At 41.8% G+C, this 144,179-nt stretch overlaps 1 pseudogene; it reads right to left on the reverse strand.

Moving 5' to 3' along the window:
* Nucleotides 1-37,359: 37,359 nt before the first annotated feature.
* LOC107179156 lies at nucleotides 37,360-69,979 on the reverse strand (annotated as a pseudogene).
* Between the last annotated feature and the right edge of the window lie 74,200 nt (nucleotides 69,980-144,179).

The following is a 144,179-nucleotide window of genomic DNA, read 5'->3' on the forward strand; positions in this document are numbered from 1 at the left end:
CACCGAATCTGAAGCAGGTTCCGGGCTCTGAGCTGTCAGCACAGAGCCGGAAGCAGGGCTCACCGACCCCGAGATCATGACCTGAGAGGAAGTCGATTGAGCCACCCAGGCACCCCCGGAAGTAGTTCCCTGATGGACAGAAGGTCCTCTCCTGGAGTCCTTGGTGATTTGACAGTGAACAAAAAGTAAAGAATCGCTGAAGTTGAGTAGAAGACCTGTGACTCATGCATCTAATATTCCCAGTTTTCTATTTATATGTTGTTTCAATAGTTAGACTTCCATTCTTTAGCTAATTCCCCAAACGCTTCACTTTTTGAATGCACCAAACAGGGAACTCAGCTGCTAGGCTGGAACTCTTCAAGCTCCTGGTTGATGGGTATTGGGGCTCAAGGAAGGTGGGGGGGGGTGGTGGTGAATACTTCACTCAGATTTTTCTTCAGATCAGCAGTAATTGTGGCTCCTGCATTTCTCTGCCGACCCTTAGAAAGTCCAGAGAGCAGACTTGTGGTGCTAGGCAGTAAGGTTGAAGACCTAACATTTATTGAATACTTGTCACGTGCCATTCACTGTTGTATGCTTTCCATGCATTAGATAAGGGCAGTATAAGAGGCAGGATGGACCTGTGTGTCTATTTTTAAAGACTGCAATGCCACTCTGCCTTCCAAAAATTTAATCTCCAATTTCTTTGGTGGACATTCAATGAGCAGTTTAGCCCAATGAATGAATCCATAAATATTTATTAAACACCTACAATATGGCCAATACCAGACTTAGGTTCATACAATGTCTTTGTTCTCCTCCAGTTTGGCACTGATGTGGCTTTGATTGTGTTTGTAACCTATTACAACTAATTTTTACCTTGCTTGAGAAGAACTCATTAGTGATGCCAACTGTGGCTAGGGTGATATTCTGGTAGGAAATACACTTCCTTGTCAGAGACCCCGGCAAAAGCCAACTCATATGTTACTTGATTTAGAGCCTGTACATTGTCAGCACCAGTAGTTCCACCTTGTACAAAATATAAAATATAAACATTTTGACATCTATTTATTAAAACATAAAACATTCAAGCAACTCAAAAGCACAGATTCTGGAACCAGGGTTTCTGGGTTTGAATCCCCAGTCTGCCACTGACAGGCTCATAGCATTGAAAGTTTCTTAGTCTCCCTGACACATTATTCCTTCATCTTCGAAATGGAGATGACAATCTTAGGCCTGCTGTAGTTATCTGTTGCTCTCACCCCAGAGTTTAGCAGCTTAAATCAATAAACATCATCTCAATTTCTGTGGGTGGAAATCTTTTTACAATTTTAATGGGGTGTCTCTGGCTTAAAGTCAGCCCACTGGGGCTGTGGTCTCATCTAAGGGCTCAACTGGGGTGGGTGGGAGCATCTGCTTCCAACTTCACTGGCGTGGTTGTTGGCAGGATTCCGCTTCTTGCTGGTGGATTGTTTGACTGAAGGCCTTAGTTCTTCGCTGACTGTTGGTTATGAGCTTATTTCAGTTCCTTGCAGTGTGGACCTCTCCATAGGGTAGCTCACAACATGGCCTCAGGCTTTTCCCTGAATGAACAAGCCAGGCAGCACATGCATACTTGAGAGATAGAGATAGAGATAGAGATAGAGATAGAGATAGAGATAGAGATAGAGATATAGAGAGAGATCACACTGCCTAGACAGAAACCATAGTCTTTCCGTTACCTAATCTTAGAAGTAACATTCCACTGGGTCACCTGGGTGACTCACTCAGTTGAGCCTCCGACTTCGGCGGCTCAGGTCATGATCTCACAGTTTGTGAATTCGAGCCCCGTGTCGGGCTCTGTGCTGACAGCTCCCAGCCTGGAGCCTGCTTTGGATTCTGTGTCTCATTCTCTCTCAGTGCCTCCCCCACTTGTGCTCTGTCTCTCTCTGTCTCTCAAAAGTAAATAAAATGTAAAAAAAAAAAAAAATTAAAAAAAAGAAGCGACATTCCACCATTGCTTTTGCCATAATAATATATTGGTTTGAAGTGAGTCACTAGATTCAGCCCACACTTAAAGGGAGGGGGTTACACAGGCATCAGGCACCAGGAGACAGAGATCACTGGGGGCTATCTAAGAGACTACTTCCCACAGACCCTATTTCATAGGGTTGTTGTAAGGATTATATGACTTTATATATATAAAGAGCTTAGGACAGCACCTGCTTTGTTTGTTTTTGATTTGTTTTAAGTTAACTCTGTGCCCAGTACGGGGCTTGAACTCACAGCTCTGAAATCAAGAGTCACATGCTCTACGAGCTGAGCGAGTCAGGCACAGGATAACACCTGTTTGCTCTGATCATTCTTCTGATACAACTCGCACTCACTTGTTCATCTAGACTCTCCTGTTTCAATTTCTCTCTCTCTATTTTTTTTTTTCTTGCAAAGCTGTGTAAAAGACTGTAGGAAGGGCAGGGCAGAGTAATTGCCACAAGGAAAAGGGCAAGAGGAAGCAGAATAGAAAGAAAATAGATGGGAAGTTTTGGAAAAACTCCAGGGGAGGGTACCTAGAGATAAGAGGTAACTAGGAGATTCTTGTTAGCTAACTTGTTCCTTACTTTTTTTTATTATTATTTTTTTTAACGTTTATTTATTTTTGAGACAGAGAGAGACAGAGCATGAACGGGGGAGGGGCAGAGAGAGAGGGAGACACAGAATCAGAAGCAGGCTCCAGGCTCTGAGCTGTCAGCACAGAGCCCGACGCGGGGCTCGAACTCACGGACCGCGAGATCGTGACCTGAGCTGAAGTCGGACACTAAACCGACTGAGCCACCCAGGCGCCCCCTGTTCCTTACTTTTAAAAGATATTTTTTTCTGCAAGTGAATACTACTTGTACTCTTCTATTTGTAATCATGCTCACTGACATTTGTATAGTGGGTTCACCCTTCCGAAACCAAGAGTTGGACAGATAACTAACTGAGCCACCCAGGCGCCCCTGGGCTCACGCTTTTTAATTAAAAAATTCCAGGAGTGCCTGGGTGTCTCATTTGGTTGAGTATCCAATTCTATGATTTTGGTTCAGGTCGCGATCTCAAGATTTGTGGGTTTGAGCCCTGCATAGGGCTCTGCGCTGACAGCGTGGAGCCTGCTTGGGATTCTCTCTGTCTGTCTGTCTGTCACTCTCTCTCTCTCCTGCTCATGTGCATGTGCACGCAGTCTCTCTCTCTGTCTCTCAAATTAAATAAATAAACTTAAAAAAATCCACATTCGCTGTCATCCTTAATTCTTACCACCGCTACATGAGACAAAAATTATGATTATTATCACTTTAGACATGAGGAAAAAAGCCCAGCATGATAGTTGATTTTACATGGCAACTTGACTGGGCCACAAGGTGCCCGGATATTTGGTTACACATTATTCTGGGTGTATCCGCAAATCGCCCTTCCCGCTGTGGGAGGGTTTCATCCAGTCTGTTGAAGGCCTGATAGAATAAAAGGCTGATAAGGAAGAATTCTTTCTCTCTGCCTGTCTTCTCCTGCTTTCAGATTTGGGCCAGGACTGGGACTTCACACCATTGGCTCTCCTGGGTCTGCACTTCCTTAGCCCCCATAATTACGTGAATATATATACTTGGTCTGTTTCTCTGGAGAATCCTGACACACAGCCAGTCACACAGGTGTAAGGTCACACAGCTAGTAAAAGGGGGGAATCCAGGACTCAAATTCAGGTGGTCTCACTCCAGCTCTTGGTCCTCGATGCTACATTCAGCAGCCTCAGCTGCCTAACTTTGTTTTATCATGAAGTTATAGCCACTAGAGCTATGGAAGATGATATAGCATGGATGTCGAGCTGGAGGCAGGGAGGCAATATGTCAAATACTAGGTTAGGGCTCCTGGCCCTGCCTGACCTAGTTAGTGAAATCAACTTGCCTACAAGCTAACTTAAAAATGGACAACAAAGAGGTCAAGTTGCAGCATCTAAAGGGGCTCAGTCCTGATTCTATAAGCTGTAGATACTGGGCTACTCAGGAAGGCGGACCCCAGTAGCAAAAGGACAGCAGATGAAAATGCATTATTATTCAGCAGTCCGAGGTAAAAGATTAAAGCCATGGGACTGGCAAGAGAAACTGGTTCAAGGAGAGCAAGACAGATAAGTTTCCGAGACTGGTCGCGGTGGCTTTAACCATGGAGGGTTTCAACGTTGGCTGTACGTTAGAAGCACCTTCGGACTTTTCTGAATCTGAATCTTGGAAGCGGTAGTCTGGACATCTGTGGTTACCAAAGCTCCCCTGGGTGATCCTAAAACCCCCTGAAACTCGGGACCACCGGGGAAGGGAAAGCATAAGCACGTCCTAGCACTATTAGGTACTCAGTAAATGCTATTAATTGTAATTGAACTGAGATTGGGATTAGTAGGAAAGGATCCGGGTCTCTTTATTATCTTATTTTATTTATTTATTTTTTAACATTTTATTTATTTTTGAGTCAGAGAGAGACAGAGTATGAACGGGGAGGGTCAGCGAGAGGGAGACACAAAATCTGAAACAGGCTCCAGGCTCTGAGCTGTCAGCACAGAGCCTGGCGCGGGGCTCGAACTCACGGACCGCGAGATCATGACCTGAACCGAAGTCGGATGCTTAACCGACTGAGCCACCCAGGTGCCCCCCTCTTTATTATCTTTAAATACAGATGATCCACTCAGATTATCTACCGACTAACCTGACTTTAATAGTTTGGATATACTAACTACATAATTGAAGGCAGCCTGCCATTTAGAACCAGGAATCACCCTCCAGATCATATAGTCAACTATGTCACTTTATAGGTCTTCCCGTTTTCTCTAGGCAAAATGGTCTTGTATGGCTACTGTGGATTGGGAGCAGACACAGGATGTTGCATAGGAAATATACCACCTCTGTTCTCATTTTATTTTGATGCCAAGATGGGTGTGATTGCACATTCCTTTGGTGTTTCACATGGACAATGCTAACACATTCAGATCCAAAGGTCAAAGCTGCCTTTTTAAAAAAATATTTTATTTATTTTTAAGACAGGGAGAGACAGAGCATGAGTGGGGATGGGGCAGAGAGAGAGGGAGACACAGAATCTGAAGCAGGCTCCAGGCTCCGAGCTGGCAACACAGAGCCCGATGCGGGGATGGAACTCACGAACTGTGAGATCATGACCTGAGCCAAAGTCGGACGCTTAACCAACTGAACCACCCAGGCTCCCCAAAGCTGCATTTCTTAATGACAGTCTGGGAACTTCACTGCAAGTTGACATTCCAGTTGTACTCCTCTGGGATCAGTGACTGAAATTAGTGAAAGGCAAGGTGCTGAGACAAACAGGGCCATCGGGCTCTAGGTATCACCTAGGTGTTACCCCACTAAAGAAGTGTAAAGAAAGACTTACAAGTTCTGCTGGCAAACTCCAAAAGGTAAGCGTACATGTTGACTTCAGTGTTCCTCGGGGATGGGGGAGAACCTTTGGAGAGCTCTGCCAGTTTCTGTTCTCTCGATGACCAGAACTGGTCAGGTGGCTTTAGGAATCATGGTTGTTGAAGATCAGAGATAAGGTTTGGGGGTACCAGCGAGTCTGGAAGAAATATGTACAAAAACAGTCCTCCACCTCCAAAGAGAATTTCGAGAATTCCAGGAAACCAGAGCACTGCCTGAACAGGGTCTTCTTCTGAACTACCGTGATATCCCTGAAAAGCAGTCAATAATTCTCCTTTCTGCAGGGGAAAGGTTATTATTATGATTTTTTTTTTAAAGAAATAAATTTACTTCGATATGTACGTAGTAGTTCTTGAGGTTCTGGAGACACGGTAAGGATGTCTTCTCTCTGTTGCCATAGCCAGATGCTTGCATTTGCTAGGATGTCTGGATCAGATCAGAGGAGATAGAAAAGAAAGAAAGGGAGGCTTCCATATCACTGCAAATCCCAGCACACGACTCAGGGCATAAAGCAGGCTGGTGGAAACAGGAAATGCCATTTGGGTCTGGAGACCCACGCCTGATTTGGGCTCATGGTGTAAAGTGTGCAGGTCCTTGCTCACTTCGAGGTACCAAGAGGAAAGGTGATGATCACGCTTTTAGAATATACTGACCACTCTACCCCAGGTCTGATACTCTTGGTAAATTAGGATTACCTACCACTTGCGCCTGGCGAAAGTCTCACTCTTATTTTATCCACAACAGAGTTTCAGGAAGATGTGACAAAAGGTCCTTTGCTGGTTTCGTTGTGTTTCCCCATCTGTGGAGGAGTCAGGCTTGTGGACAACACAGTGGTAGGAACTTAGATGACTTCGCATGCCTATTGGAGGGTGGACATTTAACAGCTGTTCCGTTTGTGTCACTGGATCGCCTCTCTCCTGTTGGAGAGAACGGAGCGCGAGGTTTATACAGGCTCTGAGAAGAAGCAGAGGGGAATTCAGGGTTTTATTTGTGGCATGTCCTGGTCTCCTGGACTATTAATGGAGACGTCTGTGTTGGATGCATAATTTCTTCTTTTTTGTTAATGATTGTCTGCTTGTGTATTTATTTATTTAAAGTGTACGCGTGGGAGGGGAGGGGCAGAGAGCGTGGGAAAGAGAGAGAATCCCAAGCAGTCTTTGTGCCGACAGGGGCGTTGGGCTCAAATCTCCTGAACTGCGAGATCACGACCCGAGCCGAAATCAAGACTCAGTCGCTTAACCGAGCCACCCCGAAGCCCCCTAATTGCTTGAACTCTGCATTTCTTTTTTGAAGTAAAATTGCTATTTAACATTAAGTAAGTTCCAAGTGTACAAACTTTGCATTTCTTATAACGTTCCTGCAGTGAACCGAGGCGGAGAGCCATTTCCCATGACCCCTCTACCCACAATACTACTCAAGAGTACTCTTCAAATTGGATTCTTCGCCTTATTAGTATGGGATCCACCAAACTTTTTTTTTTTTAAACAATTTTTAACCTTTATTTTTGAGACAGAGAGAGACAGAGCATGAATGGGGGAGGGACAGAGAGAGGGAGACACAGAATCTGAAACAGGCTCCAGGCTCTGAGCTGTCAGCACAGAGCCCGACGCGGGGCTCGAACTCACGGACCGTGAGATCACGACCTGAGCCGAAGTCGGATGCTTAACCGACTGAGCCACCCAGGCGCCCCTCCACCAAACTTTTTAAAGGTTACTAGAAATCTTTCAAGAGTCGGTTTCTGCTGAAGGATAGTTGCGAATTTAACTGTTATTTTAACACAGCCTATGCGTTTCTGGATGTGTGGTGTATTTAGGTTTGCCTAGGGGTGGGATGGTACTTTGCATTAGTGATGGTTCTGAGATGGATTCCTATCTTCAGTGATCAACTGTGGACCCCTTAATTTTTCTCCTTATCTGTGAAGTTAAGTCTTGGTGACATAAAGATTTAGTTTTGTCCTTTTTCCACCATGGAATTTTTAGACATTTTGCCTGAGAGAGTGCCTTGACTTAGTAAGTGTTTGAATGCTTTGTTGATGGACAGTCTTATTGGTTAAAGAAAGTTACCTTGGTTATTTGCTAAGACACATGGTTTAGAACAAATTCAGCACCTTATTCCTTTCTCCTTTCAAAGTCAATTATTCCAGTTTCAGGACAAAGCAACACATTGTTGGGAGAAGGGGTATGTGACACAGCCTCATTTAGGGCTTGCTGTAGGCACCCTGCCTTTAATCCTGTTCTTTAGGCGATGTCTCATTTCCATCACACATTTCCATTTCCATCCATGAAATACACACAGGGTATGGCCCAAGGACCTCACAGTGCAGTGTGGATGGGGTGAGGATAATTGATTTCCAAAATTTTGTTTATCAGTTACTTGGTACAGTGAAGTATGTCAGTATATATGTTGATTTTGTGAAAGGTGAAAAATTAAGCTTCTTCAGCTGGTTTATTTCAGAGGAAAAGATTTTATCTCAGGGGCTAAAAATGAGCCAAATTAAAGTGAATATTCACGTAAGATCATTAAATGGCTTTCAAAGAGTTAGATCCTTTTTTTTTTTTTCAACGTTTTTTATTTATTTTTGGGACAGAGAGAGACAGAGCATGAACGGGGGAGGGGCAGAGAGAGAGGGAGACACAAAATCGGAAACAGGCTCCAGGCTCCGAGCCATCAGCCCAGAGCCTGACGCGGGGCTCGAACTCACGGACCGCGAGATCGTGACCTGGCTGAAGTCGGACGCTTAACCGACTGTGCCACCCAGGCGCCCCGATCCTTTTTTTTTTTAAAAGATTTTATTTTTTCTTAAGTAATCTCTACACCGAACGTGAGGATTGAACTAACAACCCTGAGATCCAGAGTCACGTGCTCCACCAACTCAGTCAGCCCGGTGCCCCTCAGAGAGTTATATCTTAAAGAGCACCTTCTCATCTCAAGGATTTTATAAGCACTAGTTGTAAATATATGAAGTTTGATATAAGTTGACTTAATTTTATGTGCTTGGTGGGGACACAAAAAAACTTTATTAAAAAGAAGTGTGTATTTCTATGTAAGCTCTATGCCCAGGGTGGGGCTTGAACTCACGACCTGGAGATCAAGAGTCTCACGCTCTACAACTGAACCAGCTGTGCTCACTTCCGGCAGCACATATACAACTGAGCCAACTAGGCAACCCAGGAATTGTGTATTTTCAATTATGCTTTGCTAATGATTTGCATTATAATTTTGGGAATATGTTTTTATATAAATAATTCTGACCTAACATGTACTGGAAATCCAGCTTTAGACTTCCAGTAGTCATGTCAAGTAGTATTCTCTATTCTGTACATTTACTTTTCCTACTGTCTCTCGCTCTTTTTTAATTTTTTTAATGTTTACTTATTTTGAGAGAGGGAGAGAGAGAAAGAGGCACAGCGCGAGCGGGGGAGGGGCAGAGAGGGAGACACAGAATCCAAAGCGGGCTCCAGGCTCCAAACTGTCATCACAGAGCCCAATGTGGGGCTCGAACTCACAGAGTGCAAGATCATGACCTGAGCCGAAGTCGGATGCTTAAACAACTGAGCCACTCAGGCGCCCCCCTTACTGTCTTTTTAAAGAAGCTGGTCAAACAAAACAATCAACCTACATGATTTTCAGTTCCCATTGAACACAACATCAGTGGTCTGTGTTTATTGTACATTCTGTGGAAGCTCCAACATTGGGTTTTGCTATTGCTTGAGAGAAATTTCAACTCGTCATCTGGGAAAGCAGTATGAATACTTTCTAAAACAGCTCAGGGGCACCTGGGTGGCTCAGTCAGTTAAGCGTCTGACTTTGGCTCAGGTCATGATCTCACGGTTTGTGAGTTTGAGCCCTGCATCAGGCTCTCTGCTGTCAGCGCACAGCCTGCTTTGGATCCTCTGTACCCTCCCCTCTCTGCCCAGTACCCGTACCCGTGGGCGTGCTCTCTCTCTCAAAAATAAAAATTAACATTAAAAAAATCAACAAAACAGCTCAAATGGGAGTAGATCCGGATTCATAAAAAACATAGTTGCTTGCTCAGGAACAGAAAGGGTGACCTGATGACGTAGTGGAAAAGGTGTAGCCTTTGATACTGGAAAAGCCCGAGTTCAAGTCCCCTTTTACCACTTACTCTCTGTGTGTGAAAATTAACCTCCTAACCCTCAGGTCCCCTTTGAGGAAGAACGCCTACCTAGCTCCTGTGTAGTAAGGAATGTAAAACTGATAGCAATGCCACTACCTCCCTGCCCCCCAACTCCCTGAAGACTGAGTAATTAGTAACACACATCCTTCTAACAATTCCTGAACCTGAAGATAAGGTAGGAAGCTTTGAAGTGCAGGCTGTATCAGCGGGGATAATCTTCCCCGGAGGAGATGTATACCTAAAATCTTCTTGGAGTGAGAATTGCACATTGTATCACTAAATAGATAGGTTAAAGATCCCATTTGGACCGTTTTGAAATTTGGAAATATCAAGCTGATGCGAGGCACAGTAGCTAGTGCAAAGACCTCAGAAGCCTGGGTTGGTTCTGCATAGAGAGTTGGATGAAAAATACACAGGAAAGCCAAGCCACTGGCATAGACCCAGTGCTCAGGGAGCTCAGCAAACAGGCCAGGGTCACTTTTTGTATATGGGAGGCTTTCCTCTCTTCTCTTTTCTCAAGGATCCTGAGATAATTTTCAGAGGATTAGTTTGGGGGTTTGGGCCATGGGATGAATTCCAATCTTGCTCTGTTCCCCACCCTCTCCCAGGCCTATGTCTGGCCTGGAAAGACACTTCTTCTAACCCCTTTTCTCCACACACAGCTAGATCTGTGCTTTCCAAACACTTGAATGATTCTCACAATAAAGACATATGAGGGGCGCCTGGGTGGCTCAGTCGGTTAAAGCACCTGACTTTGGCTCAGGTTATGATCTCACAGTTTGTGAACTTGAACCCCACATTGGGCTCCGCACTCTCTGACCCTCTCTTTGTCCCTCTTTCTCTGTACCTCGTGGGATTCTCTCTCTCTCCCTCTTCCTCTGCCCCCACTCACTCATGCTCTCTCTCTCTCTCAAAAATAAATGATGAAAAAAAAAGTTTTGAAAAAAAAAATCATGACCCAGTGTGCACACACACACACACACACACACACTCTGAAAGAAAAGTGAATATAAATATTTATATTTACTCATACATTCTGATTCCATTCCATTCCAAAACATGCTGGTAATCCACTAAATTTCTTGACTTGTTAGAGGGTCTTGACCCACAGTTTGAAAAGCACTAGCTTTAGATGACTTCTCCTCAGTGATATTGGCACGTTACAGATTTATATACTACAGAACAGCCTTAGATTCACCTTCCCTACCCACGCTACCTCCAACCTTACCCCAAATCATGTCCAGGCTGTAACAGGACCACAGAGGCTGGCCTGAACTTAATTAGCTATTTGGGGGTCATTCATATACTTTCTATAGTTTTGAGAGCCCCAGAAGGTTCCAGACTGGACTTCTCTTTCCATTGTCAGGGTACAGCTGATTTGGATCAGGAAGCTATGGATACATGGCCAGAGGGACTTCCTTAAGGCTCAAATTTTTATAGAGGAGGAAACTGAGACCAGGAAGGGTAAGTTAATGACCTTAAGTCAGTAAAAGAGAGGGGTGTGGTGCCTGGTGGCTCAATCAATTAAGCATCTGACTTCAGCTCAGGTCATGATCTCATAGTTGGTGAGTTCAAAGCCCTTCATCGGGCTCTGTAGTGACAGTGAGGAGCCTGCTTGGAATTCTCTCTGTCTTCCTCTCTCTCTGCCTCTCCCCTGCTTGCATGCTCTCTCTCTCTCTCTCTCAAAATAAATAAATAAAAACTTAAAAAAAAAAGAAAAAGAAAAAAGGAGAGGGGTGCCTGACTGGCTCAGTTGGTAGAGCATGCAATTCTTGGTTTCGGTTGTGAGTTCAAGCCCTATATTGGGTTCCAAGCTACGTGTGAAGGCTACTTAGAAAAAAAAAAAAAAAAAAGGAAAGGAAAGCCTTGATTATGTTTGAATTAATGTTAAATGCTGGTCCTCATATCCTTGTCTTAATCCTTTATAACAAGTCCTAAAATTTACCTTGGTGGGCTATCTCAGCTCCTTTTGGCTGCTGAATAATAGGCCTGACTAGATCTGAAAGTTTAGGCCTATAGGGAGTGTATTTTCTACTTTTTGATATTTGGAATACAGTGCTTCAAAGATCTCATTCAGTTTTTGTTTCTTATTTTTTCATCTTTAGTATTTTCCTTCCTGGGCTTGAGGTTAGATTTTAAATACTCAACATATAGATTCTTTTTTCTTGTTTTTTTTTTTTTTTAGGTTTTATTTATTTTGAGACAGATAGAGAGAGGGGCAGAGAGAGAATCCGAAGCAGGCTCCACACTGTCTGTGAGGAGTCCGATGTGGGGCTCTCGAACTCACAAACCGTGAGATCATGACCTGAGCCAAAATCAAGAGTTCGACGCTTAACCAGCCAAGCCACCCAGGCGTCCAGATTCTTTTTTCTTAAATAAGTATTATAGGACAGCGCCTCGGGGTGCCTGGCTGGCTCAGCTGGCAGAGCATGTGACTCTTGATGTCGGGTTGTGAGTTCCAACCCCACGTTGGGTGTAAAGATTACTTTTAAAAAAATCTAAAAAAACCCAGCTGGTTAAGCGTCTGACTCTTGATTTCAGCTCAGGTCATGGATCATGATCTGAGCTGAAGTCACCCAGGCTCTTGGGAAAAGAATTATTTTTAAAACGAGGTGTAGGGGCACCTGGGTGGGTCAGCTGGTTAAATCAAGCTGACTCTTGATTTCAGCTCAGGTCATGATCTCACAGTTCATGGGACGGAGCCCCACATCGGTCTCTGCCTTGACAGTTCAGAGCCTGCTTGGGATTCTCTCTTCCTTGCTCTCTGCAATGCTCTCTTGCTTGCAAGTGGAATCTCTCTGTCAAAATAAATAAATAAACATTTAAAAAAATGAGATGTAAAAAAAACAACAACTTGACAATTGGAGGGCGTATAATCGGTAAATGGTCACGTTTGAGTTTTATAAATATGCATTCTGAATTACTTTTACTAACAGAAAGAAGGGGAGGTTTGGAGTCAATGATTAGAAGGGAGAGTTTCATTTCTACATTTTGTGGTTGAATTTTGGTCAAGCCAAAGATTTTCGGACTCTGCTTTCTGTTTTGTAAGACAGGGATTCACTGTCACCACATTGTACGCTCTGTTCTGAACTTCCTTGTTGGAAAATTGATTTTCATTAGAGATTTGCTTGTATAGACGCATTCTTCTCTGAAAACACCAATGCACCTTGGTAGGGTCAACCGAGTCTTTTCATCAAGAGAAATATCTTCCCACTTCAACTTGAAGCAGGTCTGATTCTGTGAATTACTGGAGAAAGTAGAGGAGGCTCTTTTCATTGGGCTGTGCTGTGTTACCTAGTATTGCGAGCGAAGACTGAGGAGGAGACGGGTGGGCAGGTCTGAGCATACAAGCGTCTGTGCAGATAACGGCCCAAGGAAACTGTCAAGGCCTTGCTTGGGCACTATCAGGAGAAAGAGCTGGTGAGCTGACAGTAGTGAGAACAAAGTAAAGAACAGAGTCGGAGATTCCTCTTGGAAATCTTGGAAAAGAAAAGCTGAGGGGAGAAAGAGCTCAGAAATAAAAAATAATGAAAAGAGAGAGTTTTCTGTGAACATCAGAGAGATGTCTGTGTGTAGATTTCCGCCTGTTCATGGGGAATGGTGGGAGAGGACACAAACAGAGACTATAGCAGTTTGCTGAGGTCCTTGGAAATATGTTCCAGAGCAGGGCTTCTCAAACTTGAATGTGCTTCCCTGCCAAACCACTTTGGGGAGCTGGTTAAAATGCAGATTCCAAGACTAGCCTCTAAAGAGTCTCATTCAGATCACGGTGGGGCCTAGAAATCTGTTTTTTTTCTTTGTTTGTTTGTTTGTTTGTTTGTTTTTTCATTTTAATTGCGGTGAGGGGCACCTGGGTGGCTCAGTGGGTTAAGCGTCCAACTTTGGCTCAGGTCATGATCTCACTGTTTGAGGGTTCGAGCCCCCCATCGGGGCTTTGCGCTGACAGCTCAGAGCCTGGAGCCTGCTTCGGATTCTGTGTCTCCCTCTCTCTCTTCCCCTCCCCCGCTCATGCTCTGTCTCTCTCGGTCTCAAAAATAAACATTAAAAATTTTTTTTTAAAAACTTTTTAATTGCGGTGAAAAAATCATCTATATAAAATTCACCCTCTCAACCATTTTTAAGTGTATATAGTTCAGTAGTGTTAACTATATTCACGTTGTTGTGCGACAGATCTCTAGAACTGTTTTCATCTTGCAAAACTGAAACTCCATATCCATGAAACAACCTCTCACTTCCCCCTCCCACAGGCCCTGGCAACCACTATTCAACTTGGTTCCATTCTTTTGACTACTCTAGATATCTCAGGGTTAAGTGGAACACACAGTATTTGCTTTTCTGTGACTGGCTTCTTTCACTCAGAATATCGTCCTGTAGTTTCACCTGTGTTGCAGCATGTGACAGGATTGCCCTTCTTTTTTATTTTTTTTTAAGTCACAGTAATATTCCCTTGTGCATATATGCCACATTTTCTTTATCTATGGACAATTTGGGGCGTGTCCACTTCTTAGCTACTTTGATGAACCTCTTCTCCTCGTGTCCAATGATTCCCTTTGTCTTTCTTTTTTAAGTTTTATTTTATTTTTATTTTTTGGTAATCTCTGCACCCAACCTGGGGCTCCAAATCACAACCCTGAGGTCAAGAGTCGCAAGCTCTCCCAGCTGAGACAGCCAGGTGGCCCAATTCCCTGTATCGTTTGAGAAAAATTCGGCACATAGTAGATGCCGTGTCCTGACATCAGTCACAATGTTTCATTTATACAAATGGTGTCATTTAGGCACATGAACTGAGTTATTTTTGGACTAACTGCCCTCTTCCACTCAAGACTTCACATTCATTCCGCCCCAACTTAAAATTTCTTTGACAAGCCTATGATTAAAGAGTCAACAAATACCCAATATCTCCTACCCCCAGAGTATGTTTTGGGCAAATGCACAAGTCACTGAAGAGGAAATCAGACAGAAATCTTCAAGGAGGTAATAGCTGTTGGGGTGCAAGTCCTTTTTTAAAATTAATTAATTAATTAATTTATTTATTTATTTATTAAATTTTTTTTAACGTTTATTTATTTTTGAGACAGAGAGAGACAGGGCATGAATGGGGGAGGGTCACAGAGAGAGGGAGACACAGAATCCGAAACAGGCTCCAGGCTCTGAGCTGTCAGCACAGAGCCCGACGCGGGGCTCGAACCCACGGACCGTGAGATCATGACCTGAGCCGAAGTCGGCGGCTTAACCGACTGAGCCACCCAGGCGCCCCTATTTTTAATTTTTTGAGGAACCTCCACACTGTTTTCCAGAGTGGCCGCACCAATTTGCATTCCCACCAACAGTGCAAGAGGGTTCCCGTTTCTCCACATCCTCTCCAGCATCTATAGTCTCCTGATTTGTTCATTTTGGCCACTCTGACTGGCGTGAGGTGATATCTGAGTGTGGTTTTGATTTGTATTTCCCTGATGAGGAGCGACGTTGAGCATCTTTTCATGTGCCTGTTGGCCATCCGGATGTCTTCTTTAGAGAAGTGTCTATTCATGTTTTCTGCCCAGAGAAAGAGAATCTTAAGCAGGCTCCTGTGGAGCCACGGGGCTCAACCCCATGGGATCATGACCTGAGTTGAAATCAAGAGTTGGATGCTCAACTGACTGAGCCATCCTCCCCCTCCCCCAGGTGCAAGTCTTCATGTATCAGCATTTGTCCTGGACTGTATTTTTAAGGCTATTTGTTTGGTAAGTGGTCTGGGAGGATAGAGACAGTATCTTACTCCTTGGCAGAGGCCAGTATAATAAAGATAATATCCCTTTCTGGGGCAGAAACTAGGCAGGTTTGCTAACAGTCTTCTTATAAGATTGGGGGTTTCCCAAGCTCAGGAAACCTCAGCTGTGATCCAGACCCTGAGCACAGCACCTTCTTAAGCCACTCTACATTGCTTCCACGGGACTTGGACAACCTAGGAACCTGATCCTGCCTGCTACGCGATGAGTAATAAAGTCTTTAGTCTCTGACCCAAGAGTCTCATGTCTTCTGCCAACATCTATGAAACAGTAGCAGGCTAATTGGTTAGTTTGTGAACAGGGGAAAAATCTCAGACCCTTGCTAGTTCTTGACTATAGCCTGGTAGAGACAATAAGGCAGTGTAGAGGATCATGATACTAGGGAGAAACTGGCAAGTGCTGTACAAGAGGTCCAGACAGAATAATTTGGCTATTTTCAAGAAAAAAGGAATTTAACTTCAGCTAGTGAGGGTAGAATGAGTTAGTAAGACATCAAAAGAAGGTAGTTTTATACTTGGGGATTGAAGGACGTAGAATTTGAACAGGATGAAATACCAGAATGGAAGGAAAAATGTCTTCCAGGAGAAGGGAACCTCATGAACCCAATACTGATGTAGGAATGGGGCAGGAGTGGGAGTGGGGTGATTAGGGGAAAGAAATTTCAGTGACAAGTAACTGAGATTTATAAAGCACAAGGTTTAATATCCTTTATGGCAAGACTAAAGTCCAGGCTTTTGGATCTTCTTTTTGGATCATTTATATACTTTTTCTTTTTAAATAATTGCCTTAAAAATGTTTAATATGTTAATTAAATCTGTAAAATTAATTTTTTGCCTATAGTTTTATGAATATTCACACATATATAGACTCATGTAATCACTACCACAATCAGAAAAAACTCATCACCCCCTGAAACTCCCTTAGCTATCCCCTTATGGTCATACTAACTCCTAGCCCTTGGCAACCATTGATCTGTTTGTTCTCCTTGTTTCTCCTGTCAATTCTGCCTTATGTATTTTGCTTTATGTATTTTGAAGCTTTGTTAAGTACATGCACACTTTTTTGCTTTATATATTTAGAAGATTTGTTGTTAAGTGCCTACACACTTAGAATTATGTTTTCTGGTGAATTGAGCCTTTTATCATTATATAATGTCTCTGTTTATTCCTGGTGATTTTCTCTGCTCTGAAGTCTACTTTTTCTGATATTAATATTTCTAGTCCAGCTTTCTTTTGGTTAGTGTTTTTGTTTGTTTCTTTTTACTTTCAATTTATCTATATCATTATCTTTAAAGTGAGTTTCTTATATATTGTGCATAATTTGGTAAAAATTTTTAAAAATCTGTTTTGATAATCTCTTTTAATTGGCATGTTTAGAAATTTACATTTAATGTAATCATTGATATGCTTGGATTTATGTCCACCATATTTTATGTATTTTCTGCTTTTCCTCTCATCTCTTCATTCCTTTACTTCCCCTTTCCTACTTTCTTTTGGGTTATTTGAAAAAAATTTTATATTGCATTTTAACTTATCTAGTTTGTTTTTTACTATATTATATACCTCTTTGTATAGTTATTTTGGTGATTACTCTGGTGATTACAATATACACAATTCTTCACAATCAACTTTTACATTTTATCACTTCAATATTTTATCATTTTAAGCAAGAATATAGACATTTTACTAGCTATTTCCCTGCTTTATATTATTTTTTATGTATTACACCTATATAAATTGAAAAACTCATCATAAATACTTATAATTTATATTTATGTTTAAATACAAGTTATATTTATAATTTTCGCTTTCAGTCATCAAATTGTATTTTAAAGAACTCAAGGGAATAATCTATTACATTACCCAGATAATTAAATTTCCATTGCTCTTTCTTCATTTTTGATGTTCTGAATTTCCTTTTACTATCATTTCCCTTATGTGTGAATAATTGACTTCAGCAATTCGAGCTGATCTGCCAGCAACAAATTCTCTTAATGTTCTTTCATCTTAGCATGTATTTTACCTTGATTCCTGAAGGATATTTTTGCTGGATATAGTATTCTTGATTGATGATTCTTTTCTTTCATCACTTAAAAAAAAATGTTTCACTTGTGTCTTGACTTTATAGTTTCTGATGTGAAATCTGCAATAATTTGAATTATTTTTCCCCTGTAGGTAGTGTGCCATTTTTTCTGGCTATTTTCAAGATATTTTCTTTGCCTTTAGTTTTCTGTAGTTTTATTATGTTGGATATGAGTATGGATTTCTTAGATTTTATCTTGTTTGAAGCTTACTGTACTTTTTGAATCTGTAGGTATGTGTCTTTCACTTTATTTGGGATATTTTCAGCCATTATTTCTTCAAATGTTTTTTCTTCACTGTACTCTATTTCCTCTCTTTCTCGGACTCTGATGACATGAATGTTAGGCCTTTTGGTATTGTTCCACAAATTCCTAAAGCTCTGTTAACTTTTTTCCAGTCTTTTTTCTTTCTGTTGATTATACTGGATATTTCTTTTTTTTTTTAATTTTTTAATGTTTATTTATTTTTGACAGAGAGAGAGACAGAGCATGAGTGGGGGAGGGGCAGAGAGAGAGGGAGACACAGAATCTGAAGCAGGCTCCAGGCTCTCAGCTGTCAGCACAGAGCCCAACACGGGGCTTGAACTCACAGACCAGGAGATCATGACCTGAGCCGAAGTCAGATGCTCAACTGACTGAGCCACCCAGGCGCCCCGTTATATTGGATATTTCTTGATTTGTTTTCAAGTTTGCTGACTTTCTTCTGCTATCAAGTTCTTGTCTTGAGTTTTAAAGTTGATATTATATTTTGAAGTTCTAAAATTTCCATTTGTTTCATCTTTATATTTTCTATGTTCCTGCTGAAACTTTCTATGTTTCCTTTTGGTTCAAACTGTTTGTTTCTTTGAGCATCTGTGCTTTAAATTCTGTAATTTAAATTCTTTTTCAATAATTCCAACAGCCGTTTAATCTTGGGGTTCATATTGTCTTTCCTTATATGAGTTGAGATTTTCCTAGTTCTTCAGATTTTAAGCAATTTTGGATTGTATCCTGGATATTATTTTTTTTTGTATCAGTCAATGAGTCCAGTTGTACTTAGGTCCCAAGTCCTGACTAGTCTTATGTGGGCTGTGGTTTCAATGCCAGTTCTATTCTCAGAGCCTTTGTAGGGCTATTTAGGGCTATCTGTCTCACATGTGTGCCACCCAGTGGTCAGTCTGGCACCTGGACAGTGGACTATATACTTAGTTCAGCTCTCAAAGTTTTTCATAAGCTGTATAGGATCAAATCCACACGTACACAGGGTAGCAGTGAGCCCGGGAATTCTAAAAAGCTTTATGGTTTCACTTTCCCAAGCTCGACTCTCTCTGCAATCTGTCTGGAAAGTTCCCTGAAGCTCACTTTTTTAGTCCTCTGACCTGAAAGCTGGAGTTTATTTATCCTGCTTTACTATATACTTCTTATGGCTGACCTAGTGTCTGGAGCCAAGCAGCCAGAGAGAGAGACAGAAATAAGATGTTGGGAGTTCACACCATCCCCTTTAGACCTTAGTTTCTTGGATCCCAGAGAATCTTCATCAGGTTTTTAGATGCCTGTAGCTTCTGCTGTTGCCACAGTGGCTGACACAACTATTACTACTATAAATTTGCTTGGGGTGGCTGCGACAGGAGAAAATGGAGAAACGAAAAGCCAAAAAAGAAAAACGGGGAACTTCATTTTCGCTGGGAGTTATGAGTCCCCTTTTCTGTTTCTCAAGCCACACTATAGTGCTTGTCCTGGAGCTCTCTTTGTCAGTGGCCTTGTGCCACTCTGGGTTCAGGTTGTCTTGAATCCAGGCTCAGGAATACCAGAGGAAAAATGGGAAACTTACCACCAGTTCAGCAATACTTCGAATTATGTTCTTTTTCTCCTCTTTTCCTCCTACAATTCACTTTTCAGAATCCTCAAAGAGATACTCCACGAATTATGTCTAGGTTTTATCGCTGCATTCAGTGGGAGAAACAGACTGAGGTGTGCTCACTCCTACTTGTCCTGAGTTGGGACCTCTCTTCTACTACCCTTGAAACATAGGAGGAATTTTGCTTCTACGACTGATGATAAAAAGAGGGAAATCGCCTGAACGAATTTCAAATTCTCATCCAGCTCTATCTATCATGCTCTGATGTGAACCAATTTCATCTCTGTGTATTAATGTCCATTTTAGCATGAATTTCCCTTCATCTCTAGGAGGTTGTATGTGAGGAATACCTGATAAACAGGGAATTGCTACCTGGAGCCAAATATTAAGTATGTCCTCACTAGCTTACTAAATATTTCTATGATTGGTAAGTGAAGGAAGGTCTTTGGTGCAGACATGCCATTTCCTTAAAAGTAGAACATGGTCTTGGGTTCTTTTCTGTTCTTATTGTACACAATTCAATTTCTTAATCCATTCTAGCCTTGGCTAATGTCATGTACCTCTAAGGGCCATGCTCTCCTTTAGTGTTTCTGGACTTTTCTTGTTAAAATGGGGACCCTAAGTGGAAATAAATACTCCTATTGTGTTTGTGCCATATAGAAGCTGACCTAGAATATTGGACTCAAAATGGAAATATTACATCCTAAAGTCTAACAGAGTATGTTTGTTAAACAGACTGCTCTAACCCAGTATTTTTTCCGCTGGGAAGTTATCAAGCACAGACCCTCTTTCCTAGCACAACTTGTGGATGCCATTGAAAAATATCTTTGCATGGGGTGCCTGGGTGGCTCAGTCAGTTAAGCATCTGACTTTTGATTTCAGCTCAGGTCTTGATCTCAGGGTTGTGAGTTTAAGCCCCGCATTGGATTCTGTGCTAGGTGTGAAGCCAACTTAAAAAAAAAAATCTAGGAGCGCCTGGGTGGCTCAGTCGGTTAAGCGTCCGACTTCGGCTCAGGTCATGATCTCGCGGTCCATGGGTTCGAGCCCCGTGTCGGGCTCTGACAGCTCAGAGCCTGCACCCTGCTTCCGATTCTGTGTCTCCCTCTTTCTCTGACCCTCCCCTGTTCATGCTCTGTCTCTCTCTGTCTCAAAAAATAAATAAATGTTAAAAAAAAATTAAAAAAAAATCTTTGTAGCAGCATCTTTCCTAGTCCAAAGCAACAGAATTATTCTACATACTTGCTCTCCTTCTCAGGGAAATGTGATGGCATGTTGCCTTCCCACCCTATTTTAGAAAGCCCTGGTTCATGGAAAAGTTTGTAAAAATCATTCTTATTTAGAACAAATAATGTCTTTCTCCATGTCATCCATAAATTATGTTGTTGGGAGGGTCTATCCTTTTGACAGCCATTTTGATGTTTTGACATTGTCAATCATGAACCAGCAAGCACAAGGATGTGTGAAAGGATACTGAGGGGAAGAAGCAGAGGAGGAGGAGGAGGAGGAAGGAGGAAAGAAGAAAGAAAAAAAAGAGAGACACCATTTTCCAGATCCTTCAACGGCACACAGTCTGGTATAAATACTTCTATTTCAGTGTGATAAGTGCCAAGAAATGAATAAGGGTTAGGGATTTAGAGAAGAGAGATTTCAGCAAATATCTGCTAAATACTTTGAATATGCAGACACTATGCTAGTTGTGGGAATACCATGATCTAGCCTAAGGTGGAGGGCCTAGGAGGTCTTCCCCGAAATAGTCATGGTTTAGCTGAGTTCTGAAGGATGAGTAAGCTTTAACCAGCAAAGGAGAAGGAGGCACATATTCAAATACCTTGCTGTATGAGCGAGACTGATGTGTTTGAGGAACCAGAAGAAGACCAGTGTGGTTGGATCACAGAGGATTAGAATTAGAATATGTCTACGGAGGTGGGTTGTGTAGATCCAGGTAGGGATTTGGGGCTTAACAATGGGAAGCCAGTTAAGCAGGGGAGAGAGCCTGACATAGGAATGATTTGCATTTGAAAAGAACGCTCTGGCTACCACAGGGAGAATAGATTGGAATAGGTTAGAAGTAAGTAAATGTGGGGAGACCAGATAGGTGATGATTTTGGTGAGTGTTTAAGGGTTGGGAGAACTTCTCAAAGAATTGGCATTTTTGCCTGGGTTTGAAGGATAAAAATAGGCATTTCCTACTAACAGGGAGAGGAAGGAGATTCTAGTTATTAGAAGAAACATTTGAAAGGGTCTGTAAGGCTGAGTTCTAAGGTGTGTGTGTGTGTGTAGGAGACGTTGGGAAGTTGGAAAAGTACATTGGGTCCAAATGGTGAGGAGATTTTGGCCTTTTGCAGAAGATAACTTTGAGATTTTCTATCCTTTTAATCTTGTAGTGAGATCATCAGATTTGTATTTTTGAACAATCATTATCAGCAGTGTAGAGAATAGACAGAAATCAGTTGTGAATCATTATAGTTGTCCAAGAGGTGAGAAAAGGGCTGAGGAAATTGATTCCAGATATATTTAGGAGATAGAATGTTCAGAATTTATTAACAGTGTGGGTGGGATGAGTGAGAAAAAAAAGGAGGAGTTCAGGATGACTTGGTTTTTTGTTTTTGTTTTTTGAAGATTTTATTTTTAAGTAATCTTTATACCCAAAGTGGGGCTCGAATCCACAACCCTGAGATCAAGAGTCCCGTGCTCTACTCACTGAATCCGCCAGGCACCCCCAGGGTGACTTTGAAGCTTTAACTTGGGTAGGTGATGGGGCCATTAATCACAACTGAGAGACAATATAGGAAGGGGAACAATTTGTTTTGGAGGTTAGAGGAGCTGGAAAGGGGAAGGAAAAGAATGATAAATTTGGTTTGGGAAACGTTCAATTTAAGATGCTTAAGAGATGTACAGGTAGAGATGTCCACTTGACCAAGGATAATCAAGACTATCATTTAGTGAAGGCCTACTCTGGGTCAAGCACTGGGATGAGAAATTTCCATAGATTTCCTCACTTAACCCTAGCAACAGCTCTAGGAGATCAGTGTTATTGGTTCCAAGTTATATATAAGGAAACTGAGGTGCTGAGAGTTTTGGAAAGCTCAAGTACTTGGCTGACGACTTCGTTATTTAGTCTTTTTTTTTTTTAATTTTTTTTTAATGTTTATTTATTTTTAAGACAGAGAGACAGAGCATGAACGGGGGAAGGGTCAGAGAGAGAGGGAGACACAGAATCTGAAGCAGGCTCCAGGCTCTGAGGTGTCAGCACAGAGCCCAACGCAGGGCTTGAACTCACGGACCGTGAGATCATGACCTGAGCCGAAGTCAGATGCTCAACCGACTGAGCCACCCAGGCGCCCCGCTATTTAGTCTTTTAAAAGCCTTCGACAAATCCCTCATCGACAGTTCCCCTGTTGGGCTATACACTTTCTACCAAGAAGTCCTTTACCTTTCCCCAACCCTTTGTTTTCTCATTTGCCACATGTAACCATAGAAAAAATACTGTCAATTTGGAATGAGTTGCATGTTTAATCTTAGCTCTTCCACTAATAGCTGCATGGCTCTCGTTTGTAAAATGGAGACAATCTAATGCCTGGTTCTTTACTTTTCAAATAAATAGAGATGCTCAAACATTCATTTGGTTAAAAAAAATTGTAGGAGTAATAATTTTGAATGAACAAACAAACATATGCTATTGGCTGGAATGTGAAATTTGCATGATTTTAAGAGCAAACCACAAGAACCCAAGAACTACAAAGACACTTCGTGGCTCTGGTGGATTGTTTTGCACTGCTTCCTGAGATCTTTGTGATCAAAGTTCAGCCTCCCCCAGCAGGGACACTCCCTTAATAGAGAAGGCTGAGAATTGCCATGCTTTCTATTGATATCTGGAAGGATACTGGTGAGGATCAGGTAATCAACAACATATTTTAATTAAGGAAAGTACTTTGTTATGAAAGTCTGGATGAACAAGACCTGCCTTCATTTCAGTTTTTGTTTTACTCATATTTAAAAAAAAATTTTTTTTAACGTTTATTTATTTTTGAGACAGGGAGAGACAGAGCATGAACGGGGGAAGGTCAGAAAGAGAGGGAGACACAGAATCTGAAACAGGCTCCAGGTTCTGAGCTGTCAGCACAGAGCCCGACGCGGGGCTCGAACTCACAAACCGCGAGATCATGACCTGAGCTGAAGTTGGACACTTAACCGACTGAGCCACCCAGGCACCCCAGTCACATTTTTTTTTAATTTTTATTTTTTTTACATTTATTTATTTTTGAAAGACGGGGGGGAGGGGCAGAGAGAGAAGGAGACACAGAATCCAAAGCAGGCTCCAGGCTCTGAGCCATCAGCACAGAGCCTGATGCAGGGCTCAAACTCACAAACCGTGAGATCAGGACCTGAGCTGAAGTCGGACGCTTAACCGACTGAGCCATCCAGGGACCCCGCTTTACTCACATTTTTTTATGTCTGTCCTTCACCCCAGCAGCTGATGTTTAGACTGATCCTTTACCTGGAACAGTCCTTGCTGCCACTGGCACCGTCATGGGGTGGTGAACACTGTGGGTAAGTGTGTGTTCTGATTTGCTCTGCTCTCAGAGCCCAACCTGACTTTCTCCCGGTCTTTCTGACTGGCTATGACTCACAGCCCTGCTGAACCCTGGGCCTTGGGGAATCTCAGGCAGTGTGGAGTACTATGTTCTTTTTCTTCCCATACACACTTTACCAGTGTTGACTAGTTCAGAACTGAGGTTGAAAATGGGAAGGCCAGGCTCCATTGCTGTGGTTACCATCCCCATGGATATTGATTACCAGGGATCCTCTTTCCTCATGGACCCAGATCCCACCTCTTCCAAAAGTTATTCCCTACTGAATAAAAATGAATGTTGGGGCACATGAAAAGATGTTCAACGTCGCTCCTTATCAGGGAAATACAAATCAAAACCACACTCAGATACCACCTCACGCCAGTCAGAGTGGCCAAAATGAAGAAATCAGGAGACTATAGATGCTGGAGAGGATGTGGAGAAACAGGAACCCTCTTGCACTGTTGGTGGGAATGCAAATTGGTGCAGCCGCTCTGGAAAACAGTATGGAGGTTCCTCAGAAAATTAAAAATAGACCTACCCTATGACCCAGCAATAGCACTGCTAGGAATTTATCCAAGGGATACAGGAGTACTGATGCATAGGGGCACCTGTACCCCAATGTTTATAGCGGCACTCTCAACAATAGCCAAATTATGGAAAGAGCCTAAATGTCCATCAACTGATGAATGGATAAAGAAATTGTGGTTTATATACACAATGGAATACTACGTGGCAATGAGAAAAAATGAAATATGGCCTTTTGTAGCAACATGGATGGAACTGGAGAGTGTGATGCTAAGTGAAATAAGCCATACAGAGAAAGACAGATACCATATGGTTTCACTCTTATGTGGATCCTGAGAAACATAACAGAAACCCATGGGGGAGGGGAAGGAAAAAAAAAAAAAAGAGGTTAGAGTGGGAGAGAGCCAAAGCATTAGAGACTGTTAAAAACTGAGAACAAACTGAGGGTTGATGGGGGGTGGGAGGGAGGGCAGGGTGGGTGATGGGTATTGAGGAGGGCACCTTTTGGGATGAGCGCTGGGTGTTGTATGGAAACCAATTTGACAGTAAATTTCATATATTAAAAAATAAAAATAAAAATTAAAAAAAAAAAAAATGAATGTTGGGACACCCATCTGGCTCAGTTGGTAGAGTATGCGACTTTTGATCTTGGGGTTGTGAGTTTGAGCCCCACATTTGGTGTAGAGATTACTTAAAAATAAAATCTTTAAAAAATTTTTTTTATTCATTTATTTTGTATGAGAGAGAGAGTGTGTGTGAGCAAGGGAGGGGCAGAGAAAGAGGGAGAGCCAACGTCCCAAACAGGCTCGATGCCAGTGCAGAGCCTGATGCAGCCTTGATCCCACAAACTGTGAGATCGTGACCTGAGCCGAAATCAAGAGTTGGGACGCTTAGCCGAGTCACCCTGACGCCCCTTAAAAATAAAATCTTAAAAAAAGAAATGAATGTTGAACCCTCCACTTACTTCCTGGAACCTTCTCTTGAACTTCACCCTTCTTATGTCAACAAACTCCCCTATATATTCCCAAATATCAAGCAAGAATTTTTACCTTTGAATTCAGTTCAAATTCAGACTGCAGACTGAATCTGTTCTGTGTTGTACGGTGTAATATTCATATACTTAAACTTAAAAAATCATAAAAGTAGTACAACCTCATCAAGTGAAACAATGAAAATGGAAGTAAATCTATACTGTTAATATTTTGGTGTGCTCCTTAACTAGATTAAAATTTTTTCATTTCTATTGTTCTTTTACAAATGTATTTTTTGGAACATGTATATATATATATGTGTATATATATATGCATAAATATATTTGTAGCTGAGGTTAATTATGGGTAGACTTCAAGGAACACCTGAACTCCCTGAAAGTATATGTGAAATTGTTTGCACACATAGGCATATACATTTTTTTTCTGGGAAGCAAGCATACTTTTTATCAGATACTCAAAAGAATTCATGACTCCAAACCTATATTTTTTTAATGTTTATTCATTGTTGAGAGACAGAGTGCGAGCAGGGGAGGGGCAGAGAGAGAGGGAGACACAGGATCTGAAGCAGGCTCCAGGCTCTGAGCTGTCAGCACAGAGCCCAACATGGGGCTGGAACTCACGAACCACGAGATCATGACCTTAGTTGAAATCGGAAGCTTAACCGACTGAGCCCCTGAGGCGCCCCCATGGCTCCAAACATCTTAAAAATTGCAGTAAATTTGCACTATATTTTTTCCACTACTCTAGAAAATACTTTTCTTAGAGATACGAGAGATGTCAGTGTATTACTGGGACCATGCCAGGGCTCAGCATTTTACTTTTTCTGTTTGCTTTGGATTTGACTATAAAGGGTTAGTTCAGAATGTCTCCCATGGCATGCAGACGGTTGAAAACTTCTGGGCAACCTCACAGCATTTTAATTTCCATGCTTCTGTTAGATGTATGCAGTGGGAGGAACCAGAGGGGTCATTGCTCAAGGTGACAAAACATAGGGCATGTAGACAATCAGCAATTCCAGATCCCACCAGGGAAGAAGGTCTGATCTGGTGATGAGATTAGTGTTAGTCCTCAGTATCAATATCAAAGCTGATTTGATGTAGTTAGTAAAAATAGCAAACATTCACTCGATACTTACCATGGGTAGATACTGTTCTAAATGGTTGCCTGCATTATCTTACTTAATCCTCCCCATAGCTCATGAATTAAGAAAGGTTATTATCTCCATTTCAGCAGGTGAAGCTGGGAGAGTTTAAGTGAGAGGGAAGCCAGAATTGGAATTGAGGCAATTTGGTGCCGGGGCTGGGAAGCCTAATTGCTATATTCGGTTGCCTCTGTTGGCAGTCATCGCACAAACACGTAATGTTTGTACAGCATATTTTATCTGTTGCACGCTTGTAAGTTTGTTATTTCATCTGTTTTTACACATAGTCTTGCTTTTGTGGAAACAGCAAGTAGTTTATTGAATGTTTTTGATGGCCGAGAGGCATAATTACCATTTCTCTTTGACAAACTAGGAAAGTGATGCTCAAGAAAACAAAAATCCTTGTGGTTTTCTAAAGCCCCCTGTGGCAGAAAATGAGAAACCTGGAATTTGCACCCGGGTCATGTGACTCCAATCCAGCAAGCTTGCCCTTGAATCGCAGTTCATCATAGGCCATGTTGGCCTGTATTTTGGGGAGCAGTTTCCAAGTATTTGGAAACTTTTTTGAATGGTCAGTTGATTTCTGTAGGCACTTGGTGGTGTCCAATAATAACAAATAAACTAGATGCTAGATTTGGTTTGATTGTTATCTCCTCACTCATGAGAACAGGAAGCAAGTGCATAAGTGAAAAGAAAGAAGAAAGTTTATTTACTTGCTCTCCATTTGTGATATCATAAAAAGACCCCTAGAAACTGACTAGATGAAAGAACCTAATTTTCTAAAGATTTATCTCTATTCGGAGCATTGGGCTTATTACGCCATTATAGGACCCTTCCACTTCTGTGCTCAAAACATTTTCCTCCAGCATTAATGACATTTATCTTTCATCGCTGAAGAGAAGTGTCCCATTGGAGAGAGACATGAGCAAGATTTGTGGGATCTCACGGACTGCAAAAGAGAAACGTGGCAAATATTTTATATTCGGAAGCTACTGAGAAATAAGATTCTCGAATATGGAGCTAAGGTTGCTTTATTAACAGACGTTCACCTTGTTAAATGAAAGTGTGCTTGTAACAGACCCAGTGAGATTTTTGTAATTATCCTTATTATTAGAGGGTTTGATTTACATCGATACAATTGGTGATGAAACTGCTCAGCAATAGATTTTCAAGATGCTGTACTTCACACAGAACACATTGCATTGATTTTCTCATTTCTAGATATTACGGTTTAAATGTGTCTCAAACGCTGTGCAGAGCAGTGACGGTTTCAGAAGACAGGGATTTTATTCAATATGGTAGATGTGCCCTGCAACTGGGCTTCCCGGTGGGGCAACACATTTCTGAGAGAAACAATTCGTGTTGAGTAATTAGTTACAGAAGGTGCAGAAAGGGATCCCCCAATGCCAAGATCAAAATGCTTGACAACTAAGTGCAAATTATTTAACAAAGATGCCGCGTGGTAATATGGTATTTTTGTAATGTTGACGTTTGATACCATTTGATATTAAAAAAAAATTTTTTTTAATGTTTATTTATTTTTGAGACAGAGAGAGACAGAGCATGAATGGGGGAGAGTCAGAGAGAGAGAGGGAGACACAGAATCTGAAACAGGCTCCAGGCTCCGAGCTGTCGGCACAGAGCCCGACATGGGTCTCGGACTCACGACAGTGAGATCATGACCTGAGCTGAAGTTGGAGGCTCAACCGACTGAGCCACCCAGGCACCCCTATACCATTTGATATTTTTAATGTAATACTAGGCACAGTTTCATATAGGTGTGTGTATGAGTATACATCTACAGATATACACACATATCATTTATTGCACTTTAAAGAAGTTAACTGACATTTTAAATTATAAAAGTAATACATGATCATGGAAAAAATTTAAAACTATATAAAAGTCAGAAGTACATGGGGAAAAACAAAAGTCTACCTCCTTGGTTCTCAATCCTCATTTCCAACACCCGGGGGGAGAACGAGGGTGAAATTTCCTGCCATAAATGTTTACTGTTATATGTACATACGTCCTTAAAAAAACTCTGTCTATGGGGCGCCTGGGTGGCTCAGTCGGTTAAGCATCCGACTTCAGCTCAGGTCACGATCTCGCGGTCTGAGAGTTCGAGCCCCGCGTTGGGCTCTGGGCTGATGGCTCAGAGCCTGGAGCCTGCTTCCGATTCTGTGTCTCCCTCTCTCTCTGCCCCTCCCCCCTTCATGCTCTGTCCCTCTCTGTCTCAAAAATAAATAAACGTTAAAAAAAAATTTAAAAAACTGTCTACAAATGTGATTGTATTACTGTTCAGCAATTTGCTTTGTTTAGCGAACAATGTCTTAAATTTCATCTTTCTACATCTGTACATGTAGATCACTTTCATTCTTTTTGATAGCTGCATTTCAAACCATTGTAAGAACGTACCCATATTTATTAGCCAGTTCCCTGTCGGTGGATATTTTGGTCGTTCCTAGTTTTTCCCTCCTTCTTATCTATTGCAAAGCTGTGCCCAAGAATGGTCATTATACCATTATCTATCCACACATGTGCAGGTGTAGTGTTGGATGGTTGAGTAACTTCCCAGAAATGGAATCTGTGGGTAAAGGACATGTACATTTCTGATGAACTGGTTTTATATGTTTAAGAAAATATGTGCTTACGATAAAAAAATCAATCTGTACACAAAGTGAAAAGCACAAGTTCCCTTCTCAAGCTCTGACGTTCCCCTATAACCATGGTTAAGAGTTTCTTAGTATCCTCTCAACTTTAATATATTTACATATGTGCATTTAAAAAATACACATGGGGTGATTCAGTATGGGGTATGTTCACTTTTAATGTGAAATTGCCCTTCAAAAAGATTACATTTGTGGGGCGCCTGGGTGGCTCAGTCAGTTGAGTGTCCGACTTCAGCTCAGGCCATGATCTCATGATCTGTGAGTTCAAGCCCCACGTCGGGCTCTGTGCTGACAGCTCAGAGCCTGGAGCCTGCTTTGGGTTCTGTGTCTCCCTTTCTCTCTCTGCCCCTCCCCTGCTCATCCTCTGTCTCTCTCTCTCTCTCTCTGTCAAAAATAAATAAACATTTAAAAAAAATTAAAAAAAAAAGATTACATTTGTTAAATTCCCATTAGAAGTGTGTAAAGGTACCTCTCCACCCCCACTCTCCTTGATAGCCACCCTGGATATTATCACACTTTTCATGTTTTGCCAATCTCATAGATGGAAATGGCATTTAAAAAATTATTTAAATTTGCATTTATCCATGTATAAATAAGGTGAAGCCACATTTGATTGACTTTTTTTGCTGGTTTCTGTCCCTTTCTTAGCACGTATTTCTCCTTACTTGCTTACTTGACGCAAGATGCCTACTCTGTCCCTTGATAAGATGCTATGTTTCCTCTTGATATCCTCCAGTCCCAGATTAGACCTTTAGAGTACTTGTGTATCCCCTTTCTCTCCCACGTGAGATCTTTGGAATCTTGTACTTTGTACTCCCCTCTCCCCACCCCACCCCCCCCCCCCACTTCTCTTCTGCTCTCATCTCCTAGGTTAGGCTGAGATGTGTAGTAATTTTACTTCTAGACTATGTTCCTTCAGAGGATATACATGGGTGACAGAGGATATACATGGGTGACATATCCTTTTATACATGGAAATATCTTCCTTTCACGTCTAGAGGTGAGTGGTATCTAGAAAGACTTGAGCATTCTTAAGTTGTAGCGTCTCTCTTCTCAAACATCTGTGATGTTAGTTCAGCTTCCTGCCTGGAAGATAAGAAGATCAGTGTCAGTGGAGGTCCTTTTTTGAGTTACTCATTCTCTTTTTATACGTGGAGTTCAGGAATTTTATAGTGATATTCCTAGGAGTGAATTTCCTATCCCTGAACTTGCTTCAAACTTGATAGGTCCTTTTAAGGTGCAGATTAAAGAACATTTCTTCCATTTGTTCGTCATCATCTCTTCATTTGTGTCTCTTTACAACTTCTATTATTCACGTAGTTTTTTTTTTTTTTTAAACATTTATTTATTTTTGAGAGAGAGAGAGAGACAGAACGTGAGCAGGGGAGGGGCAGAGGGAGAGACACACAGAATCAGAAGCAGGCTCCATGCTGTCAGCACAGAGCCCGATGCGGGACTCAAACCCACAAACTGTGAGATCATGACCTGAGCCGAAGTCTGACACCCGACTGACTGAGCCACCCAGGCGCCCCCATTCTTTTTAAGTAGACTTCACGTCCAGTGCAGAGCCCAACATGGGGCTTGAACTCATGACCCTGAGATGAAGACCGGAGCTGAGATCAAGAGTTGGATGCTTAACCGACTGAGCCACTCAGGTGCCCCAGAACTTCTATTATTCACATAATAGATATCCTCTAAGACTCTCAGTCTTTTCCCTTGAAATCATTTCTTCTTTTTGCCTCTAATTCACACCTCTACAGTGGCCAATGATCCTCTTCTTTAGTTCACCTGCTAAGTTTTTAAATTAAAAAAAAAAAACCAGTTTTATTTCCAGCAGATCATTTTGTGCCATCTCCTTAAGTGCTGTTATTAATTTTTAGATAGGATTAAGTAAGAGACCATCTAGATCCGTACTTTTACTGAGACCCAGAGGGGGTTCCTAGGTTTTCTCACAGTTGCACTGTAGATAAAATCTTGGCCACCTAACCTCGGATCCACTTTCTTCCCCTATCTACTGGGCTATTCACAAGAAACAATTTTGGTGATGTCCAAGTAAATCCTACCCCGAAGAAGATCAGAAAATAAGATATTTATTTATGCGTTCACTTGGGCAGCACATATGCAGGAGGTAAGGTGTTTATTTCTACTGATATTTCTAAAAGCATGTGGGATAATACTTTTAAGCTCATGGACGTACAATGGAAAGAGTCCCATGGATTTGTGCTATGAGAATAATTCTGGGAAGACTCCACCACGAAGCTTCTGCTTTCCTTTAGATATTCTTTGCTAAATGTCACCAAGTTTCATCTCATCTGATTCATGGGCTGTGAGTCCGAATTGTCTCTGTTCCCTCTAGTAATGACTTGAACCATATCATGAGGCGGTTAAGTGAAAAAGATAAAAGTTGACGGGGCAATTACTCTCGAAGTCTCCTCACTCAAAACTAGTTTGTGTGGCTTTTCGGCCAGCCTACTACTAATAATTGTGTATGAAAGTCATATAAGGCAGAGTGGATTTAGGGTGTGGTAAAGATTATTGAATGATATCGAGGGACTGGTTATTCCAGTGGAGAAGAGTGAACATGCTTGTTTTGGGTCCTTTTCCAAATACACATCTGTCTCCTGGATTATTATTAATCTGTTTTGTTTTATAGCATCCTGGGTGCTTAAATTATTCTATTTCTGTAATTTGATATTTGATGTATCCTACCAAGGTAGGGAGGAAGATTTAAGCTGTTTCTTTTGCTGTTTCATCACTGGAGAACTGAAGCATGAAAAATATATCATATAGTGTTTTGGAGCCAAGAAGCACCATTTGTTTTCAGGGCCATTGTGTCCTCTCTTTGATTCTGAAGCTCTTTAGGCAAGAGGTAGAATATGTACTCCTTATATAACCTGTAAACCCAAGTTACCACAGGCCCCCTCCTACTTGAATCCACTGGTATTTTCAATTCTTTCTCTCTTGGTTATTTAAAAAAAAATTTTTTTTAATCTTTATTTATTTTTGAGAGACAGAGTGTGAGCAAGGGAGGGGCAGAGAGAGAGGGAGACACAGAATCCGAAGCCGGTTCCAGGCTCCAAGCTGTCAGCACAGAACCTGGCGAGGGGCTCGAACTCATGAACCGTGAGATCATGACCTGAGCCGAAGTCGGCCGCTTAACCGACTGAGCCACCCAGGCGCCCCTCTCTTTGTTATTTTTTTTTTTTATTTTTTTTTAACGTTTATTTATTTTTGAGACAGAGAGCATGAACGGGGGAGGGTCAGAGAGAGGGAGACACAGAATCAGAAACAGGCTCCAGGCTCTGAGCTGTCAGCACAGAGCCCGATGCGGGGCTCAAACTCACGGACTGCGAGATCATGACCTGAGCCGAAGTCGGCCGCCCAACCCACTGAGCCACCCAGGCGCCCCTCTCTTTGTTATTTTTATGACATCTGAATTTGAGGAATCCTTCCGTCCCCCCGCCCCCCACACCAAGCTCTTTTGGCCTCAACTATACACACTCCTTTGATTTTTCTCTTAACTCTCTGATCGTGCTTTTTCTTTCCTTCTCTCATTGTCTAAGACCCAGTTCTTGACGACTTACTCACTCATCCATTTACTTCGCAAATATTTATCGAGCACCTATTATGTGTCGGGTTCTGTGTGAAGAAGTGGTCACACAAGGGTAAACAAGAAGGTGGTGTCCGTTTTCATAGAGCCAACATTTTAGAGGGGGAGAGAGACAGTAAGAAATCAGGCAAAATAAGTGAAATTACAGATTGTGATAAGTACAATCAAGGAAACAAAATAAGGTTGGTAAAAGAGAACAACGGGGCTTCAGTTCACAGGACCTGCTTTAAGTAGCAGAGTCTGAGAAGACTTCTCTGAGGAAGAGAGAGCAGAATGAGAGGGTGCTTCCGGGTGAAACATGGGAGGGGAATTTATCTCCAAACTGGGAACAGGTGCAGAGTGCCTGAGGAGGAACTAAGAGTCACGGTGGCCATGAAATAGTGATTTAGGAGGAGAGGGGCCATGAGAAGCATAGTTAGAAGGATAGGTGGGACCCACATAGTGCAGGGCATTGGAGCCTAAGTAAGGAGCTCAGATTCAACCCACATAAATAGGAAAAATTTTTTAAATGTTTATTTCTTTTTGAGAGAGAGAGAGAGCACGAGCGAGCACGTGAGCAGAGTAGAGGCAGAGGATGAAAAAGAATCTCAAACAAAGTTCTGCACTGTCAGCACAGAGCCTGATGTGGGGTTCAAACTCACGAACTGTGAGATCATGACCTGAGCTGAAATCAAGAGTTGGATGCTTAACCAACTGAGCCACCCAGGCGCCCCTTAGTTTTATTTTATTTTATTTTATTTTATTTTATTTTATTTTATTTTATTTTATTTTTTATTTTTAGGAAATCTTTGAATAGTGTTCAGTGGGGGAATAATAAAATCGGAGTTAAACATTTAAAAGAATGTTTTGGCTGATGTGTAGAGAATGGACTCCAGGGGAACAAGGTGGCAGCCAGGAACTAGTTAGGAATCCAGGGCAGAGACTGTTGATTGGCTACATAAAAGTTACTTTTAACCTCTTTGCTCCTTTCACCACACTGGCTGGGAGCCTGGTTTTTACTTACCCAATTTCCCTTGCAGCCAGAGGTGGCCATGTGACCCAGCTCTGAGCTTTGTGCCATAAAAGCAAATCTGCTGGAAGGCTTCTGGAACAGATACTGTGTTTCTTGATAAAAGGAACAGATCTGAGGTTTTGCTGGTGCCTCCTTCCCCTCAATGCCATGTGCCCTTGCTTTCTGCCTTTGATCTAATGATATCTGGAGTTGTTTTGCAGCCATTTTGTGACCATGAGGGAAAGGCCAAGAAAGTTACAGAGATACAGATATGGAACCACTGAAAAAACCCTGGAGCCACCTTGTCCAGACTTTTTGATTTGGAAACAACTAAAAAAGCCTGTATTCTTTATTTTTTTTTTTAATTTTTTAACATTTATTTATTTTTGAGACAGAGAGAGACAGAGCATGAATGGGGGAGAGTCAGAGAGAGAGAGGGAGACACAGAATCTGAAACAGGCTCCAGGCTCTGAGCTGTCAGCACAGAGCCTGACGCGGGGCTTGAGCTCACGAACCAGGAGATCATGACCTGAGCCGAAGTCAGATGCTTAACCGACTGAGCCACCCAGGCGCCCCAAGCCTGTATTCTTTAAGCCCCTAATAGTCAGCTAAATTGCTACCTGCAGCTGAAAGTATTTTTAACTAACCCAGAGGATCTGGTGAGAGCTGGTGATTTGGACCAGAGTGATAGTGCTAAGTACCAACTTTATGCAAATTACTTCATGTTCAACTCTGATCTCTTCCTTCTTTCTCTTTCTTTTGATTGGTAGCTACATTTGCTTGTGTTTTATCTCCCCATGTTTACATGCTCCAACAGCCTTTTAGTTTCCAACCTCCAACTGGTCCTTTCTCCATCCAATCTTCCTATAATTGTTGGGACAATATCAAGGTCACCTTCCCACACCCCCTTTCAAGAGTTGACAGTGGTTCCTGATAGTCATTTTGAGCAAACCTAAAGTGGTTCAGTCTTGTACTCAACACGCTACCAGATGAACCAACTCCACTTGTACAATCTCATGGGCTTGTTATTCCCTAAACGTATCTCTGCTTCAACTTCTGGTTACAACTGTGTTTTCATTCATTTAAAGAGTGTCTACATGCCTTCTATGTCAAACACTTTGTTGAACGTCATACTTACACCTACGCTCCCTAATTTCATCTTTACAAGTAATTCGTGAGATAGGTTTTATTTCCCTCATTTCGCGGATGTGAAAACTAAGAGTTAGGGGGGTTGTCTTGTTTAAGGTCAAAATGCTGGAAAGAAGCAGGGCGAGGATTTTAACCCAAGTTTTCTGATTGCTAAGCCCAGCGTCCTTTCTTGAGTTTTTATGCCGCAGTCTCATCATCTTGCTCTATAACATTCTCTCTTTGGTGTTCTATCAGTATATATTTACTTTTACCTTCCTCCCCTTTTAAGAATTTTCTTGCAGCTTGTCTCATGCATGAGTCTTTGTCATTTTTCCTTCAACGCTTTGTGTATCTTTAGATTTTTTTCTTTTTTTTTTACCTTTAAGTAGGCTCCATGCCCAACGTGGGGTTTGAACTCATGACCCTGAGATTAAGAGTCACCTGTTCTACCAATTGAGCCAGCCAGGTGCCCCAGAATTGTTTTTTTTTTTAAATGATCATAATACTTATTGTAATAGTTTAATTGATCTCTGGTAATTTCATTTCTCTATGATGTGTCTCTCGAACCAGATTTCAGACTTTCCAAGAGCATGAACAAGCAACATATTCTTCTTAATTTTTTGGTATTAGCTTTTCACATGGTGGGAAATGCCGTAGGTGATTAATTGATGCTTTTCTAATAAATGAGTAAATAAAACAATGAGAATCTTGCATTAAGTCTATGTATCTGGTTCCAGATAATTCTCCATATCCTTTGATTTTAGTCTTACTTACATTCATAAAATCTAAGTACCAATAAACACTAATTTCTTGTTTTTTACCACAAAAATTCCAACATGTTCCCTATTATGGTAAGTATCGTATTTGATAACCTTTCTAATTAACATTACATTTTAAATGCCTTTAAAATGCCCCATTACATGTTTGTCCAATAGTCCATGACAGTTCAGATGTGTAATTGCTATTATGGATTGCCTGGTGACCATCATTAAGTAATTAGAGAGACTTAAACATGTGTAATGCTAATTAGGAAAGTTATCAACTATGGGCAGTTAAGGTAATAGGGAGCATGATGATTTTGTTTTGGAACTGCCGTGAAAACGTGGCTACAGCGATATGGATAATCTTTTGTGAATCCAGTGCTTGAGGAAGCAAGTAGCCATTGGACAATGGGAATTCTGCATGGCAGAGAGTGACTTGTGAATTGGGCCCCCTTTTTTTGTCACTCCGTTAATAACTGTGACTGCCAAAACACTTCTGGGTTGTACTGGGGGGGGCACAAGGGGTCAAGCCCTGAGCACAGTATAGCTGGAGAGGGCCCTTTATCTGCCCCCTTGAAGAACCCCTCAATCAAGATCACTCTATTTCTAGCCTTGCTTTTGTGGCCCTACAACCTATTAGGCAACTGTTCAACGTGTTCTATTAAGTGGTGTGTTGGTTTTTTTTTTGTCCTCCCTGAATAAGTGATGAGTGCCTGCTTAGGAAATCACCCAGGATTAGCCCACATTCTCACAAAGGCCACTTGACCTTGACCATTGTTTCAAGCAGTTCCTGGAATGTTGGAGAATTGTTACAGCATAAGAACAAGGTGGCTTTTCTGCAGGAACATGACATGGTCTGGGAACATTTCATTTTTTTTTAATATGAAATTTATTGTCAAATTGGTTTCCATACGACACCCAGTGCTCCTCCCGACAGGTGCCCTCCTCAATGCCCCTCGCCCACCCTCCTCTTCCTCCCACCCCCCATCAACCCTCCGTTTATTCTCAGTTTTTAAGAGTCTCTTATGGTTTGGCTCCCTCCCTCTCTAACCTCTTTTTTTTTTCTTCCCCTCCCCCATGGGTTTCTGTTAAGTTTCTCAGGATCCACATAAGAGTGAAAACATAAGGCATCTGTCTTTCTCTGTAGGACTTATTTCACTTAGCATCACACTCTCCAGTTCATTTCATTTTTTAAAGAAATAGTATTTCACTATTCCCAAGTGGTAAGAAGTAAGTTTGGTGGGAGTGATGAGGGAATTCACTGGTTGTTTAAATGTCATGTTAGAGGGTGCCTGGGTGGCTCAGTCGGTTAAGTGCCCAACTCGTGATTACAGCTCAGGTCGTGATCTCTTGATTCGTGGGATCTAGTCCCACATCAGGCCCCTTGCTGACAGCAACAGAGCCTGCCTGGGATTCTCTCCCTCCCTCTCTCTGCTCCTCCCCCGCACTTGCTGTCTCTGTCCCTCTCTCTCTCAAAATAAATAAACTTCAAAAAACCCACAAATGTCATTTTAGAAACACATATGAATCGACATGCACAATTTTGCATGTATACGTGCATTTTTCTCAGGAGAAGAACTAAGCCTGTAGCAGGTTTTACCTTCGAGCCTTAGAGGCTTGGGAGGCTCTTGTTGATAGTATTAAAAGACAGAATAGCTAGTGGCTGGTGGTGAAGCAAACATTCCCATTTCACAGAGCTCTCTTTCACAATTATGTGGCAAAGAGCTAGGAGAACTTCAGGCTCAGCTTGAGGTCATCGCCGTCCATCAGGAGTCCGCTGGCTGCCTGGAGGCCTCTCTGGGGTCTTGGGAGAAAAGAGAAGAGGATGTATTCATTGCTCCTCAGACACAGAATGTTCCAGAATCACTTTGCCACCTTATGACTCAGCAAGTCACGCCTCCTTTTACAGAGACAACTTTTAGGTAGGTTTGAAGTACATCTTGCTGAAACAAGACTGGCTGATCTCTGAAATGACTGTGGGGCTAAGGTCATATGAGTAGTTCACATGGACCCACATCTGCGCTTTAATTGCCCTTTTCCGTCTCCACCTAGTCATAACTGGGGACACGGCGTGTGTTTAGACACTGGAGCTTGTCGTTTGGTTTTATCCAATCTTGCCCATGATTGCAGTGATATTGGGGCCTGGGAAATTTCTTGACTTCTCCATGCATGGAAGTCAGAATGAGGTAAGCAAAGTAAGGATGATATCTGGCAGATGTTTTCTCTTTCAAGATGAAATTAAAGCACCTTCGTACGTTCCATCCTTTCCCCAAACGGGGTGTCTGTTTAAGTGTGACCGGGCACCTTGGTCCTCTGTTCAAGTTGGAAGCTGTTTTCTGGTCCATTGGTTCGTTGTCTTCATTTGGCAGATAACTGTGGCATGCCACCGTGTGCATGGTGCTGGACCGTGCACTGTCAAAGAAGCAGGGATGGCTGGTGTCCTTTCCACGCCCTGGGGCCATTGGGGAAGGAAAGGTTATCATGAGAAGTTTAATAAGTAAGCGCTGAATACCAATTCAAGGCAGTGTTAGGGAGGCCTCAAGGGCTGTTTACGATCACAATAATCCCCCTGCAGGAGGTGGGACTTGAACTGAGTCTTGGAGGATGGCAGAGGGGAGGCAAGGAAGATATCTCAACTGGGACAACTGGGTAAGCAAAGGGTTGGAGTTAAGGAATGTAGTGTGTGTGTGTGTGTGTGTGTGTGTGTGTGTGTGTGTGTTCGTGTGCATAAAAGAGTGCATGTGTTTAAAGTAGAGGAAAGAGATAAAACTAGAAAGATAGACTAGGAATAGATCCTGGAAGACGTGCTTTTAATTATTATTATTTCTTTATTTTAGAGACAGAGAGAACACAAGTGGGGGAGAGGGGCAGAGGGAGAGAGAGAGAGAGAGAGAGAGAGAGAGAGAGAGAGAATATCCCAAGCAGGTTCCTCGCTCAGCGCGGAGTCCAATGTGGGGCTCGATCCCAAGACCCTGGGATCATGACCTGAGCTGAAATCAAGAGTCAGATGCTCAGCTGACTGAGCCACCCAGGTGCCCCTGGAAGGCCTGGCATTTTAAGGGCACTTAAAACTCCATTGAGTAGATAATGGAAATTGTTAGAGAGGTTATTGAGAGGTTGGAAAATATGTGACATTTGTGAAGTACCCATCATGTGCCAGGTTTCGTGCTCGTTCTGTACTTATATAAACAGTTTAATCTCCACATGACTTCTCTAGGAAGCATCCCTATTTTTCAGTTGGGAAAAGCAATTTAAAAATATTTTTTATTATGGACGTTAAGTGCCTCTTGATAAGAGCACAAAAATCACCTAGGACATGTTCTTACCAAAAAAATTCTACTTTTTTTTCTTTTTTAAGATTTCAGTTTTAAATAATCTCTATGACCAATGCAGGGCTCAAACTTACAGCCCCAAGATCAAGAGTCGCAGGCTGCACCTACTGAGCCAGCCAGGTGCACCCCCTGCCCATTCCTCAAAACAGAATTTCTATGTGATCAAGTCTCTAAACATTTCTAATAGTTTACAGCGCATACAGAGAACAGAGCAGCGTGTTGATTGACACAGAGGGATGCAAACAATGTGAGAAATTGCAGGATTAAAAAAAAAAGAGTTCATCCTGTGCCGACAATACGGAGCCTGCTCTCCCTCTCTGTCTGCCCCGCCTCGACTTGCGCGTGCACGCACGCACAATCAAGCTCTCTCCCTCTCTCTCTCAAAAATCAAATAAACACTTAAAAATAAACACACAAACAAATAAATACATAAAAGAGCTTACCTTAAGAAAATTTCAAAAGAAGAAAAAAACAGTATAACTAACCCTCTATGTATCACCCAGCTTTAGCAATTATCAGTTATGGTCAATCTTGGTTCATCTATACCCCTCACTTCCCACCCGCTGCTAATTATCTTGAAGGAAATCCCAGTTGTCACATCACTTCATAAATATTTCAGTGTATGTCTTTCAAAGATAAGGACTCTTCAAAAAAAAATAATAACCACAGTACTATTACCATATCTAAATTAATAGCAATTCCTTACTATCCTCAAAGAGTCATTATTTACATTTTCTTGATTGAAATTTCTTTCGTTTCAATCAGAAACCAAGTAAGATGTATACTGAAATTGCTTGCTGTGTCTCTTAAGTCCCTCTTAGTTGAAAAAGTCCACAGCCTTCTCCTTTTATTTTTCTTTCTTGCAATTCATTTGTTGAGGAACCCAGGTTCTGTCCCTGGAGTTTTCCAGATTCTGAATTTTGCTGCTCCGTCCCCTTGTTCCATGTAACGTGTTCCGCTGTCCCCTGATTTCCCATAAACTGGCAGTGGTAGCCTGCTCCGTGACATTTCAAGTCCGTTATTTTGGCAAGGATACTTACAGGTGGCCGTGTGTATTTTCTAATTTCAGCAAGTCTCTAGCCAGTAAGTCAAGAAGCCCTGGAATTTTCACCAAGGTCTCTCTGATTCCCAAACTGTGCTCTGGCCATCTCTTCCCATCGTCCACTAAGGTTAATCTGGCAGCGACCAATGGGAAGAATCGGCAGGGCTGGAGGCTGGGAACAGGGAGACTAATTCATGTCAACATTTATGTATAGACACTGCGCTGGGCAGAAAGACAGCGGGTGGCTGCTGTAATGACCCAGGAATGCAGTGATGCAGAATGTGACCACAGGGATGCTAGTCTCTCTGGGGAGGAAGGTGCAAGCCACAGGATCTGGTAACATTCTGGTTCCTGCAGTTACGTTCCAAGGAGTTGCAGGCACCTGGTTATGCAGAAACCTTTAGGTTTCTGGGATGTTTGAATGCCCTGCTGAACTCTTGGGGCTAATGGAGGGATCAGAATTACCCACACTGTTAATAAATAATTTTGATGACTTGAAAAATATCGTAATTTCTTTGTTCCATTGCTTTTTCCAAAAAGGTTTCAGATGAAAAATTTTTCCTTTTGAAATTGCACACATCTTGTCGAATCACTGTGTCGCACACCTGAAACTAATACAATACTGTATGTTAACTAACTGGAATTTAAAAAATGGCAATAAATAAAAGAATAAAATAAATAAGTTGCATACACTTTTTTTCAGATAACAGCTTTACATGTCCATTAAAACACACCTGCGCGGATGCACACACACACGCACACACACACACACACACACACCCTCCATGTCAGAAATGTTTACCATAGAAATCCCACATGACAGAGCCCTGGTTGTGGTGGAGAAAAGGGATTACTCAGAGCTGATATTTAGTGCTAACTCGTTCTGTGTTTGAATGTCTTTGGCACGTGTTCTATTTGTGATTAAAAAAACACAATAATACAGATGTGATGAAAAATAGTTATAATAAAATGACATCATATTAGACATTGTCTTACAAATTCCTTTTTCACTTAATAATTTATTTGGGGAAGTAGAATAGTTACTATACAGGCATAATTATATAGTTATAATAGTTACTCAAATTATTTACAATATAAAATATTATATGATGTAAACGCACATAATATATTTATAATAACATAAAATAATAATAGTTATTATATAACATGCTATTGTGTTATCATATAATTATCATACAATTTCTAAGCAATGCCTGTATGTAATAACTAGGCATTGCTTAGAAATTGCAATCATGGAGGTAAAAAATCAAAATCATACTTCTTATTAATTGATCAGCAGTAGGCTTACAAAGCTCATTAGGACAAATAATTGGTAGGCTCCTTCATTCTGGGAACCCAGAAGCACTGTCTCTGTCCTGCTGTTAGATGGTCCTGTCTGTAGCCACTGCCTAGATATCTGGCCAAACACACAGCAATCCAGGAAGTATTGCAGAGTGTAGACTTCTGGACACTTCTTTCTATTATGGGCAGAGTGCTAGGCAGTGATTCTCCTTTTTTTTTTTTTTTTTTTTTATCTCTTGCTTCTATAAACTAGGAGATGGGACCTTCTTGCCAAAATAACTAAAAACGAATTTTACTTTGTGACCAACGTACTTGTCTATTAAGTACCTGAGCGCCCAGGACTTGAAGGGAGTTTGAGCACTAAGGTTCAAGTAAAAGGAAAGAGCAGGTCCAAAGTTCCAAAACATATATTTTCCTCAATAGCCCCGTGCTGAAATGAAGGTGTCTTTGACAGTATTTCTGGTGCCTGTGAGCCCAGGTCGCCTCTCTGAACGGCCAGGTTGTGGCATGGGTTTGGGGGTAATGCTGTAGCCAGAGACCGAATATTGGGTTTCTGCATTCATCTGCAATTGCTTCCAATGTGGTGCACAGGCCACAATGCAATTAAACGCCCAAACTGCCAAGTTCAGTTTCTGAATGTGCATCTCCCTAGGCCTGACTTGCATATTAAAGACATCCGCTAAACACACCATTTCAATGTATAATCTGTTTGTCTGTCATTTGCACCGATCCCAATGTACCTTATTTTTTAGTAATTATTTTAAAGACCAGACATCAGAGAGAGGAAGCTTAGAATGTGATTATCCAAAACTGTACTAATAATCAGCAAAACAAAAGCCGCCTTGGAAACTGAGTTTATGCAAGCATATTTCTGCCAGCTTGGATTTTACATTAACACATTATCTGCAATAGTTTTCTCAAATGGAGTGCCATTTACACATATCTGCCAAGCCTCATCAAAACAAACAAGCCCCTATAATAAGAGTTAGCATATAAAGGAGGGTGGACAGAGCAACAATCTTTTTCCCCAGGGCTCTCTTTTATCAAACGACCCTGCCCAAAGAATAGAGGCCAGTGTTTTATGTTTCAAGTGTACCATATGGCATGATATGAGTGCACTTTAATGACTTATTAGCATATTCTTCTAACTAGGCTTTCCTAGTTAAACCAGCTTGACAAAATCTGAATTTTAAAATATTTGCATGAAACCTCCTGGAATAAACAAGGCTTGGTGATTTGTTTGCTTCCGCCAGTAGATGAAAGGGAAGCCCATTGATCCTTCATGACAGTGTCACAAAAAACATCAGGCTGGCCACCTCCACTCTAGCCCTTAGGAATAGGAGATTTTTGGAATGTCTGCAGCGTCGTTTAGACATTTTGACTCCCATGATGTGAAGATTTCCCACTTTGCCTAGATTCTGTGTATTAAATAATGCTTACTCTGTCCTCTGTGACCTTGATCCTTCCTTTGTGGAGAATGAGATGCTCTGGCTGAGGTCTAGTGCCTGCCTGCATCATTAAAAAGCCTTTTAGCATTTGGGGGAGGACAAGGCACCAGTCAGGGCTTGGGGCTTCTCATTGTGGCTTGGTTAGGGAGTGCTGTGAACCTAAGAGTGAGTCATGTCTCTGTTGGGACTGCTCGAATGGTCTCTGAAAATGGGGTACGTGAGGAGAAAGGTGAACAGAATGGAGCTTTCCATGTTACCTAGAGAGAGAAAGTTAGCTTCTCTGTTTGCACAGTGCATGCTGCAGCATTTTTTTCTATTCATATTTGTCCGAGAGTAAATGTCTCCTCTTCTCTCTTCCCCAGGTCAGTTCTCAGTACAATTTGTGGATCAGGATGCTCTGGGTGGAGGTGGTCAATGACCACATACGATAAAGGTGACAATCCTTGCTGACCCCACCGTAAGGACCGCCTTGTTGTCTGTAGTACAACCGCAATGACACGCAATTGATTTCTCTCTAGGAAACCTTTCTAGTTTGTGGCAGACATTAACACAGGCTCTGTCTCCCTAGTTATTTTCCAGCTAGAGGTAGTTATGTGGCACTGTTATGGCCAGTGAGACATAAATGGAAGTCAGCTGAATACAGGTTCTTGGAAAGCTTTTGCTTTTTTGGTAACAATAGATATGGCTAGCCGGCCTGTGCCTTGCCTTTACTTCTACTTTCTTCTTTTGTGGAGCGTAGGTGAAAGTGCTGGAGGTGCTGCATCCTTTTTGCAATCACGAGATGACAGGCAATAGGAAAGAAGCCAACACACTAAATATAGGAAACACATAAACTGATTAGAAAACAGAAGCCAGAGTGGCTGAGCGACTGGGCTGAAATCAAACAGACAGGTCTTCTGACTTTAAAAAATATTTTGTTAACAGGTCACAAGGCAATATTTGTTACTGTTATTGTACTTTTACTGTAAGTCGGACCCTAAGCGGATCTTTTAACATGTATGACTTTATTTAAGCTTTGTAAAAACCTGGGGAAGGGCTATGGACTGAGTTGTGTTCCCCTAAATTCGTATGTTGGAGCCCTACTCCCAATGTGACGGTATTTGGAGATAATTAAGGTTAAAGGAGGTCATAAGAGCGGGGCCCAAACCCAGAAGGATTACTGTCTTTATTAGAAGAGAGGTCAGAGCGTTTTCTTTCTCTCTCATCCTCTGCCATGTGAGCACAGAGATGGGAGGCCGCTATCTCTATAAGCCAGGAAGACAGTTTTCACCAGGAACCAAGTCAACTGGCACTTTGATTTTGGATTTCCTAGCCTCCAAAACTGTGAAAATACATTTCTTGGTTTTTTAAAAATAAATTTATGTTTAAGCCATCCAGTTTGGGATCTTTTATTATAGCAGCCAGAGCAGGCAAACAGGTACTCTTATTATACCCCTTTTGCCGATGAGGAAACTGAAGCTCAGAAAAGATTAAGTATCAGGGAGCCTGGGTGGGTCAGTTGGTTAAGCATCTGACTTTTGATCTCAGCTCAGGTCCTGATCTCCAGGTTGTGAGTTCTAGCCCCTCACTGGGCTCCGTGCTGGGTATGGAGCATACTTCAGAAAAAAAAAAAAGAAGAGTAAGTACCTTCAAGGTCACAGAGCTAGTAAGTGGCACTATTCTTTTTTTTTTTTTAATTTTTTTTAATGTTTATTTATTTTTGAGACAGAGAGAGACACAGCATGAGCAGGGAAGGGGCAGAGAGAGAGGGAGACACAGAATGTGAAGCAGGCTCCAGGCTCTGAGCTGTTGGCACAGAGCCCCACGCAGGGCTCGAACTCACGAACTGTGAGATCATGACCTGAGCCGAAGTCGGATGCTTAACCGACTGAGCCACCCAGGCGCCCCGGCACTATTCTTTAAGAGATAGTGTCCTGTGACCAGTATATGTCAGTCCCATTAATGAGTCTATACCAGATAAGTCCAATTTCTAAAGACAAAATAATACCAGGGGTTGACAAATTTTTCTGAAAACAGCTAGATAGTGGTAAATAGTTTAGGCTTTGTGGACCGTATGGTCTCTGTTGGAATCACCAGCTCTGCTGCTGTAGGTGAAAACAGTCATAGACACTACGGGAGTGAGGGGCATGGCTGTGTTCTGATAAAGCTTTATTTACAAAATCAGGTGGTGGGCCAGATTTGGCCCTGGCCCCGGGCCATCGTTTGCCAACCATTGCTTTGAGAACGGTATTAAAACGACAATGCTTTCTGAACTAGATATTCTGGGTTTGAGTCCCGCTGTAGGATTTTAGGTTAATTCCTATAATCTGGGCCCCTAGTTAAAATGGTAATATCCACCCTGCCAGCCTACCAGGGTTGTTGTCAGGATCGAGAAAGATACCAGACGTGGAAGGATTCTGAATAAGGGCAAGTGCTTATGTAGATACAATTCGACACCAGTATAACTTGACGCCTATCAGAGTGCTTCTGGAAACTCCACCCCAGACAAAACATCTTGGGTTTAAAGACTGGAGTCAGCTGAGGCTGATGGGGGAGGGCCCTCCTCCTCTCACCAGAGGTCTTTGGGTGTCCCTCAGGCCACAACCTCCCATTAGATCTGGGGTGCAGTGGGGCCTCGGGCAGATTCCAAGCTCCCTTCGTGGAGAGCTCTCTTTGGCTTTGACTCTGAGTTGTTTATTTGAACTAGGGGTGGGTAGGGAGGGGTGCTGCGGGGGACATGGTGCACCTGGTGAGGCAGATAGGCCAGCCGGTGTCTCTGCAGAACACATGTTTAAAGACAAGAACGGACCCTGCTCCCTCGCCCGCTCCTGAAGAAACAGGCTGATGGCCCAAACAAGAAACCAGATAAACTCTGCCCCCTTCTTCCGTTCTTGTTGCTTTTGCTTTCTGAAAGTATTATTCCTTTCTTAATGTGAGATAGCATATGCAATTTCTGACCTCTGAGGAATGTTGTGGTCTCTGAGATTTTGGGAAGCCAGCTTCCTAAAAAAAAAAAAAAAAAAAAAAAAAAAAAAAAAACAAAACGGAGAAGAAAAGGGCAGAAGAAAATTCTTACAATTCTTAGCATCCCCTTCAAAGGCCTTTGGATTTGGGCCTCAACTACTCCTTCAAGCTTCCTCTCCAACCACATTCCTTACCTGCTCAGTGAACGATCGTCCCCAGGTGTCATGGGCATGCCCTCGCTTCAGTTCTGCATCCTGGAACGCTCTCCCATTTTCACCTTCCCTCCTTGTACACAGACCCTTCCTTCCTGCCAACTCTCCGTTTGGATAGCTCTTTGCCTTTGAAGAAGCCTCAAAATTGAAGCCTTCTTAGGGACCTCTCTGGCCCCCCACCCAGAGCAGCAAGACCACTCCCTCCCTCCCCTCTATCTCGCCTGTAGGTCTTCAGTTTAGCCCCGAGGTTGTATCATTTTATTTGTCTTTGTATTCCTCAGAGTTTCTTACACATAGTAGGTACTCAGTAAATACCAACTGAGCACAGAATGACAGTAGCCAGGAGCACTGGAAAGCAAGGGCCTGGGAACAGAGGCTCCAGTTCCCATCTCTCCATTGATAGCTAAGCGCGCTGCTTTATGTGTGAGAAAGTGGTTTGCACACCGGAAGGTGCCATGCACATTCAAAGTCATACTTTTAAGGAATCCGTTGTATTTATTGCCTCCATGCTGCTTGCCTTTAACTCCCTCTGTGTGTTTCCTAAAGAAAGATCTCAATCAGTGAAAGAGTGATTTGAGACTAAATCAGTGGCGGTTATGTTCGTTTATCTCCACATAGAACTGAATCTTCCAGAGGATTTAATTTCTGGCCATGTCCTCGTGTATCTCTATTTTCATGTTCTAACCTAAGAGCAGGACTCTTTTAGCATGTCAGAGTAAAGAGAGCCTGGTCTCTGAAATCTGATCCTGACCAGCCACATCTCTAGCTGCATCTCTAGACGGCATTTTCTGGAACCTTCCTCCCCATGATCGCCCTATTAGGACTTGAGTCTGCTACGTGTCATCATCTCCTTAGCCTCATTTTCTATGGTCAGGAAGTCAAGGGACAGCAATGCCGGGAAATTCTCTCACCGAGAAGTGAGAGAATGTCCCCGACCAGGGGTATCAGGTAACTAACACAGTTCGGCCAAGGTTTGGTTGTGAAACGCGAAGCCTCTGAAACCCATTGGTGTTAAGTGCACACCAAATATTCAATCCAGACATGTCGTGCTTGAACTATTCTGGGGCTCATAAACCTTTCATCAGAATCAGAGGTGAAATATTTGGCCTTATTTGTAAGGCCCGTATTTCTAAAGACCTTAGGGGCTCATTTAGTATTCCCAGCGGAAAGGTCACGAGGCTGGTTTTCAGGGGTCCTGGTTTAGTGGAACTGATGACTTCAATCAGGAGATACTTTTCATGATTTTCCAGAAACCAGTACCTTGCTCCACGGGCACATTGCCTGCTCCATCCCCTTACCTCTCCCTTGCTACCCCCTGCACCAACCCCCCCCCCCCCGCCCAAATCCCCAAACACAAGCATTGTTGTACATAGGGCTCTTCAGAGCCCTTAGGTTTTCCGACCAAAACACCGAAACCTTTATTTAATAGTAATATGAGGGAAGGAGGCTCGTCCTTTTTAGGCAGACTGCATCACACAGGCTTTGAACGTTGTAGTCTTGTGGGCAGGGAGGAGGTTAGTTGATTTCACAGAAGCCTGAAATCTCAGTGATGGAGGGGTCTTTTGAGCTCATTTGGTGCACGCTGAGTTTTCCAGGTGGAAGGACTGAGATCCAGAGAGGCGAGGTGACCAGTCACCCAGCTCACAGCTGGGTTGTGACCCACCTTACACCACCCACTGCTCCCTACTGCATACTAGCTCTCAGACCCCTGGCAAGTTACCCAACCACCCATGGCCTCAGTTTCCTCACAGAGACTCTGAGGATCGAGTGAGATAACTCACCCACAGTAATTAGCACGGTGGCCTGGCAGCTAGGTTTTAGCCACTGATGTTACAGTTAACAGCCATTTTTTCCCCAGATGACTTCTTTCTGAGTTTTCCTGGCATCTAGCTCTGTCCTTATGTGACCAGCCATGCACCCAAGTCTGGGCCTCAGAAGCTGCCTTATAATGAGATGCTGTTGATATACTTTCAGAGAAAGTAATTTTCTTCTTTTTGGAGATCCCCAAAGCCTTTAGAGTTTTAAACACTTCAGGAACAGAAGATCCCAACAGGCCGCCCCTAGATTCCCATTATTATGTAAGTTAACAGCTGAATTTTTCAAATTGTTTCCCTTACAGACAAGCTGTGTACTCAAAGTCACTGAAAAGTCATTCTGATGCTCTTCTTTCCCTTGGGGTGGTTTATTTCACACTTGGTGATTTGTTAGAGATGCATGGAAAACTTGGACCTGTTCTGGGCAAGCATTATCTTCTCCCTTGCTAACTTCACTGTCTGGAATGTCCTTTTCTCAAACAGGCTTCCTTGGAGGTGGTGGCACTATATCAGGCCTCTGGGGGAGTCTGAGATTTTTCTCTGGGAAGGTCACGTCCCAACAACCTTCCCTCTGGGAGCCTTTTTTTTTTTTTTTTTGTTAATTTACATCCAAGTTAGCGTATAGTGCAACAGTGATTTCAGGGGTAGATTCCTCAATGCCCCTTACCCATTTAGCCCATCCCCCCTCCCACAATCCCTCTAGTAACCCTCTGTCTGTTCTCCATATTTAAGAGTCTCTTCTGTTTTGTCCCCCTCCCTGTTTTTATATTGTTTTTGTTTCCCTTCCCTTATATTCATCTGTTTTGTCTCTTAAAGTCCTCAGATGAGTGAAGTCATGTGTTATTTGTCTTTCTCTGACTAATTTCACTTAGCATAATACCCTCTAGTTCCATCCATGTAGTTGCAAATGGCAAGATTTCATTCTTTTTGACTGCTGAGTAATACTCCATTGTATATATATACCACTCCTTCTTTATCCATTCATCCATCGGTGGACATTTGGGCTCTTTCCATCCTTTGGCTATTGTCGATAGTGCTGCTATAAGCACGGGGGTGCATGTGTCCCTTCAAAACAGCACACCTGTATCCCTTGAAGAAATACTTAGTAGTGCAATTGCTGGGTTGTAGGGTAGTTCTATTTTTAATTTTTTGAGGAACCTCCATATGTTTTCCAGAGTGGTTGTACCAGCTTGCATTCCCATGGGAGCCTTTCTTAGAAACCATGCGGTAGCTCTCTTCTCCAGGAGGAGGCGGCCAAGAAGGAACCAAGGCGTGGCCCATGGTTGACTAACAATTGCCAATGTTTACTGAGCCCATATTATGTGCCAGCTTCCCTTTAAGCATTTTATACCTATTTTCTCTTTGAATCTACACGGCAATCCATCTGTTCTAACTTTCCGGAGGGGAAGGAAATTATTTCTTATACATCCTTCCTGAGGCACCTCATGCATTTGCAGATATGAATGCATGAATATGGTGTATACACACACATATATACATAGAAATTATAAACATACATGTAATTATCTGTGCTGTTCTGTACTTTGATCTTTTCCATTCAACACAAGACCTTGGAGATTGTTTCAACTGAGTGCTATTAACATTTACTTCATTGTTAAAATAGCTAATTAAAAATATTTCCATTTATTTCTTTGTATGAAAATAGAACGCTCCTATTACTCAGCATCACGTCTGATCTGGACGCCTACTTTTAATACTCCTACCTTGAGATGCCTCACAGTGAGGTACCTCCTGGCCTCTCTTTTCAACCAGGCCTTTCTGGCCAAAGCCAGTTACCCGGAAAATTCAGACGGAAAGTCCTTATCTAGGTAACAGTTGTAAAAGGAAATATTGGTAATGACAATGACATAGGAAATAACCGAGAGGTTTATTGTCTTGTTGGCGTACGAAGAATGCAAAAGAATGATTTTTGTATTGTTATGTATTACGTGTCAATAATATTTGCCATTACTGAGTTTTTACTGTTGTCAGACCTTGCATTTCATATAAATGTAATTTTTAATCCTCAGCCTTTCTATGAGGTTGATATTATCATCACCCTCATTTTATAGCCCTAGAAATGAGGACGCAGGGCACGTTAATAACTGGCCTAGGGTCTCAAAAGTAATAAAAATTAGTAGAGCCAGGATTCAATCCCAGCCTGGGGTGACACCAAAGCCTGTTTTCTAGCAACTGCCATAAGGCCTCTACACACACACACATATCATTTATTTAGTGATTATAAGAGGATATATTTTAAGTGGCTAAAATATATCGACTTATATATTAATTTTTATAGCCACACCAATTACTAAATATTTTAATATCGTGCTGGCTTCCCGCTTTATTAGTCATTGCTCCCCCAAACCTGATGGTGTAAACTGACCCAGTCACTCTCCCAAATATACCTGGTGTTTTTCTGCCTACTGGTATATACTTTGGCTCTAGAAATGCTGAGAAAAGTCCTCATGTCAGCCAGTTCTGTTTTGCAACAGTTTAGCTCAACAAACATTTATAGAGCAATTACTGGGTAGCTTCCAAAGAGAGAACAGTAATAGGGAGACTGCAAACGATTGGAAATTCCAGGATTGGCTCTGTGTCTGGGGTCTCTGCTCATTGGCTGAGTCAGCCGCCTGAAGGGCTCCCTTCTTCATCGTATTCCCTGCAGGACACCCCAGCACCTCCTTCTCTTTGGAAAAAAAAGAAAGAAAGAAAAGAAAACCATCTCCCTCTCCGTTTATTTTTATTTACTTCCATCTCCCCCCCCCCCCCGTTTCTCTTCCACCTCACTAACCCACGGTATTATTCTCATCTCCCAAGGCGATATTCTCGGTGTGAATTTTTCTCCGTCCTAAAACGAAGAACCGAATAGAGCCCAAGAAGTCGCAGTTTCCGTGGTCTTTGTGCAGAGCGCTGTGTTTTGCGGTGGGGCTGCCGGTGGGGGAGTCAGGGAATGAAGGAAGAACTAACGCTGCTCTGCATGATAATATGAAGTGAGAACAGTCTTGCAAAGACGTGACCTCCTGAATATCGGACGGTTGGGAAAACAGCGCTCTTCATCCTTACGGGGTTGCAAGCACCAGCGATCGCGAGAATTGATGTCTGCTACGGGAAACAGTGTGAGCGTGTGATTTAACTGCAGCTTGCCCAACGATCTTAAGACAGAAGCGAAACAGCTTACTTCTCTTACAGCCACATTGGCCTATGAGCCTGGCGTTCTCTAGCTCAAGGTTTCTTAACAGTGGCACTTACTGACATTTTGGGCTGCATAATAATTCTTTGTTGTGGGGCGCCGTCCTGTTTGTCCGAGGATGTTTAGCATTGGGCTCTACCCACGGGATGCCAGTAGCATCCCCCCAACCCACATCATGACGATCAAACAGGTCTCCAGACTTTGCCAGATGTTCCCTGGGGGCAAAATGGCCCTCCGTTGAGAACCACTGCTGGAGCAGTGGCACGCTCTGCCCGGCACACTCTTCCCCCCAAATCTATCTTTCTACCCCCCCTACCCCCCTTCTTCAAATCTTAGGGCAGATCTTACCCATTGAGCCACTTCTGACCACCCTTGTTTAACAGTGCAGACTACCTCCCTTGTAGCCCTTACCCTTCTCTACTTTTTAATTATCACGACCATTAAGTACAGCATATGATGTGTTTCTATTTGTTTTCTTTCCCTAGAATATAAGCTCCTAGAGGGAGCAATTTGTCCCTGTGTCTTCCCAAGCACCTAGAGCGGTTCTTCACATATGGCAACAAAACAAAACAAAACAAACAAAAAACCAAAACCAAAACCAAAAAACGTATGCAAGGATATATAATGAAAAGTCTGGCCCTCACCCCTTCTACCCTGCTCCCAGTTCTCCATCCCCCAAAGCAAATAACCATCGTTTTCTAGTTACTGGTTTATTCTTCTAGAATTTCTTTATGCAAACTCAAGCAAGTAGGAATATATATTTCTTATCCAAGCTTTAATTGAATTTTCTTTTTTTTGTATCAAAAATGGTCACATATAGGCTCCTGTTCACACCTTCCTTTTGATAATAGTTTTTTGTTTTGTTTTGTTTTTTGCCTAAGAAGACTTGTTTGTCTAGGAAGTTCTTGTTTGAACTGTTCCTCTCTGTGGTTGAAACTTGAGACCCACACCCTAGTAAATACCAACGTGACTTCCCTGTCCTTTAACAACGAAAAACCTTGATTTGCCCTTTAAATTTGAATTCAGATTTCTGCCAGACCCTAGCTAGGTCTCAGCCAGTCAGAGGTCTGCCTCCCTTGTTTCCTGCACGAGAGCTATTCATTGACTCAAGTCCATATGTCATTTGATTATTTTGGATTATGTGACAAGCTTTTTTTTTTTTTTTTTTTTAATAAATTAAATTGGTTCCCTCTAGGACAGGGCCAAGCATTGGTACTTCTTGGAAATTAGCCAGCCTGCGAGTTGGGATGCAGACAGTGTTGATCTGGACCTTTGGGCAAGAATCCCCTGGGGTGTTCCTAGGCAGCATTTCCAGCCGTGTCTGCAGGAGGGGACAGGGGTGCTCATTTAGAACTGGCTCCTATGGATTTCAGTGCAGGGGGAGAATGTGTCCCCCTGTCCCCTTTACGCATACGAAGGGCCTTCAGCAACTCTGAAAGGCAGAAGCTGGGAGGCCCAGAGAGATCACTAGTTGCCTAGAAATCTAAATGTTCCAACGGCCCAGAAAGAAAAATCTGGCCTGGCGCCAGTGGTATGACTGTGATGGGCACTTCATCTCGAAGAAGCAAATGAATAGCGTGTGTTTTGAAATTAAGCACTTAGTGATTATTACTTTAGAGGCCTTAAAACATTTAACTTTCAACTTATCAGGCATCAACATATGACATTTCGCGTTAGCCAAAATGGCTGTATTTTTCAAGACCTGAAAGATAAAATACAGACCAGTCCTTGAAATAGTAAACAAAGAATTAGAATGACAGATCACTACCAGTTAAAAGAAACTATTATCTGGGGCGTACGTACGTCCCTCTTCTCATTTGGGAGGGACATTCTCAGGTCATGATAATTAAATGTTGCTTTTCTCTCCTTCCTTCCAGAAAGGTTAGTAAGAGTTGCAGCAGGCAAAGAGAACAGCTGGATCATGCATCTTTCAGATGGAGAAAACTTGTGCCCTTAGTCATGGATGAAACCGTGAGGAAATGCTTTAGAGGAGACTGAACTCATCCGCGCTTTCATAGAAATGCAATCTAATCAGCACTCTGAGAAAAGCAGAAGGGAAGGATTAGAAATAATAGTCTGTGTTTATTTTTGTCTGGGATCTATGGAAATGTAGGTTTATGACTTGACTTGAGCCCTCACAGTTAAAATAGATGGTGTATATAATAGCACTTTCTGCCAGGGCCGGGCCTCATTGGATTTCACAAGGTAAGCGGTGGGCCATGGGCCCACGGCAGCTGCAGACAGTTACCTTTTTTGTCTCAAGATTGGAACCCCATGCACCAAGCCCTCAGAGGAGTTCCTGACTGCACAGTGGCCAGATGTATCATGGCCTCTGCCATCTCCTACCTTCCACGTTCACTGTCACGGACTCCTAGAGCAGAGTCACGGTCAGCCCTCTAATAACCGTATTCAGTTATGGTTTGCTGGGAAGAGGGATAGCCATTAGTTTAGGTCTTTTTTTTTCCTTGTTTTACGTTTATTTTTTTCACCCTCCCTTAAAAATTTTTAATATACATATTAATAGGGTTTATTTCAAGCTTGAAAACAATATTCTATTTCTTTTTGGCAACATGATCTCAGATCCTTGACTTAGAGCGTGTTTTTTGGGGGCAGGAATGTAGGTATTCTTTTTTTAAAAAACAGCGTTATTGAGCAATATACCTTGGTTGGTCCGTTTAAAGTGTACAATTCAGTGGGTTTTGGTATATTCAGAAAGTTGTGCAGTCATCACCAAAATGTAACTTTTGAACATTTTCATCATTCCAGAAAGAAAATCCATGCCTGTTAGCAATTACTCCCTATTTTCCCCACTCCCCCAGGGCCTGACAACCACGAATCTACCTTTCGTCTTTGTAGATATGCCTATAAAATCATTCAATCATTCATATGGTCTTTCGTGATTGGCTCTTTTCACTTGGCATAGTGCTTCCAAGGCCCATCCATGCTGTAATATGTACCAGTAGCTCATCCCTTTATATTACTGAGGAACATTCCATTGTGTAGATATATGACATTTTATTAATCCATTTATCAGTTGATAGGCATTTGGATTATTTCCAGTTTTTGACTATTATAAGTAACGCTGTAATGATCATTCACGTACAAGTTTTCTTTATTTTGTTAAATGAAATTTATTGTCAAATTGGTTTCCATACAACACCCAGTGCTCATCCCAACAGGTGCCCTCCTCAATGCCCATCACCCACTTTCCCCTCCCGCCATCCCCCAACAACCCTCAGTTTGTTCTCAGTATAAGTTTTCTTCATTAAAAAAATTTTTTATTCTGGGGCGCCTGGGTGGCTCAGTCGGTTGAGTGACCGACTTCAGCTCAGGTCATGATCTCACAGTTTGTGACTTCGAGCCCCACGTCGGGCTCTGTGCTGACAGCTCGGAGCCTGGAGCCTGCTTCCCATTCTGGGTCTCCCTCTCTCTCTGCCCCTCCCCGTCTCATGCTCTGTCTCTCTCTGTCTCAGAAATAAATAAACATAAAAAAAAATTAAAAAAAATTTTTTTTATTATTGAAGCATAGTTGATCTACAACGTTATATTAGTTTCGGGTGAAGAACATAGTGATTCGACAATTCTAGACATTACTTTATGCTCACCATGATACGTATAGTCACCATTTGTCACCATACAACATTTATCACAAAATTGTTGACTATATTCTTTATGCTGTACTCTTTATGCCTGTGACTTACTTATTTTACAACTGAAAGTTTGTACCTCTTAATCCCCTTCACATTTGCCTATCCCCCTGCCCTCCTCCCCTCTGGCAATCATCAGTTTTTTTCTGTGTTTGAGTCTGTTTCTGTATTTTTTGTTTGTTTGTTCATTTGTTTTGTTTTTTAGAGTCCACATGAGTGAAATTATATGCTATTTGCCTCTCTTTGTATGACTTATTTAATTTAGCTTAATATCCTCTAGGTCCATCCATGTTGTTGCAAATGGCAAGAACTTATTCTTTTTTATGGTCAAGTAATATTCCATTGCGTATATATACCACATCTTCTTTATCCATTCATCTATAGATGGATGCTTGGGTTGCTTCTATATCTTGGCTATTGTAAATGCTGCAATAATCATAGAGGTGAACATATATTTTTGAATTAGTGTTTTCATTTTCTTTTGGTAAATACCCAGTAGTGGGATGACTGGATTATATGCCATTTCCATTTTTAATTTTTTGAGGAAACTCCATACTGTTTTCCATAGTGGTGGTACCAATTTACGTTTCCACCAACAGTGCCAACAGAGGGCTCTCTTTCCACCAACAGAGGGCTCCCTTGTATCCACATTCTCACCAACACTGGTTATTTCTTGACTAGCTTCATTCTGACTGGTGTAAGGTGATATCGCATTGTGTTTAAACATTTTTTTCAATGTTTATTTATTTTTTTTTTGAGAGAGAGAGAGACAGAGAGACAGAATGCGAACAGGGAAGGGACAGAGAGAGAGGGAGACACAGAATCCGAAGCAGGCTGGAGGCTCTGAGCTGTCAGCACAGAGCCTGATGTGGGGCTTGAACCCACAAGTCATGAGATCATGACCTGAGCCTAAGTTGGCCGCTTAACCTACTGAGCCACGCTGGTGACCCTCTCATTGTGTTTTTTAAAATTTAATTTAATTTTAGTTTCAGTGTAGGTAACATGTAGTGTCATATTAGTCTTATTATATGACTAATATATATATTATATATATATATATATATAATGATTCAACAACTCCATACATCACCCAGTGCTCATCATGACGAGTGTACTCCTTAACCCCCCTATTTCATCCATCCCCCCCACTCATCTCCCCTCTGGTAACCATCAGTTTGTTCTTTATAGTTTTATTGTGGTTTTGATTTGCATTTTCCTGATGGTGAGTGATGTTGAGCATCTTTTCATGTGTCTGTTGGCCATCTGTATATCTTTGGAAAAATATCTATTCAGGTCCTCTGCTTATTTTTCAATAAGATTTTTGGAGGCTTTCTTTGGTGTTGAGTTGTGTAAGTTTTTATATATTTTGGATATTAACTCCTTATCAGATATATCATTTGCAAATATCTTCTCCCATTCATTAGGTTGCCTTTTTGTTTTGTTGATGGTTTCCTTCATTGCGAAAGCCTTTCACTTTGGTGTCGTCCCAATAGTTTGTTTCTGCTTCTGTTTCCCTTGCCTCAGATGACACACCTATAAAATATGCTGCTAAGGCCAATGTCCAAAGGATTACTGCCTATGTTTTCTTTTAGTAGTTTAATGTTCAGGTCTCACATTTGGGTCTTTCATCCATTTTGAGTTTATTTATGTGTTTGGTGTAAGATAATCCAGATTCATTCTTTTGCATGTAGCTGTCCAGTTTTCCCAGCACCGTTTTTTGAAGAGACTCTCTTTTCCCCATTGTATATTCTTACCTCTTTTCTCATATGAATTGACCTCATAAGTGTGGGTTTTTTTTTTTTTTTCTGGGCTTTCTATCTTGTTCTACTGATCTATGTGTCTATTTTTGTGCCAGTGCCATACTGTTTTGATTACTAGAGCTTTGTAGTATATCATGAAATGTGGAATTGTAATACCTCCAGCTTTGTTCTTTTTTTTAAAGTTTATTTATTTATTTTGAGAGAGAGAGAGAGAGAGAGAAAGAAAATGTGAGTGGGGGAGAGGCAGAGAGCGAGGGAGAGAGAGAATCCCAAGCAGACTCCATGCTGTCAGCGTGGAGCCTGAAACGGGATGCATACCCATGAACTGTGAGATCATGACCTGAGCCAAAACCAAGAGGCAGAGGCTTAACTGACTGAGCCACCCAGACACCCCCAGCTTTGTTTTTCTGTCTCAAGATTGTCTTAGCTATTTGAGGTCTTTTGTGGCTCCATACAATCATGTACAAATTTTAGTGTGGATGTGTGTTTTCATTTTTTGGGGTATATACCTGGGAGTAGAATTGCTGGGTCATATAATAACTTTATGTTTAACATTTTGAGGAACTGAAAGACTATTCTCGTCTTTTTTGCAATTGTATTTGCATAAAACAAATAAAGCCCTCTCAGGTAACTGGAAAATGTTCTCTTGCAATTTAGGAGTTTCTTCTTTTGGCCCACTTTCTCTTTCTTCCTTCCCTCCATTCTCAATTGTTTTATTTCCTCGTCAATGTTTATTGAGCTAGGTTACCAGTATGGAAGTATTACAATAAGAGGAAAACCAGAGGTGCCTGGATGACTTAGTTGGTTAAGTCTTCAACTGTTAATCTTGGCTCAGGTCATGATTTCGTAGTTTGTGAAACCAAGCCCCTCATTGGGCTCTGCACTGATGGCATAGAGCCTGCTTGGGATTCTCTCTCTCCCTCTCTCTCTGCCCCTCCCTCACTTGTGCTCATGCACGCATGTGCTCTTTCTTTCTCAAAATAAATAAATAAACTTAAAAAAAAAGAAGAAAACCAGATAAATGCTTATAGGGCACCATGGAACATGGAAACTCACACTGGGGGCCTTACTGGCCAATGCCTCAGATTATATTCTCTCGGGGAAAAAACTGGAAATTTAAATACACATTCTTAACTTTGTTTTGCTGACAAAGTCTAAAGATTAGTAATATATTTTTAATGTTTATTTCTTTTGAGAGAGAGAGAGAGTGAGGGCATGAGCAGGGGAGAGGAGCAGAGGGAGGGAGAAAGATGGGAGGGGGGGAGAGAGAGAGAGAAAGGGAGAATCTTAAGCAGACTCCACGTTCAGCATAGAGACTGCTGTAGGGTGTGAAACCTACTCACGAACTATGAGCCAGAATTAAGAGTTGGACACTTAACTGACTGAGCCACGCAGCCTCCCCAGATTAGTAATATTTTTATTTACTTCCTGAGCAATACCAGTAACTAGGCATACTTAAACTTCCTTCTGTGTTGCCCTCTTCAATTTTCTATATTTTAATCCAGTATTTTATTTCCCCCTGTTCTATATTTTAATGCTGTATTTATTTAGATTTACTAACATATACAACTGATATCTTTGCTCACTATTGCTACTGGCTTCCCATTCCTTTCTTCTGGGTTCATTTCCTTTTTCCGGAAATATATTCATTAGTAATTCTTTCAGAAAAGGTCTGGTCATATTTTACATGCATTTGTGAAAACTGCTTATCTGCTATATTAGTCGGGATGAATTACACTCTCTAGCTGCTATCTCGCGATTCAGATTTTTCTGCACAGTGGTCGACTGTGTTCAGTTTCCCTGCCTTTTCTTCTTCACCACCTTCACTGTTAAATCTCTGTGGCTTAACACAGTTAAAATGAAACTCTCATTCATTCCTCAGTCTAATTATGGGTCAGGGGGATATTCTGGGTGGTTTTCTCCAATCAGAGATCCTTGCTCTGTTGGTTTTATGGTTCTGCCACACTTGAGTTCTTTCCAAGGAGAACGTGGGCTTTTGAGCATGGTTATTTGTTTTTGTTTTTTATTTTTTCAGATTAACCTAGGAGTAGTGTGCAACACTTCTATTACATCATATTAGTCAGATATCCGACTGCATGGCCTCAAGGGAAGTAGGAAATATAGCCATCCTGTGTGCCCAGGAGGAAATGAAGAAGGTTTAATGAATCCACAGTACCGTCTCCACCACAGTAGGATATAGAATTCTTGGTTGGCAGTTATTTTTCCTCACCATTTAGAAAATTTAAAAAAAAAAATTTTTTTTTTTAATGTTTACTTATTTTTGAGACAGAGAGAGACAGAGCATGAACGGGGGAGAGGCAGAAAGAGAGGGAGACACAGAATTGGAAGCAGGCTCCAGGCTCTGAGCCATCGGCCCAGGGCCCGACGCGGGGCTCGAACTCACGGACCGTGAGATCGTGACCTGAGCTGAAGTCGGACGCTTAACCGACTGAGCCACCCAGATGCCCCTAGAAAAAAATTTTTTAATTTATTATTATTTTTATATCTGTTGTTACTAGTTAGTAATCCATGGTCTGTGTGATTTTTTGTTGTTGTTGATAATCTGTCTTTTCTTTCTGGCATCATTGAAGATTTTTCCATTTGTTCTTGATGGTCTGCAGTTTTGCTTGCATTGATCTCTTTATGGATTTGTTTTTATTTATTTGGATCAGAAGTTCATGTGCTTTTTTAATCTGAGGAAACTTTTTTTTAAGAATCTGGAAAATTCTGAGTCAGGATATTTTTTAATATTGACTTTCTGCCATTCTGTGTTCTTTCCTTCAGAGGAAATTTATTTCCTTCAAGATAAATGTTTTCTATATTTATGGGAAATAGAAAACAAAAATCTATTTTCCATGTCTCTTAATTCCTCTTTCGTAGATTCCATATCTTTAGCTCTTTGTCTCATGTTCTGAGTGCTTTACTAAATTTATTTTTTAATTCTCTAATTCTCTCGTTAGCCATGTTTAGTCTGCCTACTGAGTTTTTTTAATTTCAGGGATATTTTTTCCTCTGTGATATCTACTTTTTCCTTTTGCTTTTTTCCCAAATCATTCTGTTCTTGTGTTCTGGTTTTATGAACTATATTCCTTCATCCCTTCTAACATTTAAAATATTTCTTTTGAAGGTCCTTCAGATTAATTTTCAGATGAAATTATTCTACTATCTGGTATTTGTTGGGTATGAATTCTCCTATTTCTTAAGTGGGTGGGCTTCTTTTTTCAATCACCTTTTCCATGGAAGTCACGTTATGCTTTTGAGTTGTTTCGTAGCTTTCTCTGCTCGGGGCTTATAGAATTTGCCAGTTCTGAACCAGTTTTTATGTCCTTTTTTGCCTTGGTATTTCCTTATGGCAAAGACAGTACATGATTTGGCTTCTGTTCTCAGGAAGGCTTGGAGTTCTGGTTCCTTGAGGATGACCTATCCACACGTTCTAATTAGGGAGTAATTAGTTGGGGGAAGTAAATCATGGCAGGTAAGAAAGTGTTCTAGAGTCAGACTGCCTGAGTTCAAGTTCTGACTATCCATTAAAATTATTTGGCTGCTTTTAGCCTGTTTCCTAATTGTAAATTGAAGATGATAATAATAGTTACTTCTTAACTTATAGATGTTAATGGTGGCTAGCTATGATTGCTAGCTTCAGATCAAGGATAAAGGAAAATTTCTTTGTACCAAGTATTCTGGCCCAAGGATGCCCGATGTTTCTGCAGGGAGACCCACTGAATAAGTTGGTTAGGACTAGTATCTGTAAAAGTTGGAGAAATGCCCTCCAGTTGTCAGCATCAAGCAAATGTCCAGGGTGAAAAGTGGGGACACTTAAGAGAGGGATGTCTCCCCAGCTGTGTTTGTGCTATTCTTTATCACCTTCCCCGGGCCCCTCCATCGACAAGAAGTGTATATGTCAATGGCAGCAGCATTTAAGGTATTCATCTTCACAATGTCCAATGCAATCTGCTTAAATGCAGAGAAAAGTCTTATCTCCAGACTTTTGAAAAAGTGCTAAATGAATAGTATAATTAATTAAGTATAACTTAGGATGATTATTGAACTGAAAAATCTGAGGCATAAATGAAATTAATCAAACATTCTCATGATGAAGCCTTAAAGTTTTTATTTAATTGGGTTTTATCTCACTTATGTGAAACTTAGAGTGGCTTCATTATCTAAATCGAAAATTAGCTTCATTTTCCCCCCTTCTATTTTACTTTTCAACTGTGTTCCTACCTCCATTTCAGTGCACCTTCCCCTAAGTATCTTTGTGCTGTATTTGTCACAATAGGGGGAAGGTTTAGCCCAGTTTGAAGAAGAAGAAAACAAAGAGGGACAAGGACAAGGAGAAAGAGAAGGGGAAGAAAAGAAAAATCACCTCTCCTGCAACAGTAGCTTTGCATAAGCATTAGCATATGTTCCCCATGCTGATATAGTACTGCATTAGTCCAGTCGTGTCTTGGTCATCTGTCATCTGGTCTGCACCCTGAGTTATCCATGAAGTCTAGTTTACCATGGATGACCCATCTAACTTGCCCATAAGGTTAAAATACAGATATGGAAAGCTTCGCTCCTACTCAACTTGCCAAAGAGAGCTGATTTCCATTGGGGTCCCAGCTTTCTGACGGGTAATCTGGGAAATAGGCAAGCACTTTCATGTAATACTGTGAGCTGAAGACTCCTGAACCATTAACCAGCTTTGCTCCAATACTCCTCACTACCCCAGGGTATGAAGAAAGTAAAAGTCTGACAAATTAAGCCCCGACTTTCAAGGCTTTTGAAAAGGCCTGTTGAAATCATTTTCTGTCCTATTTTAATGCTTCATAACCCTGATTGTAATCATAAATAATGCTTACTTCATGTCTAATGGGGCTAACATCATGTATGAGATAGTACTTTATCTGAGGAGGCATAAAAATAGAGCAAGAAATCATTACCAAGAATGCAAAGCAAATTTGAAAAATCAGCAAAGTTTAAAATGAAATGTTCCTAGTTGATTTCACGTGCTACTTGCCTAATGAGACTGTAACATATGATTATAACTAAATCTAGAGCTGCTGGAGGAACAGTGGGGAGAGTCACTTTTTCAGGTCCCTGTGAAGTACTACCAGACTCATGCATATACCGTGGCACGTCTGCAGCTCAGGAAATTCTTGCTTCCCAGTATGTAATGGGCACCTACTCTTTTTGTCTGCCCAGCACCCATTCCTCTCTTTTTTTGGTAACCAGATTCTTTTTTGGGGATCCCACTCTCCTGTGTGCAGTTGCATGAGACTATCTTGTCATCCTCTGGTTAAGCAGTGGTCACAGTGACCTAAGCCTGGCCAAGAAGCTCTTCTTTCTTGGGACTCTGAATCTTCATCGGAGCCTGTAAGATAAAGATCGCGGCTATTAATTCCTTCCATCAGAGGTGCCCTGAGGAGACTATCCTTAGTTAGAGCCTCTAGTCCTACTCTTTCAGCCTTTCTAGATTTTTCCATTAAATTCCCTTATTCCCTTGTTAATTTTGCCAATTCGCTTCTGTTGCTTGCAACAAAAGCCCAAATTGATACACAGCTGCCCTGTCCCAAAGGCTTCTGGGTGGCAGTGTGGGCACTCGTGCACCAAACTCAGGCCATGGTCATACCTTCTCAGAGCAGAACTTCTGAAGGGAAAGCGCTGACTTGGAAAAACAGTGCTAGAAAAGGTAAGAGTCGCTTCTCTGACAACTTGACATTTTTTTAAAAAACAAATTACAGAAGAACATCCCTCACTGAGCACCTACCTGTCCTTTTGGATTTCAGTTTTCATGCATTTTTCCCCCCTAGAAGATGGCACGGTGTGCTGGGAAGACAATCTACACTTTGGAATCAAATTGCCCATGTACAAATCCTGCCTTTGTGTCTTAACTAAACCTCAATTTCCTAGTCTGTTAAAAGGGGATTATAGCATCTACTTCACAGGGTATTTGAAAACATTAAATAAGGTAATTCACATAAAGTGCGTATTACAGTGCTTGATACATAGTAGATTCTCAACAACATTGACTGTAGGGACAATAAGCTCAAATACACTTCCTTGGATTTCCTTGTATTTGATCCATATGCTCTCTCTCTTGGGGTAATAGGATCAAGCAAATATGATATTCCTTAGACACAAAGATACAGCGTGATTGATCTACCATCAGTTGAACATGTGTTTAGAGTTTTTTAGCAAGTTGTGATTTTAAGAGCCTGAGTCAGAGACTTTGAGTCTTGAGACAGAGCTCTCTATAATTATTATCGTTACTTTTCTCTCTCTGTCTCTTTCTTTTTCTCTTTTTTACATTATCTCTTTGAGTTCATCTTTCTGTTTCACCTCTTTATTGTTAAATCTTGTAGGTAATAACAACTCTAGTTCAAAAAATAGTTATTGAGAGCCAGGTTCTGAATGTAAAGATGAGTTAAAATGCTTTCTACCTTCAAGGCTTTACACTCTCCCCCTCGTCTTCATTTCCATTGCTTTCATTGACATTTGGGCTCTTGGGAAACTTTTATCCAAATGGTTGAAAGGACTTCCTAACCCATCTTTCATCTCTTATCCTTACTTTCATCCAACCCCTCAAATCTCTCTGCTAGATTAATCTTCCTAAAATTTAGCTCTGACTACATATATCAGCAAAACCCTCCATTGCTTTTCATTACCTACCAAATAAAGCCATCAATCTTCTTTCTGGTGTGATGGGCTCTCCATAATATGGTGTCACATTTTCATCTCTGTCTCCTCCCTCTGTTTCCCCATTGCTCTGACCATCATCTCTTCCTCCCCAGCAGGTTCCACATTTCCCTATCCAGCCTTTGATTCATTTCCAATACCCTTCCAATGTGGTTCAAAACCCTGCCCATTCTTTAAGGCCATGAATAAATGACACTTGTTTAAGTTTTTCCTGGTGTCCCAAAGCATAGAAAGGCTCTCCCTCCTCTGATACCCTATAGCATGTTGCAACTATAACTCTGTCTTCTTTTTCATAGATATTAAGGAATATGATAAGACAGGAAGGACTCTCTGATTATAAGAAAGGAGACTATAAAAGGCACTTACAAGAAAGGAGGGAGGAATTCAGCCTTGTCTGGAGATTTTGAAGAAAAGGATATAACTTCTGAAGAAATCCTTTATGAGGTCCTGTTCTGTCTGGAAGTCAATCAGTGAACTGGTGGCTGCCAAAAGCCTGGGTAATTAAAATTTTAGTAAATTTCTTGAGACAGTTTTAATTCCTTGAGATAGCATATGCCTGCAGACAGGAAGGGAGATGACTAGCACATCTCTTATGACAGAGACTAAAGACTAGCATGGAACTATTTTCACTTTGTCAAAGGAAATAGCACCCAAGAGATACTCCTAGACGCTGGTTGTTTTGAAGGTTTCTGTACCTTCTTGGGACTAGGTAAGTTATTTTTCTTTCTTCCATAATGATTTGGATCCTGGGATCCTTGTCCTGTTCATTTCCTGGTTCTTTGCAGAAACCTTGAGTACAAGAGTCACTATCAGGAAACTTTGAGAAAGGAAAGACACTGTTTTGCAGCACTTACCACATGTGTGTTTAACTTCCACATTAAACATAAGTAGGTATTATTTTCTTCATTTTTATAGGTGTCAGAATATTAGAGAGATTTATAAATTCATCCAGGATTGCTCATTAAGGGTTGAAATAGTGTTCAAACTGAGATCATATTTTTTCTGGTTCCATTTATATTTTCCCACCACCCCTTCTTTGTAATCTGTTCACCTTTTTTACTTTCTATCCTATAGACCCTAGAACTATCCTGTTGCTCTAACTCCCCACCAATCTTTCCCATTGCCATATCAATCTAAAGCCTGTCTTTACCTTCTCACAGAATCAAAGGAGACTTTCCCTGTGACCCACTTCTTGAGGGCTAGGTTATAAGCCATCTCAGAAATGATTCTGAGCTAAACAGTGATATATTTATGACTCGAAGACTAAAATTATTCCTTTATGATTTTGGATTTATTTCTCTTTTTAATTCTATCAATTTTGCTTTCTGTATTTTGAGGTTTATGTTAATAAGACATACAAATTTAGGATGCTACATCTTTCTAATGAATTGCCTCTTATCATTATAAAATATTTCTCTTTATCTCTGGTAATATTTCTTGTCTTGGAGTCTACTTTGTCTGATTTTATAGCCACACCACTCTCTTTTGGTTAGCATTTGCATTGTAATATCTTTTTGCATCCTTTTACTTTCAACTTCTTTGGGTCCTTACATTTAAACTCTGTCTTCTGTAAACAGTATATAGTTGAGTCATTGAGTCATTTTTTAAAAAATCAAGTCTGCTAGTCTCTATCTTTTAATTGGAATGTTTAGTTCATTAACATTTAATATAATTATTGAGTTAGCTGGATTTATGTTTCTCATCTTGCTATTTGTTTTCTGTTTTCATAAAGAACTGCATTTGAATAGGAAACTCATAGATACAAAGCTTCTAATCTTATTTGGTAAGGTTTTAGACTATCTTAGCTGATGAAGTAAGAGGTCTTTCTGACAACTCTCAAGTGTTGCCAGGTAAACCATCTGAATTTTTTCCTGTGCTTTAATTATTTACACTTAGGCCACTTTTAGTTTTTACCTCTGTAAATGATATATCACAGGCCATCTTCACCTATGCCCTGTTTGGGGCTGATGTAATAGAATTGAGTTCCAGAAGGCAGATCATTGAGTCAAAGAATATTAAACATTTGTACAGTTAATGATACACATTATTGTGTTGTTTTCCATATGGGTGATGCCATGCAACCAGCAATGCATGAGAGTACCAATTTTTCCACACTTGCTTGAGAACTGGATGTTATTATTTATTTAAAAAATTATTTAATTTCCAAATTGAATTATACCATAACTTCTGGGATTATATATAGTATACCTTAAATTTTTGATGATCTGTAAAGACTTCCAGAACAGTAAATATAAAACATCTTATTTATTATTTAAAGAATGTTCTTATGCAGACAGAGTAAAAAATTGTCGAGAAGATCCAGGGAAACTGAAGAATTCCCTGGTTGATTTCTGAGGAACACAATTGTCACTTAACAGATTGCTGTACCCTCTCTTCTTCAAAACCTCATACCAAATCTATATTTTGTTTCATTCTAAGGCCTTGTTTCAAAAGGAATTTGCAAGATGCAAATTTTGATGCACCTAAGGGACAGCTTATGTGCTTACAATAGTGATGGCCCACCCACCCCAATCAGGGGAAAATGAAAATCTTTGCTAATTAGGTACCTTTGTAATATGGAAACATAATGATTTCTATTATGCAATCAAGTATGAGCATTTCCTTCATTATAAACTGCAATTCTTCTTTGTTATATGAAAGCAAGAACTGATTTTATTTTCAGATCAATAGTTGCTGTGCTGAATTAACAGATGTGAAATGTTAATATAGCATAAAATAGCAAATTAGTCTGCTTGAATTTGGGAATATCTTTCTAGTCAGACCACATGGATTGGGCCAGGCATGCACCACAGCAGCATGCTGCTCTGGAATTTTCTGGATTATAGAGACCTTCTTGGTTGATATAGGCCTTCTGAAAAATCACAATGGGACTTTGAATAAATGCTTTCATCTCTTAGGCTTTTCTCATAAAATTGGTGTGGTTCTGAAATGTGTTTTCTCAAGGGGTGTAATGCATATTTGCTTTTTGCTGGGCGGGCTGAGACAATAATGATTGCAATCAATAAGAAACTCTTTCATCAGGAGAGTTTTATGACAGCAGCTTTAACGGTATCCCGACGTGAGATGAACTCAGTTAAGTTTTATTGGTAATTTACCAGATATACTTCATGAAATCTACTTGGAGAAGTTCAGAAGTCGTTTTCATCTGCAACCATCGAAAGCCTCCAAAGATTATAGGAAATCCAAACCCATTTCCAATCTGGCCAGCACTTGAGGGGGTCAGCTCATGCAGCCAGTCCCCAACTGTCTATACCTCAGGTCTCACAGGGACACTGGCTGACACAGATTTTCAATTCCAGCTTTATTCCTCTTCTTTATTTGTCTTTCCTCTAAAACTTATATGTGTACAGGTGCATGTGCACACACACATGCACCCTATCTAGCTGCTCCCTGTAAGCAGGAGATACTGTGGTTTTGATAGTATCCTAAGTTTCAACCTTCTTCAGGAAGCTTTAACAAATAGCCATAAAACATTCCTAAACTATTTTTGATTTGTAGTGATGCCTGAGGTCTCTTATTTCATGTAAGCCCTACAATGATATTTTGAGGTGATTGTGAATATTCTTCCTTAAGTGGAGGAAATTGAGGTTCAGTGAGGTTAAGCAACTTGCCCAAGGTCACACAACCATGACTTGGTAGATGAAGAATAGTAAAGCCAGATCTAACTTGACTTCAAAGCCCACAGTCTTGCCAGATACCACTTTGACTCCCAGGGAGACGTAGGTAACTGACCACTTGCTTTAACCTTGTCTGGCCCAGTGAGTAGGTAAATAATCCATACTGTACTTACTCAAATGAAAGGTCGAGGGAAGACATACTTTACAAATGCAAAAAGCACTACAGAAGTGTAAGTGGATATCACTAATATGTGATAAGATTATTTGTTATTTGTCAAATGAAGGTCAAACGAAGACTTCTAAGAACCTCCCAGTATCTCCCAACATCCTTGGAGAGCTTCTAGAAATTTCATTATATTTACTTCTTTGGGTTGATGGGTCAGGTCCATCTTGTTTCTTTTACCTCCACCTTCCTTAGCCAGGACCAATTTATCCAGTAAGTATAGCAGGCACAGTGCCTAGGGCCCGTGGTACTTTTAGAGGCCCACAAAAATGTTTACAATTTTTTTTTAATCAGAAGAAAAAAGTGAATATATTCCAGCATGGATTGTATTCATCTTTATACTAATTCATTCATAAAATAGAATTTTTAATATATATATTTTAATGGAAGGACAGCCCACAAAGCAAAAGTGCATGGGGTCCACAAAATCATAACGTGCCTCTGACCTCAGCTCCTCATGGCTGGAGCCATTAATGTAACCAGGCTAAAGCCTACCCTTCAGGTCACAGCCCCTACTCTCCAGTGGGGTTTGGAGCTAACTCTGGTTTCTGTAAGCCAGGGTTGGGTGGTTGGTATAACCATCCTTAGCTGGTTTGGGGGCTCTTGTGTATGTTCTTGCTTACCATGCATGTCCTAAGAGTTCTCACCCAAGCTGCTTTTTCTGTGTGGCATGCTTTCCCTTCCAATCTCTACTCGCGAAGCGTTGGTGGTATAGTGGTGAGCATAGCTGCCTTCCAATCTTTACCAGCCTAACTCCTGCTCAGGCTTTGAGTCTTAGCTCAAATATCACTTTTTAAGAAAGTCTTTCTTGGTGACCCCTTCCCAATCTAAAATTTATACCCTTGGTATACTCTAGAGCATCGTGATTCACGTTTGCAGCAATTGCTGTGCTCCGTTGCTGTGTTTATTTGTGCGATTCCCACGTCCCACGTTGGCTTCATATCTATCTTCCTCTTTTATACCTGTGCATTTTCACTGTGTGTCCTTGACGCCTAGCACAGAGCCTGATACTTGTTAGAAGCTCAATAAATACTTATTGAATGAATTAATGATTGGATAATTGTCTCCATAGCCAACCAAGTCCCGTATCCAGTGGTCTAGGGCAAGCTCTGGGTACCAGTGTAACCCACACACCACTCCCATGCCTTCCCAACCCGTGTGATGGGGTTCTGGTTCATTGTGCTCTGCCCCACTTAGTTACTTTGTATGGAACCCCAGATTCCCTGTAAATGGGGCTCATTCTGTTCTCTAGTCAGAGATTGGAGCCCTCCCTTACCAACCTGGACCAGGCAGCCATATTTGAAGTTTTGCCTCGTTTATTTCTGTGGTAGAGGGCAACATCTTTGGCAAGCATGACTAGCACTCATCCTGGCATCAGAGAGTTCAAGTCCCATCTCAATTCACCCCTTGTAAGCTCTGCTCCAAGACTAGCTTGCAGCAGTGTGGTTTCTGGGATCTTTGGTCCTACTTGACCTCGGAGTTCTCCTTCTTCACCGTGGCTTTTGTGCCTCTGTAGACTTCATGCTATTGCCTGTCCTAGGATAAAATAGAAGTTACAGAAAGCCTCAGCTGAAATGGATGAGGTTTTCAGACCAAGCTGTTTTCAGCCATTAACACCAACTGATTTTCTTTCCTGAAAACCTGTGACTCAGGTGAAGCTGAGGAAAGATGAGAAGCATGATCAATACTTTTTTTCCTTAAGAAGTACTGTATATTTGTTATTGAAAATTTATAATATAAAAATAAAAGAAAAAATAAAAATCATTCAATAAATGTTTTCCTTTTTGCTCATCTGTATTTTCAAGTTTTCAACACTGAATATGTTTTTTTTTTAATGTCTGATTCTTATTTATTTGTTATTCTTAGAAAATCTCAGCTTTGACTGGACTCAACTTAGAAGTAGAAGCTTCACGGGGCACCTGGGTGGCTTAGTCGGTTAAGCGGCCAACTTCCGCTCAGGTCATGATCTCGCGGTCCGTGAGTTCGAGCCCCGCGTCGGGCTCTGTGCTGACAGCTCAGAGCCTGGAGTCTGTTTCAGATTCTGTGTCTCCCTCTCTCTGACCCTCCCCCATTCATGCTCTGTCTCTCTCTGTCTCAAAAATAAATAAACATTTAAAAAAAATTAAAAAAAAAAAAAAGAAGTAGAAGCTTCTGGGCACCTGGGTGGCTCAGTCGGTTGAGCGTCCGACTTCGGCTCGGGTCATGATCTCGCGGTTCGTGGGTTCGAGCCCCGCATTGGGCTCTGTGCTGACAGCTCAGAGCCTGGAGCCTGTTTGGGATTCTGTGTCTCCCTCTCTCTCTGCCCATCCCCCACTCATGCTCTGTCTCCCTCTGTCTCAAAAATAAATAAACATTAAAAAAAAAAAAAAAAAAAGTAGAAGCTTCAGAGAGGACAGCCCCTGTCTCTTGGCAATCTGTTCCTGGCTTTTTTCTTTGGCCTCCTTCCTTCTCTTGGCCAAAAGGTTAGCATATTCTGCAACCTTTTCCTTATTTTTCTGAGTATGCTGTTTCTCCAGAGCAGTATACCCATGTTTATGTTGCAAGGCATGTAGAGTAACAAGATGCTGAATCTTGGGTGCTTTGTTCTAGATTTCTTACTTTCCTTGTGTAGAAACTTTCTTACAACATCCTGGCAGACATCATCTTCTTTAAAGAGACTGAAAGTCTGTGGATTCTGGACCACAGACAACAAGGTACATCGTGAGTAACATCAGGTAATATCAAGGTAATATCAGTGAGTCCAGGAATATCCTTATTTCCTTTCTTTACAATGACCAAGCTGAGAACACTCAGCTTGGCATCCCCAATGTAACCCCAAACAGATTTGTGTTTTCTTTTTCAAGTCCTCATTAGTCTATAAGAGGAATGCCCCTTACTCAGCAGCAGGTGGACATGGCCATGGGTCAAGACACCTGCTTCATGGGGAAGCCTTGGTTGTCATTCCTTCGGTGATTTGGACCATATGACCAAATGGTCCATTCTTCACCCAGAGCATCGGCAGCCACTTTTGTGCCTATATACTTCTCATAAAGGGTAGGAAGTTTATGGTCATTGTCCACTTCAGTGAGTTCCTTGCAGCCAGTAGCTGGGAAAGAGATGTTCAGTTTCATCCTGAAGCAGTTGGCCTCTTCCAACGTGCTACAAAAAAAAAAAGAGAGAGAATATGGATTATTTTATTTTATTTTATTTTATTTTATTTTATGTTTATTTACTCTTGAAAGAGAGAGAGAGACCGAGTGTGAGTGGGGGAGGAGCAGAGAAAGAGAAGTAGTCACAGAAATAGGCTCCAGGCTCTGAGCTGTCAGCACAGAGCCCGATGCAGGGCTCAAACTCAGGAACAGTGAGATCATGACCTGAGCCAAAGTTGGACACTTAACCGACTGAGCCATCCAGGGGCCCCTGTATTATTTTATAATAAGAAAAAAGTTATTTTCAATTTTAAAAGAGCTCAGAAAAATATACTCCAAAATATTAATAGTTATTTTTTCTGGATTTTAGGATCATAAGTAAATAAAATATTTTTCTTCAGGCTTCTCTTTTCTTCCTATTTTTGTACAATGAGAACTATGTTACTTTTGCAATTGGGAAAAAACAATTTCACAATAAATATTATTAAAATTAATTGTACCACGCAGAACGTGCTTACATTTTCATGTATATTGTTCAAGCCTTTTGTCTTACGCTTAGATAGGGTTTTTAAAAATGGCTACAGTCATACAGTATTGTAATATTATTTTAAAAAATTTTTTTAATGTTTTATTTTATATTTGAGAGACGGAAAGAGACGGAGCATGAGCAGGGGAGGAGCAGAGAGAGAGGGAGACACAGAATCTGAAGCAGGCTCCAGGCTCTGAGATGTCAGCACAGAGCCTGACATGGGGCTCGAACCCATGAACTCGAGATCATGACCTGAGCTGAAGTCGGATGCTCAACCGACTGAGCCACCCAGGCGCCTGTGTAATCTTATTTTTAAACTCACTCTCACATCGTAAGCATCTTTCTACATCATTAAGATTTTTTTCCACAAAATCACTTTATTTTATTGTAAAGATCTTATTTATTTTTAAATAATCTCTACATTCAATGTGAGGCTTGAACTCACAACCCTGAGATCAAGAGCCACATGCTCTTTCACCTGAGCTAGCCAGGTGTCCCTTACAAAATAATTTTAAATGACTGCCTAGTACTCCATTGTACAACAATAACAGTTTATTTAAATTATTTGCTGTAGTTGGACATTTATGTTGTTTTAGATTGTCAGTCTTATTAGTACTACTAAAGACTATTTCCTGTAAGAAAATTCCTAGAAGCAGAATTATTTGACTTTTTTTTTTTTTTTTTTTGGCATGCCCATCTTTAAGGTTATATATTCATACCGGAGTCCCAAAGGATGGGGTTCTGTGGGTAGAGTCAGCACAGTGGGGAGTTGAAAGAAGAGACAACATGAGAGGGAACAAAAGGAAAATAGGATGGTCATAAGGACCACACGTCTGGGTTGGGTAATGAGGATCATGGAAACTATACCAAGGTAAATACATGAAAAGCCATGATGGACTAGAATGAGGCAAAGACTTATTATGCTTCTGTTGTGAATATCTACACACATCATCCAAATCTGAAATTTATTCTTGGCTTTGACTCTTTTACTCAGGCTCTTTGCTTGAGTTCCTAATCCTATGCGCAGTCCTATTGCTGTGTTTTAAATTTCCGCTTTGCTCTTGCTGAGGGCGGCCATGTAATTTGTTCAGGTTGTATACTGTGCATTCTAGGGGACATCAGTCATTGTAGTTTGTGATTTATGCAGTGCACAGCCTGCACAACTCTTTGCAGCGGTCACGTGCTTGCCATTCATTATGCTGTGATCCTCTTCTTTTGTTACTTGGGAGAGCCCTTCCTTCTCAACAGATTCTGGATTATCTTTTCACATAAACCCCAAATACTATCCCCGTTCTTGAGAAGGTTGGTGTTATTAGGAACGCAATGGAGTGGACTTATATTCTGGATGGAAGTCTGGGCTAAACAATTCCTTTGAACTCAAACTACCCAGGTTTCCTACAACTCTCTTTTTCACTTGGCCTGGGAACGAGCTAGAAACAGAAACATTAAATATAACTGATCTTAAAATAAATTAAAGATAGAAGAAAAAAGCGATCTTACTACCTGGTGTGCAATCCAACCATCCCAAATACTAAAACTTTATGTTCATCCATAATATTTTCCTCTCACAATAAAAATCTCTGAGTGTAATAGTAAAGCAGCAGGCACTCACCACAGAGTGAAATTGTCGCCTGCCTGCAGGAAAGGGGACATTTAAAAGCACTCTGTTCCTTGTGGCCCTCTCTATTATAAAAGTTTCATGATAAATCCGTCCCTAGCTAAGGCCTAGGGTGATTTAAATATATGGCAGCAAAGTCTCCAGTGGTCAGTTGAAGGATATGAGTTGTAGCACAACCAAAGAGAACAGAAAGTCTCCTTACGTTCACGCTTTGTTCTTTCTTTTTCAAGGGATGGCCACAGTAATTGCAAAGGAAAGGAACAGGTGAAAAGGAAAGAGACACAGAGAGGCTACGGGAAAAGATGGCGTCGAGGCTTTGCGCTGACGTAATCCAAACATACCGAGTAGCTTGCCTCAAATCCTCTACAACACGCAGCACATTCTATGTTGAACGTCCAAATGGAACATTTCTGACATCGTTACAGGGCTTTGCATAAGCAATTCAGTATATCTGGCCTAAAGCAATCTTTGGATATATTTTGTGAAGTGGATGATGACAGCAGATTCACCTTTAAAATCTGCCTGCCCCTGCCCACACCCTCACTCACAAATGTTAGATTTTATACTTTTAAAAACGTCAAAAGCCTTGACGTTGGAAATCTTCCTTCTCCTCACTCTCACTCCTCCCTTCTCCTCCTCTCTGTGAGTATAGTCAGCTTCAGAGTTTCTTTCCCTTCAGATCATGTTTGTAATGATGAAAAATTTATTTTTCACTTGTGGCGTTTTATCTGTACATGACTTTATGTGCTCATCTTTGTCATTTGTTGAGGAGTACTTGGCAATAGGCATCCTCAAGAAAAAAAAAGTGGAAGTATGAAAGCTTGAACATGGAGTATTTTATAAAAATTTCGAGACCATAAGTTCCGTCAAGGTAAAGAGTGTCTGATTAATGAAAAAAAAATTTTTTTCTATCATGTGCCCTTGGAATCCAAAGAACCAGAGGTTCAAAGTGAAAACGTATGTAACTTCTCTTAGACTTATATTCTCAAAAGAAGAAAGAAAGAAATGGGGGGGGGGGGGGGAAGGAGGAAAGGAAGAGGGAGAGGGAAGAAGGAAGGTAGGAAAAATGGAAGGAAGGAAGGAAGGATGCCTTAAGCACTGGAACATACCTGTGTTCTTAATAAAAATTTTTTATATTTACCATATTCTCTGTATGATCTTAAGATTTTTCTCTTTATTGCTGTTTTAAAATAATTCGATTATTGCACACTTTGCAATAGTTTTTGAGTTTCTTGGGCTTGGTGTGGAGCATCTTTGACTTATGGGTGATGACATTTAGAAATATTTCCTCCATCATTTCTTCAAATATTTTTTTCTGCCCACTCCCTCCTTCAGGGACTCCTCTACTAAATGCCCCATGAATTGTGAGGTTTTCCACTCTGGCTGGTGGGAAGAGGAACTCTTCCTGGCCCTGAACAATTTCTAGAGATGTTTCCTCTAGTCCTTCCAGGTGTTTCTTTTCCCAGGCTCAGTTGGCTTCCTCATCCACAGACACTATCAGCACTTAGCTGAAGACTCAGGACAACTACTCTGCGAATCTGTGAAGTCCCCTGTGCAGTTTTCTCCTCCCGGATGCTCTGTCCTGTGTGTCCCAGCTGCGTTGGCCTGCCTGTGTTCCCTGCCTTCCCCAGCACGGGTCTCTTCCTGGTTTCCCCCTCCCTACGCCACAGCCTGGAAGCTCTCCAGGTAGGAGACCGAAGTAATTGCAGGGCTCACCTTGTATGTTTCCCTTCTTCCAGGGACCACAGCTCTTCATCGTCTTATGTTCAATGTCTTGGAAACTGTATTTTGCATTTTTGTTTGTTTGTCTCAGGCAGAGGGCAAATTGGGTCCCTGTTCCTCTATCGTGGCCAGAGGATAAGTCTCAGTAAATTTAATAAATATTTGTTGAATCAATAAATTCACGCTGTGCCTGATCATAATGGAGACCATTTCTTTATAGTTCTCTCACCCTTCCTGTCCAGTGGTGGAGTTCATTGAAATGTTTTCACTGAAGATTGTTCTTTTCCTTGAAAAACTAGATGGGGAGAGAATAGTAGCTCCTGAGGGCGAATATGCTGTTACTCTTTGACCGTTTTGTCAGGATACCATTCTGTAACAGAAGACCTCCAGCTGTTTTATTTTCCTATTCTTATGTCCATCTACTAAAGGTGGAAAATCCCTGGATCCTGATTGGCCCAGCTTGAACTACATGTTCTTCTCTTGGTTTGGGAACATAGCGTGCCTCGGTTGACAGTCCTAATCAAAGCTGTCTCCTGGGACGCGTGGGTGGCTCTGTCAGTTGAGTGTCTGACTCTTGATTTCGGCTCAGATCATGGGAAGGGGGCCCACATCAGGCTCCATGCTGAGTATGGAGCCTGCTTGAGACTCTCCCTCTTTCTCTCTCTCTCTCTGCCCCTTCCCCACTCATATGCATGCCCTCTCTCATTCTAAAATAAAACAAACAGCTGCCTACTGTGACAGGAAGGTAAGGCTCCAAAAGGAAACAGGGATACTCGATCCAAACAAAAGAGATGGCTTTTGTATAGCCACAATAATAAATGTCTCCTGCTATTGGTCATTTACGAAGATGTTTACCGGAGTTTTTTAGCACTGAAATCTTATGGGCTTAGGATACAGTGACCTCACAGGTAAATGACTATTAATACTCTTCATTGTACTTGAAAGTATTTCTAACGATATGATCGATTGTCAGATGATTGCTATCCCATCCTATCATCAGAAGACTTTATACAAATGTGCCCTGCTACACATACACGGCTTTTATTCGGAACCTCTAAAAATGCTCTTATGCCTAACATATTTTAGCACTAGGGTGGCTACAAGGCAGGACAAGCCTAGAGGCGTCTGGTCTGGGAAACAGGCCAGGTCGGGTTAGGCAGAGAGCATGATGTGAGGGTAAGAGGTTATGAGAGGGAAGGTACAGAAAAGGTGGTTGGAAAAATGCGCGTGCGTGTGTGTGTGTGTGTGTGTGTGTGCGTGCGTGTGCATGTGCTGGAATACAGAAACCATGATTAAGATCTAGGCCTGGGGTGTCTCTGGTACCCATATAGGCAGACTGATGACGCCCATGTGGGCAGAAACAGAGACGAAGCTTGCAGGTACAATTCAAACTGGGCTAAAGGGAATAAGTAAAGAACTTATTCTCCAAGTTCTGTAAGATGAGGGACCACAATACAGTGTCCAGGAGACACGGGGAGCCATAAGACAGCACTACGACTGCTTGTGACCTTTGAAGTTGGATCATTTGCTCCCCAGTGGCAGGTAGTCAAGGTATTGAGGCTTTGTGGGTTCCTTATAGTTACAACGTCCATTGTTTCCAAGTAGTTTTGTTGGTCTTCGAGCTTAGGGTGGGATACCCGGATGTCAGAGTACTCTTTATTAAATGTCATGAACTCCTGAAATGTATAATTTTGTGATAACTCAGATGCCGCCTCATTTGGATTCTTGTACAGACATGTGGTAGCGTGTGTCGAAGATTTAGGAAGGGTTGGAGATAAAAACTTAAAAATAAGAAAAATGGACATGCTGTTTTTGTTCTGTGAAAGTGGAAAAAGTCATAATCTTTTGAATTTTCCTTAGTGGAGAACTTTGATGTAACTTGTGTAACACCGAGATTCTGTGTGATTAGACTTTGAGAACACTTACGGTGGGTGGTACATTCTTTTTTTTTTTTTTGAAAAGCCTTTTTATTGAAATGTAATCACATATCTATATATCACATTATTAATAGTTAATATATATCCACAATCCACCCCTTGCACTAAACCTCCTTTAAGAAAGAATCATTTCAACCGACCGTTACCAGAGGGGAGGTCGGTGGGGGGATGGGTGAAATAGGTCATGAGGATTAAGGAGTGCACTTGTCCTGATGAGCACTGGGTGATTAAAATAAAAACTTTAAAAAAACTTAAAAAAAATTTTTTTTTGGCATTTATTTATTTTTGAGAGAGAAAGAGACAGAGCATGAGCAGGGGTGGGGGCAGAGAGAGAGCGAGGGAGACACAGAATCTGGAGCAGGCTCCAGGCTCTTGAGCTGTCAACACAGAGCCCGACGCGGGGCTCGAACTCACCAACCGTGAGATCATGACCTGAGCTGATGTCGGAGGCTTAATTGACTGAGCCACCCAGGCGTCCCCCCAGAAAAACTGTTGTAAAGAAAAGACTCCTTTCCCAGTTGCCGGGAGTATGGTTAGCCGACAGCCTGTGACTCTTAACACCTTCAGGTCTGCTTTTGAGCTGAAGTCACGCTCTTCCCAAGGGGGCCCCACCCCAGCCAGTGACTGAGCAAGACTTCTTACAAAGGCCTCGTCATTCCTGCCAGGGAGCTCCCCGCCATAAGTGGCATCCGCTGTGGCGCTCCAGATGAGTGGACAGGATTTTTGTGGGCTCTGCGGGAGGTCTGAGAGCTCTCCCTGCCCAGCCCTGCTTCTCCCCCTCACCTCTCACAAATGTTGCTCTTGCAAGAAACTTTTTGCACACTCCTCCGTGTCTCAGCATCTGCTTCTGGCCCAACGGAGGGAGACGTACATACGTCCCAAGTGTATACCTTGATGAACTTTTCCAAACTGAACATCCTTATGTAGCCAGCACGTTCAGAAGATAATAGAGAGCATCCTGGAGGTCCCCAGTGCTGCCTTCCTCCCACTCATCACTCCCTCCACACTGTGACCGCTGTCCTAACTTCCTTTTTTTTTTTTTAATTTCTTTAATGTTTATTTATTTTTGAAAGTTTTTTATTTTTTACATTTATTTATTTTTGAGAGACAGAGTGAGACAGGGTGTGAGGGGAAGAGGGGCAGAGAGAGAAGGAGACACAGAATTTGAAGGAGGCTCCAGGCTCTGAGCAGGCGTTCAGCACAGAGCCCGATGCAGGGCTTGAACCCATGAACTGTGAGATCAGGACCTGAGCCGAAGTCGAAGTCCGAAGTTCAACCAACTGAGCCACCCAGGTGCCCCCCACAATCCTAACTTCTAACAACATGGATTCGTTTGCCCTGTTATAGCGCTTCGTATAAATGGAATATTAGGATATCTTTTGTGTTTGACTTCTTTTGCTCAAGATTGTGGATTTCTAAAAATTCTTTTAAATTCATAATAGCTTAGGTGTAAGTTTTCAAGTAAATGCTTGTCCTTTTTTCATCTTTCCATTCTCTCTCTCTCTCTCTCACACACACACACACACACGGCAAATATAAGGAATCTTTTTCAGTTCAGTTTTCTTTTTTTTAAGTTTGTTTTAATATTTATTTGTTTTTGAGAAAGACAGAGCAATAGAGAGCACAAGCAGGGGAGGGGCAGAGAGAGAAGGAGACACGGAATGTGAAGCAGGCTCCAGGCTCTGAGCTGTCGGCACAGAGCCCTACGCAGGGCTTGAACCCGCGACCTGTGAGATCATGACCTGGGCTGAAATCAGACGCTCAACTGACTGAGCCACCCAGGTGTCCCTTCAGTTCAATTTTCAATTTGATATAGGATGTATATGAAATAATAGTAAAGATTACATAGGACGTTCAATATACAAATTGGCAAAATGCACACATGCTGAAATTGTCAATGCCTTTATTCATCTCACACAAGTTTTCTGGTTTAGCTTCCACTAGATCTGAGTCATCAGGCTTAGATCACCTTTTAATATTATTATGGAGGACAGTTCCCGGTTTTCAAAAACTACCAAGAGACTATCAGTAGCTATACCTGTGTTAAGCAGATCTTTCCTGAGTTTTAGTTTAATTAATTCATTAGCTCTGCCCTAGAGAAATGGAGATCTTATTACACAATATTTTTTGCTCAATTCCAATGACATTTCTTCACTCATTAACTGCCTCATGGTTCAATAGCTTCTAGAAAAGCTCCTATTTCTCAAACTGCTTGATATTCTAAGGCTTCACCTATTAAATATATATGCTTAAAGAATTTCCACCTTTTGATTCTTGCTCCCTACCCAATTTAGGATCACTCTTGAAAATAATAAAGGGAAATTTAAAGGCATTTTGCATAACTGAGTTCATGTACTTATGTATATGGTGAGAGGGCAGCTTCCAAGATATACTTACATACAGCTCTCTTGTTGGTGGGATTATTGGCTAACCACTTTAGAAAGAGAATTCTCTATTCCTCCTTGGAGCAGGAATCATCAGGCTATAAATCGCCATGCTTTTTGCACATGATTTTGTTTCAAATTTTTGAAACCAAAATGGTGGTTGATTATAGTTAGCCTTCTCTTTCCATTCTGTTTTTTTAAATTTTTTTTAAATGTTTATTTATTTTTGAGAGAGAGAGACAAAGTGTGAGCGGGTGAGGGGCAGAGAGAGGGAGACACAGAATCCGAAGCAGGCTCCAGGCTCCGAGTTGTCAGCACAGAGCCTGACGCGGGGCTCAAACTCATGAACTGTGAGATCATGACCTGAGTGAAGTCAGACACTTAACCAACTGAGCCACCCAGCTGCCCCCTTCTCTTTCCATTCTTAAAAGAGTCACAAAAATTCATGTTACAAAGACAAATGAAACCTGGGTTCTGCAAGCTAGGGAATCTTTTTTCTTTTTTCTTTTTTTTCTTAATACAGGGACGTGTTAGTATCATTGGCCACATACAAACTCCTTCTTGGCTTTCTTGGAGAATCAAATGCCAAACTGTTAACAGAGGAAACTTTAATACAGTAAATGAATGAATTGATAGAAAGGCCACTTATGTTTATATGTTTTTAAATCGAAATAATGATTCTAAAAAGAGAAGGGTAAATGATATGTATTTTGTTCTAAGATTTCAGAAGATTTCTGTTTTCCTAACTGGTGCTTCTAACTTCAGAGTAGAGGCTATTATGAAGCATGCTGTGTGTTAATCTAGGTAAATTCTTTGACATCTGGTCTGAGAGCAACAATGAAGTTTCATAACCTTTAGCGGGGTTATATTTAATTAAGTATACTTAGAAGATAGTATCTTACCGTTTTAGAGCTAAAAATGACCTTAAAAATAATCTAAGGTAACCACCCATTGCCCCATACAGATGGGGAGGGTGACACAGAGAACAGGGAAATGACTCTCCACATCACCTCACTGATAGATCTGGGGCTTTTCACACTGTCCCTTCTTTAGGGACCTTGGGTAGATTGGACCATTGTTCTTCAGAGGTTGTCAGCGTATTGACCTCTGATTTACATATCCTCAGCAAGGATTTCCTGAGGTGTCATCAGACTGACATCTGAGGGTCATCTCATTTACCTCCACATTTGAGATTAATTTAACCTATTCCAACAGTTTCTCTTTCAATGTCCATAACATGCATTTAACAATTCATCCAACTGAAATGTACTTGATGAACCAGATTTAAGCCCTGCCTTCAGGGAGTGAATAGTCAAGAGGAGGAGACAACAATCATAACACCGTGTGAAGGGTGTGATAACAGAGCACAGTTATGAAGGGACCCCCACCTAGATGTGACAGGGGCATGGAGAAAGACGGGAGATGAGAAGAGCACTTTGAGGAATGGGGAGAGCATGCCACGTTCAAGAGTCATGCCTGTGAGTCTACTAGGAAAAGTGTTTCCTGATTTACAGTGGAGAAAACCAAAAAGGAAAACAAACACTGGCAGAATTTTGCTTTGAATGGAGAACTTAATGTAAGGGTAAGAAAACCAAAAGCTGTGGTGGGGAGAATATTGGATGGGAAGTCTGGAAATCAACCCAGGTTGACCTCCTGCTGGTGTTGCTAACTGGCTGTGTGCCCTAGACACATCAGATAATCTCTCTAGGTCCTGGATTATTCACCCAAAAAATAAGGAGCGGGGATGATATCTGAAGTTCCTCTGATTCTACCACCCAGGGATTCTGTGAGTCGAGCTGGTTTTATGCACTTACGTCTACTACGCAGGAAATGTAATAAATAAAATTTCCGAATTCTATCCCATCCTGATCCTGATTACGTTACAAGTTTATAAACCAGATTTAGAGAGACATAGACAATGCAGACTTCTTTTCCTTTTCTAAGGGGAAGGAGAATGAATATTTATAACCTATTGTGTTTCAGGTATTTTATTTCATCATTAAAATAATACTGCAGACTAGGCATTAACTAGTTTCATTTTATCAATGAGGGAACTGAGGCCCGCAGATTTTAAGTAATTTGTTCATCCAGAGACACCTGGGTGGCTCAGTCGGTTGAGCATCCTACTTCGGCTCAAGTCATGATCTCACAGTTCGTGAGTTCGAGCCCTGCGTCGGGCTCTGTGTTGACAGCTCAGAGCCTGGAGCCTGCTTTGGATTCTGTGTCTCCCTCTCTCTCTGCCCCTGCCCCATTCATTCTCTGTCTCTCTTTCAAAAATAAATAAACATTAAAAAATTAAAACAAAACAAAAAAAAAAAAAAGGAAGAAAGAAAGAAAGAAAGAAAGAAAGAAAGAAAGAAAGAAGCAGTTTATTTAAGGGTTAGCATGGCTCTTCATGGGATTCCAAGAATGAAGCTAAAACAGGGCGAGACCACACAAAGTCCGGAACTTGAGGACTCTTCTAGATCCAAGGTGCCCCTTATGGCCCGAGGGCCGGGAGTCTCTGGAGCCTTACTCTGGAGCTCCACCAATGATGTGCCTCTGCAATCTGGGTACCTGTTCCTCTTTGTCTCTGATTAGAACTAGCTCCAAAGCACTTACTCTTTTCATCTGTTTTATCCTTTAAAAAATCCATAGTTTTTGCTTTCTCATGGTTTTGGCTTAATTATGACTTCAGCTTGCCAAGACCCCACACGGCCCCTACTCTGACTCCCTGTCATAATTCCACCATGATTTCATGGCTTCTCTTTCTTTATATACCCTTTAAGTCTCCTCTGCTGCTAATTGCCTATATTTCTCCATGTTTCCCAAATAAAATCCCCAAGGAGCTGTCCCAGCTCATCTTTCACAAGGGCAATGTGAACCTTCCCAGCCTCCTAGCACACCTAGATCAAGGGTGGCCACCTGACTCAGAGTGGACAATTCATTGGCTAGCCAATGACTTATGACAGAGCCTGGAATGAAAATATGAGTTGGGTCTGTAATTCTTTGCCTTGCAGGATTTTTTTTCCCCTTCTTCTTTGAACAGGCAAGCCGAAAGAACAAGAGAATTAATGTCCCCCAAAGCAGTGCTCAACCAAAGATAGATGGGGAGTTGGCAGATATGCTCCTCAGCTGTGCCTCATTTAGAAAATGGAGGCATGGTCCACAGTACTCCCAGAGTTCCCCAGGAAGGCTGGGTTCCAGTTGCTGGGAGTGGTAACTGACCTACCAAAGCACTCCATATTGGCTTCCTTCTCTTCCCCACCCACTATTGGTGCTTCCTGGGACCACTTCCTAAGTAAACCATTTGCCTTTTAATCTTTGACTCAGGCCCTATTTCTGAGGGAACCCCAACCAAGACCCTCCTTCTTGGGGGAGGGAAGGGTAACACATCGGTTAATATCTAACAGGCTCTGAGAAATATTGATCTAGGCTACACAGGAGGTAGGGGAAATTACCTTTACCTCAAATGAATCGAATTTCCAGAGATGTGTCGGTAGTACTTTTGATTTAAGGTGTTCTTCACTGGGAGTAATTTGACATATTTGAGGATGCTTGGGTCTTAGATGTGAAACCATTCCATTTTTATTTTACTTCTTTGTTACTCTCTCCCTGAAGAATGGTTTACATTGTATTCTTTTTATATTACTACATCTCACAAGGAAGGCATAGTAGAGCGTTTTTCTCAGCATGACTATAAATTCTGGTTCTGTTTTTGAGCCTGGCTCATTTTAGCCATTGTTTTGGGGACTCTGTGAGTTACCACAAACGTTTTTGCGTGGTTAACAGAGGCAGTGATACAGTCTGGCCTGGCAACATAAGAATTCTCTCCATTGTAACATGGAGAATCATAATGGTTTTTCAAGTCTGCATGCATTATCCAAAGCTTTCAACCAAGAGGTTTCTAATATATTCATTATTCTAATCTCCACATGTTTGATCACCTGTTACTATTCAAATACTGAGATGATTTTGTGTTGGGCCTTCAGGTAATTTCTGATCTAAATAGAAGAGGATTCTCATTTGGGAAAATAAAGTGTATTTTCAGGAAAGCTGGAGCCCTTTCCAAACATAGTAGTACCCTATACTGGTTAGACAATATAAAACACATTCAACTGGTCACAGTGCACCTTTAATCGTGCTTGCATTGGGAAATGTATTCAACGTATTCACCTGTACAAATTTTGTTAGATGTTTGGCTGCAAGTAATGGAAAAACTCCAAGTCGACCGTCTTGAACAATAAGGGCATTTTATTTTCCGATTTAACAAAAAGTCCTGAGGCATAGTGACTCTAGAGCTGGTGACACCATCAACTCATTATCAAAGACCCAGCTGGGTCCTATCATCTGTCATTGTCAGTAGTCTGGCCTTTTCCTTAGGCTAGCTCACTTCACGGTCACGTGACAAGGTAAAGGTGGAGGAGTGTTTCTTAGTGCTTCTTCTTCTTTTTAATCAAGAAAACCTTCCCAAGAGACCTCTGGTAGACTTTTTCACAGGTTTCATTGGCCATGGCCTTTCTTAAACCAATTCCTGGAAAAAGACGGTATTGCCTTGATTGGCTTGGTCTAGTCAGGCTTTCCCTGTGAAATGTATAGAGGAAGCATGGTCCCCAGACAAAATCAAGGCTCTTTCAGCCAGGAAAGGCAGAGAAGGTAATCGTGGGGTGAACCGTCAGTCAAATCTGTTACCATCTCTCATACTGTTTGTAAGAGAGTGAGAGCAGCAGCTCTTTTCTTTTTCTTTTAAAAATTGTTTACTTATTTATTTATTTATTTTTATTTTCATTTTAGAAAGAGAGAGAGTACAAGAGTGGGGGAGAGAATCTTAAACAGGCTCCATGCTCGCTCGGCACAGGGCCCGACGAAAGGTTCAATCCCATGACTCTGGGATCATGACCCGAGCCGAAATCAAGAGTTGGATGCTCAACCTACTGAGCCACCCAGGCGCCCCAACGCATACAGCAGTTCTCAAACACTTCCTGCTGTGGTGTTTTATGGGTAAAGAACATAATCCATAAAAGAATTAGCAACGATAAACTACCACGTTGTGACTTAAAAATGGCTACCATACACCATGTAGTGTTCATAATTCCCAACATAAACTTTGGAGTGGTAGGGAATGGAATGGATTTGGAGACAGAAGACCCAAATTTGTTCTCTGGCCTCAGCAATTTCCAGTTTGCCCTTAGGTAATGAATTGGCTCTTCTCAGCCTTGTTCTCATCATCTGTAATACAGAGATATTGTCTGCCTCAAAGTTTGCTGTGAGGATTAAATAAAATTTGATGCAGGGGAGAATGCTTCATAAACTATGAAGTGGCCCATACATGAGAGAGATTTTTTAAACATTTTTTTTAATGTTTATTTATTTCTGAGACAGAGAGAGACAGAGGGAGACCTGTCGGCACAGAGCCCGACGCGGGGCTCGAACCCACACACCGTGAGATCATGACCTGAGCCAAAGTCAGTGGCTCAACTGACTGAGCCACCCAGCTGCCCCCATGAGAGAGACTTTTAAGGAGGAGCCACACATGCCATTTAAAGAAGAGAAAATATCTGCCTCGGTCTTGGCAGTAGACTCAAGGAGACTCAAGGGAAAACACTTGGAAGGATTCCAGTGAGGGGATAGGTTTTTCAATGAAACAAAGCTCATTTTTGAGCAACCCAAGCAAAATTAGTCCCACCTAACTTTTTATCTTAAGTTAAGAAGTTCAGGAGGTCATGAAGATGTACAAATGTGTCACCCGCCCTCCAACGTCCGGGCTGAAACAGGGTGTATTGATCTGACGTGGATTAAGGAGCACCATGACTTGTGTTTTAACACAGTTAAGGCTGGAAACCAAAGGTCGCCCATACAACTTCTAACTAGCTCATGCCTGTACACGTTTCCAATGGCCTACCAGAAAAATAGTTTCCTCTCCTAACTGATAAGTTATTGTGATCTCAGTTGTCTCTCCACACCCTCATCACTTGAGAGCCTGAATCATTCCTCTCCAACTTTAGAGCTGGACTCCATCTGCTCATATTGAAGGAGGCCCTATTGACCTTGAGCTCGAAAATTTGTATGTGTTGTAATACGGGTGGCATTAAAATATAACATTTACCCGCTGAGAACAACATTATACTATTTATGAAACCATATAATTTCAATAACTAAACTCAGCAAGATTTTATTGCTCTCTCCACCTGTAATCACAGAAGTGCTGACTCATCATTCTAGAACCACTGCTTACGGAGATGCAGCTTCACTAAAATCTGCAGCAAGTCTTGTTTTTTCATCATTTCTGTGCAACCTTTTTTTTTTTTTGGCAGTTAAACAACCCCCTTCAAAAAGGTTGTAATTCATTAAAGGCTCAAATTAACACCAGGAAAACTTTCATGTCACAAAATTCTCAGGGCTTCCATGGTTAGAAAGGCCTATATGTCTAATATCATGATGATAAATTAAAATTCATGAATGTCTTTAAAATTTTTATAGGTATTTTAACAGTCAATTTCACTTTCTCTGAAGATGCACTGAAAGAAGCCTTCTTTGATGTGCTGAAGTGATTTCTTCCTTATTTCCTTATCCCTTACTCTGGTTTATTTATTTTACTTTGTGTTATGCACACACGCACACACACACACACACAATCTTCTTCTAAATAGCAGTCCCTTTTTATTGGAAAGTTTAAATGATTTTGTGTTTCTCTTAAGGCCTTTGGACATGATCAAATGAACATTTATACTGCATTATATCTTGACCCACCCCGAAAAAGGGAGGGGGAAAAAAGATCTGCCACACAGAAATAGACTAATAGTGCCATATGCCCTTTGTACCGTAGTTGACATGAATATAGTTAGGGGTGAGAGGAAGGTTTGAGAACAGCAGAGAAAGCTAATTGTCTGTGCACTGGATACTGCTGCGTTTATAGCTCGTCGACTTATTGTTAGTATGTTGAGGACAAGTGAAATGTCTTCCTGACTTCAGTCGAGATGAGTGTGCATACAGAAATGTGAGGATTGATAGTGTTACCAGTTGCTAATGCCATTTTGATCTGGGGAAGTTTTACATCATTTAAAAATTTTTACTAAGCTGTTAGCCTCAATCATGCCCTGAAGCAGTTATTTCCACAGGTTAATGATGTGTTATATAAAGAATGATTTCCCTTTTATTCTCGGTGAATTTGACTTTTAATTTCATCTAGCAACCATTTTTGTCTTACATGATAGAGTGGTGTAGATTTTAAATTAACTCTCCCAAGATTGATAAAAATCAGTGTCTGTTCGCCATGCTTTGAACTATACTTCAACCTTATAAATGGAATTTGCTGTTTTCTTTTAAAAGGGAGGATCATAAAGAATATTTGATTATTTTAGTAAAGTCGGGCTTCCCTTAGTAAAAGAGATGGTATGTTAGGGAATGACGTTTATAACCTAATTTAGATGAAGTGAAGAAAAAAAAAAAAACCCCGACAACAACCGAGCAGGATTTCAATGAGGGAAGCAAATCTGGAAAATGAGGAAATCTGATAAAACGTAAAGCAACCATTTTCCTCTTGTTTTGCGGGACCTTGTCATTACCTGCTGGGGAAGCCTGGCAAGTCTGTTCAGACAGAGGCTGGCAAACAGATTTCTTAATCATCTCCGGAAAAATGAAGAACGCCTTCAAACACAATATGCCTTCAAAGCCAAGCTCCTTGGCTTCACAGAATCTTTTTAGGTTTGACTGTTAATAAGATTAAATAAGAGATGGGCAGTAAAGATATTGGAGCAGGGTTTATTGTGAGTAAAAGTATACATTAAGGATCAGGCTCCCCCACCACTTAGCTCAGCACTCTGTACACATTCTTCCATTCAGATTTTTTTATTGCTGTTTGCTTAGAGAAAAAAAGGCCTGGGTGAAAGAATGTGGGCAGCAATACATTCGTTGCCTCTCCAGCGTTCTTTCTGCTGTGCAGGGCCACGTACCCCTCCCAAATTTGTGGCTCTCTGCTGATCAGAGTTGTAGGCTGCTGCTGGCCAAGACCCAATCTTCTCCTTGCAAATAAAGGAGTCATCTGCGGGCGTTGTATTTGTTGGGTTGCTTCTGAGCCAATCAGAGACTGCCCTTGATGGAGGGATGAGGAGAAGTTTATAATAGGATCAGTTTTGTTTGCAATTTGTTTCTAATAGATGCCAATAAGCCAGTTAACTAGGCTCCAGTTAATGGACATTTTATTGTTTCGCCCCCCCTCTGCGCACATGACCTTTCCTTAGAAGCATTTGCAATGCCTGAAAACATGTATCTGCTGCCTGGTAGCTGGAGGGCTCTCTCTGTTCTAGAAAACTTGTTTGCTGGCCCCGGGCTGCGCACCAGGCCAAAATACTTTGATCATCCTGTCAGTGGGAAATTTACAGCAACATTCGGGCTTTTGTTCCATGTGTATTTCTCCAAATATAATATCTCCCTCAAGAAATCAATGATAAGCTGTTAAACTAAAGAGCATGGTAACATCCACAGAGCAGTAAATTAATGGTCTTTTGTGGATAGATGGTTACAGATTTCATCATAAAAAATGGATAAAAGATTACATATCACGCAGAGCGAAACTTTTAATAACTCAACATGACTTTTCTTAATGGGTTTTATTCATTTTAATCATTATAGTGTCAATGATGATTATAGCCTTATTAGATTGTAGTGATTGAGGGGCCTGTTTATGAGATATTGAAAATCTCAGACTGCTCAGAATAGCCCAGCGGCCTGTGTGGGTTTGATGTGTAACTTTATCCGGAGGAGCAGGGCTTGTCAGGAGAGTTTCAATTAATACTTTTACTAAATTGCTCCTGTCTTTAGTGACCTAGGTCACAGATGACTTAAGGATTCCACAACATCAGCTTTTCAAAACAGTTGAGCGGCAGCCGTGTAAATCAAAGGAGGTTGTAAGGGAGCATGTGTGTTTAAATGAGGGAGGGCCAGGAAAAGCCTCAGGCAAAAGTGGCAAAATCCCTCCACCTTATTTTGCAGCCAGGAGAGTCCTCTTTTCTGCTTTCATGGTACCTCTCCAGAAAGGAGTTATTTTAATAACAGGATATAAAGTTGGCAGAATCTGGAAGGTTAAATTTGCAGCTTTCCCCTCGATGTCTGGACACATGATTAAAATGAAAGCCAGAACTCTATTAGTGATTAATAAGGTGCTATTCCAGAGAAATGCCCCCAAGACATCGCCATCCTGAGAATATCATTGTAACAAAGGTGTCAGTGCTGTTCCTAAAAAACACACAGAAAGAACCCTGCCAATGAATGCCTTTGGTGGGGCCAGGATCATAACGCCATCCAACTGATACCCTCTTGATTTAATATTGATTCTTCAGGATGTCTATTTCCGTTGTAAACAATTCTGTCACCTAAAAATTATTCCAAATGTTTCACTATAATGGAAGTCATATATAATGGGCTTAGGAGAAGTCATGTTGTCATGGTGTCATAGCAGGAGACCTGGGCTTGCATCTGGGTCACCTCCTTCGGTAACAGTGTTTTCTGGGGCAAGCAACTTAAACTATCCTAGCCTCCAAGTCTTCATCCGTAGACATAGGAATAACATTCATACCCATTTTGGTTATCTCTTTCACAAGGTTACGAAGAGAATCAAATAAGCCCATATTTGTGCTTAAGAAACTCTGTTTTCGAGTTAATCTTTAAATCTCTGTTGAGATCAAGGGGCAGTTGACCTGGCTTTTATATGGGGTCAGTCATAGGCAGAAAATATCAAGTGATTTGATGAAGGTGTGGAGGAATTTAATTCAATCTGAGTGTAAGCGATTTAGCCCCAATCATTTGAAAACAGAACAATAAAAGTCAAGAGGAATCTAGAAATCTTCTCTTCCTTTTTCTGGAAGAAGGAGAGGTAGATACCTGAATTAAAAAGGATAGTGCAAGCCAGTGGGAATGGCTTAGGAAACATAAGTATGTATGAGCACTCTGTCTCCATCTGTCAGATGGACAGAGCTGAGAATCAGCCTCAGTCTAGATCTTAGCAAAAGAGAAAGAAGCCGAGGGTGGGGGAGGTGGGCAGTTGACAAGACTGTTGAATGTTCCAATGAAAGGGAACATGTAGCAAGGAGGGAGGTGATCTAGTGGGGGGAAGAGCATGGGCTTTGGGATCAGACAGGCCTGGGCAATTCTACTCCACCATCATCATGATAAGCTCCCCAGTTGCCAACCCTACTTAATATCCACTCGCTTACCAAGAAACCCCTGTGAAGTTCAACATATTTGCATCTATTTGGGATAGACAGTCTACTTAGTGGCTGGGGACACTCAAATGGCCTCAAACTTTAAATTCCTTTGTCTATAGACTTATTCTTTTTTTTTAAGTAATCTCTACATCCAGCTTGGGGCTCGACCCACAACCCCAACATCAAGAGTTGTTGAGCCAGCCAGGTGCCCCTACAGACTTTTATTCTAGACCTATCCATTCTCCCTGGAAAATTCCATTCAAGTCTCTGGCCTTCCTAGACACCAGTCACTTCCAGATTTCTGTCTCTAGCTCCAACTTTTTCCAGGGGTCCAGAAAAAACTTTCTAACTGCCTTGCTGGTCATCTTTGCTTAGACGTGTCTATCCTCAATCTACCTTTTTCTCATTAGACCTGTTCTTTTTCCTAAATTCCATACCTTGATTGGTAACAGTCCCACTGACCCAGGTATTATGGATTGAATGTTTGTGTCCCCCTCCCCCAAATTCTTATGCTGAAATCCTACCCTCCAATGTGATGATATTAGGAGGTAGGGCCTTTGGGAGGTGATTGGTCATGAGAGTGGAGCCTTCATGATTGAGATTAGTGTCCTTCTAAAAGAAATCCCAGAGAGTTTTCTCTTTCCTTCAGCCATGCGAGGACACAGCGAGAAGACAGCCATCTATGAACCAGGAAACCAGCCCTCTTCAGGCAATGAATCTGCCCATGCCTTGATCTTGGGTTTCCCAGACTCCAAAACTGTGAGATGTAAATGCTTGTTGTTTAAACCACCAAGCCTATGGTATTTTTGTTATAGCCACCAGAATAGACTGATACCAGATTAATTATTTATTAATTGATTTAATTAATTAATTTATTTAATAATAATTTTTTAAATTTTATTTAAATTTATTTAACCTATTTAAATTATTTATAAAATAATTTATTTATTTAATAATTTAATTATTATTAATTGATCTAATTAATTTAATTAATAAATCAATTAATTGATTGATTAATTAATCAATCCAAAATTGATTAATTTTGGAATCAATTTCCACTCCGTATCCCTTCCCCACATCCCTGCAGTCACTAAGCCCCGTCAATTCTAATTTCTTACCGTGGTGGTTTTAAAATACATCCACAAATTCTTTGACATTCCTCCCGTTGAGGGGTGAGTTTATATCTCTTCCCCTTGAAGGTAGACTTCTGTGGCTATTTTGGCAGATAGAATGACTCCGTGTGACTTTCCAGGCTAACCCATAAAGATGACTCAGCTTCCACCTTGCTCCTTGGAACATACCAGCAAATGACCTTCATGTTATGGGGAAGCCCAAACCAGCACACGTGGAGGAACCACACAGAGAGGCCCTGAGACTACAGGAAGAGACAGATGCTCGGCCAGCTCCCAGAGGCTCCCCCCTCAGCTGTTCAGATTTCCACCCCCCCGACTATAGCTGTGATAGCCCCTACCTAGTTAGACTGCCTAGCTGAGCTCTCCGAAATTCTGACCCACAGAAACCATGAGAGGTTATAAAATGATTATTGTTGTTTTTAGCCACTAAGTTCTGGGGTAAACTGAACATAGCGGTAGAAACTGGAATGCATACCATCCAACTCTCTCTCCTTTGCTGCTACCAGCCCCCTAGGTTAGTCCCTCATCACCTTGCCTGGCCCGGCGTGCACACAGGAGGTCCAGTCAATATTTCTGGCTGAACAAGAGCCAACTCCATGAGCACAGGCTTTGTGGGCGGGATCAGGATCTTAAATGTAGTGAGGCCAGAATTTTGTGACAATAGATTTCTCCTTACATTGCAAAACTATTGATCTGTGACTCCGATGAATCTGAAAACTAGGATGAGATACATACCTCTTTCTCAAATGAAACAAAGAAAAGGAAGAGAAACAGTAAGAAAAATGAGCATTATCGAGTCCTATGAGAATTGTTTGTTTAGATTGTATAGAGATTCCCCCCCCCCCAAACTGTACTCTTTCTGGTGTCTTATAAGTTGAAATTATCCCAATTATTTAATCATTTTTTTCCACAAAGGCAAAACAAAGACCGTCTCACGTTTTTTTTTTTTTTAATCCAGGTGATGCTCCCTAGTTTCTGTTGGAGACATTTAGGTTTTAACTTCTTTTAATCCTTAGACCATACTAAAAGGATTCAGAGCTTCTGATTTACACATTCAGTGAGAAATAGCCTTCCAATTCTTATAGCCTTTTACATGTTCCATTTTTCAATTTTATCTATTGGAATGTAAAATTTCAGCCCTTTTATAAATTGCCTATTAATATTTAATTTCTTATATCATTGTATTGTTACTGGATACCCACAATCGCTACATGGAACAATAACAGAAGACGCATTAACTATCAATAGACGAGGACACAAATAGATAGCAAAGGTAATATACATGAAAAATAGTCTGTCAAGCAACGTCAGCCTCAATGAGCATGAATTTACAGTCGTGTACAGTAGCCACAATCGTTCTCATTGTTGATTCATCCTCCGATTACTCTGTTTGCACTGTAGACAAAATGGTCTAAATGAAGACCAAGATAATAAGCGAACTATCTATCATCTCTTTTATTTTCGTTCCAAGCTAGTAGAATTGGCAGAAAGAGAACCGTAAATGGAGATTCCTGCTGGCTCTGTGTCACAGGACTCTTTTAAAACACTGAAGGCGCTGTGAATTATTTAAGACAGAGAACAGAAAGTAGGACTTTGCAATTTTACTAAAGCTTTCTGTCAAGTTCCTTACCCATGCTCTAACCACAATAATCTCAGGCTGCGAATTTTTGTTTTGTTTTGTTTTTTGTTCTCTGTTGTTCAAAAACTACAAGTTTTTGAAAGGGTAGAGATGGCCAAGTCAGGAATTGATGACAGGATCAGGAATGGAAACGGATATTCCAGGTGCAGGTTGAGAAACCAGAGGAATATTTTCAGTCAGTCAGGGAATCTCCGATTTTAGACCATGTTTAAGTAATTTTACCTGCTTAACACCTCTACTTGGAGCTTTCACAGGCGTCTTAAACTTACCATACTGAAGATATGACTTACTATGATATTCTTCCCTATTTTATAACACAACAAAACTAATCCCGCTCCATTCCATCTTGATTTCTTTGTTGCTTTAACAGTACCATGATTTTCCCCCTTACTGGGAACCTACCTGCTGTTTCTCTGTGTATCTGCTATATTCGATCATTGCTAAAAGAGACACACTTAGCAAGAAGCAGATGAAACTGAAGACCAGGGCCCTTCTTGTACACAGGTCTCTTCCAGGGCTCCGGTCGGGGCCCCGACAATGTGTTTTTGTAAAAGTCATACGTTTTTGTAAAATATGGAAAAATAAGATATTTCGGCTGATGTCTCTTTCCCCTTGAACTTCTCCTCAGCTACAATTTTCCTTATCAGGTGCCAGCCTTTGCAGACTGGGCCAAAGGGATGTTGAGCTGAGTTCGAAGATACATTTATTTGGGTTCAGTGGGATGTATTTATGTGTTTTGGAGACAATCCTGTTTATAGTTAGTTATTGCTACTTGTCCCAATGTAGCGACAGCTTTCAATATACTCCTACTGCCCACTGGGCTGAATCACCTGGTTCTTTGACAAAGAAGCAAGGTCAGAGTGTATCACGCTGTGCCTGTGTGAGGAGAAACACGATGTGAACGTGGGAACCAGAAGAAGGTCTGTGGAAATTTCTTCAGCCTCTCAGACGGGAAAACTGTAAGCAGAGAATCCATTTCTCATTAACGCCTGGTCAACATACCAGTTCTCTCCTATGAGGAATATGCTCTAAAATGCAGTGAACACAATTATGAATCCACTGTACATTTTTTTCTTTATTTAAAATGGGAATAATGAAAAAATGGAATTTGTCTGCCTCTGTTTGTATGGCACATGTCTATTACAACTCAAGTATTAAAGAAACTTAGAAATGTTTCTTGGGGAGTCTGGCTGGCTCAGTCAGTAGAATACGGGGTTCTTCATCTCGGGGTTGTAAATTTGAGCCCCATGTTGGGTGTAGAGATTCCATAAAAATAAAATCTTAAAAAAAAAAAAACACAAAAATGTTGCTCAATTTGAAAACAATCCTAAAAATTTACATGACTTCACCAGTAACGGATTGTGAACCAAAAGAAACTTTGCTAAACTACCAATAGAGGGGTGCCTGGGTGGCTCAGTTGGTTGAGCGTCTGACTTCGGCTCAGGTCATGATCTCACAGCTCATGAGTTCGAGCCCCGCGTCGGGCTCTGTGCTGACAGCTCGGAGCCTGCATCCTGCTTCAGATTCTGCGCCTCCCCGCTCTCTGCCTCAACCCACTCACGTTCTGTCTCTGTCTCTCTCAAAAATAAATAAACATCAAAAAAATTTTTTTTAATAAGTAAACTACCAATAGAAAAAAAAAAACCTTTGTTAGTCAACCATGCTAGAGGAAAGACTGAGTTATCTTTCTATTCTCTCTATGCAAAGTGGTATTATGAAATATTGGCCATATGAAGAGGTAGCCAAGCAGTGTATAGTAAAAAATGTACAAAAACAGATGTATAGAGGTTTGCCAGGAAGTTTGTTTTTTATTTTTAAAAAATATTTATTTAAAAAATATTTATTTATTTAAGTAATCTCTAAACCCAACGGTGGGGCTCAAACTCACAACCTGAAGATCAGGAGTCCCATGCTCTTCTGACTGAGCCAGCCAGGCATCCCCAGGCAGTTCATTTTTATTTTTATTTATTTATTTATTTTTATTTTTTTTAATGTTTTATTTATTTTTGAGAGAGAGATAGAAAGAGCGCAAGCAGGGCAGGGGCAGAGAGAGAGACACACACAGAATCCGAAGCAGGCTCCAGGCTCTGAGCTGTCAGCACAGAGCCTGACGCAGGGCTCGAACTCACAAACCGTGAGACCATGACCTGAGCTGAAGTTGGACATTTAACTGACATGAGCCACCCAGAAGCCCAGGCAGTTCATTTTTAATTTTTTTTTTAATGTTTATTTATTTTTGAGACAGAAAGAGACAGAGCATGAACGGGGGAGGGGCAGAGAGAGAGGGAGACACAGAATTGGAAGCAGGCTCCAGGCTCTGAGCCATCAGCCCAGAGCCCGATGCGGGGCTCAAACTCACGGACTCACGGACCATGAGATAGTGACCTGAGCTGAAGTTGGATGCTTAACCGACTGAGCCACCCAGGTGCCCCACCGGCAGTTCATTTTTAAAGATACGGCTTTGTGTGTGTGTGTGTGTGTGTGTGTGTGTGTGTGTGTGACACTAGTGATATTTGTCAGGTTTCTCAATTTTGTGATCTCTTATGCTTTCTTTTCTAGTTCTAAATATATATGCATTTTTCTACTTAATATGTTATTCTTTTTTCTTTAAAAAGAACTCCGAATTGTATAAGCTTCAAACCCTACCAAACCTGAATCCCCCCCCCCCCCACTGGCCCAGCCCTGTGGATTCTTCCCCCATTGGTGTTTCTTGACTCTGTGTCATCCTTGCATTTGTATTTCAGACTACATTTCTTTTGGAGTGTCATCTCCGGAGTGAGTGTCTCATGTGGACTGCACCTTCTTCGTCTCTTTAATCCAGGCTGCCTCCTGATATCAGATTACTCTTATTAAGAGCAATACAAGTACAGTTTATGTAGTGCCCCTTGGGTACCAGGTACTTGATATATATTGTCTTTCATTCCCAGAGTCGGCCTAAGATGTAGGTATGGTACCATTGCTGAGGGGGAAACCGGGGCTCAAGATGCTGGAGTAAAATTTGCCCAAGGCCACAGAGTTACCACATGACAGAGGCAGGATTAAAAACTAGGGCCTCCAAAGTTCCATCTGCCTATAGCAGATGGCGTCCTTTTCTCAGCTTCTCGGGGTGCCTGGGTGGTGGTTTAGTCGGTTAAGCCACCGACTCCTGATTTCGGCTCAGGTTGCGATCTCACGGTTTGTGAGTTCAAGCCCCTCACTGGGCTGGCAGTCTGCTTGGGATTCTCTCCCTGCCTCTCTCTGCCTCTCTCTGCCTCTCTCTCAAAAATAAATAAATAAACTGAAAGGAAGAAAGAAAGAATGAAAGAAAGAAAGAAAGAAAGAAGAAAGAAAGAAAGAAGAAAGAAAGAAAGAAAGAAGAAAGAAAGAAAGAAAGAAAGAAAGAAAGAAAAGGAAAGAAAGAAAGAAAGAAAGAAAAGGAAAGAAAGAAAGAAAGAAAGAAAGAAAAGGAAGGAAAGAAAGAAAGAAAGAAAAGGAAAGAAAGAAAGAAAGAAAAGGAAAGAAAGAAAGAAAGAAAGAAAAGGAAGGAAAGAAAGAAAGAAAGAAAAGGAAAGAAAGAAAGAAAGAAAGAAAGAAAGAAAGAAAGAAAGAAAAGGAAGGAAAGAAAGAAGAAAGAAAGAAAGAAAGAAAGAAAGAAAGGAAGGAAAGAAAGAAAGAAAGAAAAAAAGAAAGAAAGAAAGAAAGAAAAGGAAGGAAAGAAAGAAAGAAGAAAGAAAGAAAGAAGAAAGAAAGAAAGAAAGAGAAAGAAAGAAAGAAAAGGAAGGAAAGAAAGAAAGAAAGAAAGAAAGAATAAAAAGAAAGAAAGAAAGAAAGAAAGAAAAAGAAAAACAATGCTCTGCTTCTCTTACAGAAAGAAACTTGATCTGTTGGCCCTCCTCAGTAAGATGCTGGTCTTATACTTCCTGGCAAATGTCACCTTTCCCATGTCTACGCCCTACAACCCAGCCAAGCTGAACTCTCGGTAGTCCCCCAACACAAGTGGCACATCTCCTTGGCCTGGAGAGATGGAAAGTCCACAGTCTTTTCTGGAACTCTAGAATACTAATTTCATGTACCATCTGCACAGTCTCCCATTGGGCGTGATAGTTCTTTCTCATTAGCTCCCAAAGCACTTTGGTTTTGCTGTAAGAGATTATAGCACCTACTCCACTTTCTCTTATATAAAGAATCTGGGCCCTCATTGTACGTTGTTGCATTATCTCACTTATAGTTAATTTATTTCATTAATGTCACAGACATTTTCCATATTTCTGTGTAGTCTTAATTTCCATGCTGAGTGGCTACACATCTTATTTTTTTTTACATAGCTTATTTAAATGTTTCCTTATATTTAGACATCTTTTTGTTTCCGTTTTTGCTTGCATTTTTATTGGTTGCTGTTTGTTAGTGTTCAAGTCGGCTTTGGAAAGAACATCTCTGGAGTATAGATTGCCCTCCTCTATGTAATTACTTCCTCAGGATAAAACTCTGGAAATGGTGTTACAGATTCAAAGTGCGTGGACATTTTATGACTCCTATGGCCCTATTGCTTTTCAAAGATTTACATAATTTACATTGTAATTAGTAGCACAGGATTATACTAGTTTCACCTTGCAGCTTCGGATGATCTTATTTAATTTAAAGATACTGGGGCGCCTGGGTGGCTCAGTCGGTTGAGCGTCCGACTTCGGCTCAGGTTACGATCTCAAGGTCCGTGAGTTCGAGCCCCGCGTCGGGCTCTGGGATGATGGCTCAGAGCCTGGAGCCTGCTTCCGATTCTGTGTCTCCCTCTCTCTCTGACCCTCCCCCGTTCATGCTCTGTCTCTGTCTCAAAAATAAATAAACGTTAAAAAAAAATTAAAAAAAAAATTTAAAGATACTGTTTAATTTTCTGTTTTTGCTACTAGTAGGTTGTTCCCTTTGATTTTTTTTTTTTTTTTTTTTTTTTGAGATTGAACATGTTTTGAAATTGGGGCCAGGGGTGCCTGGGTGGTTTAGTTGGTTAAGTGTGCGACTTTGGCTCAGGTCAGGTCTCATGGTTTGTGAGTTTGAGCCCCGCGTCGGGCTCTGTGCTGACAGCTCAGAGCCTGGAACCTGCTTCCGATTCTGGGTCTCCCTCTCTCTCTGCCCCCCCCCCCCCCGCTCTCTCTTTCTCTCTCTCTGTCTCTGTCCCTCAAAAAATAAATAAACATTAAAAATAAATAAATTGGGGCCAGAGGAAAAGAGGGAAACCAGATGAACCATGTGAATAAAATTACTCTAATTTTTTTAAATGTTAAGATGAATGGGGGAGAAAGGATACGTTGGGAGAAAAATTTGTGAATAATTCGATACAAATTGTGAAAATAAATACACAAATACATCAAAGTCTTCAAACTCCCACAATTATTACCTGACAACCAGGCTCAGTTGGCTGATTGGCTGAAGATTTACAGATGCAAATGTTACTGCTACGCCAGATGTGTAATTGGACAGCCACTGCTAATTAAGCAAGGCAGCAAATTGAAGGGGTCCAGGAGATAATTGATTCTCCAAATTAGTGACTCAATTGGTCAAAATTATAATACCTGTTGAAGTTACTTTAAATTATGCTCTAATAGTAATTAGAGGCTTTGCCTCATGTTCTATGAAATATTTCCCTTTGCCGATGAAGTACTCCGGGACTGGTAATTTAGGCAAATAAATGATGATTGCCTGATCAAAGTCATTAAATTAATATAAAATGTAATGGTAGTAAATTCCCCGATAAAAGAAAATGGTTTAATATCTCTATAGGGAGGTGGCCAAAAATACATTTTGCAAATATTTGGATACATTTTTCATAAGGTCCAGCAGCCTATTCCATTTTGCAGGTTTTCTTGATAGGTTCATAGACCCATCTTTTTTCTTTTACTATGGCAATAAGTAATTGTGTCTATTCCATGCCTTTGTCATACCTAATTGCCACTTTATTGTTCCCGAAGGGCAATTGGACTAAGACTTTTAAAAAGCTGAATTTAAAATGACTAATAAGGATTAAGAGAAGGAACCCAGAGACTACAGAGACATCGCAGCCTGATACAATTTCCTGCGGTTATATTTTAATGTAATTCACAATAGTCACGCGTTGTTGAGAGAGCCGCTGTGCTTTCTCAAGATCGAAACTCTGAGAACCACGTACTCACTCTCATTCATGGCATAGCATGTTCTGACTGTGTCCGAGATCTTCGGCCGACTTTCCCTTCCAACACTGTCATTTGGGAAATAAAATTATCCCAATGTCGGGCGGGATCCACAAAGAGAATGAGTCTGAACTAGAAACAGTTGCTTCTCCACAACCTGGGAGTTCCATTTGACACGCAGGACTTAGAGGGTGATAGGATCTTTGGCCTAATTGTGGCTCCTGGTGGCTTTACGGAAAAGAAGATTATGGCCCCGTCTACGCGTCCCAGAACAGAGGTTCTGGAGAGTCCTCGCTTTTTCACTAAAAGGGAAAATTGTCAGTACCTACTAAATTGCAAGACTGAGTTCCGGACTGATGATACTTCGGTATAGATGCATTTTGCATTCAGCTGCCTTGAACAAAATTATAGTCGAAATTGTTCCCAGGACTCTTGAATATGTAAGTATCACCTAGAAGTATAACCCTCCACGGCTGCAAAAGCGATGTAAAAGTTGGACATAATTTTTGGAATATTTCCAAAGTTTCTCTTGGGTCCTGGGTAAGCACACTAGGAAGGAGGCTGTACTTTCTGTGCTTAGAACTTACTCAGAGTTAGTGAATCTGAACCTTAATCATTGCAATTCCAGTTGGTCTGCCCCAAGTGAAACACAAAATCGTATTTTAAAGGGGTGAGTAGATGCTTTAAAAGTGTTTTCAAAATAAATGTTCTGATGTCAGTTTGATTTCGGGGTTAAATTGCCTCTAAATTACCAGTTCTAAAATCACATTTCAAAGCTCTGGGAAAGCCTGTCTGGGGCCTGTCTAGACCTCAGAATTGGCCTGGTTTGTTTTAAGGTTTCAACAAGGCCCCGGCCTGCTGTGTTTGCCTAATGCAGAGGGAGAGACATGTGTGAGACGTGATGCTGATTTCTAAGGTACTGTTGTGTGGGTGGTTTTTTTTTTTTTTTTCCATTATACTCTGGATGGAAAAATAATTTGAAAGATGATATCATGGTATATTTCTGGAATCGCATCATCCCTTGGCTTCATCGCTTCTTAAGTGACGACGGACAACATGGTGGGGCACAACCAATGAAGAGGGATTGCAGACCAGGCTTCTCCTCTGACACCATCACTAACCCACTGTGGGACTCCAGTGAAGTCATGCAACCCCTCTGTGCTTCATTCCTACAATGAGAACATTTGGAATATACACTCTCCATAGTCTCTTCGGTTCTATGTTCCTAGGATATTACAAAACATGCCGACAGGTTTTCCAAGTTTTATCGTATGCTGTATGTCTTCACTGGAAAACAAACCAACAATTCAGCACTAATTACATACCAGGCAGATCTAGAACTTTGAATGGACTTAGCAGGTGGGCAGCCATGAGTTAGTAAATAAGGGTTTACGGACAGTCAGAAGCCCATGCAATTAGGGCACCAAGCCAGCTGGGGTTATGCATCTGTCACAGTTGGTGTGACGAAAGATTCAAACTCAATATACACTTTTAAAACACAGACTCCCTTTGGTTATTTTTTTTTTTTAAATAAAGTTTTGGAGAGCACCAGAAACATTGATCAAATCAATTAGCTCATGCCTTAGCCGTTCTGCTTTGCATGCATTTGACAGGGTGGAACATTCATAAATAGGTATATTTAAGCCCCCCGTCAGGGCTGGATTGTGTAATGGTCTGGTACGGGTGACTTCTACATTTCTCTAATTACTGCTTCATGCAGCACCTGCACGTACAAGCCTAGCTCTGTGAGTCTAGTGAGCCTACCTCACACCGAAGGGGTGGAAGGAAATCGCTCATACCTGTTGCTGATCCTTTCAAGTTGGGCAAAGCAAGTGGCTCAGTCATTGGGGGCTGGCACACCGGGCATCATCCTGGACCCCTTCGATCCCAGCCAGCAGAGGTGTTTCCTCAGCAGCCAAAGCCATTCACACACGAGCTTCGAGCAGGGAGGCTCGTGGCACAGCACAGGGTGACTCTGCCCGGCATCCCCATCCTACTTGAAGTGATTCTCGCTGTGTGAGAAAGCGACTGCATCTAGAGGGAGGCATATTTTCCGTCTTTGCTCAGGAAAGATGAGACGAAGTCCTTTTAGGTAAACCGGGAAACCTTTTGTTTCCAGTGGTATCTATTAAACAGACTCATTGGCGAGTAGTTAAACTCTCTTCTTATAGACCCATTCGCTGCTGTGAATTTTCTTCCAAAATGTGTCCCTGAGACTCTGTTTCTTTTTATTTTTTAAATTTTTTTAATGTTTTTTTTTTTTTTTTTTTTTTTTTTTTTTGAGAAAGAGAGAGAGAGAGAGCGTGAATGGGGGAGAAGCAGAGAGAGAGGGAGACCCAGAATCGGAAGCAGGCTCCAGGCGCTGAGCTGTCAGGACCGAGCCCGACGCGGGGCTCGAGCTCACAAACTGCGAGATCAGGACCTGAGCTGAAGTTGGATGCTTTACTCACTGAGCCACCCAGGCGCCCCCTGAGACTCTGTTTCATAAGAGAATTGATTATAGAATGAAAAGAATGAAATCTGTGAGAAGCATGTTGTACTTTTTTAAGAAACAGAGGTGAGATTCATATAACATACAACTAACCATTTTAAAGTGTGCCGTCCAGTGGCATTTAGCGCATTCGCAACGTCATGGGACCAGCCCCTCTCTCTGGTCTCAAAACTTTTCCATCACCCCGAGAGAACCCCCCAAACCCATTGAGTAGTAACCCCTCATTTCTGCCTCCCCCATCTCCTGGCAACCTCCAATCTACTTTCTGTCTCTGTGGATTTGCCTATTCTGAATGTGTTTTAAGTTTCAAAGAGCTACTTTAATTCCGAAGTACTCAGCCCCAAAGGACGTGACGGAAAAGAGCCTGGATGTGAAGAGAAAGGGTGCCTAGGATTATTAAATATTTACCTGTCGGGGCCTCCAGCTTCCTTCCTCCTGAATTACAACCACCTTTGGAGCACAACAGGCTGCCGACCAGCCAGGAGGGAAGAATGATGTCCATTTAGAGTTCCAGGAAAGGCATAAGTGGGACTGAATCAAATGCTTTTAGTTGGAATTTGGCCACGGTCGAGGGCTAATTAATGGGGATTATGAACAAAGTGAGGAGTGTGCTCCTGGCAGCCGTGGAGTTATCAATGTAAAGTATGGCCTGTGAGTTGCCTAACCCCTTAGAAGGGCGCCCTTGTGCTCCATCCAACGTATTGAATCTGCTAAGTGCGGAAGAAACATGGACTCTTGGAGAAGGACGTGTACTCTTTTATTCAGTCGCTGAGAGCTTGGTGCTTAAATCTGTGGCAACCTGGATACCTGACTCTTGATCTCACATCTCGAGGGAAGTGTTTTGGTTGGAAGGCTCTGCGGGGATGCCGCTCCGAAGCTTTGAAGAGCAAACGGAGAGACACCGTTTACCGTTTCCCTCTCCTTTTTCGGACGGTTACCGCTTCCTACAGTTGAATGGGAGATACGTCCATACAGGTGCAACAAGAGAAAACCAAATCCGCGGACTAATGGGAGCGGCTCCGTGGTCTTGTTTCTTCATTAAGTATCTTACGAACCTGGGAACTCTAGGAACGCTAGTCTGGGAAGAGAATGGGAAAAGGTGGAAAATGACCCCCCCAAAGTGGAAAAAGGTCTTTTTTTTCTCGCCTCAGGTATCATTCTTCAGAGAGTGAAAAAAGTTTCCAAATACCTGCCTGTGTTTCAGGATTATTTAAGGAATCTTAATAAACTCTTAATTTCCTTACTATTCTACCACCCAGTCATTTTTTTCCCCTCTAGAGTTAAGCACCAAGTTGCATTGTGCATGGAAATGCGTGGGTTTCATCCAAAACCTGTGAGTGTTCTTAGGTGAGCTCTTTCTTGACTCGCATAAAGTAGCATTGTCCGTAAAGCTTTGTAAATCTCCAGCCCATGATGGTTTAGCAGTGATTTGCTTTCCCCGCCCTTAAATTTCTGCCCGGGCAATTCAGTAAACGAAAATTCTATTCTTTGCCACCTGGCTTTTCAGTGTTGACCACAGGAAGCATTCACTGAAATTTGCTCGGGTGCATGGGGGCTTTAAGAGGAAAGGGAAAGGTGCAAGCAAAGGGAAGAGGAGCCATTTTGCATGCCCTCAAAGTCAAGGAACAAGTGGGGCAGGCTGGGATGGCTATGTGCCAGGCAAGAGGGCGAGGAAGATGAGAAGGCGGAAGGGGGCGGGGGGGGAAGGCTGTCTGCACAGCTTTCCCTGAGCCCGGTTAGGGCAGGGGAGGTGATGCGTACTTGAATAGAGGGGAGCTTATGGGAGGTTGTGGCTCGTTCTCCTCCTGGGAATCCCAGAGAACCCCAGGTGGGGATCTGGTGGAAGGAAATCTGGCTTCACAGGTGTATGACTTGGGTACAGGCACAGGTCTGGAGCTCAGGGCTTTCTTTGCGCTTGGTTTAAAGCTCTGCTCTCAACATCCCGAGATGATTCCTCTCTCTCTTGCTCTTTTTGTTTTTAAACTATTCGCAGGAATTATATGCAATGATTCCGAACAGCACCGCACAGTCTTAATAAAGCAGAAACTACCACTATATTTGCAAAGCCCTACAGACCTCGATACACTAGTCATAGATTTTGACATATACTTCTCAGTCTAAAGAGAACTAAGTTGATACAAAAAGAAGTTAGAATACAGAGGGCATCAGCAACTTTAATAACACTGATCTTATGGCCGTATATCAAACTTTGTTTTCTCAACATAGGGAGCAATATTCCTTTTCTTATTTAAAAAAAAAAAAAAAACGATTTTGTCTCCAACTTTATTTACCACCCCGTACGGGGCACCTAGTATCCGGTACATATTTAGCATTAATAAATACTGTTTGAGTGAATGAATGCATAACAGAACCTGCAACAATCTCTTTAGTAAGTTTCGTTTTTTTTTTTACATTCTGAAATCTTAATAATTTTGTTTTTTGAACTTGTGTTTTGAATATAAAGGCTGATGGACCATGGAGCACGGCCTTGAGCATTCTGCAGTGTTGGCATTCACTGGTCCTTACACCCAATCCTCGCATAGGCTCATGATGCCTCCTGAGCACAAAATTCTGGTGGGCGCCCTAATGCGTGGGGCTTCAACATGACTCAAAGTGAGTACAGAGAGAGGCAAGCGTCTTATGCCTGTACTGAGTAAATACCCAAGAGACCAGGCTTTCCATTCAAAGACTTGCTTTCCACAATCTGCTTCGAATGCAGAAAGAAGCAGAGTTCTAGGACGCACAGATGCACGAGGATCCTATTGTGTCCTTTCTTACCTGTCCCCTTCCCTGTCAGCCTGACGCAGAAATGATGACGTAAAAGCAAGAGGCAACCATAGTTCCTTTTCCTTTCAGTCCCCGCAGCTCATCTGTCAGCCAAAGCCAAGGTAGAGTGCTGGTAGAATACGTGCTTATGAAGAAGTGAAAACAAAAACAAAAACAAAACAGCGGAAGTCGTTTTAGGCAGCATTTTCACTGTTCTAGTAAGAACACAACACCTGTGCATGGATGACGTACAAAATACGAATCGTGGAATTTCGGTGATTCCACGTACAAGTTCAATTGCAAACTGGCATGGTACAATACAAAGAAAAGGAGAACGCCTGCTAATCACTTACAGTTTTAATTTTTCTTGATTTAGGAGAGCATATGGTAAATAAGAACGTACCAAGTGGACAGGCTGAGAATGGGAAAAGCTTTAGAGTTTAGTCCCTTTAGTTCTTCCTGCTTTTTTTTCATGTTGCAGTGCACAACATGACTCTGAGTTTGTTAAGATTCCTTCCTTTCTCTTAATAATTTCTCTTAATACCAAATAGCATGTTTCTCCTCCAAAGCACTTTGTCCCTCCTATAGTTCCATGAGATAGGCCCATTTTAAAAATGAGAACAATTAGGGGGGCCCGGGGGGCGCAGACTGACTTCGGCGCAGGTCACGATCTCATGTTTCTCAGTTCAAGCACCACTTCCACTCTTTGCTGTCAGAGCGGAGCCTGCTTTGGATCCTCTGTCCCCCTCTCTCTCTGCCCCTCCCCCACTCGTTCTCTCTCTCTCTGTCTCTCTCTCTCTCTCTGTCTCTCTCTTAGAACAGTTGAGCTCTAAGGAGTGGTTTGTCCTTGAGGTCCCCTCCCAGGACTGGTTCAAGGGCTGAGAGCTCATATCCCAGTGTTTTTCCCACTGAGCCTGACTGGTTCCTATGATCCTCAAGGTCCAATTTGTCACTTTATGATCCATTAAAAAACTTTTATGAAAATCTTCAAAAGAACAATAACAATGTAAATATTCTAAGAAGGTAATATAAATAGGTAAAAAAAAAAAAATCACATTGGTGATTTTTTTCCCAAAGGCCTCAAACCGTAATCAGATTTTATTATAATTGTGGGCGTCGTTAATCATCTCTTGCATTTGTTTTCATGTTTGTAACTGCGGGGTTTACGAATCTCAGAGCTATAATGCTTTTTATAACTGTAAGTGGAGGCTGCTCCCTGGGTTTGATTTGTTAGTCTTCTATTCTGCTGTTAATTTATTGGTTTGTTCTACATATTTTACAAAACTCAACCCTTGAAAAACAAGCCTTGGCAATTTAGCTCCATATATACTTTAAAACTTAAGAAATGGCTGATGCGTTTCATTCATATTCTTTATTGTTCATTTGACTTACAAAGTATAGAGGCATGGAAATTGCCTGTCAGTTTTACTACTGAAAGCTCTAGCTACTCTTACTTAAGATTAAAGTCATTCTTTTTATAATCGCTCACTTTCCTCTAAGAAAATTCTCTGTGTGGGGGGGTATCTTCAGGGGAGAAGGATTCTATGTGGACCTCCAGCCCTTTAACTTACATTATGGTAGGATGTTAAGTCAGGAAATGACATATCGGGGCAGGAATCAGTTGTTCTACCCCTCAGGTCTATTTTAAAGCACTTTCCATTTTAAATATAGCAATAAAATATCAGCCTCGAAATGTCTGATAAGGATAAAAGCAATAGATCCAAATCCAATCTAAATCTGACATTGCCAGCAACAAGAATTCACATTGGTAAGTCGGGACTCATTTATAGGGCCATAAATGGGTGGGCCAGCTATAATTTGGGTATTAAACTTGTAAAATATATCGATGGTATGTAAGAGCTAAATAAATAATTTACTACAAGAAAATTGGAAATCTTTACATGGCACTTAATTGACCAGTTGGTCTCCCAGATTCTCGATGGTTCCTTGCTTTGCATTTGTGTGTTTTTCACAAGCTAGATTTTTCTTTTCCTTCCTTCAGTTTAATTTCCCTCTGCAGTGAATGATCGCAAGTTAGTGCGTTTCTGAAAACACACACCAGTTTCCGTTTAAAATTCTGCCAATCTATTCCATGCCTTTGACAATTCCATTTGCCTTTTAAGAGGATAAACGTACCACGTACTCTGTCTGTTCTGGAATTAGACAAATGTCTTTCTGGCTCCAAAAGTCTCCTTAGTGCCACATCTCAGATTCCTGTTCCGGGCACAGAACAGAAAGGGTTTCGATGAGATGCTTTAAAGTATTTAGTGTAGCCTTTTGTTTGGTATTTGGGGAACCTGCTGAATAGGGAGAAAAATGATGTTGGAAAACTCTGTCACTGACTTCCATACATTGATAAGATACTAAGTACGGTTGGGGAAAAGAAAGGAGAAAGAAACCAGGGAAACTCAAACTAAGGCGTTGGTATTTATATGTACATGTACCCAGAAGAACAAGCAGATTCCTTGGACATACTACAAACTTACTTACACTAAGGTGATCATACCTTATATGTACATAACAGTGACCTGTTTCAAAGGGTTTTTGTATTTTTTATCTCCTCAACTCTAGTGATAGTCCTCCAAAGTGAGCAGGACGCTATTACGATACTCGTATAGATGTATAGATGAGAAAACAGGTTTGGGGAGGTTGGGACTTGCACAAAGGAATTTGTACAGTAAATAATTAGGCTGGAACCTAGAGACCAATTCTCCCAAATTCCAGATCGGCTCCAGTATGGAGAGTAATTTTGTGCTTTCAGATACAAGCAATAGAAGAGCCAACTAAAACATGCTTAAACAGTCAAGAGTGGCATTGGTTCATATAACGGAAAGACGAGAGAGGGTAGCCTTCAGGCTTGGTTCCACTCAAGTTTTGACTCTGTTTCAGTGCAATTCTTTTTCCTCTGTGCTCTTCGGGGTGCTGACTCAGATTTCCAGCGGGCTTTCCTCATGGCTGCAAAATGGAGGTCAGCAGCAATTTACGGCAGTATGCCAAGTTCACCCCTAGCAGGAAAGAGAGTCTGATTTCCCCAGTGTTATTTCTCAAAAGTAACGTAGGACTTTCCTAAACACTTCCAGAGACCTTTTTTCCTTCTCCAGAGGCGGAGCACATGACATCCTCCATCAATGATGGAGCAAAGGCCATGGGATTGCTATGATTGGCTTGATCTAATCAAAGCTGATCCTGAGTCACATGGAATATTCGGGGGAAGGGAATGTACCAGAACAAAATCAGGATTTTTGTAGGGAGGAAGAAATGGAAATGGAACAGCAGAATCCTGTGATTTTGGTAGCCAATGAATTTGAAAAAATCTGTGTGTTTGCTATGGAACAAAGCAGAAAAGAAAGAAAAAAAAACCCCACAATTTTGTTTGATCAGAGGGATTCACCAAAAACTAAATTCTGTTGTTTCACTGTCTTTTATCTATTTCCTTATTTTATTTCCAGAGCAACATCCCTGTTATCCCACATGGCTTCTGCTTACCCATGGCATGGCTTAGGGCTTTTCGCAGGCACAATTACTGTGCATCACCCTTGCGAACCCAGTGGTTTGGCAGGGGCATTCACTCCGCCAGGCACCCTAACTTAATTCTATGCTACTGCCCAGATTAAGAGGTAAAACACACAGAGAAGTTAGTCAGGTAGAATCCTATACAGTTCCTGGGGCGCCTGGGTGGCTTGGTCGGTTAAGCGTCTGACTTCAGCTCAGGTCATGATCTCACGGTCCGTGAGTTCGAGCCCCGCGTCGGGCTCTGTGCTGACGGCTCAGAGCCTGGAGCCTGTTTCAGATTCTGTGTCTCCCTCTCTCTCTGACCCTCCCCCGTTCATGCTCTGTCTCTCTCTGTCTCAAAAATAAATAAACGTTAAAAAAAAAATTAAAAAAAAAGAAAAAAAAGCATCCTATACAGTTCCAAGAAGGAAAGCAGATGAGAGTTCATTGTTTTCCCTGAAGCGAGGCCTGGCAGTCTAAAATATTCACAAACGTGCTGAGAGGTAGTTTATCAGCAACGCGTTTTCTTATACCCAACTACTGTCCCAACTACTGCTCCATTCAAGAGTAGGGCCCAAGGGGCACCTGGGTGGTTCAGTTGGTTGAGCGTCCGACCTCGGCTCAGGTCATGATCTCATGGCTCATGAGTTCGAGCCCCGCATCGGGGTCTGTGCTGACAGCTCAGAGCCTGGAGCCTGCTTCGGATTCTGTGTCTCCTTCTCTCTCTGCCCCTAACCCACTCTCATTCTGTCTCTGTCTCTCTCAAAAATAAATAAACATTAAAAAAAAAAAAAAAGGAGCAGGGCCTGATAGCTAACCTGGGCTTATCTATCCTCCTTGACAATGACCTTATTGAACCAAACATACCATGCATGGAGCTTTTATTTTCTTGTCTGGAAGAATCTCTGGTGTTCCAAATATGTAAAGCCTTCTTCTCTCACTGTAAAGGTGGGCAACACTGATTAGTTGCAAAACCAGGTCGGGCCACACACACTGGGGCCCAAAGGACCAGACCCTGATGTACAGGGAACGCACAATGTTTAAAACTGTGCTCCCTGGAGGTGATGAGGCCGAGAAAGCCAGGTAGGCTTTGATAATATCACGTGTTTCCAGCAGAGGATTCGCTGAAGCAATGGCAAGTACTTTCTGTAAAGGCCTGGTGCCCAGGTAGGTAATAAAAAGCAAAGAACACAATTCCAAACCCTGAACACTGGGTTTTTATTTATGAACTTATTTTTAATGTTTATTCTTGAGATAGAGACAGAGCGCAAGCAGGGTAAGGGCAGAGAGGGGGAGACACAGAGTCCAAAGCAGGCTCCAGGCTCTGAGCTGTCAGCACAGAGCCAGACGCGGGGCTCTAACTCACGAACGTGAGATCATGACCTGAGCCAAAGTCCGATGCTTAACTGACTGAGCCACCCAGTCGGCCCCAAACACTGTGTTTTTTTAAAATAAGGCTTGAGGCTTAGTTACTCACATGTGACTAGCAGGGCTAGTGAGATAATGTACAAGGCCCAGCGCAAAAGGAAAGTGTGGGCCTTTCATTGAAAAATTATTAAGAATTATAAGATCGTGACAGCAGAGCATTAAATCGAGCATGGGGCCCTTTTAAGCGTGGGGCTCTACGTGACTGCACGGGTCTCAGGCCCATGGAGTGGCGCGGGTGACTATACTCTTTAAAGTGACAGAACACATTTTCTACCATTATTTACTGTCTCCATTTCTTGGATCTAGTGATTTTCTTCCAAAGAGCTCAGAATATAGAAAAACAAATTGGGTATTAAGAATTGTTTTAGTTGAAGACATCGAGATTAGAGGAGATTTAAGAGAAGGTGAGATTACACAAATAAAATTTTTTGTGGTTTTGGGGTTCCTGGGGGGGCTCAGTAGGTTGAGCCTCCAACTTCGGCTCAGGTCATGATCTTGCAGTCCGTGAGTTTGAGCGCGGGTGGGGCTCTGTCTGTGCTGACAGCTCAGAGCCTGGAGCTTGCTTCAGATTCTGCCTCCCTCTCTCTCTGTCCCTCCCCTGGTCATGCTCTGTCTCTCTTTCTCTCAGAAATAAATACACATAAAATTTTTTTTTTAAAAATTAAAAATAATTGTTGCTTTTGCTCTGGAGTCAGTCTTGATTTGCTAGTGTCCAACCTGGTGTGATTCTGCTTTAATCCCTAAATAGGCTTAGGTGGATCACCTATATCTCAAAGTGTTAATTTCACTGTAAAACGGGAGAATGCTGGCCCCTAACTTATTGGGCTGCCATAGGGATTAAATGTGATATTGAATGTAAAGCGCTCAGCATATTACCTGGCTCACAGTAGTTGCTCAAGAAATATTAGCAATTGCCATAATTATTCCCACTTCCCAAGGAGAAGGGATGGCTGAGGACGGGGAAGGCTCCGGGGATGTCTTAGGATTAGCAGGCTTGAGCTGTGTTGTCTTCACCTGAGCTTAGTTAGCATTAGAAAATTATTTAAGTGCCTATTTTTTTTCTGATAATATGCTCTTTAATTGTATAAAGTTTTAGAAAACATTAAAAAAAATTTTTTTATGTTTATTCATTTTTGAAAGACAGAGAGAGACAGAGCACAAGCAGGGGTGGGGTGGAGAGAGAGGGGGACACAGAATCTGAAGCAGGCTCCAGGCTCTGAGCTGTCAGCACAGAGCCCGACACGGGGCTCAAATGCACAAACCGCGAGATCATGACCTGAGCCGAAGCCGGATGTTCAACTGACTGAGCCACCCAGGCGCCCCTAGAAAACATTTTTTTTTAATTTTTTTTTTAAAGTTTATTTATTTTTGAGACAGAGAGAGACAGAGCATGAACGGGGGAGGGTCAGAGAGAGGGAGACACAGAATCTGAAACAGGCTCCAGGCTCTGAGCTGTCAGCACAGAGCCCGACGCGGGGCTCGAACTCACGGACCGCGAGATCGTGACCTGAGCCAAAGTCGGCCGCTTAACCGACTGAACCACCCAGGCACCCCTAGAAAACATTTTTTAAATGACATTCACCTCACTCATGGATTGATCACTCAGGGATATCAATCTTTATTTTACATATTTTCTATCGCATATATATGTGTGTGTGTCAAAATTGAATCCTAGTGTATCTGTGGTTCTCTATCCTGCTTTTCACTCTCACTCTGAATATCACCTCATGTCGTCAAATGGTCTTCAAAAATTTCTTATGACAGCTTAATTTTATATTGGGCAGATGTTCCATAATTTGTCTCCTTATGTCTTGGCCTTTTCAGTGGTTTCCAATTCCTCACAATTATAGATTACACTTCTATGAGTGACCATGTGCAGATATCTGTGATCACTTCTCTGTTATTCTTCTTTAGAGAAGGGTAAGGAGCAGGAACAAATTTAAACCTCTTGATACGTACTTCCAAAAAGATTGTGCCAATTTCTCTCCCACCGGCTATGAATGGGGGGAGAGAGATTCTATCCCCTGAAGCCTTTACCAGTGTCAAGTATTCTCATATCTGTAAAAGGCTGACCATTTGATAGGTGAAAAATTGTCGTGCTTAAGGTAATTTGTTTGCTTTGATCAATAAGGAGGTTGGATATGTTTTAATGTTTGTGAAGTATTTGTATTGCTTTTTGTAAATTTTAAGTTCATGGCTTTGTCACTTTTTCTATTGTGCCCTATATTATTTTTAAAAGTGTACCCCCAGGAGCACCTGGGTGGCTCAGTCGGTTAAGTGTCTGACTTTGGCTCAGGTCATGATCTTGAGGTTTGTGAGTTCGAGCCCCATGTCGGGCTCTGTGCTGACAGCTCAGAGCCTGGAGCCTGCTTTGGATTCTGTGTCTCCCTCTCTCTCTGCCCCTCCCCTACTCCTGCTGTGCGTGTGTATGTGTGTGTGTCTCAAAAATAAATAAACATTAAAAAAGTTTTTTTAATGTACCCCTAATAATGCATCTCATATGCATCAGGCAGTTTTCTGTAGCAATGTATTTTTACTTCCAAAAACATAGAGGACCAGAGCAGAGTAGGGTAATAATAAGATGATAAGGTAACTGATGACAATTGTAGCCACAGACAGCAAATTGACCACCATAGTCATGTAGATGAAAACTTGTCTTTTTAGAAAATTACAACAATACAAATAGCAATTATTCCAGATTTTACATGATTTTGAGAAGCCAAGGGATTCTCACCAAAATGTTGATAATAACTTTTTTTCCTCTGTATGGGGGTAATAGGTGCTTATTTTATTTTATTCTTTGTACTTTCCAAAATTTCTATTGTGAACATGCTACTTTTTATTATCTCTTTTCTAGCAAAAGTAAACATTAAAGACAAATCCAAAGACATAGTGATAATCAGAAGAAACCTATAATATTTTTGCTCCATATGATTTATTGGAACTGCAATTTCGTGTCAAGTAATTATTTGACCAATTGCAAATGAGCTTTGTAGGGAAATTGCTTTTATTTAAAAAAAAATTTTTTTTCAACGTTTTTTTATTTATTTTTGGGACAGAGAGAGACAGAGCATGAACGGGGGAAGGGCAGAGAGAGAGGGAGACACAGAATCGGAAACAGGCTCCAGGCTCCGAGCCGTCAGCCCAGAGCCTGACGCGGGGCTCGAACTCACGGACCGCGAGATCGTGACCTGGCTGAAGTCGGACGCTTAACCGACTGCACCACCCAGGCGCCCCAGGAAATTGCTTTTATAGTGTTTATCTACTCAGGTCTACTAGTTGTCCTCTAGCAAAGCACTCCCGGGGAGGGGTGCAATGCCACCACAAACTTTTGGGTCACCTAGATCTGAGGTCGAATCCACGTGGCTTCCTACTGGTTGTATGGTCCTGAACATTCATGTTTTTGTGCCTCAAGTTTGTGTCTTTTAAACAAGGACAATAATATCTTTCTTTAAAAAAAATTTTTTTTAAATGTTTTTATTTATTTTTGAGACAGAGAGAGACAGAGCATGAGCAGGAGAGAGGCAGAGAGAGGGGGAAACACAGACTCCGAAGCAGGCTCCAGGCTCTGAGCTGTCAGCACAGAGCCCGATGCGGGGCTCGAACTCACGGACCGTGAGATCATGACCTGAGCCGAAGTAGGACGCTCAACCGACTGAGCCACGCAGGCGCCCCAATAATATCTTTCTAATAAGACTGTTGTCAGAAGTAAATTAGACCGTAGAATTGGTGCCAGGCCTACTTGAATGAATATATCGGATTCAGCTACAGCATTGAAAGCCAACTCTACAGCGTCCTATTTTATGCCTCTTATGCCTTCCATCCCGAGTGAGCGATGTCAGGGGACAAAGTTCACTGTGATCACACCTCCCTGCCTAATGGGGTCTCACGGAGAGAGGTCTGATGTGGCTGCGCACATGTACATCTCCCTCTCTCTCTCTCTCTTTCTCTCTCTCTCCCTGCCCCCTGCCCAAGTTTCTCCTTGGCTTACCCTCTCTCTGTCTAGGTCTCTCTCACATACTCTTTAATGTCCACAAGTTCAGCATGATGGAGGTATACATCAGTTTAGTCCATTCAAGTGATTTTCATTTTACAACACATGGTTGTAACCGCAAATACGGGTAAAACAACTAATTGGAAGAAGAGTGGTGGCAATCAATGAAAAGCTTAAATTAAAGTACGGGCGCCTTTTAAATGCAAATATATGACTTTTAAGCGTAGTTTATGACTGAAATTAAGCATTAGAAAGCAGAGGTCCTGCTGGGCCTGCTTGAATCAACAGTCTCCCTGGGATACTGGCAGAGGCCGGTGGCTGCAGGGAGGAGGCAGAGGCCCTCAAAACAGCTTTCTCCCAAGTAGACGGGCAGGCCCTATCAATCTTAAACTAAATGCTGCCTATCTCATCGGCAAAGAATTACAAGCGTGGTGCTGGTAAGGGGAAACAGGCATTCTCATATGCTACCAGGAGAGTGTAAATTAAGACTGTCATCTAGAGGGCATGGAACCCATTGTGTATCGTCAGTGAAGATACTTTTAGATGCAAGTAATAGAAAACCCAACACCAACTCATTCAATAACGTACAAAGACTAGAAGTCGTGGGTGGCTCAGTTGGTTAAGGGTCCAACTTCAGCTCAGGTCTTGATCTCATAGTTTGTGAGTTCGAGCCCTGCATCGGGCTCTGTGCTGACAGCTCGGAGCCTGCAGACCACTCAGATTCTGTGTCTCCCTCTTTCTCTGCCCCTCCCCTGCTCAAACTCTCTCTCTCTCTCAAAAATAAATAAACATAAAAAAAAAAAAAGAAAAGAAAAAGAATGTCCCTTTCTAGTGTCTTTACTTAAGAGAGAAAAAAAAAAAAAAACTTTCCAGGAGCCCTTCTGTCTACGCCACTCTGAAATTTTTTCTCACATGGTTCACTGGCTAGAATCATATTACATTCTTATTCCAAATCTATCATTGGCAAGGAGAATGAAATTACATGTTTGGCTTGGGGAGTAGGAAGAGATTTGTCTTCCTCTGAAGCACAGACCCTCTAAATATCTGAATCAGATGTGAGTTCAATTAACAAGGAAAAAGTTTGCAAAGTCTTGCTGTCCAGGCATCTGTGGGGTCTGCCATCTTCTTGAAAGCAGTGCTTGCCAATGATTTTTACTACATAGCACACATAAAAAATTCTAATATTTACAAGGCACACTGGAGTAAATTGGAAGGGATTGGGGAGCTTCTATGGGGCTTGGTGAAAATAACCACTACTTTTTCTCTATGCTATATAATTAGAATAAAAAAAAATAAAATAGGGGCGCCTGGGTGGCTCAGTCGGTTGAGCACCGACTTCGGCTCAGGTCACGATCTCGTGGTCCGTGAGTTCGAGCCCCGCGTCGGGCCCCTGTGCTGCCGGCTCAGAGCCCGGAGCCTGTTTCAGATTCTGTGTCTCCCTCTCTCTGACCCTCCCCCATTCATGCTCTGTCTCTGTCTCAAAAATAAATAAACGTTAAAAAAAATAATAATAATAAAATAAAATAAAAAGTACTCAGACAGATATTAAATATTCAATTTGTATAAAACCTCCAAATAAAACCTTTTCAAGTGATAAGAAACTTGAGCTTGCTTCTACAGGCATTTTTTTTCTATTTCAGATTTTATGTTCGAAATGGCTATATTCAACACCTATTCCAGACTTTTCTTTTAATGATGACCTCGTCAAACTCCTTATAGTCCCCAGAGCAAAACTTGATTCTCAAAGTAGGTGATAAAAAAAATTTAAAACCAGTTTTACAACCGTTCAGAAATTTTCTACAGTTGCAAATCTACTAAACCACGTAATAGGTCTTCCTTTTCTTTCACTGACAAATATAATTTTGACATTTCTTTTATTAATGTGATTGAGTTTCAGATTCATTTGAACATTTTCATGGCAAGCCTTTCAAAATAACGACAAAGGTCTCATGTGCACATTCAGCGTGAGAACAGACGTCAGTACCTAGCTAGGAGCTGCTGAAACGACACCGTAGCTGCAGACGGATAGAGGTATTAAGGGTGTGTGAAGAAAATGGTCCCCACCTATACCCTGTTGGTACAGCCATCATGGGAAACAGTACAGATTTGATTTGTGGTTGTTCAAAACAAAATTCCACTGAGTCCATTTTAAGGTTTATTTATTTAATTTGGGGGGGGGGGGAGGAAGGGCAGAGAGAGAGAGAGGAAGAAGAGAGAATCCCAAGCAGGTTCCGTGCCATCAGTCTAGAGCCGGGTGCGAGGTTTGATCCCATGAAGTGTGAGATCATGACCTGAGCCTAAATCAAGAGTTGCACGCTTAACCTACTGAGCCACCCAAGCGCCCCTCAACTGAGTAAATTTTATTTTATTATTTAAAAAAAAAATTTTTTTTAACGTTTATTTATTTTTGAGACAGAGAGAGACAGAGCATGAACAGGGGAGGGGCAGAGAGAGAGGGACACAGAATCGGAAACAGGCTCCAGGCTCTGAGCTGTCAGCCCAGAGCCCCGAGGCTCGAACTCATGGACCGCGAGATCGTGACCTGAGCCGAAGTCGGACGCCCAACCGACTGAGCCACCCAGGTGCCCCATGAGTAAATTTTAAAGATTAATACATTTATTAAGCATTACTAAGTTCCAGGCATGCTTACTTGTCTGTCATTATTAAATCTTCACCCTTCATGAGGTTAGTCTTTATAGAGCCCATTTTATAGAAAAGGGAAATTGAGGCACAAGATATTAAGTAAACTGGCCCAATGACTAATAAGTGCTTAAGCAGGGATTTCCACCCATGTGGTTGGACTTCTAATCTATGTGGCTAAATCCAATACCATGTTGACCTTAAGGAAAGAGATCCCTGATGATCTACTTTCTTTTTGGGGCCCCTGGGTGGCTCAGTTGGTTAAGTATCTGACTATGGCTCAGGTCATGATCTCGCCGTTTGTAAGTTTGAGCCCCACATGGGGCTCTGGCTGACAGCTCAGAGCCTGGAGCCTGCTTTGGAGTCTGTGTCTCCCTCCCTCTGTGCCCCTTCCCTGCTCTCTCTCTCTCTCAAAAATAAAACAAACAAACAAAAAATCTGCTTTCTTTTTGTATTTGGTATAATTCCTTTATCCTCTCCAAGTAAATCCAGATGATTTTGCAGTTTTTCCCAGGTCTTACCATTAAGTTCACCTCTCTCTCTCTCTCTCTCTTTTTGTCAGCAGCACTTCAGCAGTAAACACATTCAGGAACCTGTTTCTGCCTTGTTTGACTCCTGGATTATTACTTCCATGGTGGCAAATCTCTTATAACTAATTTGAGCATAGTTCTCTCCACTAAGTAATACCAGGTCCTGCCTCTTTAAGACCAGCAAGAATTTCCCCCCTATCCTTGGCTCCTTTCCCTCCAGGCAACACACTTCTACTCAGATAATCATATTACATAAAGACTCAGCCAAACATTATTCTCGAGGCTGCTATCAAATTCCCCAGTAGAATGAGAACAAAAGATTTTCTATTATTTTGAATAATTTTCAGGTTATTTTAATGGAGTAATCAAAATAAGATAAGTAAAGGGGTGCCTGGGTGGCTCAGTCAGTTAAGCAGCTGACTTCGGCTCAGGTCATTATCTCACGGGTCGTGGGTTCGAGGCCCGCGTCGGGCTCTGTGCTGACAGCTTGGAACTGGAGCCTGCTTTGGATTCCGTGTGTGTGTGTGTGTGTGTGTGTGTGTGTGTGTCTCTCTGCCCCTCCCCCATTCGCGCTCTGTCTCTTTCACTCTCAAAAATAAATAAACGTTAAAAAAATAAAAAAATTAAAACTAAGATAACTAAAGTCAAAACAGTCAACTGAACCTGATTTAAAAGCTTGGAATTCAGGGACAGGGAAATGAACGGGAATAAGCCCAGGCTATAAAGGCTAAGGAAAAAGGCTTTCATCATTATTCCTAAAAATCCAGAGCGGTTCTGAGCACAAAGACTAGAGAACAGGGGATTACCCCTTCCAACACAACAGCTTCTTCCTAATTTGTTCATTATCCGATGGCCACCTCAGACATCCGCTTCTCCTCACTGGGGAGCCTTCCCTGGGGCCCCAGATTGGTTCGGTGTACCCCTCATGCCTCTCCCAGTCTCTCTGGCTTGCCCAGCCTGCTGAAGGACATGGCCTGCATCCTCTTCCAGGTTGCTGGTCCTTGTGGGCAATGACCTAGCCTTGTCCTTCATCGGATCCTAGTCTTACCTAGTAAAGGGACTCATTCATGGATGTGCAATAAATATTCAGTAAGCGAATTGAGTGAGACCTTATTAGCGAAGACATTTTTTAAATTTACTTTTTCATTTCTGTAAAAGAGACACCCTGACCTTCCTATGTTGGTTCACATAATTAGAGTGTTTTTTTCCCCCGACTTCTGTCCTTTAATTAGGTGGCTCATGAAAAATTACAAAGTACTATTTGAACTGAACTCGTTCAGAATATCCGTCCCAATTATTAGCAGCTCCCAAGGATTCTACGGAGCGTTTTCACGGTGCTCCCCTTTTCTCACTGATGTTTCCAAAGCCTGGGCTGAGAGAGGGAAAAAAGTGATGGGCTGCTGGGCGGATTTTTCAACCCAGGTTCCCGGCCAGGCCTTTTTCTTCTACACTTTCCCAGAGATCAAGCTGGTGACTGCTTCCTGCCCCCCTGCTAAGCTGGACCGGGGGGTTGATGGTTTTACTATTCTTCAGTAATCATGCAGATTAACAGCTGCGTGTTCAGCAGCTTGAGGCCTCCCTTAAATTGAGAGGGCTGGAGCCACGACATTCCAGGAGCAGTTGGAAACGTCTCTGTCTTTGGTTCCTTATTATGAGAATGTTACTGTGGCTCTGGGCTAGACAGACAAGGAATAAAGCAATGGTTTTGATGTCTTTTGTTTCATGCAGCCCATAAAAAAGCAGCCTTGCATCCTTGTCCACACTTGGTTTGGGCAGATAGACCCTCTACCACAACAGCCCTTGACTTTTGCTCTCACCTGCAGCGGATGTCTTGCATATCGTGTTTCGCTTTATGGTGGCGTTTAGCCCCCTCCCGATGTCCGCCCCCACCCACTCGCTGTGAGACTCCGATTCGGGCAGCTGAAGAGTATTGTCTCCGTTTGGTGTTTTGGGGAACACTGCCCTGCTATGGCTTTTCCTCCACCCAATAGCTGCAGCTGAATTTGATGATGTCCTTTTCTGCCTCTGAGATGATTTTAGGGAAGATGTGGAAATCTAAATCTCCTGCTGGTCGACGGGCAAGAGCTGGGTAGCAGAGGCCGAGCAGTTGATGGGGGTCTTTGATTCTTTTTCATTCTGATTAAGCCCCTGGAGACTCATAGTCCAAACATGAAGGACAAATGGATTTTAAATTAGTTCGTAGGATCCCCAAACTCGGGCTGCGAGTACAAAGAGTTTAACGGCCTTGTAGGCATTTTTTACTTGCATCTCAGTTTTACAGCTGTGAGTCCTTATGTGAGGCTATCTGGGCTTCTCTTTGGCCAGAGATGTTAGAGTACTAAAGCCAGGAATAATAGAAATAGTTTAAGGAAAGACTATAAGGCTGTTTTGACTTCTCTCAACCTGTGCAAGCCTGCCCTCGGGGAGAGCAGCGGAAGGTATGTTCCAGTCCCTATCTCGGTCCGTGTCTGGTTGAGCATAGAATTAGGGGCAGAGCGTCAAAGGCCTTCCTCCCCGTGGTGTCCACCCAGATGGACACATCCGGTGCTCTTTTTTTAAAATTTTCTGAACAGTGGACATTTATTAAATGAGGGGAAAGTCTAAAGTTTGCAGATCTTTGTGCAGAATGCAATTGGTCACTCAATATCGAGAACGGTGGAAAGTCAGGTTCAAACCAACACATGCTACCAGAAAAGCATCAGATATGTATATTTTCCTCAACTAGTATCCAAGAAACTGATAAAATAGCAGATACTCCATTAAGAGAAATTCTGATGAATTTCAACCGTACCTGAAGTTGTAACAGGCTTCTACTCTACATGTCATCAGTCCTTCAGCTCAAATGAAGGTGTGAACATGCAACTTTGCGAAGTATCTTCTGATTCCAAAATTGAAAGCAGAATTTTAAGTGCCAGGATGAAATCTGCAACAATATAAAACGTACTAGCTCCGTTTACAGTTACAGAGATAATCAAAGGTCTGTTGTTTTCAATCACAATGTGGTTTGTTTGTTTGTGTTTTTAAAGTTTATGGATTTATTTTGAAAGTAAGGGAAAGAAAGAGTGAGGGAGGGGCAGAGAGCGAGGGAGAGAGAGAGAATCCCAAGCAGGCTCTGCACTGTCGGCACAAAACCCAACACGGGACTTGAACCCACGAGCCATGAGGTCACGGCCCGAGCTGAAATCAAGAGTCAGATGTTCAACCGACTGAGCCACCCAGGCCCCCCGAATCATGGTATTTTAATGGCAGTGTGTTTTGTTTCTCTGATGGAAAAAAAAGTTGTGATCAAGTAGCCTAAAATAGCCCTACTGAGCACATTTCACACCTCTGCACAAGGCACTTTGAGATCTCTATGGGAAGAGTATGTTTGCTCGGATTGAAAGATGCTTGACGTGGGGGCACCTGGGTGGCTCAGTCAGTTGAGTGTCCGATTTCGGCTCAGGTCACAATCTCCTGGTTTGTGGGTTCGAGCCCCACACTGAGCTCTGCACTGACAGCTCCAGCTCAGATCCTGGCGCCTGCTTCAGATTCCGTGTCTCCCTGTCTCTCTGCCCTTCTGCCTCTCGCACTCTGTCTCTCTTTCTCTCAAAAGTAAATAAACGTTAACAAAAAAATTTAAAAAAGATGCTAGATTTGGTAAGTGAAGGGGGTTGTGAAAGCAGGAGACGCTTCATCAACTAAGGCCACAGGTACTATTGTCCCTGTGCCACCTTCCTCTGGGTCACGGACGCAGCGGTGGGCAAAAAGTGTGGTTGGCTTGGCAGAAGCAAAGAGAAAATAGAGTCTATGAAGTCAAAAATTGAGTGCTCAGTGGAAAAGTTTTAGAGCTAATCAGGGAGTCTGAGCCTCGGCTCTGGGGGATGAGGTGCTGCAGACCGGGAGAAATGGTGTAGGTCCTTCAAAGCAAATCACTGCAAATGTCTCTGTGTTACATTAGAAAGCAAAGTCTCTGCGTATTGCTGATGGGCCGGCGGTGTGTGAGCCAAAGTTGGTCAGCCGCTTATGTAGGGCCCCTAGCTTGGGTTATGGTGGCAGGGGGTATGTGTCCAGCTGTCCCTGCTTTGCACATGACACCAGGTCAGGATGGCGTGGTCCAGTCAGCTCTGTACCAACGCCCTATAGGCTCATGGCCAGCTCCGGATTTATCAGTGGCCAAAGTGGCGGGAGATGAAGACAGAGTCCTTCCCACATGTCCCCTTTGTCTATGATACAGCCTTGGCCATCTCTACAGTCACGTAAGAATTAGGAACGAGCTGTTTAATCTGGACAATTTGCTTGGCGTCTCTGAACCTCTGTTTGCTCGCTACTAATGGCCCTCGCCCCCCACCTCCTCATCCCCAACCCGCAACCTCACAGCACGATTTCTTATTCTGGCATCTCTTCCCTTGATCTGCTAACTTCTCCAAACACTGAATCCCTTATTAAACTGGACACATGTATCTCATTTAAAAGGTGATCATTGAAAAGTTAAGGCTGTGGATTAAGGAGCAAGGCCCACCCAGCAGCCCCCAAAGTTGTTAGTGTTTTCACATCTACCCCCCCCAGTTGCCAAACCCACTGAAAACAACATTTAAATTTCACAGCAACCCGACATCCAGCCAACGCCAATGGGGAACAAAGCCAAAACACCGCGTTTCATCTTTGAACGGAGATTTTCTTTCTTTTAAATATGGTCTTGATAAATGACTTCCCAAGTACCTTCTTCCTTTCCCTGTTGTCTATAACCTTGAAACCTGATTTGCTCTCCGCTGAGCAGTACTGTTTTGCAACTTGGCTAGGAGGGATGGGGGAGGAGGGGTTTGCAGGCTCGGATCTACCCCGTTTTCCTCATGGGGCGGGGGCTGGAGAGACGGGAGCTCTGAGTGGGGTTTTGCCGGGTGCTACTCAAGGTCACGGCTTTTGCGGTTGGTATTCTCAGTCCCTATTTGGGTGAATTATTCCGGTGTATCCACGGGGCACATTTCTGATGCAAAAAGGCTGTGTCTGCTCTGCAGAGCTGGGGGTTAACACTCGCTGGGCTCTGGGGCAGCAGTGTTGAGTCACTGGGTGAGAAAGCTGGGCAGACTGGCCTCCGGTGCTTCCGGGCAGAACACAGACCGTTTCTCTCTGTACCCACCAGTAAGCTAACAGAATGCCTTTAAAGAGGCAAGTCAGAGACTTGTTAACTTTTTCACAGAGGCTAGAATCTTGCCCTAGTGCTAAAAAACACATTGTATTTTTTTTAATTGCCTTCATGTTTGTGTAATAATTATCATTTCCCTTCTCCAGCATTTCTTCTTTCTTGCATTCCTACCTCCGGTCCTCACATCTGGGCACCCCTAGACGAAACTGTAGTGTAGACAAAATTGGCCCGTGGCAGCTCGGATACCCTCTGGGTGCCACTCTTCTCCCTGCTCCCAATCCCCGGGGCCCAGGAAACACCCTCCCAGCCAAGCGACTTGTTCCCCAGTGATTGGCAGAACATGAACTTCCCACTCATTTACTGCAAAGCCACACACACACACACACACAAAATAAAAACCACCTCCGTGCCTCAGTTTCCCCATATGTATAAATGGCTAATAATCATCATTCTATCCATTGGATGTTTCAGAAATAAGTAACAGAAAATCCAAGTCAAATTATCTGCAACAATCAGGATGCTTCCTGACTCCTGGGGCAGGTCCTGCGGTGGTGGGATGGAGCTGGCTCAGTGGCTCTGGTGTCCTTTCCCAGAACCTCCTGTGTCAACCACAGCCTCGGGTGAATCAGGCGCAGCAGTCCTCAACCCGACATGGGGGCAGAGAGCGCCGAGGAGAGACAGACAGGATTGACTCCGGAAGCTTTCCTAGAAGAGTAAGATGAGGAAGAAATGATCGGAAAACATCCTCTTTAATTTCAGTAGCCCGAATTGAGTCGCGGAGGGGTGGGGTCACCCTCAGACCGACTGGACTCACCTCTGGAGCTGGGGGAGGCAGCGCAGAGGGGAGGGGCTTTGAGGGGAAGAGGAGGGTGCTGGGACAAAAACCAAATGCCTGTTAGAAAGAAGAGGGGGTAAAAGGACGCTGGAGGGACATCTGACGTTGTCCATTTCATGGGCTTCTCTGGATTGCCGGGGGCCCAAAATCAAAAGGAGAAAAAGATACTTTGGAGCCTGCAAAACATTAAGCTAATATAAGGGACAGTTACAAAGCTAATCCTGCCAGGCTTTGGATGACTTCATTTAAGGCATCATCATTCTGGGAGAAGATTTTGATCTACAAAGGTTCCAGTCTAAAGGTGAGATTTAGTGCCCTACAGTCACTGGCATATATTTATTTGGGGTAGGAGGTGGTCTTCCAATATCTGGCTATCATGCTCGCATAAGAACATAGGGCCAGCCTTACCTCCCTTGGCATTCGGGAATGTGTCTACACACCAAGGCATAGGAGCTGCAAAGTCCAGGCCTTCTGTGGAATAACCAGCATTATCAGATGATGTTCCTCTTAGGGGAGGCCGTACTGGTGTGCAATCAATGCCCAGAGCTGGAGAGGCACTTTGAGGCTGAAATTTGAAAACATGTCCAGAGACATCAGGTTGTGTCACCTTGGGCTCCCTTGGAAGGAAGAATGCAGAGCAAGCCAGTTTTCTCACTCCTGCTGGTGGGTGGTCTTCCAGAAGCCTAGGGCAGTGGTTCTCAAAGTTCAGCACGTCGGAATCCCTTTGAGCGTTTGTCAAAGTACAAATTGCCTGGTCACACCCTGGGAGGTTCTGGTCCAAGAGGTCTGGGATAATTTGCATCTCAAGCACGCTTCTGGGTGATGTGGGTGCTCCTGGTGCGGGGCCCACACTTTGAGAACCACTGACCTAGGAGATAAATGATGGAGCGAAAATGGCAGCTGTCCAAACTCAGCTAGCTTTCTCCCCACTCTGGTTTGGTTCATTCATCCTCAATGTGCTCCCCCATTTATTGAAGTGTCCTGGGTCAGTCATTCATGGAAGGAACCTCATTTTTACCCTACAGGCTAGAGCTCCTTTGTGGGAGAGTGGTAGGGTTTGTGGTTTGTCAACTACGAGGAGCCTCAAGATTTCGCCACCCTGTTTATCATGTATGAGAAGAACCAAATTTCCAGAGGTGCTGCCTTCTCTGCACTGGATATTCAACACTGGGAAGCGCAAGGAAGTCCCAAACAGCAACCTTATACGGTGGCTCTGGAGAAGTTTTAACTAATGGGCACTTGTAAATCTAACAGGATTTCCTACCCGTGTGAATGCCTTGGGTAAAATGCTCATTAAACTGTCAGCTAGCGGAGAGGTGTTGCTCCTGGGAAGAGGGTCATAGCATCCTGGGGTGGAAAGAAGTTCTCCAGCCCACCAGGGTCCTCCCCTCCCCCAGTCGCTCACCACCCACACCAGGCTCAAACCCTCTTTCCAAAGCCTTTCAGAGGATTGCATAGCTCTCCTCCAACTCCTTCAGGAAATTATTATTTTTCTCCGATCCAAAATATATATTCCTTTTAAATCTGCTCTTTTCTTTTGTTGGCGGTCTCTTCTGTGGAGATGGAGAATGGCTAGCCCACTGTACACGGCAGAACTGATGTTCATGTCCGGTGTTTCAAGTCTCTTATAAAATCACTCCTGAGTCTCCATAGTGTCTTCGTGTCAACGTGAGAAGGGTTACCAATACTTTGAGTCATTATTACTCAAATAACACTTGCACGTGGCACATATTTTTTTTTATTTAGCACAACATGGCATACAATGGAAAGTGAGTTTCCTTTCCACCCTCGACTCCTGGGCTGATTCCCTAGAATTAGCCTTCAACAACACTGTCATATGCACCTACCGGAAGTTGTCCGAACATATATTTGTGTACGTTTGTGTACACACAGACACACACTCACATTTTTTTTTTAACTTAATGACACGTCTTGGGGTCTCTTCACAGTAGTACATACATTTCTTTGTGAGAATATACCGTACATTTTAAGATCAGCTCTCTATTTATGATCTTTTGGCTGTTTCCAGTTTGGTACTTCTAGACAATGCTGTAGACATACCTTGGATTACATCGGCAAGTATAAGATTTCCTAAAACAGAGTTGCTGGGTCAAAAGTTGTGCGTATTTTTAGGGCACCCGGGTGGCTCAGTGGGTTAAGCATCCAACTCTTGATCTCGGCTCAGATTATGATCTCACAGGTCATGTTATAGTCTGTTGACAACTTAAGAATTTTTGACAGGTAGGGGTGCCTGGGTGGCTCAGTTAGTTGTGTGTCCGACTTCCTCTCAGGTCATGATCTCAAGTTCGTGAGTTGAAGCCCCATGTCAGGCTCTGTGCTGACAGCTCAGAGCCTGGAGTCCGTTTAAAAAAAAAAAACGAAAAAATTTGACAGGTAAGCGAAACGTATGCTGTTTTAAACTTATGATTCACACCTCTCTTATTATGAGTATCACTGAACAACTTTTTAAAACATTATTTTACTTTATTTTTTAAAGTAATCTTTACACCCAATGTGGGGCTCCAACCCACAACCCTGAAATCAAGAGTTGCATGCTCCTCTGACTGAGCCAGCCAGGGACCCCTCGTTGAACCACTTTTCATACGTGTATTTGTATTTTTCTTTGAAGTTTGTTTATAACCTTTTATCTATTTTTCTGTTGGTTGTTGAACTTTTCTATAGTTTATATGCTTTTTATATATCTCACAAATTAGCCTTTGTCTGCTGTATATGTTATAAATTTTAAATACTATTCCCCAATTTGTCATTTCTCTTTTGATTTAGTTTAAGTTTTGATTTTGATTTAGTTTAAGGTACTTTATGTCATGGAGACATTTTTAATTTTTATGTAGTTAAATGTAATCATGTATTTTATTAATGACTTTTGGGTTTTATGTCGTGCCTAAAAAAGAAAAGGCTTCCTCAATCCAAGATCTTTTTTTTTTAAGTTCTTCTTTGTTTTCTTCTAGTAATTTTGTGGTTTATGGTTTTGTGGGGTTTTTAAAAATATTTATTTTGGTATAAGGAGAGAGGTACTGATCCAATTTCATTTTGCTTCCCAATGACTCCCCACTTGTTCTGACATTACTTACTGAATAACACATTTTTCTTCTATACTGATACACAGTATCACTATAATAATGACCTAAATTCCCATTTGAACTTGAGCAGGTTATTTGTGTGATCTATATTCATCCCATTGACCAGTATATTCATTTGCCAGAATCTCATTATAAGAAATAGTGCAACTTTATAATGCATTTTAATATCTGGTAAGACTAGTATCCTCCATTACTCTTCTTTTTCAGAACTTTCTAGATATACTTGCATATTAACTTTTCCATAGAAACTTGAAAATTAGTCTGTCTGGAATTGAAAATTATCCTGTTGGTATTTCTACTGAGACTGTGTTAAATTTATAGATTAATTTAAGGAGAATTGAACTTCTTTATGGTTATTGTCTTCCTGGATCCAATAAAAGGATAGCATTTCCATTTATTCAAGTTTCCTTTTGTGTCCCTTAGTAGCATTTTAAAGTTTTCTTCACATATAACTTGAACACATTTTGTTAAGTTCATTCCTAGGTACTTTTTGCTCCTTTATTGTGAATGGATATTTTTCCCATTTTGTTTTCTATCTTGTGTATATTCTTGTATCCTATTTTCATATCTGTCAATTTTCTAAATTCTTTTTGTTTATAATAACTTCAACTGAGTGTCTTTTTTGTGTAATCTGCAAATAATAAGTTTATCTACTCTTTTCCTGTATTTTGACTTTTTATTTTTCTCCTATTCTATTTACATTGGTAGTAGTACATCTAGAACATTTGTCAAACATCAGTGGGGTTAGTGGACACCTTGGGCTTCTGACTTGACTGGGAAGGCTTCCACAGTTTCCCCATTCAATAAGATTCAGGCTTCAGTTAATGATCATGTTATTTTATTGAGTTAAGATATTAGGGAAGTATCCATCTTTAATATTTTATTAAAAGTTGTATAAAAATTAAAAAATGGATATAAGATGGATTCATGACTTTTCAGCACTAATGGAAGTGATTATGATTTTTCTCTTTTGATCTATTAATATGGTGAATGGTAGCAATGGGTTTTTCCAATATTGAATAAAAAATAGCTAATATTTATTCAGTGTTTACTATATGCCAGGCACTATTCTAAGCACTTTACATGCATTAATTCACTGAATTCTCTCAATACACTATTATTAACTTTACTTTATAAATGAGAAAGCTGAGGCATAGAGAAGTTAAATAATTGTGTGTTCAAGGTCCTGTACCTGGTGAGTGACAGTGTTGGGAACGAAATATAGACAGTTTGGTTCTGGAATCTATGCTTTCAACAGTTATGCTCATAAATTATCTTTGAATATTTTCGGCAGCCCTGGAATTATTTTTTCTGTAAAGATTTGGTAGAAGACATTCTTCAAACCTGTGAAGGTGTCTGATTCTGGTACTTCAGAAGGGGTGAATTTTTGATAATTTATTCTATTTCTCCATAATAATTAGTCACATAGAGTTTCTACAACTTTTAGTCAATTATATTTTTCTAGAAAACCATCCATTTCACCCAGATTTTCAGCTCCATCTTAGTAGAGCTGAGCAAAGAGTTACCTCAGAATTCTTTTAATTTTTATATGTATTTATTAGTTCCCTATGTACTGTTTTCATTTTGTATTGTTTGTTCACTTTTTTGTTATTTGTATTAACTAGTAAATTTATTGTTTTATTTTCAGAGAACTAGCTCTTGGATTTATTTATTGTTTCCCATTTTATTATACCTTTTCCTGCTTTATGTGTGGTTACTTCTAATTTTGTAGATTTTTGTTCCACCTTTTTAATTGATTAGGTTGGCTAATGATCTATTTTTCTGTTTTATTGTTTTCTTTGCTTTACTTTTATTTCTCCCAAGAACCGTCACTTAGATCTGTTTATTAGCTCCACTATTTTTTAATTAGTTAGTTTGCCTTATTGGGTATCTTTTATTATTATTTTCTAACTTGCCTACTTTGCCTTTATTTTCATTCTTTCCTTTTCAATAATACTAGTAAGTCAAATTATGCTATGAAAAGCACTATCTCCAAGGTTCTGATACATACTTTTTGCATTACCAATATTTTCTAGATACTATATTGTTGATTTCCTGGACCAAAAATTAAGAGAAAGCTTTTCCATTTCTAAGTGATTATTTTTTTGTCTTTGATTAAAAAATTAATTTCCAGAAACACCTGGGTGGGTCAATTGGTTAAGTGTTTGACTCTGGTTTCAGTTCAGATCATGATCTCACGGCTTGTGTGTTCAAGCCCCACATCAGGTTCCATGCTGACAGTGTGGAGCGTGTTTGGGATTCTCCCTCTTTCCCTTTTTCTCTACCCTTCCCCACTCTCTCTCTCTCTCTCATAAATAAATAAATAAATAAATAAATAAATAAATAAATTTCCAGTTTAGCTGCACTGAGATGAGAGATTCTAATATGTCATATTTCTGGTTTTTGAAATATATTGAGAGTTTTCTTTGTGGTTCAAAGTTTGTAAATATGGTCTTTTTATCAATATTTCAAGAATTATAGAGTAGTAGGCATAGTCTCTGTATTCAGCATTTAGAGGTATAGATAGATAGATACAAATGTAGATAGATCAGAGACACTCATGCATGTGCACACACATACACGGACTCCACCTTACTATGGGCTTTAGGTTTTCAATAGCTTTACTTACTTTTTTGTTTACTTGATCTGCCACATGCTGAGAAGAGTGATCTAAATTTTCCCACAATTACCTTTTTGTCTATTTCTTTGTGTATTTACCGCAGTTTTCTTTCATACATTTTGAAGACATTCTAATTTGCTGCATGACAATTCACTAAATTATATGTTTATCATTACAGAGTGTCTATCTTTGTTTTGTATGGTGCTGTCTTGAATTTACCTTTGGCTGATATTATGATCCTTGCTATTTTTCCCTTGCACTTAATTTGCATGTGTTTGCCTATACTTTTACATTCAACCTTTCTAAGTAATTTTTTACGGCTGCATTTCTTGAATATGTTATGTGGCCATTCTAATTTCTTATCCAAGTTGAGTCTTTTTCTTTTAGTATATGTGCTGCCGAAGCGAGCACAAGTCTTTTTCTTTTAAATACAAAAGTTTTCCCATTTACATTTACTGATAAGCTCCTTTCTATCTTAGTTCTATCATCTTATTACATGATTTATTATTTTATCCTCTTTTTTTGTCTTTTGCTTTATGGCACAAGTTTTCTTGCTTTGTGCTCTATGCTGAGCAATGTACTTGTCTTCTAGTAATTTTGAAGATTGACATTCTGATACCCCGGTAACTTTTAATAATATGTTGAAAACTCTTCTTGAGGGGTGCCTGGGTGGCTCAGTCGGTTGAACGTCCGACCTCTGCTCAGGTCATGATCTCGCAGTTTCTGAGTTCGAGCCCCGTGTTGGGCTCTGTGCTGACAGCTCAGATCCTGGAGCCTGCTTTGGATTCTGTGTCTCCCCCTCTCTCTGCCCCCCACATGCTCATGCTGTGTCTCTCTCTGTTTCTCAATAATAATAAATAAACGTTAAAAATTATTAAAAGAAAAATTCTTCTTCATTTGTCAACTTCAAATAATATATTTTAACACCCTGCTGTAAAAAATGAGGAAATGAAAGCAAGACTTACTCTTACCATCCATACTTTACTGCCCTTCAGAATCAGCTTCCCTCCCCCATTGTACTCAATCACTACCATTAGTTTTCTTCTCGTTGGCACTTATCACAGTGTGTAATTATCCTCTTTATGTGTTCATTTACTTGTTTGTTCTTCAACTCCCTTGGTGGACTACAAAATACTTGAGGCCAAAAGTGTACGCTTTTGGGTTATCCAGAAGACGTGGTACAATTACAGAAAAAGAGCAAGCATTATGAGATTACCTTATCCAAGTCTCTCTTTACAAGTGAAGAAACCCAGCCCCAGGGGATGGAGACACTTGCCCTACATCATAGAGTTAGTGGGTGAAGGAGCTGGGCTGGAACTTAGATCTGCTCACCTAAGCTTGTTCCAAAACCCCAGGCCCCTTCAAAATGCATCACCACAATGCTTACACCCTAACCCCAAGGGAAGGTTTACACTTACACAGGACCAATATCGAAAATATTTTTTCATTATTTCCATGACTAACCCTCAGTGCCTTCTAAAACGGCAAATTTGAAAAATAGCTTTATTATAATGTACAATTTAAAGGGATTGTCATTTCAAACATCACAATAACCCCATAACTCTTTACAGATACATTCTGACTCTTGACATGTCTAGATTGAGGAAGCCCAACAGGGAGAACACTCCCCTTGTAAACTGGGAACCGAGATTTTAAGTGACACACTCAAAGACACTTAGAATGGCAAGAATTGATTCCAGAAAAGAATCTCTGTTTCCTGGCAACCAGCTCAGTACTCCCTAAAGGGCACTTTGAAGGAAAGTTCAATCGATGGAAGGGTCAAATGTTTTCTTTTTCAAACGTCCATTTTGCATGTAATGGCTGCTCTGTGCAGACTTTACGGGGTGTCCTTCTCTTGTTCATGAGATCTGGGGTCCTTCTGCGCAAATGCATGTGCTATGGGTAAGAAATTACTTCAACTGAGTTTATTGACATTTCTTAGAGCATATGAGTTCAAAGAAAATTATTACAGGTAAGAGCTCTGTCCGTTAAAACACCACTGTATAGATTACATAGTGATATATGTGGTCAGAGAGACCTCCAAGAAAAGCTCGGTGCAGATCTCACAATTCTAAAGACCCGCCTTTACAACAGGTCAGTAAATCTTTCTCCTGACCCCAAAGCCACCTGCTTGGCCCTGATTATTTTTTCAATCTGACTCAAATCTCGCTAGTAGAAATGAATGGGGTGTAGAAAGGGTGCTGTAGTCAGTCCTTGGTTTGAGCCTGGGCTTTTGCATGGCCTTGAGAAAGATTCTCAACTTTGCCAAGCCTTGATTTCTCTAGATGTGGACAGAGTGAAATAATCCTATTTTAGAGGGTTGATGTGATACTTCAGTATGTTTATACACAGGAACCTGCCGCTTGGTATATACTTCACTTGACCACAACACCTTATTGGTTGTCAAAGATTGGCATGGAGTTCTGGACCAAATGGAAAACCGAGGACTAACTAGTGCTATTCATCATCTGTGATCAATTAGAAATTTATGTCAGTTTCTCTGTCAGTTCTCAAACCTCTGTATTAATAACTCCTTAGATAAACAACTCCTTAGGACTTGGAAAAACGGATTTCCACTTAACAAAAAGACAAGCGGAGCCATCAAGAAGTCAAGTTAGAAACCTAAAGCTACACGTCATTAGTCAGCTCTGTGGGTGAGCAGCTTTCACAGGGGCCACCTGGGGGCCACCTTTGCGAGTGTGGAAGATATGCCACAGAGCCCCAGAGGCTTGGTGCTCTGGAGAGTTCTCTGTTTCTGAACGATATGGCATATTTCCTTAAATTTTGAGTTTCACACTACATACATTCATCTCACTATCCATAACCATTATTATTTTGTGTGCCAGGCATGAGTTAGAGGGAAGAAGGCAGGCCCATGAGGCATAACCCCACATAGAAACGGGGAGTTGTCATTTCTCACTTGAGAAATATTATGGAACACTTATAGAGGGCTGGACTCTGTGAGTACTAGACGGAAGGGACACCACAGGTCAGTCAGACCCAACCTGTCCAGTGTTGACCTGCAAATAACTAGATTTACATGGCCCAAGTTAACCTGAACCTCAGTTTCCTAATGTATAGAAAAAGGAGGCCTGGGCCACGTAATTCCCCAAGATCCATTGTACTTCTCTGATTCATAGTTTGATGAAACTTTACCCTAAGTTCTTTAAAAAGCACATCCTGGAGCGCCTGGGTGGCTCCGTCAGTGAAGTGTCTGACTTCAGCTCAGGTCATGATCTTGTGGTCTGTGGGTTCTAGCCCCGCATCAGGCTCTGTGCTGACAGCTCAGATTCTGTGTCTCCCTCTCTCTCTGCCCCTCCCTCACTCTCTTTCTCTGTCTCTGTCTCTCTCTCTCTCAAGAATAAATAAACGTCAAAATTTTTTTAAAAAAAAACCCAAAGGATAGAGGAATAAATAAGAGACAAACATTTTAAATTATTTTACAACATCTTAATGTTCTTTCTAAAAAGATTTCCACTGGGGGCACCTGGATGGCTCAGTCGGCTGAGTGTCAGACTCTTGATTTCGGCTCAGGTCATGATCTCACAATTGGTGGGTTTGAGCCCCACATCAGGCTTTGTGCTGACAGTGCAGAGCCTGCTTGGGATTCTCTCTCTCTCTCTCTCTCTCTCTCTCTCTCTCCCCCTTCCCCTGCTCTCACACTCTGTCTCAAAAATGAATGAACTGAAAAAAATCAATTGAAAAAATAAAGAAATAAATAAAAAGATTTACACTGAACTGGAAATGATGACTTCATCCAAGAAGCCAGTTTTAGCTCAACATTTAGGAGTCTTGGTGGGAGAGTCCCAAGAGCCTACAGAGTCCCTTCTTTTTCTGGTTCCTTCTGGTCTGTGGCAGCTCAGTTTTCCATGAAGACTGTTTTCCTTCTCTCACTACCTGCTGGTTCCCCCATATTGTGTAGTGCCTGTGTTAATTTACTTTTATTTGACCCCTAGCATCATCCATCAAATTCTCACGTGGCCATTAGCATATCATTGTTTTAGGAGAGGTCCCATCGGCATCTGGCCAAAATTCCTGTAACTCTTGCTACTCTGCCTTCCTTCTTGCTTCTCTGGCTCTAGCTCTTTATAGGTGATATCAGCATTTAGATGTCTAGTCCATCCACCCTTATGTCCCCTCCCACCCACCCCACCAAAAATCTCAACTTTCAAAAATCAACAAAGTGGTAATGCAGTAGGACACTATTATGCTAAGAAAATTGGGATTTTTTCTTATTAAAGAAGTGGGGTTTCAAATCATAGTGGGCTTGAATTTTTCTTTCTTTAAAAATGTTTTAATTTATTTTTGAAACAGAGAGAGACAGAGCATGAGAAGGGGAGGGGCAGAGAGAGAAGGAGACACAGAATCCTAAGCAGGCTCCAGGCTCCGAGCTATCAGCACAGAGCCCAATGCGGGGCTCGAACCTACAAACCATGAGATCATGACCTGAGCCGAAGTCGGACGCTGAACCGACTGAGCCACCCAGGCTCCCCTGAATTTTTCTTTTGAAAACATTACATCCAATGAAGTTGTATGTGAGCTGGGCTCCCATACACCGTCTATGGTTTATATTGTTATTATTGGGATATAAAATAAAGATTATAAAACACACTGAAGAGGTAAATGCAACTTGAGAATATGTTAGAAGCGTTTGTTCAAGACATTTCAATTTTTTTATTAGCTTTTTTATAATTAAAAGCACAAGCGGGGCGCTTGGGTGGCTCAGTTGGTTAAACATCCTACTCTTGATTTCGGCTCAGGACGTTCATGAGATCAAGCCCCGCATCAGGCTCTGAGCTGACAGTGCAGATGCTGCTTGGGATTTTCTCTCTCCTTCTCTCTCTGTCCCTCCCCAACTCATGCTCTGTCTCTCTCAAAATAAATAAATAAAACTTTAAAAAGCACAAGCTAAATGAAACTAAAGAATAGGATAAAAGAATATTTTTAAACACTCAGCTTAATGTAATTATCAGACATTCCCAGATTTGCTCAGTCATGTCCATCCGTCTGTCTATCTTTTCACTCAAGAGCTGGGCACTGGAGGGCAGGGGTGTGAAGCATACAGAAAACAAACTGAATGTTGTCCTTTCTATTCTAACCAGTGGGGACCAAAAATGACACAAAAAACAAGCAAACAAATAAATGAACGTAATAATTTCAAAATGATGTAAGTTTTATGAAAAATGGTGGAGGGGGAGATAGCGAAGAATGCCTGGGGAACACTTTAGGGTACCAACATCTGAGGAGATGGCATTGGAGAGGAAGCCCAATGATGAGAAGGAGATAATTATACACATATTTGATCAAAGAGTGTTCGGAGATGGAAATATTAATGTTCTTTACAGGGAAAATGAACTTCCACTCCATAAGCATGTTTTCTGGAAGCAGTTTTCAGCAGATAAGGAGAGAAATGAATAGTCAGGAGATAATTTGTAAACCACGCTCTAGCTGAGAGAATATAAGTCTTTACCGTGAGGGCTTGTAAAGCCAGAGATGATGAAGTCTGACCCCCACTTAGCCTCCCTGTTCTGTCCTGCATGCTTTCTCTACTCAGCCACGCTGATCTCTTTACTTTTCCTTGAACATTTCAGGTGTACTCCAACCTCAGGGCCACCTTCCATGCTGTTCCTCTGTCTGGAATGCTCTTCTCCTAAAGAGTCACACATCTTGTTCTCTCACTTCCTTTGGGTCTTTGGCCAAATATTACCTTCTCACTGGGGTCTGCATTGGCCATTCTATTTAAGTGTGGATGACTTGCTCCCACCCTAACTTTTTTTTTCTGTAAAATATCATATTTCATGACATACATTTTATTAATTGTTTATTGTCCAGCCCTCCTTCCACTAGAATGTAGGTTTAATGAGGGTAGGAAATTTTGTCAGCTTGGTTTAGTGCTGTATCCCCGAGGACTAGAATACTGCCTGGCACATAGTAGGTGCTCTTTCTTTATTTGTTAAGTAAATGAAAGAATAAATAAATAGTCACATTTGCATACGAAGTCCCTAGTATTATAAAAGGAAATTATTATACGTCAGGCTAAATACGGACATGGAATGCATGTGTTTATCTCTGCCCCCTCTGGAAGCCTCTCTAACAGAACATAAAAGCTAAGAAACAAGAAAAGACAGCAGCAGAAAATAGATTTCAACCAAATTTTGATGGTTGGTAGTCTTAGCTATTTTGCCAGGTGGGAAAAAGCTGAAATGTAAACCTACGGGGAGAAGCCCATTAGAAACAAGCTCTTTGCGCCATAGATCCTTAGGCTCAGGATTTGGGGACATCTTGTACCTCCCATGCATCTTTCTCAGGAAGCTACTAGAGGATGTACCCCAGCAAAACAGAGCAGAAATGAAGGAATAAAAGGACCTAGGATTGAGGAAATAAGAATCTAATGCAGGAGAGACATAAAGAACGTTTCCAGGATGAGAGCAAAGGGAGGTTCCAGTCCAAAAGACGGTTAGCAGGTGTAGGGAGTAACCAGTCCAGACTGTAGCAGGACAAGGGACTCCAGGTCGATGTCTTAGAAAAAAAGAAGAAGAAACTGATGGACAATGTGGTGTCTTTGAACGTACAGAGAGGGAATTTTACAGTGCTACCAGAGGATTTAGAGTTTGATTAGTTATAGAAACATAAAAAGTAAACAAATGAGAAAAGCAGTTAGTAACCCCACGGTAAACAAAGAGTTATAAAAAAAATGGAACTGGAATTAAAACTTAGTACTATGATTCAACTGTGAATAATACGTATTCATCATAATATGACATTGAGAGGCTGAAAGAGAGGGCAAGTTTTTGATGTGTGGGGGGAAGTGATAGTATTAGAAGAAAAAAACCCAGTATCTTCCATCTGTGGGAGTCGGTAGATATTAGCTGAAACTGAAAAATAAGAAAATCGCAGTAGAAACATATTACTTAGAGCTAGGAAGATAAAAGACCAGAAGAGGTGGCTAAAAGTTAAAAGTGGTGACCTCTGAGGAGCTCCTGGGTGGCTCAGTCGGTTAAGCATCCAACTTCAGCTCAGGTCACGATCTCGCAGTTTGTGAGCTCGAGCCCTGCGTCGAGCTCTGTGCTGACAGCTGGAGCCTGCTTCGGATTCTGTGTCTCCCTCTCTCTTTGCCCCTCCTCCGCTCATGCTCTGTCTCTCTCTTTCTGTCAAGAATAAATAAACATTAAGAAAAAATTTTTTTAAACAAAAAAAAAAAGTGGTGACCTCTGAAAAGCAGGATTATGGGTAGGGAAGAGGTAGGTCAGGAAATGGGAAATGTAGTTTTTCATTATGAGCCCTATAAGCTTCCTAAACTATGTGCATATATTTTGATATAAACAAAAATTAAATTAGCAAGAGAACATTGCGCTTTCTTAGGAATTTCAAGGGAAAGATCTTGAAATAAGATATCTTCATTTTGGAATACGTGTACATAGAAACTATTTGTTGAATGATAAATGAACGAGCGAGAACTGCCACGAGCTTATTTAGAGTTCAGAACGTATCACAGGCAGCAGGTGGAATGATGAGAGGTCCTGCACCAGGAAATGATTTAAGGAAGCCCAGAAAAGACGTGTAATTGTGTACCCCACCACAAAGGAGCCCTGGGGTTTCTGCTCAGTTTAACCTATAACACAGTGTAAGGCTGGCAAAAATTGCTCATTTCCATAGAGCTGACTCCACAGATTTAAAAAGTCCTGAATGGGAAATAAATACGCTGCTCTTAATAAATGTCTAGTTAAGGTATAGTTAATATAGTTAAATGTGAAAGTGTATAAATGATATATTTTAATAGCATCCAGAGCACATTTCAGCACTGAGATAAACGCAAACTCAAAAAAAAAAAAAAATCTAACGTCCTCTAAACACATTGCCTTATCATAGCAAATGATAAATTACTGAAGAAAAATGTTATTCTGCAATGTTTTGAAGATTAAGTGGAGTCTGAGTGAAATTAACATTGTGTGTAAGTGAAGCTGTGACTATATCATGTCAGGGTGGTAATAAAATTGCAAAGGGGGGAGAATTAGAGTTTTATGCCACAGAGATGGAAGTAGTTTTCATTTTAATTGTTTTTCTTTAAATGGATTGTTTCTGTAATATACTATATTCTCTCCAGTTCACAGATGTTCAGGAAGGATAAAAGCGTTATAAAATATTCTAATGTGAGCTTTTAAAATAGCTTTTTTGGAACAGAAAAAGAACAGCCTGAAGAATTCGGAATTTTTAAAGTACAATAAAGCATTCATATTGCAAAGTTAGTGATTTGCATTTTGTGATATGGAAAAACAAATGGCCTTTTAACATTTATGCGATGGCCGGCCTCTCAGTCAAATAAATCCGTTGTGCTTATCACACTCATTCTTAAAGTCAGGTGCCTCTTCAGGTATCTCGATTTTGTTTAACGTTTATTTATTTTTGAGAGAGAGAGAATGGGAGGGGGAGAGGCAAGAAAGAGAGGGAGACAGAGGATCCCAAGCAGGCTCTGTGCTGTCAGCAGTGAGCCTGACGCGGGGCTCCAACTCACGAACCATGAGATCATGACCTGAGCCAAAGTTGGACGCTTCACTGACTGAGCCACTCAGGTATCTCTATTCTTTCCTCTTCTTCTCATCTCCTGCAAGCAGTTCTTTATTCCTGGCATTAGGAATTTCTCTATCATACAAACATGAAGCTCAGGCTTCACCTGAGCTACCCCAGATGGATGAATTTTTTGTGTCAATGGTGGAGGCTCCCAAGCGTCTCTCTGTCATCTCACATCTCCCTTCTCCCTTGGCTTATCCTGCTCAGAAGCAGGGGCTGCTCAGCAGCTCGGTTACGTCAGTGGGACCAGGGTGCTATGCTCCTTACAAATTCCACATTTAGTATTTCTCTTCTCCTCAAGGAGCGACGTGTCTAGTGAGGAGGAAAGACACAGACCACAGAAGGAATGTGTGGCACTGAATAAAGAAGGTACTCTAACAGAGGGACATTGGCAGGGGAGTAGAGAGAAAGGAAGAATTCATTCTGGTTGAGTTTAAGGTTCAAATATGGGAACTAAATGCTTGGCCACGAGACAAGGTCATGAAATATGAAACTCCAATGTGTGTGATGTGTCTTAACTCTTCACGTCAAAGAAGCCTCACGTACGAAAATCTAATCTTAGAAAAATCAGGTGAGACGGCTACATTATAAATAGGTGCTTTGCTTTCCAACAAAAAGATTCTTTAAATAACAAGTGTATCTTATGTTTTACTAGGAAATAACAAAGAGGGCACAGATTTAGATAAAAGACTTTTGAAATGTTAATGTATCTGCGTGAAAATATGGTTCAAGCTATAAACATGTTATTGCACGTGACTTTTCGGAATATTTCTGTTGCATAAACCAAACTATACCTTTAATTGTGTTAGCAAATCACAACCAATATTTGGTAAGCGCAAACATGTTGATATGAATATACTCAACAAACTCCATTGGCTGACAGGCTCCCACTATGGGTTACTTGGCAAAAAGCCATTGGGATGGATTCTGAAAAAGGTCTTCCTTTAGTTCTCCTTCCTGGCTGCACATTAAAATCATATAGGGGACTTTTAAAAAAAAATTTTTTTAACGTTTATTTTTGAGACAGAGAGAGACAGAGCATCAATGGGGGAGGGTCAGAGAGAGGGAGACACAGCATCTGAAACAGGCTCCAGGCTCTGAGCTGTCAGCACAGAGCCCGACACGGGTCTCGAACTCACGGACCGTGAGATCATGACCTGAGCCGAAGTCGGCCACTTAACCGACTGAGCCACCCAGGCGCCCCTAGAGGGCTTTTTAAAAAGTCCCAGTGCCCGGGCCCCACCATCAGAATCTCTAGGAATAGGACCCAGGCATCAATAGTTTTTAAAGTCCCCTAGATGATTCTGGTATGCGGCCCAAAGTAAGAACCACTGCTCTGCCGAAGTCCTTCTCCAATGGAGTCTTGTGAAATGCAGGTTCTGATTCGGTAGGTCTAGAGGGGAGCCTGAGATTCTGCACTTCTCACAAGCTTCCACGCGGTCTTGATGGCTGCCAGCCCAAAGGCCACATGGTGGCAATGACATTGGACTTAAACCACGTGCCCTGGTGCATCCAGGGAAGCACCTGATTTGATTTCTCCGGATCTCATCCTGAAGGACACACAGGAGGACATAACAACAATAACTCAAGTTCTCCTAGCTCTTGGCCCTTGTTTAAATGAGTTCTCACAGGTGTTTAGCACCCCTTAGACGTGCCCAATGGTGCCGTGATCGTTCTTATGCGGGGTCTGAGAGAGGGTCTCCAGCGGGGCCACAAACATTTCCCGGCTTAATTATCTCTGTTTTTACTGAAATCCCACCCCCTGCTTCCAACCACAAGACACACAGTGATTTCAATGGGACAATTCCGGGTAAAAGACACCATTCTGTCTTCGGAATCACTGGTCCCAAACCACTCTATACAGCTCCGGGTGTCAGGGTTGGACCTCCCTTAGAGAGACTTCTCTCTCAGGAGGGTCCCTCTTACCTACGACAATAAGGCATCCAGGAGGCCCACCCACCACGGCGACTGCCCTGTCTGAAGCCCTGCTCATTTTCACGTAAGAACCATGGTCATACCAAGCTTTGCTTTGTTGCTGGAAAGAACAGAACAGGTCCAATAGAAAAAGGAGTGTGGGACAGGAGGAAAGGGCTCTTGGGAGGAGTTAATGCTAAGGAGCACTACAATCCCCGTCTCCACAGCAATGGGGCACTTCCTGTGATCCCAGGCCTGTAGGCTATGTTGTGAGGGGAGGGCTGGACTCCTTGGCAATGTGTTAGCGCTGGGACTTCTGACATTCCACAGACTGGCTGTCTCATCCCAGAGTGGACCTGATGTGACCGGGCTTGGGTGGGTGGCTTCCTCGTCAGTGAAGAGTTCTATGGCCCACTGTTGTACCAACCTCTCTGTGATCCCTTCTCACCATTTTTCCAAGTCCTATTTTTTCTCTCCATTTGCACCATTCCTATCTTGTATGTGTGGGATATCATGTATGTCTACGTCCTATGTTACTGTTAAACACAAAATTATCTTTTCTTTGCCAAAATGTGCTTTTTTTTTTTTTTTTTTTGTTATTCGAAGGGCTACTAGCCAGTTGAGGAGGCTCTCATAATGATTTTAAATGTCCTTTTGCAGCGATTTATAGCCTTTGGGAAATACTGGCACAGTGTTATTTAACACTGCAGTAGGAAATTGTGAATTCTTGGAAAATTAAATGAGGCATGGATATCCGAACCATTCTGCCGACATTTTATGCCAAATGGGCCAATAACATTATACACTTCACTCTTATGCAATGTCTATTGTTTCACAATTAAATCTCTCTTGAACGAGCATCGTCCACTTTCTTTAAAAAAAATTTTTTTATGTTGTATTTATTTTTGAGAGCGAGAGAGGCAGAGCATGCGTGGGGGAGGGGCAGAGAGAGAGGGAGACACGGAATCCGAAACAGGCTCCAGGCTCCGAGCTGTCAGCATCGAGCCCGACGCGGGGCTCGAACTCACGGACTGTGAGGTCATGACCTGAGCTGAAGTCAGACGCTTCACCGACTGAGCCAGCCAGGCGCCCCTGCATCATCCACTTTCTAAGTGGACTGGAGATGCCGAGATGGTCACATCCTCCAAAGTTTTGTCTTACGGGGGCAAGTAGCTTGAGTGGCACGATGTTCGATTACGGGATTTAGATGTAGGAAAGCAGAAATGTACCTTTTACTGCAAATCACCACCTCTACCACCACTCGTGTGCGAGAGCCCACACATTCAACGAGCAGACAAATGAAATTAATACTGAGCCCTTCAGTTTACAAAACGTTCCTTGAGTAGTGGGTTCCTACAATGCATTCACATCAAGGCAGTGGTTCAGACGTTAACCTCCTGCACAATATAGGGCACATTCTAATTCCAATCATGTAGCCTGAAAATGCAAATGCATTTCAGGGAGGAAAAGACCCCCCTATGTCTTTACATTTGTGATCAGAGGATAGAACAAGATCAAATCTCATCTTCGAAGGCAAGCATATCTAGTCCGGGACAGCAGAGGAAAACATGCAATGATTGCCAGTGTTCCAGAAGCCCCGGCCAGAGCTGCAAAGGCAAGCAGCCCTTGCTGCAGGCTTACGGCGGGGGGCCTGTTCGAGCACGCTGGGGCTTCCTGTAGGATGGCAAGGGGATTTGCCGGCTATGGCACACAGTCACGTCCACCGTGTGGGCAGACATCACTAGGCAAGGGCTCACTGCTAGCTAGGATTTTCCCAGACCTGGTGGACTCATCCAATCAGGCCTCGCCGGGTGATGGTCAAAGCATTTCTGGACCGGAAGGGTCTTAGGAAGCCACGTAGTTCCGTCCTTTTACTTATGAGAAGAAGAGACAAATAACTTGCTCAGCATCATAACACAAATGAAGGCTGGTGTTGAAACTATCATTTAGTGCTCTTGGCTTCTAGTCTGAGGCTCTTTCTCTACCTGTTATCCTAACTCTTCATCTCTTTAATGGGGGTATTCGATGTAGTTAACCTGCCAGTTAACCTGTTCGCTCATAAAGAGTGACCATGGAAAACTCTGGGGCCTAAGCTCCTACAGCCATAGCTTAAGTCCAACAGGTTGAACTAATAAACCCCGGGCTTCCCACCTACTCACCTGCTCCCAAGCCCAGATCCTGGTGCTCTTAACAAGGATCTCAGCTTTCTCTGCATCCCCCGCCCCTCCACCCCGGTACGAACCTTAGGATCCGACACCTTCCGCTCCCGTATACACAGCCACAATGGGGCATGAAGTCTGCCTTGATGTCCTCCAGGAATGAGCAATTGTTCACGGAGTGTTTTCTATCAGCTCTGCAGGGCTCCAAATCACAGCCAGTGGCCCGGAGAGCTGCCAGCTCCCTCAACAAAATTGGGAACTTTGTGGACCCCTTGAGAGGCCTTATTTATTACATCTCCCAGAGAAAGCAGACCGGGGCAATAATCGTCAAAGTAATATTTACCCCTTAATAACTGCCTATTTTTATACCGGTGTTAGAGGTTAATAGCAGTGTTATTTACTCCTCTGCCAAAAAGAACTGAAGGATGTGAAATGTAGCAGTCAATAAAGCCGAACAGTCAGATAAATAACATTCATATTATTTCCTGACAAATCCTTCTGCAACCCAGGGATATAAATAACTCTAAGAAAGCAGTTCCTGCATTACAAGTTTACTGATGTGTAAAATGTAATTTTAAAAGGAGCTTCAAACCCTAGAAGCATTGGACTCTATAACTATATACACCGGCAGACAGCCCCGGTATTTGTGCACGTGTGTGTGTGTGCGTCCTCTGATAGCACACATGCATTTTCAGACGTGCTTGGTATCTCGTACACGGGAATGTGGTGTCAATGTGCGTGTAGCTATCACCTCTCATTTCCTCTCCGCTTGTGTGCTATGCCCTTCTCGGCTTTTCTTCCGACCCCGTTGCCTAGATGGCTCTTTCTTAGTCCCCTTCTCTTAACGCTTTTAACGTTGGTGCACATGAGGGCTCTGTCCTGGTCCCAGGCTTTCTGCCCTGGCATCTTCCTGGGCGATCCCTGCTGACTCACAAATGTGTGTCTCTGGTTCCTCAATCTCCCTGAGCTCTAATTCCGGTACGGTATTAACAGGCTCCTTGATTTCCACTTGGATGTATAATTGGCGTGCCAGTCGCGGTCTGGCCAGGGGGTTGTTCTAAATTCCACCCCAAGCCCCCCTGTCTTCCACAAATCAGCAACTGGTGCCACTTTCCACGCAGCTGTTGAATTAAAAACCTAGTACCTTTTTCGTCCCTCTCTAATATTCGCCTGTGCACCGCCTCCTCCCCTCCCCACCACCTTGTATCCAGTCCGTGAGCAAGTCCTATAAACTTTTCCTTCAAAATATGTCTGGAATCCAGCCAGCCAGTCATATCCATCTTCCTTTTCTGTCTCCACCTCCCTCCCTGAGTTCAAGTGCATCACCTTTCTGACTGCTTTCTAAGCTTCCACTCTAGCCTCCTCATTCATTCTCCTCCCAGCAGAGCAAGCTTTAAAAATACGTGAACTCAAATGTCTTTCTCTGGCCTGCAGGCCCTGTGACCTGGCCCTGTTCCTCCCTGACCTCCTCTCCTGTCTGCCTCCCGTCCTTCATTGTCCTCTGGTTTCCACCTCTTTGATCCCCAAACAGATCAAACGCATTCCTTCTGCCCAGAACGCTCCGGAGCTGGTGTTCCCGTGCCGGCTCCTCCTTGTCCATCCACACATGAGCAGGCTCTCCCTGGCTGTTCAACGGTCTGGTCTAAGTAGATGCACCACGACCACCCCGTGTCACGCCCTCACTATTTTCTTCAAAGAACCTACCACTGCTTAAAACGATGTTGTTCGTAGATTTGCTTCCATGTTTATTATCTTTACTAGGTTGTAACTTCCCTGAATGCAGGGCCTTTGTAATCTTTCCCACCGTATATCCCGGGTCGAGGAAACAACCAGGCACACAGTGGGCTCCTGTATATGGGTCCTGGGACTGCCACCACAAAGTACCACAGCTCTGCTGACTTAAGCAACAAAAACTTATCTGTCAAGGTTCTAGAGGTCTTGAGATGAAGGTGTGAGCAGGGTCTGTTCCTTCTAAGGCCCCTTCCTTGGCTTGTAGATGGCCACCTTCTCTCTCTGTTGTCACATAGTCTTCCCTCCACACATGTTGATGCCCAGACTTCCTTCTCTGCTAAGGACACTGCTCATATTGGGTTCGAAGCCACCCTAAAGACTTCATTTTAACTTAATTACCATTTTAAAGGCCCTATATCCCCGACCACAGTCACACTCTGAGGTATTGAGGGTTAAAGCTTCGACACCAAAGTTTTGGGGAGAGACACAATTCAGTCCATAACAGCATCTAATACAAACTAATGGTGGTGATCAGGAAAGCTGATATTTTTGACACACTACGTGCTGCACATTGTTTCCGGGGCTTCTCCTGTGTTATTTCAATCTTCACTATCAAAATGCCACCATTTTCCAGATGTGGAAACTGAGACACAGAGAGGGTCAGTGACTTGTTGGAGGTCACAGGTTGTAAGCAGTGGAGCCTGTTTGATTCTGGGACCTGTGTGCTTTCCTACCACCCCACCCTGCTCCCCTTGTGTTTATAAACCTCGGTTGAATGAATGGACAAAGGGGAAGCATGCATGTGATTCAGCTTGTCGTAAGCGCATGGACACCAAAACCAGCCCATGGGAGCCAAGAATACCTCATTCATAGGCTCCCTTCTAAAAGTGATCTCAGGCAAAGTATATTAAAGGGCATCTACACAATATCGTCAGCAAACTAGGAATTAAAAGAGAGAATCGAGAGAAAGAAAATGAAGAAGGAAGGCACTTACGAATTACGAACATTAACAGAGCTGCTGAGATTAGACACCGGTTTTGGCTCTGAACTTCCTAGTTCTTCCGTCCCGAAAGAAAGCATACCAGTTCCTTAGACAAAAATTATTCTGGAGCTGAATTCGAGATACATGCCTCGTGCGCTTGCATTATCCTGAAGGGGGCCCCATCCTTTTTTCCGCCCGTTAGTGACATTCTGAGATTTCACTCTTTGTCAGTTTGCTAATCCACTTGGAGTTAGGCCCTCACTGACTTCCCTCCTTCGTACCAGTTAGGTGGGAGAACGGCGGCTGCTCTAGCAGGGAAGCCTCAGAAGTGCTGAAATGTTAGCCACAGGGGAAGAAGCGCCCCTTTCCAAGAGGGGGGTTAGGTGTATGCAAAGGAATGAACTCATCTTTTTCTTTTCTTTTTGAAATGAGAGTGGGAGCAGCCAATTGGAAGGGCTAGAGAGATTAGCTTCCCCTTTAAGAATCAGTCCCCCCATTCCCACCAACGGCCCCCAGCCCCCCAGCCCCCCACCTCACCCCCAGCTTCCAAAGAAATAACTCAGACATAACCTCCAGCAGAGTCAGAATTTGACAGTGGACATTGCCTGTAAAACACCCAAGACAGGCCCGGGCATATAGTAGCACTCAGTAAGTATTATTATACTAGTGGCTTAAGAAAAGTGTTCAGAACTCCTTGGGAATTCTGATAAGGTGTTCTCTCTAGTATTTTCAATGATATGGACACAGAATAGGTGTTTATTAAATTGTGGAATTCCCGGTAAAAAACAAATTTGAAGAACATTTCCAGAAGCGTTTAAAAAATATGTTATCGGGGCGCCTGGGTGGCTCAGTTGGTTAAGCATCCGACTTCGGCTCAGGTCATGATCTCGCGGTCCGTGAGTTCGAGCCCCGCGTCGGGCTCTGTGCTGACAGCTCAGAGCCTGGAGCCTGTTTCAGATTCTGTGTCTCCCTCTCTCTGACCCTCCCCCATTCATGCTCTCTCTCCCTGTCTCAAAAATAAATAAATGTTTAAAAAAAAGTAAAAAAAAATGTTATCTATAGCCTTGTATCTATAGCCCTAGTTCTAAGCATCTATGAGTTTACTCTAAAATAAGAGAGATGTGCAAAAATATTATGAACAAAGATGTTCATTATTGAATTATCTGTGATAATGAAAACAAGAAATTAGGGGATTTAATTTGGGTAAATCCATACATGATATATCAAAGACGGGGAAAATCTGAATAATACTATATACATTGTTCTGCAATTTATTTTTTGGCACTTAATGTATCTTGGTTTCCATGACAGAAGCTGTAAGTCTACTATATTTTTACCCAACTACCCAACTTTTTATCGTGAACATTTTCTAATAAACAGTGAAGTTTAAAGAATCATATGATGAGGGGTTCCTGGCTGGCTCAGTCAGTCAAGCATGCGACTCTTGAACTTGGGGTTGTGAGCTCAAGCCCCATGATTACTTAAAAAATTTTTGAGGGACGCCTGGGTGTCTCAGTCGGTTAAGCGGCCGACTTTGGCTCAGGTCATGATCTCGCGATTTGTGAGTTTGAGCCCCACATCAGGCTCTGTGCTGACAGCTCGGAGCCTGGCACCTGCTTCAGATTCTGTGTCTCCCTCTCTCTCTGTCCCTCCCCTGCTCGTGCTCTGTCTCTCTCTGTCTCTCAATAATAAATAAACGTTAAAAAATTTAAAAAAATTTTTAAAGAACCATACGATAAACATCTGTGTGTTCACCTTTTCAATTCTATAATTACCACATTCTTTTTAAAAGACTGTAGAGTAGCCCATCCAAGGACAGACTATTTCACTTATTCCTTAATGATGTATATTTATGTTTCCTCCAGTTTTTGGAGTCACATAGCACATCAATAATCATCATTGCATGTATATTGTTCTGTATATATACAAGTAGATCTACAGTATAAATTCTTGGCGATGGGGACTACTGAACCAAAAGACCTATGGATTCTAGAAGTTGATATATATTGCCATGTGTCTTACCCAATGGGTTGTAAAAAGAGGGTAGGAGAATGCTTACTTCACTTCACATTTGCCACCGTTGGGTATCATCAAACATTTAAAATGGCTTCTAATTTCACGGATGAAAATGGCGTCTCTCTCAGTCTGTTCGGGTTGCTGTAACAACCACCACAACAAGCCACATTGGGTGGCTTAAACAACAGACATTTATTTCTCCTAGTCCTGGAGGGTGGAAGACTAGACCAGGGTGCCGGCGTGGTCGAATTCTGGTGAGGGACCTCTTTCTGGCTTGAAGACAGCCACATTCTCCCTGCATCCTCATGTAGAAGGATGAGAAAGAGAAAGCTTTGTGGTGTCTCTTCTTGTAAGGGCACGCGTCCCATGATGAAGGCTCCACACTCTTATGAGTTCACCTAAACCTAATCATCTCCCCTGACCCCTCTCCAAATACCATCACACTGGGGCTTAGGGTTTCAACATAGGAATTTTGGGAAGATACAAACATTCTGTCCATAACAGTATCTCATT

This window comes from Panthera tigris, chromosome A2, assembly GCF_018350195.1.
Source record: "Panthera tigris isolate Pti1 chromosome A2, P.tigris_Pti1_mat1.1, whole genome shotgun sequence".
NCBI lineage: Eukaryota > Metazoa > Chordata > Mammalia > Carnivora > Felidae > Panthera > Panthera tigris.